This window comes from Gymnoscopelus braueri, assembly GCF_963280865.1.
Source record: "Gymnoscopelus braueri genome assembly, chromosome: 4".
In the NCBI taxonomy this organism is placed as follows: Eukaryota; Metazoa; Chordata; class Actinopteri; order Myctophiformes; family Myctophidae; genus Gymnoscopelus; species Gymnoscopelus braueri.
In genome coordinates, this window is record NC_137605.1 from 24,979,731 (window position 1) to 25,102,358 (window position 122,628).

General features: G+C 42.4%; 6 protein-coding genes across 6 annotated transcripts; all 6 read left to right on the plus strand.

Moving 5' to 3' along the window:
- Positions 1–1,449: 1,449 nt before the first annotated feature.
- csf3r (colony stimulating factor 3 receptor) lies at positions 1,450–15,048 on the plus strand (the record flags this gene model as incomplete). Its single annotated transcript, XM_080425586.1, has 16 exons — positions 1,450–1,582; positions 7,808–7,879; positions 8,447–8,743; positions 9,371–9,503; positions 9,872–10,047; positions 10,618–10,781; positions 11,622–11,763; positions 12,078–12,160; positions 12,298–12,508; positions 12,799–12,987; positions 13,223–13,324; positions 13,686–13,835; positions 13,924–14,064; positions 14,151–14,247; positions 14,349–14,427; positions 14,569–15,048. Exons 2-16 carry the CDS (start codon positions 7,816–7,818, stop codon positions 15,046–15,048), a joined length of 2,508 nt encoding a protein of 835 aa, XP_080281712.1. The 5' UTR covers positions 1,450–1,582; positions 7,808–7,815.
- A 1,119-nt stretch (positions 15,049–16,167) lies between these two features.
- Positions 16,168–23,974, plus strand: mrps15 (mitochondrial ribosomal protein S15). The gene is made up of 8 exons (XM_080427070.1): positions 16,168–16,435; positions 17,239–17,304; positions 21,876–21,951; positions 22,089–22,137; positions 22,546–22,630; positions 22,776–22,834; positions 23,407–23,598; positions 23,724–23,974. The coding sequence occupies exons 1-8, from the start codon at positions 16,300–16,302 to the stop codon at positions 23,832–23,834; spliced, it is 774 nt and encodes a 257-aa protein (XP_080283196.1). The 5' UTR covers positions 16,168–16,299; the 3' UTR covers positions 23,835–23,974.
- Positions 23,975–24,298: 324 nt separating this feature from the next.
- On the plus strand, positions 24,299–26,724 carry LOC308084418 (cornifelin-like). The gene is made up of 4 exons (XM_080427071.1): positions 24,299–24,528; positions 25,276–25,454; positions 25,614–25,750; positions 26,358–26,724. Exons 2-4 carry the CDS (start codon positions 25,343–25,345, stop codon positions 26,460–26,462), a joined length of 354 nt encoding a protein of 117 aa, XP_080283197.1. The 5' UTR covers positions 24,299–24,528; positions 25,276–25,342; the 3' UTR covers positions 26,463–26,724.
- Positions 26,725–28,796: 2,072 nt separating this feature from the next.
- Positions 28,797–38,865, plus strand: oscp1b (organic solute carrier partner 1b). Its single transcript, XM_080426728.1, has 10 exons — positions 28,797–29,008; positions 31,318–31,472; positions 31,846–32,013; positions 32,545–32,625; positions 33,462–33,565; positions 34,509–34,637; positions 35,102–35,171; positions 35,859–35,998; positions 36,187–36,250; positions 37,079–38,865. The coding sequence occupies exons 1-10, from the start codon at positions 28,897–28,899 to the stop codon at positions 37,196–37,198; spliced, it is 1,143 nt and encodes a 380-aa protein (XP_080282854.1). The 5' UTR covers positions 28,797–28,896; the 3' UTR covers positions 37,199–38,865.
- A 4,696-nt stretch (positions 38,866–43,561) lies between these two features.
- Positions 43,562–67,546, plus strand: stk40 (serine/threonine kinase 40). The gene is made up of 11 exons (XM_080425683.1): positions 43,562–43,803; positions 48,849–48,975; positions 49,407–49,492; positions 50,720–50,863; positions 52,487–52,711; positions 53,156–53,208; positions 57,384–57,499; positions 61,358–61,502; positions 61,954–62,073; positions 62,331–62,415; positions 62,632–67,546. The coding sequence occupies exons 2-11, from the start codon at positions 48,858–48,860 to the stop codon at positions 62,842–62,844; spliced, it is 1,305 nt and encodes a 434-aa protein (XP_080281809.1). The 5' UTR covers positions 43,562–43,803; positions 48,849–48,857; the 3' UTR covers positions 62,845–67,546.
- A 33,032-nt stretch (positions 67,547–100,578) lies between these two features.
- eva1ba (eva-1 homolog Ba (C. elegans)) lies at positions 100,579–117,449 on the plus strand. The gene is made up of 4 exons (XM_080426556.1): positions 100,579–100,965; positions 113,478–113,644; positions 115,620–115,715; positions 115,956–117,449. Exons 3-4 carry the CDS (start codon positions 115,649–115,651, stop codon positions 116,393–116,395), a joined length of 507 nt encoding a protein of 168 aa, XP_080282682.1. The 5' UTR covers positions 100,579–100,965; positions 113,478–113,644; positions 115,620–115,648; the 3' UTR covers positions 116,396–117,449.
- The last annotated feature ends 5,179 nt before the right edge of the window (positions 117,450–122,628 follow it).

Consider the following 122,628-nt stretch of genomic DNA (forward strand, 5'->3'; position numbering starts at 1 on the left):
ACTAGACACTGTGGTACTGTGGTTAAGGACATGAGCATACACAATTTAGAGTTCTCTGAATGAAATACACACAACTTACTTTAGATATCAAGAATACCGTAACACTCCCACTGTAGACGTCATGGCAGTTACTCTGGCTTGACATTTCTATGTTGCCACAGCTCTGGTACCTACTGGCTCACCGGCTGTGAGGAGAGCGCAATCGGAATCATCCCATCCAGAGAGTATAGCACCTCTGTCCTACTCCTCGCTTTTAACAAACCCTGTCCCAGCCTGTATAGTCGTTAGTATAGTCGCTCTGTAGTTAGTGGCTCTGTGTAAATAAATATTCAGTTGCGGGCAGTTGAGAGGCAGGCATGTCTGAGGTGGATGCCAGTACATACATCCCCTTTCTTGTTCTTCTTGTGGCCATACAATATAAATGCCTGTCTCTGCGAGGCAGCCAACTGATTCTTTTCTTGAGCTATTTTTCAAAAATGCAGACAGACATACTATACAGTATGGACAGGAGGACCGATTCTCTGTCACACATTTCTGCAGGCAGGGCAATACTTCCCTTTGATACAAAAGGTTATTGGTACATGAATAACAAAGATAGCCTACACCCAGAACCATGACCACATGAACCGTAGCGGCCCTATGCATGTCATAATAGGCGAACATTCTGCAAAAATACTCAAACATTCGGTTAAAATAGCTGATCTACTTATGGATTGGCTATTTTCGCTGTTTGTCATGCAACAAAGTATATTGTTTATGTGGTCAAGTACCCCTGTTGGTAAATTATATCCTTTTTAAGCTTTAGTTATTAGCAGTTCATATTAGATTAAGAGCATATGTACTATATCTACTAGGTGTCTTATTTATTTGACCCAAAGACCAAGGAGATATGATTTTTTGAAGATCTAGACTCCCATCCACTTCCTTGTTAACTTAAAACTTAAAAAGTCTGTATCTCGGCACCTGAGTACCTTTTTTTTTTTCAATGAAAAATCTCTGGCAATAAACTGCAAAAAATCTGAAATAACTCTGGCAGTCAATGTGTTTCACCAATACAACGGACGCGCGGAGACGTGTGATCTGAAGGGTTACAATTTATTACATTGCACAATTTGTCTGTTGTCTTTAGCCAGTCTCCGAACACCCCCCACAGCAACAGAGAGTTCAGTGACTAAGTAACCGTAACTAACCGACTTAAATCGCTGGGTCAATAAATCACATGAAACATAATGTAACAACAGTGTTACCGTTCCATTTTCAGGAAATACGGCAAACATTTTGCATTTACCATAAAGTGTATGTTTGACAGCGCAACACTTTATCATAACATGCACCCTCCCTGACTCAGAAAGCCAACCTTGCTTCCCAGAATGGGCCCCATGTGAGTCATGTGCCCTTTGGTGGTGAAGTTTCACAAATTCAAAACAAGGACGTTGCTTCTTCTGTCACTGCTGCGGCTTGGTCAACACATCCATTAAGTGTCTTCCAACTTGAGTCCCATTCAGCCAGGTTGTTTCATCTGATTCTATCACCGCTGATGAAAGTTTCTCCTAGTCCTGCCGTCTGCTGCGGCTGCTGGGTGGTGAGTGGCACATCTTTAGTCTCCTTTAATCGTGAGATCAAGCCATTCAATGTTTCTTTCGTTCTGATAAGCCCTAACAGAAAACGGTTTGAAGATACTGGCTTGGGCAGGGAGGTTGCATGCTTAGCCATGATTTGCAATAGGCTATATGGATAGGTAATAATGGCAGTGAGTTTATCCATTGAAAATACGTATTTTTTTGTGTAAACTAAAATATTTTCTTTCAAATGTGCGTGACTATATCCTCAATTGTTATCTAGTAAGCAAAGTTTATACGATTTTACAAACTTCTTTTCAACTGTGAATAGGCCTATTGCATTTTGTCATCTTTGTGGGCATGAGAAAATAAGTTGAAAGAATGGGAAAAATATCTATTTTCTGTCACACACATCTACAAAAAAAGAGGATGTGAAAAATTGCAACACTGTGTACTTTTAAGTCTTTGTTTTTTTTTAAGAATACTGACGCAAAAGTTACCTCATTGAAGCTTTGATTAACTGTCCAATCACATACACCATCCAAGTACACTATAATTTCTGTATCCCTTTCTCAAATTAAATTGATAAAACTATGTGTAGTTTGAGATGGCACAAAAACAGCCAAAGAACATCGGAGGTTTGCTGTTGCAATCCTACAAAGATATTGCCAAATCCTGAAAATGGGTGTTGACCACAACAGGAAGTGAAACTATGGTGGTTGCAAAACATTCCTCAACCCCTAACTTCTCTTAGATCAAAATGTTATACAAGCATTATGAATATATGCAATACACTAGTGGTTCTCAAACTTTATCCATTTATACTTTGGCTATCAAAAAATTGCAGATCTACAAACTCACAGCAAGCTTGTACATCTGCTATTTTTGAAACATTTTGTTCCAAACATCAAGATGTTAGGAAATTTTTGAATCATTTAGATTTTTTTTACACAATCATCTTGTCACCTCCTCTTCTTGGGTTCTCTGGCACAAAACATTTTTCAGATGGGGGTCCGCAGCCAAATAAATATCAATTTGGGTTTGGGAGTCCTTGACTTTTTAATGGTTGGTTATAAAAAAGTAGTTGGCAAACTTAGTTTATTTGGTTGATGTTTGGATCCTCCCCAAAACCAAAAATAGTGACTATTTAGACAGCATGCCTTAAAAGGTAATAGATGACATATTCTTAATTACGTAAGTACAATATACATTATATAATTAATATGCAATAAATTCACACGCATTGAGAAAATACACATTCAGTACTTACTATCTTGCGCGCCGCCTTACCCCTTATGCCTAAATCTTTGCAATTTTTTACTATTTTGAAAAACATTTTTAAATAGTTCAAATAGACGATCTACATCGACACATTGTCGGCTTGAAGATCGGCTTATTGAACTATTAATTTTTTTTTCTTCAAAATAGTAAAAAATGGCAAAAACGTTTAGGGATAATGGGTAAGGCAAGATAGGGCCCACGATAGACTCTTAGCCTGATTCATAGGCACTTGATATGCGTACATATAAATAAACTCTTTCCACCTATTTGTACAGATACAATAGATATAGGTGTCATAGTCATAGCAGAAAATGTGAAACAAGATGGGTGCAGATAAGAGTAGAGGGATGAGAATAAAGATAAAATTAAATAAATAGACTTAGTCTAACTCTAGACATCTGCCCAGGGTCTGACAGAGGTAACATTTATATTTTACCAATGCAGTACATATAAGCATAAGGGTACGATCTATCACCAGTGAATATTAACATGAATTTACATCTATCGCTAATCGATTATGCACAGAATATCAACAGTGAACATGAGGCTGATATACAGTATGTACAGTGTCAACCAGCCTTCAGCAGTGAGTATCTGGATAATATATGTAGTCCATCAACAGTGAATATATGAATATATGAGTGAAAATAGTCCATGTTTAAGTGCACCAGAGTCAGTAATCCCTGCAGTACAGAACAGACAGTGCAGGTCTTACATTTTCATATGGGTCAGACTTGGTTTTGGAGCCTGATGGCTACTGGCACAAAGGACACTTTGGGCACAAGTCACTTTGCGGTGTGGAGGAGGGTAATTCTGAAGCTGATCATACTCCTCCTCATGAGCACATCATAGAGGAGATGAGAGTAGTTCACCTGGATAGCATCCAGCTAGAAAGTCTTAGAATTCAATTCATGTGAAACCAGCCATAAAACAAGGGCATTTATTCTGTTGACTGCAGTGCTTGTCCTTGCAGTAGAGATGTGTTAGATCTTGCACTTCTTGTGGTGCTGCTGCCTTTACATACGTCACTGGTTGCATGACTCCTTCTGTCATAACTCAATAAACTCAATAGTACCAAACAGAAGTTTGGTACTTGGCTCTTAGTGGCTTTAAATCTTAAGTTGAGAGGCAGGCATGTCTGAGGTGGATGCCAGTACATACATCCCCTTTCTTGTTCTTCTTGTGGATATACAAAATGATGACATCATGTCTGGCTACATGCAATGGCTTCTCACGATTTGTTGACAAACCAAAGGGACTTTGGGATGTTTTATGAAAACAGTTGTTTTTCCTAATTTGAAAAAAGATGTATCCTTGTATCACAGCCCTGAGCCCTTAAGTGTATGGTAAGCTAGAAGACACTGGAACAAGGCTTTCAAAGATTATTCGAAGATCGAAGATATTCGAAGATATTATTGGCACAAACCTCTCTGCACCTTTGTGCATTAGGACCGAAGCTGAGCCAAGCTTGCAGCAACTTACGCAATACAAGAACAACACAAGGATGTCAGTGTCATCACACTTGATGATGACTGTATATGTCTTGGCAAGATTGCATGTTACAATTTCCAATTTAGGTCTTTAGCAAACGCTTTTATCCAGAGCGACTTACTCATCAAATCGGCTAAGCTCTCCACGCTGTCCTTTTGGAGGATTTTCGTTTCTTCCACATTATCCAAACCTCTTGCAAAGACGATTGTCAATGAGTCTACGTGGATCTGAGCTGGTTATATACAGTAACTGCAAATGAAAGAAGAAAGTGTAGACTTGTTGCCACTGCTTGTCAAGTGCTACCTGTAATTTGGCACTTTTGTGTGCCCTAAGATCACATGTGTTGGTACCAGGTGGCTGGTGAGTAAAAACGTTAGGGATAATGGGAGAGAGATCATTTTTTATTAAATAGGTCAAGCTTTCTTGATCTGATGTTTCGATTGCAGTAGATGGTGCTGTCTTACCAGAAGCAGGGATAAAACATGCCCACTGACGATAAAAATTAATGACCAGAGGGGGGATACCAAAAACAGAGGCATGGATTTACATTCATCCCCCCAACAAGAATAGTCTAAGAGAAATTGAGTGCATATGCATGCATACAGAAACGTACATGGCTGAATGGAATGTCAGTATATGCCATCATATCGATACTATATGTATAGATGCATTGTACATGTGCACATCACTGTTTTCTCAATCATGTAGACACTGCAGCGGTGCTGGTGGTTTACAAGGGAGACAGAAACAATGACGCTTGATGAGTGGGAGGTGTGATAGTACCACAAACAAACACACACACACACACACACACACACACACACACACACACACACACACACACACACACACACACACACACACACACACACACACACACACACACACACACACACACACACACACACACACACACACACTGACCTCGGAAGAGAAGTGTGATGTGTGTGGAAAAACAAGGTAGCCCAACCAAAAGCTAAAACATTAGACATTAGTCTCACATAGCCAGAGATCTCCACCGGCATCTACTGATACGTGTGGGGAAATCAGAATTCAATGTAGGGGCTAGAACCATAAAAGGGACACAGGCAGGCAGATACAGAGATCTCCATATATGGGTAAAAAGGGAGACAGACAGACAGGTACAACGGGTACTCTGTCAATGGGTATAATGGGTACAATGGGTATTGTATAGCCGAGTGGAGCATGTATTCCTAATTTACATTGTTTCCGACTTGCATCGTTCCAGAGCAGTCTAGTTCTAAAAACTAGTGAAAATAGCAGATCTACAAGCTTACAATTTATTGCAATCCCCAAATGTGTCATGGGTTGCTTATGAATGTTGCCATGCACACACCTTGGCAGCACTGCCAGGTTTCCACTGCTCGGGTTTTGAACAGCAGCATAAACCGTCATCCTTCATTTATTTATACATTATGTATGATCACATTCCCACTCTGAGGTTGTGGTTGAAAAAATAACCACCACCTGATGATGAAATCAAGATTACAGTTCAGACAACTGTGAGCAGTGAATGTTACACGACTGCAGGAAGTTTCTCAACCCTGTGGCCTCAGTTGCTTGCCATTCAGCTGTGTAAAGTTTGTATGTCTGCACGCATTTCATCTTGGGATGACAGTAAGGACATTGCATACATTCCGCAAAACCGCAACTAGCCATTTCCACTATTTATGGTAACCAGTCTCCTGCACAGATGCTACAGACGAAAATCCTCAGTGGTAATTTAACCCTGGGGAGTTACAGGTCCATTTGAATCCACATTATCTGCGGTGGTAAGCCCTATAAATCTTTAGGGTTACGCTGCAAATGGGCTATACAATGCCGAAATACAGAAACAGGTTTTTGAGTGCTACTTACCGTAAGTAGTGGAAGTCGCAGATTTGCGGAATGTATGCAGCCACTTGACCTCCAAATGTGTTACTGGCCGAATTGCTCCCAGGCTGCAGACAAAAGTGCTTTGGATATTTGTTATATAAATGTGGCCACTTCCATGAGATTTTTTATATGGCATATAACGTACACTATTCCATAAACTATCCATTTCTTATGTTATATGACAAAAACTGAACATTAAAACCCATGCGTAATCTGTGACTCATGATTGACATATAATCCTACTAGGTTTCTTATAGTCTAAGACATCTGGCCCAGAAGTTCTCATTTGTTTCTGTTTTAAACGAGTGCTTCTGGGAACAGGTTTCTTATAAATCCTTTCAGAGGAAACGACCATTCCTCTGCTTGACATATGTCCAAAGTGCTATAATGAAAATGCCAGGGGCATGTAATCTCTATTTATACTTCGGCTATTTGAAAATAGCCAATCTATAAACTCACAAAGTGCGTTGTGTGTAGATCTGCTATTTTTGAGAAATTGCACTTTGAAAATGTTTGATGAAAATAGGAACTCCAGGGTTAATGTGGTTAAGAGAGTATGGCCTCAAATGTGGTAACTTTTTCCCCCAGCAATATAGTAGATACGTTTTACTCCTGTAATTGAATGGCTCAAGCCCAGCATATAGTGCAACCTCCGGCAAACTATTAATTCCCTCTACAGAGAATTGAGGTCACTTCAGGGAATGTTTACTTTGAAATTTGTTATATTACCTAAATGTGCACCAAAGCTGGTGTGAATATTGCAATCCTAAATTGCATCAGGAACCATGTCATGTGTTGCTTTATGAATGTTGCCATGCACACACCTAGGCAGCACTGCCAGAAAACTGGCACAGCTTGGGTTTTCGACAGCAGCAAAACCTTCATCTTCCATTTATATATACTTGTGGTTCTCAAACATTTTCATGTCAAGGACCAGAAAAATTTAAACATATTTGACCACAGAGCCCCATTTGAAACTATTTTGTGACAAGGACCCCTAAAAGAGAAGACTTTTTTTTTGTTAGATTCTTAATTCTTGAACTGTCAATACTGTATGTTGGGAGATAACTGTGGAGAGAGTTAATCACTTTCAACCTGGTGTCCCTATTTTTTTTGCATGCCATAATGGGGGAGGGGGGAATCTTAACATTTTCAAAACATTTCAACAATCTTCAAACAACGTGTTGTAGATATGGCTATTTTTGAAAATATTTGAACAGGGCTTAAGTGGTGATTATTATCTGAATAGTCATTCTTATACATTCTCTAAAAGTGGAACCCTCCTCAAGGACTCTGGGGGTCCCCGGTCCCTACTTTGAGAAACACCGATTTATACATTATTTATGAGTTTATTATGTAGATCACATCCTCACTCAGTCTGCCTTGAAGGTGGTGATTGAAAAGAAAGAAAAAACATCTTGAACGTGCAGCAGACAGGCATTATCAGTCAATCCACCACACACCATGCGTCTGTCAAGGGGAATGAATGGCAATTCAAATATTGTTTTGGTACGATGTGAAAGTATGTAATTTCATCCCCCTTATTGAGAATGATGTATTTCATTTTGTCTGCCTAACAGGGGTTATCATGACATCAGCATGGGTATCAGCGCTGGCCTTGCTGCTGCTGTCTGTGAATGCTGCAAGAAATGGTGAGCAATGCTTTTGGAATTAAATAGCATATCTAAATGACAACACCTTACCATAATGAGTGATACTTTAACTCAGTGTACAAATGTAACCAAATAGACCCGTAACATTACATTTGTACTCTCTCAGAGTTACAAATGGTTAAAGTTATATTTGTACTCTCCGAGATACAAATGTTATGGTTACATTTGTACTCAGAGTTACAAATGATCTGTCTGTCTGTCTGTCTGTCTGTCTGTCTGTCTGTCTGTCTGTCTCTGTCTGTCTGTCTGTCTGTCTACAGTATCTATAAATTAAGGATTTTACTGTGAAGGAGTTTACAAGGACAAGTCTTAATCCAACAAATGTGTGAAAATGAATTGCAAAGCCTTTTGCACACTGCAATTATGAAAATAATTTAGAGTCAGCACTGATAATCAATCCATGACCTTAGATCCAGGTTCTAATAGAGTTCTCATTCTATGTTTTGTGGAAAAACTCAAAATTCTTAGTGACTGCTCCCACACATATCTTTTGTGACAACACTGAAAGTCTCCTTAGTTGACAAAAGTATTTTTCCTCTCCATTAGAGAGTGACAGATTGCCATGTGCAGAGATCCGGACGTCCAGCACAGTGGTGGCCTTGGGGTCACCGGTGACAGCCACCTGCATCATCAGCGACAGCTGCCCTCTAGGCAGCGGACAGGCTGTTCACATAGAATGGCAACTCGGCCAACATCACCTTCCCAGCAGCACGGCCAATGACAGTGGCAGGATCTCTGGGCTCGTCATTCCTAGCTTCAATGAAACTAGGACATACCTGACGTGCTGCATCCAGCAGGCCTCAGGCTGTCCGATAGTGGCAGGCGTGGAGATCAGTGCTGGATGTGAGAATTATTACATTTGCTAGATCACTTTCAGTTGATTGAGTTAAAAGAATGAATGGATAAAATCTTTCAGACACACAGGCATGTGTGCACGTGTGCATGTGTGCACATGCATGCGCGTGCACACACACACACACACACACACAGGGCCGCAGGAAGGGGTGTGCGAACTGTGCGGCCGCACAGGGCCCCGCGCTTGGGGGAGCCCCGAGATTTTTTATTATTATTCGCACAGGGTCCCGCATTTCTCCCAGACGGCTCTGCACACACACACACACACACACACACACACACACACACACACACAGCACATGGAAGCTCAGTTGCAATTATTATTATATTTATTTATTTATTTATTTATTTATTTATTTATTTATTTATTTATTTATTTATTTATTGAATTGTTTACTGTGAAAGTGAATGATAGATAACATTGTACTTTAGCAGCAATGTCGCAATATTAAGTAATTATTTAAAGAAACTCATATCTTTCAATGCTGCTCTTTCAAATCCAACAAATGAAAATGTATTGGACGGAGCCTACTTTAATCTGTACCACATGATCTGACAGGTGTAATTATCTGTGAATTTAAAATATGTGTAATTGATTGGCTGATTTGTCCTTAGGTCCGCCACCAATTCCACAGAACCTCACCTGTCAGACTAACTTGACCTATCCCATCACCGTGTCCTGTAACTGGTACTCTGGAGATCAGGAAACACACCTACCAACAAAGTACACCCTCCACACTTATATAAGGTACGAGTTGTTTCTGGAATACTTTTAGCACACCCCTGTTCACTGAAGCGCCTTGTTCCTGTGCCTCCCCGACAATGTCTGTATCTCTTAAAAATAAACACTATCCACCCAGAAAAAGAAAGAAAGAAAGAAAAAAGATTAGATTGAATTCTAATTGACGGCAGGAAAATGCTATGACACATGACAGGATATGTGCTTGATATACCCCCTATGTCATATGTAAAATAAGCCATATCTGAGCCATCAATATACTCCAGTCCATACTCTGGATGCGATGCGATGAAGTATAAATAAGGCTATACACTGATTTGGTAATATCAGAGTGCAAAGAAAGATCAAAGCAATAAGCACTTCTTCATCTTTTTCAGTACATTTTCAGATGGTCAAAAGAACCGTACTTATGAGCTACCAGCAGGAGTCCACCGCTACACCATCCCTCGCTCTGGCTTTGACATCTATAATAGGATTGAAATGTATGTGAAGGTAGCGAATGCTTTAGGTGAAGCCTCGTCAGAACCGATCATTTTGGAGCCTCTGGGCGCAGGTAAGGATCAGAGATTGTAAACAGCTAACATCAATGACACACTGGGATCAATTTGTAAAACAAAAACAGAGGGATGTTTTCTTAACCACTTAAGTACATACTTCTTTGTATGACAAAAAGTAAAAATAGCAAATTTACAATCGCAATTCGATGCATTAAAAGCTTGTAGATCTGCTATTTTCTACTATTCTTTCATTTGAAAATACTTTGGGAAAATTTGTCCAAAATAGGGATGCCAGCATGAATTTCTTATTCAATTGTTAAATTGTGATATTATCAAACATATATATCAAACATATTAGACAGTCTACATGTCCCTAAAGGAAATGTTTAGTTCAGATAAAACATATAAAAATGATAAAAATTTATGACATGGGAGGGATATCAAAAGCAGAAGCATGGATTTTTCACCAATCCCCTCCAGCAAATCGAACCCTGACACATTACTACAGTAATAAGGGAACCAAAACACCAAAATAAATCATCAGTGTTTCATCATTGTGTGATACAGAATGTGTGATGCAGAAGTAAACCATTGTATGAGCTCTAAATGCAACTATTACATTGCAGCCAAGTTTGACCCTCCAAAGATTCTGAAGGCTGAGCCTAAGCCAGCCAAGTATGGCTGCCTGTGGCTGAGCTGGAGAATGTCCTCACACAAATGGGTGCCTCTCGGCTACCTGAATCTGGAGGCGCGCCTGAAAACTGCTGAAAGCAACCAGTGGAGTGAGCCAGTGAGTTGCACAGGCTTCCTTGACTTGTACACATTCCATGCACTATAGTTTCACAATGGTTTCTGTTCGGTCGAGTGAATTCCAAAGATAACATAGTAGTGTGTGCACTGTATATATATGTATGTAGCATATAGACAGGATTATATGCTATTTTATTTTGTACTTTTATTCCATTCTAATTTGCAATAATATGCTATTTGCACAGCTTTTTTCTCTCTCTCTTTTTGGCTTTATTGTGACGTTTTGAAACGTCTTATTGTATGTATCTCCGCCAGGCCAACAGGAGGCGGAGATTATGTTTTCGCCCCTGTCTGTCTGTTATATGCCAGAAAGGAGTCATGGGCTCCAGCCGTCAGGTCAGGACCGGAGGAAGCTGCAGGGGGAAATAGTGTTTCTACGACATACAGCTTTTTGCATTTGTGGTCAAAAGTGAATGCGCTTTTGGAGGTGTTTGAAGGCCCATCAACGTGTGATTTGAATTTGGGGTTGTTGGATGTTGCATTCATAATACAACCAAACTTTTTTTTAAACATCATTTTCATTGTACAACCTATGGTTCCAAATGTAGGGTTGTATACTGCCACCATGAGGCTGATTTGAAACATTTGAATGATTTGAGTGACATCTTTGATCTGCTGGTACATTACACACGAAATATGGCACTGATCAGACGAGTAGTTTGTAAGATTCGCTCTGGACTCACAGACAGACAGACGGGGCAAAAATGTAATCTCTGGCCGCAGCAATTGGCCTGGCAGAGATAATACAATTGTAACAAAAGTGTCTTTGATTTGTGTGTGCGTGTTCGTGTGCTTGTGCGTGTTCACATGCATGTGTTAGATCCAGTGCAACAGACGTAGACAATGTGAGGTGTGCCGTCTGCGCCATGGGACAGAGTACCAGGCCCAGCTTAGGGTGAGATACCAGCAGAGCCCCTGGAGTGAATGGAGCAGCAGCCTTACTGGAGTCACCTTAGAAAAGGGTATGGTGGAATAGATCTATTCAGTGGGGCACAATTCGTCATACGTAACATTTCCCAATCTATTGCCCTTTCTTCCATTTCCCTGGTCTTTTCAATATATGCTAAAGCCATGTTCTACATGTCCCATTACTCTCTTCTTTAGCCCTGCTTTAATTGACATATTGACTTCTGCTATGTTCCCTGGCAGGGAATCTATAATAGGGCTGCCCTGTATGAAAAAAGTTACTACACTACTCACCTACTTTCTAGTGAGTGAGGAGGAGTGCAGAATTTTGTTGAGCTGTGAAGTTGACAGCCCCTTTCTTTCTTTCCAGCGCCCACTGGACGAATTGACACGTGGATGAGGTTATCAGAGGGGCTCCGGCAAACGCATCTTAATGCACACTTGTTTTGGAAGGTACACACTCACCACACCGATGTTCAACACCTGTCACAGACTGACAGATCATTAGTCATGGTTGGGGTGGTTGTTTGCAATGCCTTCCCTATACCCTTAAAGGGATCATCTCACCTTTTTTTTTCTTTCTGTTATAGCCATCAAAACAATTCCGCGCCAATGGAAAAAACGTGTCCTACAGCGTCTTGCTTCAATGGCCACCAGGTCAAAAGAACGTTCAGGTGTGCTCTACATCAGGATATCACTGTGATTTCCGTCTTCCTAGACGACCAGGGAAAGTCTTCTTATGTGCTAGAAATGCAGCAGGAAAATCCAACCTCACTAAAGTTCCTCTGCTTCAACAGAAAGGTGATTCTGCATTCAAATGCTAGAAGCATTAAACTTCACAATTGCTTTAAACATCTGGTGAAATCCAGTGAAATTAATAGATTATACAGGACATGTTAAAGTTAACATTAAATCCACTGAGTACTGAGTACAGATACTGTATACAAGAAAGTTAAGTGATCAAGTTTGAACAGGATTGAACATTGCACCAATAACATTAAAATGTTTAAGTAAGATTGGGTTTGTTTAGAAAATGCTATAGGCATCTTGTACAATGTGCACTGTGTGAGTAATGTTTTTCGTACTCTCAGCTCGTGCTGCATTATTGGACGTTACAGTCCTTCCTCATGATGACAGAAGCCTGCTGGTTCAGTGGGAAACCCAGGCCTCCTCTGGCATCACTGATTTTGTGGTGGAATGGAGACCTTTGTTAAAAACGGACCACTCCCTCATCCTCTTTGACCTGGTTGACAGAAACCAGTCAAGCCTCTTAATAACAGGTAAATATTTTAAGTAATTTTTTCCCTTATTTTACACAACCCTATTTCTTCCATATTTCTTGATTATGTCCTTGATCTTGATCTACACACATCCCCATTATCCAACTGTCTATGTGCTGTTTTAGTTTTAAACAGCCAGTCTTGTTAAAGAACTACTTCTTCCTGTCCATATTCTGCCCACACATATATACTCATGGGCACTGATCCACTCCAACCTTGTCACTCCCTTTGCTAGGCAGCTTTGAGCCCTACAAGCCCTATGGGATCTCTGTGTATCCGAGGTATAAAGATGGGATAGGCCTTCCTCTGACTGTTAATACCTACTCGAAACAAAAGGGTAAGTCACTAAAGACATAGAGGTGATCACATAAAGCACGGGAAAGGGTGTGGGGGCTGGGTTGTTTCTTCTTTGAAGAAAAAGGAACAATCCTGCCTCCAGCATGAAAATCTTTCCTGTACCTCGTCCCAATACAGCTTGATTGTTATACACTAACGCCCTCTTCTGGATATAAAATGAATAATCTCTTCTTTTATCGCACCAATAGCAGAGAGGTCTCGCTTTGAGACAGTGCAAATTTCGGCTGTATCCCTAAAATGTATTCTCAAACTGAAAACAATGCTTCAGCAGTGTGCTTATTTAATGCTCATAATCCACAACCACATTTGTGACAATTACTCATGAACATCCCTTTTTACAGCCCCATCCATGGTACCAGAGATAAGGACAAAAGAAGTGGACTGGTGGTCTGCTATTGAGCTTACTTGGGACGAAATTCCATTGGGCCAAAGGAATGGAATCATTAGTAGTTATAGGGTATTCTTTTGGGATGACAAAGAACACAAAAAAGGTGGGGGAAACAACCCTTATTATGGATCATTTCAAATATCCTGCTATATGTTCTATGGACTAAACTGATACGTGACAATGTTTTTCAGTTGTGAAAGCTGACCTGGAAAACAGAATAGTAGTCCTGAAAGAGCTTAACACTTCATCGTTGTACACAGCGTTCATCATGGTTAGCACAGATGGTGGAAGTTTGAATGGGTCGACAATTACTTTCAAAGCGCCACACATGGGTCAGTATGATCACTGGCTTTCTATGGAATATACAGTACATTTATATTGCACACCTTTCATTGTGTATTATTTTTTCCCCCTTCAGATGCAGCCACTCTTTTGATTATTGTAGCTGTGTGCATGGTTGGATTAATGTTGTTGATCACCATCGCCGTCATGATTTGTTTCTTAAATAACAAACGGTGAGAACACAGGTATTTCATTCTAAAATCCTGTGCTGTGCTCGGTGTGCTGTGCTGCATCATTTGTACTCAATAGGAACCATTTAATTTCCCCTCTGCAGGCTAAAGGTGCGTTTTTGGCCTTTGATTCCTGACCCAGCTAACAGCAGCATCAAGCCCTGGGCACCAGAATCTATCCAGGTGCATAATTCTCATGTTGCGCTATTAGGCATTGGATATAGGATTTTATTTTTATCAAAAAACGTTAATCCAAATAACTGCATATATGCTTTGTAATTTAGACCTGACAATGATTACTAATCAATTCCCCTAACTTTGCAGGATGCCCCCCCTCTCCGGGACAATCAGGAGACCGATCCAGTGTACCTCTCCCACCTCAGTCTCCTGGAAATGCCTAAGCAGCTATATAAGGGAGGCGATGAGTGCTGGTTAGACAGTGGTGCAGAGGACACCAGTGACCTGGGAGAGTCTATTTGTGGTTCCCCAATCAGCCCTGGGTACTCTAGATCAAACAGTGATTCCGTCCCATATGCCACTGTGATAGTTTATGGTTCAAGCCAGCCAGCCGACCACCCTCATGTCTACTTGCGTTCTGAGTCCACACAGCCCCTTTTGGAGTCCGAAGAATCCTCAAGCCCAAAGAGCTACCAGAACATGACCACTGACGAAATGCCCATGGAGCAATATTTCTTTGGAGAATGCCACGATGGCAACCAAACAAGGGGAGAGTCAGTTACTGCTTGGGACGACTTTCCTTTGCTCAGTGCATTAGTCGTGACTGACGCTCAAAGTGAACTTTAGGCCTGGACCGCTGGCGTAGCGGTCCAGGCCTAAAGTTCTAAAGGCTCAATGTAGCCTGACAGCACGTCGCGGGTTCGAGTCCCGATTCCCACGGCCTTTGCTGCGTGTCACTCTCTCTCCATTTTCCTGTCAACCTACAATACTATCAATAAAGGCATAAAAAGCCTTTAATAATTAAGGATACTTTATAAACTTCAAACCGAAATGTTTTGACAAGGTGCTACTGCTAATGCTGAAATTGTGACATTGAGTTGTGTAGTCCTCAGTGTTGAATTGATTTTGATAATGTCCATTGTCTGCTATGCATATATGTCCTGTTTTACACTGTGAAAATACATAATACCTCTAATAAAATAAACCTTTTGTGTTTTTGTCAAAATGTTGTGTTCAGTCAGTCCAGCAAAATAGCATAGGGCCACAGCACAGTTCACATCAGGGTAGACCTACCTGCTGTATAGGCCAGTGGTTCTCAAAGTGAGGTCCGGAACCCCCAGGGGTCCTTCAGGGGGTTCCAGGTGGTCCCCAGTAAAATGAGTTAATAGCATCAAAATCAGATTAACCACATCAACCCTGGCTATTGGGTATTTGGAAATAGATCTACACAACACGTTACAAAATTCTAAAAATATATTTTTTAACAATCTTGTATACCTGGTTTTCAGATGGGTGTCGGCGGCCAAATACATATCAATTTGGGGGTCCTTGACATGATTGAGAACCACTGCACTGCCATTGAATCTACTTAGCACATGGGTCTTCAGACTTCAGACTAGTGCTGTATCCAATAAGACATCATTGAGCTATGGCTGAAAATGCACACCATTTCCCTACCAGTATTTGGAAAAGAGAGAGAGAGAGAGAGAGAGAGAGAGAGAGAGAGAGAGAGAGAGAGAGAGAGAGTGTGTGTGTGTGTGTGTGTGTGTGTGTGTGTGTGTGTGTGTGTGTACCATATTGAATGGGCCATTTAATCCTAGGATGAATGGTCAATTCAAAGTGGACACAGTTATATTATACCTCTATGACAGCTAATCGTTTTGGAAACGTTTGTCACATCGACCAACTCTAGCATCGATAGCAGAGCCTAGAACATTGAGCTGTCTGTTTGGCGTATGCCCTCTCCCATATCTACTAGTTAGGTCTAGTCAACATGGCGACCGCCTTGTAGGTGACAACCGACAATCTCAAGTGTTGTTATTGCCTGATATATTTTGATCGCTGCAATTCTTGAAATAAACCATTACTTTAGCAGCCATGTTCATGGCAGGCATGGCTTTACGAAGCGTTCTGAAATCGTCTTGTGTGGTTTTTCGGGAGAGCAGTGTGTTAATGTCCAGACTGACTCCCTCATGCACCTCAGCGCTGATACCGAGGCATGGAAACAGCGCTGGTAAGACGTTTCTTTTACCTACAAATTATGGTCATATATAGTGTCGTTATGTGATCATGTTATCTTTTCAAGGAATCATTCATTGTTAATCATTTAGGCAACAATAAGAAGGTACGGAAAGAGAACTGCAAGGCACCATAATGGACCGCTATACTTAACAGAGAACGCTGGTGGTCTACTCTTACATAAGTGATTCTCAACCTTTTAAATTTCGCTGACCCCCAGTTTGTTCTGCATCAGGCCATGGCATTTGATACGTTTAATTTTTTTTTTTAATTATTATTATTATGTCTGGGACCCCAGCAGTCTACGCTGCAAACCTAGCTGTAGTATACAACCCTCGTAGACGTATTTATGATTCTGACGTCTTCAATCTACGACGTCAGAATCATAAATACGTCTACGAGGGTTGTATACTACAGCTACTGCAAACCCACCCTCAATGTTCCATTTACACTCGAGGGACAGACGTGAAAGGGTCCATTTGGTTCCTAACTATCAATCATTTACCTGACCTGGTCCCCTTACCCCCCCCTTGAGAACCAGTAATTGATAGATTAGAGCTTATTATATGATCTCAGAAAGGGAACTGCAATGCAGCTGTATACATGTCTGTGTTATGCTGGAGCACAGACATAAATTATGTCGAAATCACATTATTATGTCACATAATATGCTGTGATTTCATTATATATGCTGAAATCATTATCTTTGTTTCTCAGACATTTAACACAGTTGAGAAAATAAAGTTTTGTTTTAGAGCAATTACACTAACTGAAGGATTGTTAACCCTTTCTCCTCAGCTTCTGGGAGCTTTCCCATTCAGACAGTGAGACATTATGCCCGACCTGTTAGGAAGAAGAAGCAAGGTACAGTATGCTATGCAGTGGTGGACAGTAACAGAGTAAATGTACTTGAGTACTGTACTTAAGTACAGATTCTGAGGATCTGTACTTTACTTGAGTATTAGATTTGTTTTATACTTATTGGCCCCGATTCATAACGAGGGTCGTAAATATGGGGTAAATAAAGTTCGTAAAGGCCGGTCGTATTTTGGTAGTCACAAACGGACGTGCAATTCCCAAAGGGGTTCGTATATCACAGAGACGTGCGTACAACCAGTGCGTATGACCAGGTGTGATGATTACTCTGGAAGGCTGCGTCCAACAGCATCCAACTTTAACGTCACCGTGCTGAACCGTGCTAAACAGCGTTGCCATGTCCGCTTATTATAAGCGAATTTGGGCTTATTTTTCTGTAAAGTTGCTTGTAAATATTGGTAGCTGTGGGGACCGCGTTTTTTTGGGCTTGTTTCTAAAGTGTAGTTGGTTATTTGGGCTTGCTTCACAATTGTTCAATTGTTTTAACCGGTGGTTCTCAAATATTTTTATGACATGGACCCCCAAGTTAATATGTAGGCTAATTTATCCCTATAAGCCCCATCTGAAATGTTTTGTGCCAGCTGGAGGCAGATTTGTGTTGTTAGAATGTTTAAAAAATCTTCCAAATATTGCACATTTTATTACAAGATTTCTTTTAAATATAGCAGATCTACAAGCTCACAACGGTTTAATTAAAGTGCTTATAATGGCCTAAGTGCCAGTTGCTTCTTTTGGGCTTGTTTTCCTAGACCTGGTTGCTTATTTCTCTCACAACATCTGGCAACGCTGATGAAAGTTTGAAGTTCAACTCCGCCTCGTCTAAAGATAACAGATGCGGCTTCGCATCGCCTTGACAGCTTACTGTTCTGTCTGGAAGCGGATCACGTAATAAATGCTCTCATGTGTAATGAGAATAAATTAAGTTACAAGGTTTAACCCCATTACCAAATAAAAGGCTAATAAAACGTGGAAAGGATATATATAAGCCTTTTCTAATGAACATTGCGGACTTTTACCAAGGTAAAAAGATGATGAAATCCAGCATACAAGTGGAACGCTGCTATCCGATTATGGACCAGAGCTTATTGATTACTTATTGATTAAATTAGTGCATTTTTGATTAATATATCACTGTCCTACGTCGGAATGGGGAATATTAGATCTGTTGTGTGTGGTGTTCATGTGATCAAAATACAGTAGAGTAGCCTACAGTAGACTATTAGCCTACAAATTAATACTGCAGCACGGACAGAGGTGCGTCAGTCCCTCCGCAGTTTCATTAAGGCATCATAGCCTATTTTCATTATTACATGACACTTTGGCTGACATGGCCCGCTGGCAAACACACTGAGGGACGGGGACCTAATAATTCAACTCTAAATGCAACTGATAGCCTAGAAAATAAATAAAAAGCGGTGGAATCTACATCATGTCTATATGATGCATACTGTAGGCTACAAGCAATATATAGTTTGACATTTATTTTTTTATTTTTTATATATATGTGTTGACAAATGTTGGGCATATATATATTTTATTTGAGGTTTGCCACTGTTGTAATTGATTTTGGCATGAAGAATAAAGCATTCTAAAGACATACGCACATTTCAGCCCTGGTAAGACAGCCTCAGGGCTGACCTGAGAACGTGCGCACCTGACGCACAAAACACAGACCAAAAAACTTTTATGAATCCGACTGCAGGTGTAGGATTTGTCCTAAATGCCGGTAGGTACAAAATATGGTCGTAAATCCCTTTATGAATCGGGGCCATTAATCTTACTTGAGTACATTTCCAAGACAAATATTTTACTTTTACTCGAGTACATTTCTAGGAAGGCTGTGAAGTACTGGGTACTTTAAGCCCACTCCACACCAATGATTCGCCATGCAACTCCTTGCAACATGGAACTACTTGCAACCATTATCTCCAGTGGCAGTTGCAAGGAGTTGTATTGGTGCGGTTGACCTTAAAACGTTTTTGTTGCGACTATTTGCATTGGTGCGGTTTGGCCTTTAGGTTGGCTGTTTTTTTTTTCTTCCCTAAAATGTAATTGGCCACACGTCTGCTCTCACACTAGCCGTGTTTCTGGCTTCCCCCTCCGCTCTACTCTTTGTTACATCATGTATGGGTGTATAGGAGTAAAATTATTTAGTTCTGGTTCCTCAGTGTTTTCTATGTTTTTATAGGTGTTTCTGCAAGCTTTGTATAAAGTAGTGATTCTACAATCAAGCACATCAGTGCATGCAGTGCAGGTGTTTACAGAGAGTTACAGTACTTCTCTGAAACAAGAGTTACAATGTCCTATAAATTAATTGTGAAAACATTACAGCAATTCATTGATATAAAAATTAAGAAATGCACTTCTACTTTTACTTTTACTTGGACTTTAAGTATTTATCAAAGCATGTACTTTTGAATACTTAAGTATATTTAAAAGCAATTACTTTTTTGCTCTTACTTGAGTAACATTTTGACTGAGCTACTTTTACTTGTAGTGGAGTAAATTTGATCAGGAGTATCTGTACTCTTACTCAAGTACGGGGGTCGAGTACTTCGTCCACCTCTGATGCTATGTGTAATTCATACTCCATAGTATGACAATGTTGCTCCTTTTCCAAATCCCGGGGGGAATATTGGCCAGAAATAGCTGATCTGAGCTTGTAGATCTGCTGTTTTTGGCAAAACGATCTGGTGGTGTTGAGGGAAAAAAGTACAGAGCCAACTCATGTCCATTTTATACTAAGTATACTATACTAAGTATAATAAGTATAATGCTACCCCCCACATAGCCTGGTAAACCCTCCCTCCGGAAATCTCATTTCCATTTGATTTCAGGAGTGAGTCTGGCCTGATCCGCCTTTCTGCAATATTGGCTGTGCTGGAGTTGGGCGGGAGTAATACCGTTGACTGACAACCCCTTCAGCCAATGATAATTTTTCCCCTTCAGCCAATCAGCAGTTCACCAGTCTTAATGTGACGCGACGGGACTTTTGAGACAGCCATACCCAAAATGGGTTGCCTTTTTCGGATACAATGGTGTCACTGCCCGCCCCTACCGGTTCTCTAAATTTTTATTTTTAAATAGGCTTTGTCATGATTAATTGACCACATATATGAAGTTAAACAACTAAATTCTATCCAAACGATATCTTATAAGTAAATTCCGTGCCTCAAAATAGAAGTTAGAGAGCTTTTTGAAGTAAAAAAATAGCGGAGAATTGGCCGCACAAGAAAAAGATGGCTGCCGTTCGTGTTTTGGGCTCACTCGAACTCGCCACCTGATTGGCCAACGTAAGCTGTCAATCACAGAACAATGAGCGACGACGCTGATAGGCTCGGCCGTTTGGCATACACAGCCAATATTGCAGAAAGGCGGATCAGGCCAGACTCACTCCAGGAATCAAATAGAAATGAGATTTCCGGAGGGAGGGTTTACCAGGCTACCCCCCACAGGCAAGAGTTAGTTTATTGAAATTCATCCCATAACACAAAAATAGACTTGAAAAAGAAAGCCGACAGACACAGATCTGACAACCCCTCAACATAGATTCCTTAGCCTCTTTGGCAGAGATTTCATTTACTTAATCCCCTGAGTGTCCAGGTAAAAACCCACACGGCAGCCCATCTTCTCAATCCTACACAAGAAACACAAAATCTCTAGGAGCAGGTCAGGTTGGGCCTTTGATGTCCCAAATCTCAAAGCCAACAAGGAAGCTATACAGAATCCAAGCAGATGATCATGACATGACCTACAACCTGAAGTGGACCAGTGGTTCCCAAACAGTGGGTCGGGACCGATTTGCGGGTCCATTTGTATGGGTCGCAAGTAGATATCCCCTTTTATTTATTTTTCATTTCCTACATTTTGTTTTTAATTATAAAAAAATAAATAAAAAAATCTAAGAAATTCCATAAATTAGAAAACAACGCATTGTGAGATTGTAGATCTGCTATTTTCACTAGTTTGGGTCTCGAGCTAAAAAGTTTGGGAACCACTGCTCTAGGGTGCTACTTTGTGTGTTAGAAAGCATCATAGTATTAGTACACTATACCACACAACATTGGCCAGCTGTTTGACCGAAATATGACTTGGAGTGAAATAATAATAATAAACATTAGCAAAAGGCAAGTGAAAGCAATGCCAACAAATGTATTTTTAGGGACAGATTTATGATCGCAAATGCCACTAACTTCAGTCTGGAGCCTTGAATGTGACAGAATACTACAACAGCATTCATGCCTTTCAGCATTGAGCACATAAATGCGTACACACACACACACACACACACACACACACACACACACACACACACACACACACACACACAGTAATCCAGCCTGAATTCCATCATGACGTTGTTTTCTGACCATTGTGGCCCATGACCTAAAATCTCTTGTCTTGCCCCCCAAAATATACATCTACAGTACCATTTTATCACTATTCCTAATATCACCCAGCCGTACTAGGTTTTACTAAGCTTGCAAAGTGTCCCGTTGCATGGATAAGCAAACCACATGTTAGCACTGTTTGAAATACTTTTTTTTTTCTTCCCACAGTCCCTGAGAGCCAGCTCAGTGATCTACCCCCAACCATGCTGAAGAAGGAATATGCAGCTGTTCCCCTCGCTCAAACGTACATAAACTAAAATCTATAAATCTACTGTGTGTGTGTGTGTGTGTGTGTGTGTGTGTGTGTGTGTGTGTGAGTGTGAATGATTCAGCTTACACCACTGACTCCTGTTCTAAAGCTGATGTGCTTTGTGTTCATAGGACTGATGACGTTGTCCAAAGGCTGCTTAATTTGGAATTGGCAAGCCATGTATGTATTTTTCTTCAAGTATTTAATAGTTTCATGACAATTATCAGAGTTATTCAAAATTATTATTCAAAGCCTATACTGAAATGCTGATACCAATTCTTTATAAAATCATGAAGTATATCGTCCCTCTCAGGTGGAAACCTTGTATGTCCAAAACCGTTGCTTTTTATTATTAATAGTTTTTTGAAAATATTGAAAATAGCCCATCTACAAGGTCACCCGTGTTGTGAGCTTGTAGATGGACTATTTTCACTACTTGTGTGCGACACTCTTGTATGATGAAGTAGGGCATTCATTTACAAAAACAACATACTGTAAGAGGTTGAAATATGGAGATAATATAAGGTTTCTGCCCGACAGTAACGATGTGAAGGCTCAATGTAGTTACTGCTTTCCATGTGTCTTCAGAGTGAGAAACTCCAACTGAAAAGGGAGCAGCTGATTGCAAAAGTCCAGATGGATGAAAGTGACCGCACCTCGCTGCAAGTGAAGGGTGGGTTCCCTTAAAACCTATTTTTTTTATTGCAACATGAACTGCTTTTGGTCTTGGGGTCAAATAAAACACACCCCTGTTTGTTGGATTCAATTCCTCTTTGGATGGAAACCCTCTGTTCACTTTATTGTTTGTTTTGTTTCAGTGGCCATTTTGACTACAAGGATCAGAAACTATCAAGAGCACTTACAAAAGCATGAAAAGGTGTGTAAAGGATCCGTAGGAGCTGTGTTAAGCAAGCAAGTGAAATCAGCATATTTCTCTTATGTTTTAGGTTGCAATGAGTCACCTGTTCTTCATCCTGTGTATCTTCTTATTAGTGACGCAAATAAGATTTCAAGACGAAGTGTTCTATCATGTTGCAGTACAGTGGAGTAGCACAACAGAGATTTGGCATATGAATATCTTTCTACATTTCCTTTCCTCACTGTGGTGTGAGGCTAGTGTGTGCAACAGGATATCCTGTGTACAACCCCCTCTAGAAATGAGTACATACCATGGTCATGCCGGGAAATTTCCACACCCAGTTTTACATTCATATTTCACATGTGTTGAAATTGTCATGACTTGACCTGGCTCATGGGTTTTCATAACTTTCATAAAGGCCTTCAATTGATCTGGAACATGAATGAACAGCATCAGCATTGTTTTTTAGTTTTTTTTTGCAATAACCCCTCACCTGCATGTCAATTTTAAAACCTATTTCACCTCACCATTTGTTACTTTCATTTGACTGCTACCTCCATTGATTCAGATCAAATTAAATGTAATTCCAGGACATGGCGAATAAGAGACGTATGCTTATGGCCATCGATCGCAGGAAGAAGCATTTGAAGAACCTTAGGTTGATAAACTACGATGCCTTTGAGAATGTGTGCCAACAGCTGGGCATCACCTACACCTTCCCTCCAGAGTATTACAGACGCATCACCCGCCGCTGGCTGGCCAAAAAGGCTCTTTGCATCAAGGTAGTCAACACATATGGCAATTAATGCTTTTATGCATTCTCTGGTTGTGGATTTTGATATGTCCTTTCACCTGGTGCATATTGACTAAAACAATATTTCATATTGGTTTTGTGTGTCTTTCTCAGGTCTTTCAAGAGGTGCAGAAACAAAAAGCAGAACAAAAGTTGAAGATAAAGCAATCCGTCGCCAGCATACACAGGGAGGCGTCCGAAAAACCCCAACAAAATTCACTATAGAGGAGAATGTGGATTGGAATGTTTGTATAGATGATTGTTTCTATGGAATATTAGTTTTCATCAAGGAAAATCACCATGTGTTCATGTTGTCATCTGTCAGAATGTGTTGGAAATAAAAACAGCAGTGCTGTTTAAAGGAGCTTTGTTGGTGGTCATCGTTTTGTTTACATATCTATTATTAAAATGATAGTAGTGAGACTAGTGACCACGTTGATTATTATGACGTTGGGTTAAGATAAAATGATGAATTTACATTAAGACAGTGATGAGATGCCACAACGGCTCCATTTTATGTAGAGCCAGAAGATGCTTGTCAAACTTAATGCACATTTGGCTAGTTCAGGGTGCTTTTGGGGTGGACATGCACAAGTTCACTTCCCTAACACTAAACTGAGCTGACATTCTGTACACGTGTGGGACATTCATTGAGCTGATATTCTATGTGTGGGATGTTCTTTCACTTCTTGACGTATGCAAGATTTGTCCTAGAGAACTAGTCATATAAGGCAACTACTAAGTAAACCAAATTACGTTCATTTTGTCCTCATCTGAGCTTCTGTGGTGAAGATCGTTGTCATCCTCGGAAACAACTCTTCAAACCACAAGCTCTTCACAAATTAAACGTGTCATAACTTCCTGTGTGATATACGTGTGTGATCTGGAGGAGTGCAGACTAAAGCCTGTTTGTTCTCTGGTGAGTGATATCCTCTTTTCTCATGTTTGACGGTAAATGTAACGTTTTCAGTGTTAATTTATTTGAAAACAGCCTAATTTTGTTAATTTAATGTGTTCCTTTAACTCAAGAGAGAGTGTTCAAATGTAGACACTTAATAGAGAGAGAATTTTACAGTGTAGCTCTGAGTGTTTGTGGACATGATTAAGTCTGCAAACTAGAGATGAGAAACAGAAATAGGCAAGTATTGTAAGGCAACTATATTATAATTGAATGGGTAACTAGACTATTGGAGAGGATCTGCTGGCTGGTAGTAGTACTATTTACAGTTGATATGTTTTATAGTCACAATAAAATGCATTTGTGTGCAAAACTCAGGCCTTTATTCACAAGCCAAGATTTAATTTGATGTGAAGAAATTCTCAGCTGCTCATATACAGGTTTTTTGTTCATAAATGTTGACTGAACTGTGCAACATGTACAACACATGAATTCTGTTTTAGGGTGAATTTTCCCTATATAAGTTGTGCCTTGTGAGAGTATTATTATTTTAATTGTTTTTAACAAATTTCAACAAATTAACTGCACTTGCATCCTGTGAGTGTCTCCGCACAAAAAGATTGGTTTATGTAATTTAGGGCTTTGGATTTCCTTCACACGCATTGTTGCAAGAGATCAGAGTACAGGCTCTGTATGTCTACAGAGCCTGCAGAATGTTGAATTTGTGACACATCAACAGTTGACTGAGGAAACTTTGTTCTGTTCCAGTGTGAACAACAACTGCACATGATCTCTACGTGGCCGATACTGAGCAAGTGAGTCCATCAGTCAAAAAATGTCCAATCCAGCAATCACCCACCAACCAGGTGCTGGCTCATTTGGGACAAATGTTCAAACAGGAGAATGGTCTACTGGCCTGTGCTCCTGTTGCAGTGACTTCCTTGTGTGTGAGTACAGTAATCATTGCCACCGCCAAAGTTCATTGCCAGCATTATTTGATGTAAACAACCCAAAAGTACTGTACACACAGCTGTCAGTGAGTTTTTCATACTGTGTAAATGCTGTTTTCTCTGTATTTGACAACAAAGTATACTTGTTTCATGCAGGTGCCCTGGGATGCATATGTCCACCAGCACTGAGCTGCTACACAGCAAATAAATATGGTGAGCACTGCTGCCTGGGTCTTGTGCCAGGAGGCATGACAGCAATGAGGACTCACATGAGGTTGACATACGGTATTCAGGTATGTGGTACTCTCATCAGACAATTTGAAAGCTGCACTCTGTAACTTTTGTGTCCTACTAGGGATTTGAACCTGTGTCCCCTGAAATGTGTATCATTGAGCCAATAGAGCACACCTGCTTGCTCATGGAAGATATTACATTTTTACCTTCAGGCGGTACCACTTGTCAACCTGTAAGTGGACTGGTCATACCAGACCACAGGATCTGCATTTCTCAATAGAAGAGTCAGGGAGACTAAATACAATCACAGCAGTTGTATGAGTTATTGTATTGGCATACTGTACCAGATTGGTCAAACTAAAAATGTATTCACCAAAAAAAGTTACATAGTGTAGTATTAATGCCTCACACTAATAAGAATAGTGGGAATTAATAATATTATGCCCACACTATCTGATTATTAATCACTTTTAAATCTCTGCTGTAATGGTATGATTGCAATCTGTCCATAAAGTTGTGAAAGACAGGAAGAGGTTTCATTATCAACATGTTTATGAAATGCTGCATTTTCCTTCTTTGCTGAGATGTTTGAATTGCGACATGTTTTGACCAAGGAGCTTGTGTTTGTAAGTGTAGTAACGTTGTGCTAACATTTAACTTTGGCAGGGGACAGTGTGCAACGATGCCTTGATGACCTGTTGCTGTGGGTTCTTTGAAGTGTGTAGAATGGCAAGAGAAATCCGCATCAGGAATGGAGAAGTTTCATCTTAACACAAATCAAACTATCTTATTCCGCCTACTATTATCTATTTTATGATAAAGAAGGATTTGCCATTACTGAAGTCAACGTGTTATTCTTTGAGCATGTCTGTCACAAATATACTAAAAACAATTGATGTTTTAAAGTGATAACATAACTTAAGTCAGTGCAATTAAGTGTCATATTTAATGTTGCATGTGCATAACTTATACACATTTTAATTGTCCTCACTTGCAGTAATTTAAATAAATGACATTGTGTATTAATTAATAACATTGTATAACCTTCATTGTATTAATGAACCAATTCTGCAACATTATGCAGTTTATTTTTAAAGAAAAAATGTATCATGGTGATATTGAAACATTAAACATACTGTTAGAATAGTCACTCGTATTGTAACAAAATTATAGTGAAATTAAACGTATTTTGCTTGAGATGCACTGGAGGACCCCGCTGGGGGTCCACAGACCCCAGATTGAACCTCCACCCCGCCCCCTACAGTTACGCAGTGGCGCACGGGAACCTGATTGGTCCTTTTCTTCGTGGCCTGGCAACCAGAAGAAGCTTTACTGACCCTCCCAAGCATCCGACACCATTGTACCGTCAATACGCTCGTCAAGTTTTAAGCATTTAACATCCGTTTGACGGACTTCAAAATAAGATCAATGTTAACCACTTAAAGTAAACCCATCACCGGTATTGTGGGAAAGCTTTCGCTGAAAATAGCAGATCGACAAGCTCACAATCACATTGCAAGGGCGCTGGGTCGCATTGTGTGCTTGTCGATCGGGTATTTTCAGCGAAAGTTTTCCCCACAGTAACAGAAAACATAAAAGACACTAGTATTGAGAGCCCTGAGGGACTGTTACCCATATGGGGTTTAAGTGGTTAAGTTAACGCATCAGTAGTGAAAGGGATTTGTAGTTGTTTTGGACCGTGCAAAATGCCTCAAAATGATCTACTACATAATTTCACAAGGCAGCTGCATGTTGTCTGACATTCGGAAACAAGCTCCCTGGGGCTTTTTGTGTAATCCTTTTAGCATAGCTTTGACTGTACTACATGTACTGTTAGTTAACAAGCATGTTAATAAAGTATTCAATCAATCAATCTATATTTTGTATGTCTTTTTTTATATATAATATCTCAGCAGCCTGGGTAACCCTATGCAAACGATTGCTTTACGAAGTCCATTTACAATGTTTGGGCAGTAATAGAAGAATGTGTATGTTTTCATGATATTCATTGCAACTGTGATCACCTACAAATTAACACCACAACATTAACAAGGCTACTACTATCTGACATTCTTATACTATCTATACATTTTAACATAGGAGTGGACCAATTTGTGGAGGACCCTTGTCATATTAACAGAATGATGTGAGGTCATAGTTGGCTTGTGCAAATGTGTTTTTAATTTTATGGAAGGTGTTATGCTTCAAACAGGTGCTAAATTGGCTCTGAAGTGCCTTGGTGCTGGAAGACACAGGGACACCGATGGGATCTTTCATCGTTGAGTTTAAATGTATTGGAATTTGCACATTTGTACAAATGTATATGTACAAATATGGTCATGTATGCATAAAAAAAACACCAATCAATCAATCAATCAAAGATCACATCTTTAGAATGCTAACTCGCTTGTTGAAATTTGAGCAGAATTTCTCATTATGAGCTATAAGCTAGACAAAACACATACTCAATATCAGGTAAGAGTTGGCGATGTACAACTTCTTGTTGCTATTTTGTTTAAGGCTTTATATTGGAGCAATTAGGAAACCCAAATAGGGAAATTAATCAATAATCATACAATACAAACAAACTACAGCTTTCTGCACATGTTCTGTCTCCCAGTTCTTTTCATTGATTGCCTGCATGTCTGCCTATTTTAAGGTGCATTTGAATTGTATAGTTTCCCATTCTGTAAGAACACATTCTGTCAGACAACAGCTCACAACATGTGAGCTTGTCGATCGGCTATTTTCAGCAAAAGCTTTCCCCACAATAACAGAAAACTGAAAAGGTACTAGTATAGAGCCCTGAGGGACTTCGCTTAACCATAATGAGCTTTAAGTGGTTAAAGGGCCAATTTATCATTTTATTTTATTTTATTTTATTTTATTTTATTTTATTTTATTTTATTTTATTTTATTTTATTTTATTTTATTTTGCTGAAAATGTCTACAGTTTATTTGTCATTCAACAGGAAATCTGCAACATATCAACGTCGCGTTTATTTTGAAGTCCCTCAACCGGAAGTCCCATGTGTATGGAGGTGCCGTTTGACGAGCGTGTTGTCAATGTTTACACCTCTATGATTTTACACCCTGACTAAACACTACTGCAGCCATCCATCCATCCGAGCTAGTTTGTTTTGCAAGCCAGCAAAATCTGCGCCTATTCTTTATCGGAGAGACTAGTAAGCCGCCATAAACAGCCATGTCTTCTAGGACCCTACCGCTGCTCTTCATCAACCTCGGTGGAGAAATGCTCTACATTCTGGACCAGAGACTCCGAGCCCAGAATATCCCTGCTGACAAAGCCAAGAAAGGTAGCTATAGCTGAGCAACTACACAGCTAACGCAGCCAAGGCTAACGTCACTCTGCTATAACAGGGGTCTTCAACGCTTTTCAGACCAATAAGGACCCCTTAGTCGAGAGAGAGATGAAGCAGGGACTCCCACTACATATTGGATTCATGATAAACGTGTGTTTTCAGACATTTAACGACGTAAACCCTCAATACTTTGTGAACTTGACCTTTGGCTCTTGGTCTGCTCTTTTTTTTCCCGTACACCAAACCTCTTCGCCGAAAATAGCAGATCTACAAGCTCGCTGTGAGCTTGTAGATGCGAGGGTTCAAGTGGTTGATGGAAAATTGGAAAAAATAAAGTCCCTATTACAAAGACTGTCTTTTGTTGTTGGGTTGTTGAAGAAATCCGTTATTTTCCCAATGCAGGTCAATCAGAGAAGAGTCCAGATCAAAGGCAATACTTTGACGCCATACAATGCACAATCAATGTACAATTATGGACCCTGAAACATTACTGTCATATCATTCATGACAGGACCGTCGTGTGATCCATGGCTATGCATAGATATATATCTAACATTCTGCTCGCACTCGCTGAGCATTAGGTATAGTGATATCTCTTTAAATCAGAAGAAGAGCAACAAGTTATCCTGCTGTCAGTCACTAACATTGTTCTTCCATTTCAATGGAGCTTTTACACCAGGATGGCAACACACAATCAGTTTTAAGATCTTGGCCATACCATAGGTACAACATATTTGAATGCCACATTTTAATGATCTTCTCACCTCATTTATAGACAACGTTTACATTTCAAAATAAGATGTTAAGAAGATGTTGCTGTATTTATTGATTGTTTTAATTACATGTTCAATTCCAGTTAATATTCAGCTCATCTTAATTGCTATCCATTGCCAAGCAGTTCAAATGTTGGCCTTGATCTTAGGTGCGTGACACAGGGCGCCTGTCAGCCTGTGTGGTTGTCAGAACATTGTCGGTTATTTTAATTGTTTCCTTCTTCAATTCATTAAGACTCCACTGTAGCTGCCTGGATAGAGGAGGACAGAAGGAGAGGTATTCCTGCATAGTTTATCATTCTGCAATGGTGCATCAGTAGTTTTCTGCTCTGCTTTGGCCTAGAGACCTAGAGGAAACCAACAAGCCAACAAAACAAGATGCCACGATGGTTTGGTAATATATGGTAATAAGAGATGATATGAGAGAACTACAGATGCTGCAGAGATTATAACTCAAGTAATGGACTATGGTTGAGTAACTTGAGTTTGTCCATGATGCCCCCAAGTAGTAAAATACTCAACAAGACATTTAACTGTAAGTAATTAGCCTCAGTGTGGCCCATAGCTAAGGAGCCTATCTTCTCCTGTGTCTGTAGCATTATAGGCAGCTTGCTGTACAAGTACACCCCCTGGACATGAATGACGCAGGAACGTCAGTCACTTACCACAATCCAACCCTTGATGCCGAGTGCCAAGCAGGGAGGCATTGGGTACCTTTTTTATAGTCTTTGGCATGACTTGGCCGGTGATTTAACGCAGACCTCTCAATCTCAGGGTGTACACTGACTCTTAACCACAAAGGCCACGTGGTGTGAGCTGGAACTTTTAACTGACTCTAACAATAAGCCTGAGCTTGGTCAGGATAACTGAATACATCGCTGCAAGCAAGCTACCATGTAGGCTACACTGCTGATGGTCCTCAGACCTGCTGCTTTGTTAGGGCCTTTGGGAATAGGCATAAGTAGAAATGGTTCTGCGTAGGGCTGGGCGATATGACTTCAAATCAATATCACGATTATTAACTTTTGCCCCGATTGCGATTAATTAACAATTATTAAAAAACAAACAAACATGTAGTTAAAATAGCAGATCGACAAGCTCACAGCGTGTCGCAGAGCTGTGCCCTGTAAGCTTGTAGACTGTCTATTTTTCGTGATTATGTATTTGGCAGTCTGCTGAGGCTCGCCACACTCGCATGCTGTGCCAGCATTGTACAACAAAGTATAACACAGGGTTAAGTGGTTAATCAAACTAATGGATTTAGTCGATTATAAAGATCTATTCGAATTTTTTCGTGTTGATTTGTTGATAATAATAATTTAAAAAATATTCAATATACCTACTACATGAGATAAATGTCTGTTTCGATATATTTTCAGTTAATTGTCCAGCCCTAGTTTTGCGTGCCTTAAACTGCATATCTGCCTGCTTATGAGCCAATGTCCCGGCTTCAAATGCTTATCTGTGTAAGTAACTAACCTCACATTACATTTGTGTCCTGTTGCGGTTTTACCGTTTGCATTTGACTAGTTATGAATGACATCATCACCACCATGTTCAACAAGAAGTTTCTGGAGGAGCTGTTCAAACCACAGGAGCTTTACTCCAAGAAGGCCCTGCGGACTGTTTTCGACAGACTGGCCCATGCCTCCATCATGAGACTCAACCAAGCTAGCATGGACAAGGCATGTGTAGTGTTCTGTTCATAACACTGATTTTACATGTGAATATACGTAGCCCTAGGGCCATGTGCTGTCATGTCTGTGAGTGTTTAGTTGTCAGTGCCACTTATTCCTTGGGTCTTTTACTAAATATTTTGTGTGTGTACAGTATGTATGTGTAATTGTTTTTTTATTCATGTATCATATGCTCATGCAGCCTGTAAGCCTACCTCAGTTGTAATTTTGGTGTAGAAAAAAAGATGGTCATTTTCAAATGTAATTGACTGAGCCGTGTAGCTCCCTGTGTGGATTTGTATTTATTTATTCCATCACTGATGGGTGAGATTAGTCAATAAAGCTGTGTGTGAATTATGTTGCCTTGTTTTCCTGCTCACAGCTCTATGACTTGATGACCATGGCCTTTAAGTACCAGGTGCTTCTCTGTCCAAGGCCCAAAGACATTCTCCTAGTGACTTTCAGCCACATGGATGCCATCAAGGACTTTGTGAAGGACACCCCCACCATTCTCAGCCAGGTTGACGAGACATTCCAACAGCTCATTGAGGTACAGCATGCCTACCTTCATATCCTCTAGTATTTTTCTTCAGTGTATTTTGTGTGGACTAGAGGCGGCTCCTGTACTGTATGTGCCATGCATTGTGTCAAAACTGTTGTGATTGTGTTCATTAAGATTTTGGTGAAATGTGACATAAGTTACAATATTTACAATTTAGTTATGATTACGTGACGGCTCTTGTCCAGTATGACTTTATTAGGGTCCCTATATTAATCACTCTGTCCATCCATCTTCAAATTGTATTCCCCTATTGTGACTTGTGACTGACCACTAGGGTGGAGCTCTTTGGACCGCGACTTCAGATCCCATAGCCTGTGGCAGAAATACTATTAAACAGCTTAAAGCTGGGGAAAGAAAAAAAATCAGCTTTGTCAGTCTCCGCATATGCCAATGTTCAATGCCCATTGTGCAATATCAGTTTAACTGGCCATCCAACTGAGGAGGCTTCTGGTATTAAGAGATTGTTGCTGTTCACTCTGACACTAACATATTTTATGTATTTCCTTTTCTTTTCATAAGATGTATACACCATCATCTAATGGTGAATTCCAGCTGATCAGACAAACACTTCTCATCTTCTTCCAAGACATGCACATAAGGGTAAGTCTTGACTTGTCTATAAATGAGGGGAAGGGAGTTTGAATAGCCCCACTTAAGCTTGATTTATACTCCATGTGACACGTTGGTAGCTTGAAAATCAGTTCTTGTTTGCAAGGAACATCTTTGTATATACACTAGTATAAATTAGGCAAGTGGTTCTCAAACTATTTAATTCCAAGGAGCCCCATAACTCAGATCTACAGACCTGTAAAGATCCATTTAGAACCCACAAGGAACAAGGTCCCTGGACCCCACTTTGAGCACCACTGAATTAGGCTTTTGAGTGACTGCTGTCTCGCATCTGGTATTTCACTGAGCTTTTTATATTTTCTGTAGTATTAGATCTACAATCTGTAAGTATTATTTCCGCTGTCTCCCTCTCCCAATGGAGAGAGGTAGTTGCAACAATGTCCGAACTAAGCCAAGCTCTATGGCTGTCTGCTTCAAATAACATTACTGCCATTGTCAACCAGCAGGTGTCAACCCTACCTACACCTCAGGTCAAATTCCTCATTGTAAGGGAGGCCGCCTCTCCAACCACTGCAGATGTACTAGTTATTGTATTATCATTCTCTACCATGCAGATTGATTAAAGTAACTTTTCATTCACTAAGATGAACCAATTTCAACCTGGTGTCCCTATCTTGGGACATTATAGCTGAAAATGTTTAAAGTTTTTCAAATCTGAAAATATTTAAAATATCCAACCTACAAGCTTGTTGATCGGTTATTCTCTCCACGCAACACCGTCATATGACAAAGTATAGAATATAGGGCTTAAGTGGTTAAAGTCCTGGATTGCAGCTTTAATTCACATCTCCATTTGTGATGCACAGGTGTCCATCTTCCTGAAAGACAAAGTTCAAAATTCCAACGGCCGTTTCGTCCTCCCCACCACTGGTCCTGTTCCCTATGGATCACAGCCCCCTGGATTGACCAGGTAACACTTTGGAACAGACCCATAACCTGCTCAAAGTGAAAAGAATAATTTGCCCTTTAGTACATCAGATGAGTTTTAGTTTCTACTCAGGTATACATTCTGATGTGCCTTTTCTGTCCCCAGACACTGTCATGTAAAGATAGATAGGCGTAGCCAGCATGATCTAGTATGAGAGTGATGACACTAGCATATACTCCCATTGTAAGAATGGAATGCGGAAATGCTCTGTCTATCTCAATGAGGAAGTTCCAATGTTTGGAACTACAGCCCATAGCAGCCCGCTTTGCAGTGAGGAAACAGTGACGGAACTCTCACTCTCTCTCTCTCTATGGGTCTGGGCGTAGCTACAGCTAATTGCATTACAGAGGTTTTGTTATGCAAGACGTCTGTTTCTAATTTGAAGCAGCCTCTGCGCTGTCAAGCCCTGAGTGTTACTTTAACCCAAGGAGTGTGCAAATGTACCATAACAAGTTACATTCGTACACTCTTGGAGTTAAATTAACACTATGGATTTTACTGTGTGCTTTCAGCCAGGGCTCCAGCTGGCAAAGGATTGTGTGTGTGCTTCAAAATGTGTTTATCATGACCTGGGAAGTAGAACTCACAGATGAGTGAGTGTGAATAGAATATGGGCTTGGGCTTCTATCAAAGATCATGACAGTTTCTCCCAGTCTATTCCTCTACTATTTAAATCATTGACTTGTTTGACATCTTTTGGGAAGTAGCTTCTTGTTATACAGTAGGTCACAGAACACCATCAGCTTATTCTTCCTAGAAGGTTGCAAGGTGTGAATAATTTCTATAATATAACAATTATAAAAATAGAAATTTCATTACGGTACCTGTATTGTAGGCAAAAAAAACAAAAATTGTTGAAAAAGGATTCATTAAAGAAAGAAATACTGAAAATATGGCATGTTGTGTTTGTATATTTAATAACTAGAATGTTCAGCTGCACTGGCGAGGAGGTGAGCAGGCTACAGTTCCCAAGTGGAGGAAACTACAGCAGTCCTCTCCGAGAGGGCTCCTTTGACATGTTTGGAGACAGAGTCATCAAACTAGGCACAAACATGTAAGATGCCAACGTCACAATCTGAGTCGGTTTGTTAAAAGAATTGTTCTTGGTTGCATTGCTGAAAAGATACAGTATAATAACGAATACTATCAACTCAACAACTTGCATATCGTTGCTGTCAGGCAGAAACCTTCTGGAATTTCCATATTACAACTTTTTTATGTAGCGTGTGTCTGTAGATCTGCTATTTTTGAAACATTTTGAAAATGGTTAAATATTTAACCAACACAAAGTATAAGAGTTTGTGACTAAATAACTACAATGGATCCATTGCAACACAGGTTATTTTCTTCCATTTTCTGAAAAGTAACGGTTTTGGACATACAAGGTTTCAACTAGACTGCAACGATATATTGTCGCCTGACACAATGGCAAGTTATTTAATAATTAACGTGCATAATTCTTTGTTCCAATTCAATCAGTTGACTGTTTGTTTATATTGTAATCATGTTGACGTTTAGGTACAGTGTAAGTCGCCCAGTGGAGACCCACATGTCAGGGACGTCTAAAAACTCTGCACAGCACACTAAGGTAAACTAGCAAATTCACTGGCTGGATTCAAATCTTGTATAAGGCAATACGTGGAATGAAATACATCATCTTTGTGCACACAAGTTGTGTGAGTAAATGAAATATTTCTCATGTGCAAAGTACATCAGAAGTATAATATTTGTCTTGATGACATTTCGGAGAGAGATGATGACCACTGAACTGAAGAATGTCACAGTACGATATCGTGGCCGTCGGGCAGACAGCCTATTTTAGTCATATGACAGTGCCGCGCAAAAACTGCGGAAATTTCTGATCTACAATCAACATTTCACCAGGCTATTTATATTTTGTATACATTGGATCCATTGGAACCCAGGTTATTTTTTCCATTTCCTGAAAAGTACCGGCTTTGGACATACAAGGTTTCCACCCGACAGTGACGCTCTACAAGGGATAATACACAGAGAGTTGGTAATTATTGTAAAACAAACCCCAACTGGGGCGGTGTGTTTTTAGGAACAGCGGTCTGCTATCAGGAAATAACAGACCTTGCCTTAGATGCACGTATTCAACAAAGCCAGGGAGTAATGATACATGTAACATGGTACCCACATGACGTCACTCTTCACATACCATGAAAAGGGACAGAACAGGAGCATGGAAAACGCCTTGAGGGGGAAAGATAACAAACTCATAATGTGCATTGGCGTTCTTCTGTGTCACCAGGTCAACACTGCTCCCAACCCCCTGGCCAAAGAAGAACTAAATATGCTGGCAAGGTTAATGGGAGGGTTGGAGGTACAGAAACCTGGCAACACAGGCACTGGTTTCCGGGTCAACCTCTTTGCAACTGATGAGGAAGAAGAGTGAGTTTCTCATATTTAAAAATGTCTGTTCATGTGTCTGTGAATTGTCTGTCATTATGTGGTGTGAATGGAATGATGTGTCAGATATGTCCTATATCGGGTATGAGCTGCTCCCCCACTCTCTGTGTGAGGAAACAAATGCTTTGACCTGTTTAATTATTTAACGCTGACATTTTTCTCACCCCAAGGGAGGCATTGATATCAAGACCAGATGAGTTTTCATATGAAGTCATAAACATTCAAGCAACGACGGTAAACATTATTATTTGTCTGTACAACCTTTGTTCTTTTAGTTTTGTTTTTCATGTTGATTTGTTTCAGTGTATAGGAAATTGTTCCATGCAAGAGGGCGATACATGCAATACTCATGTTATCTGATGTACCCGTCAGCTCCACGTGCATCGCATTTTGCTTCTCGCCGCCGCTTTTGTTCGCTTCCTTTACTATGACCACAGCTCTCGTACTTTCTGTTCCATTGCACATGCTGCTACTTACAGTATATTGGCAACGCGGCACAAGCAAAGCGGCTCAGCCAATCAGTTAAACCGGCGGGTCGGGTTGGCCAATCAGGGGAAGACGTTTTTTGGAAACCGTTGGTCCGACCGAATTGCTACTCTGCACTGCACACCCCTGATCATATGGGACACACACGCAGAGTTATGCCCGGACAGACATGCATACACACACACACGCACGCGCGCGCGCGCACACACACACACACACACACACACACACACACACACACACACACACACACACACACACACACACACACACACACACACACACACACACACACACACACACACACACACACACACACACACACACACACACACACACACACACACACACAAGTTTTGTGAATCAATAGTTAGAGATAGATAGATTCTTATTTTTTTGCTGAATAAAACACCTGATGAGGCTGCGGCAGTTAGGTCTTTGGCTAAACTAAAGATTATACATGATCAGAGATACACGCCTTTGCCAGCCAGCCTAACAGGATGTACTGTAATAAGACATAAGCCTTACTAGCAGACTGCTTCCTCGCTGTGATTGATGGATTACCTTTACTTTCAGGACCAGCAGGCCAATGCTGAGCTAGCCAAGATCATGGGAGAGTTCACAGAAGCTACAGAGCCCCCGCCCAGTGCCACCAACAAAGGAGACGATCTCCTGGCCATGATGGACGGTCTGTGACCTGGTCGCCATGGCAACAGTGCCCACAGTCAGGGGCACAAAGTGTACTGCTAGCAACAGTGCATTCTACTGTGGACCGACCTGTCTACTGTCTGTTGTACCCGCAAAAACATGGTGACTGACACACACACGTGCACTCAGACAGAAAACCTTGTTTTTTAAGGGTGTCTCTCAAAGTGGAGTTCCAAATGAACCCTTACAGGTCTGTAACTGTGAGTGTACAAGTTGACCTGCAAGGTTGGTTACAGGTTAGCAGGTCTTCTCAATTTCAAACTTCTAATGCTTGCAGTTTGCAAATAAGGAAGTGCAGTGGATCAAGCTTCAATGCATTGGGATATGTTTGCTGCAAATGGGAACTTAAATGCCTCCAGATGTAGGCCTGTATCAGTGTGTTGTACACGTGTATGTATGGTGTTAGCTAAACATCAGATTTGATCTACTTAAGCCTTTCTTTCAGTCTGCTGTCCCTGAAAAACAGTTATTTAACTTTGCACAAAGAACTCTTGTCCATCATATTTTCAGACCTTTTTTACTGTACTGTATACGTTTTCATGTTCACAGTACTGAGAGAGAGTTGTGATAATTCTTCCATCATCCAGTGAACAAATGACTCAAAGAGACTGTAGGGGAATTGGTAGAAACTAGGGCTGCATCTACAGTATGGGTTATCTACTTAGTGATTATTATACCGATTTTAAGTTTTTCATTCATTTGAATAATCGATTAAGCAATTAAGCATTATTTTATAATTTGCCGTACAATGGTGTTGTGCAAAAATAGTGACAATAGCAGCTCTACAAGCTCGGCTATTTTTTACTTTTTAAAAGACTTTTCGCCTATAATGACATGCCCAAAATAGGGATTGATTATTAATCGATTATTTTAGTAACTTATCGATTATTTCTTATAATAGATTAAATTGATTAGTTCAATTAACTGTTGCACCCTTTGAAGAAACCCAAGTGCCCTTTCCACTGGGATTCAAAATACGGATTCCCTGAATCCCCTGGATGGAACTAAAAAGGATAAATCTTTCTTTCATATTTTGGCATGAAATATGTTGACAGTCCTGCAGTAACCTTTTTATTATGCAAAAGAAATAATCATAATTTTAAAAATTGCAGCCAGTGGTACTCTAATCTCACAGGGATTTTGATGGACAACTCAAATATATGCTCAGTGATGGTAGCCAGATTATTATTATTGATATTATATTCTGGATTGTCTGATATGTAAATATGTTATAGAAGAGTTTATTTATTTTAAATGGTGTTTGTTAATGTGTACATACATTTATCTTGAAGCGAGTTGGCACAAGGATTTTTGGCAATTACAAAAATGTTGAATATAGAACGCACATTTTTATAACACATAGATTGAATAAAATAAATTGAAAAAATTGAATGGCCTTTGTTGTAAGGTTGTTAATATTATATGCACCATTGCACCCTATCTATTTAAGTGGTGAAGCAATAGGGTGATAATTATTTGCTGTATACCTGACAATTTTATTGCAGTTAAGTAGCAAGAACACAAGAGGGAGCTGCTGGCTATATGTTACGTATGAGATAAAAGTAAAACATTGAATTGCCTTTTCACATGATGAAATATGAATGAACAATTCACAATAGTCCTTTAAATTGTTGCTATTTGACTGGCTGTTGCTAGCCTGGAAACCAGACGAATCTGCCAGAGCAAGAAAATGTAATAAAAAATTATATAGTGCAGTGATATTAGTCTGGCCACGCCAGCCAGGCTAAGCTGTTTTACTGTCCTTTGCGTCATTTATGTTTTATGTATACACTTTTTTATGGTCAATTTACTCTATGTATATTATACAGTCAGTGCTTTATCACTATTTAGTATTGTTAATAATAAAACACTATTGTCATTTAGAATATGAAGAAGCAATTAAAATGTCCCAGTGGCCAATAGACCATGGTAGGTGTACACTACCAATTGATTTGACTTTTTTCTGTCATTGGAGCACTGCATATGAATATGAATGTGCCTGAATGTCATCCACCCAAAATTATGCTCCCCCCGAAACCTGCATATAGATCTACAATCAGAATTGCTATGGCAACGGCTCTGTCAGTGCCCAAGGTAGTTGTGTGCAGTGTGCCTCCAGACAAAAGTGAAACTATGATAGTCTCAGCACGTCTCATAACCCCCTCCCCCAGTCAACCACACACACTTTCACACTCATAATGTTGCATACCACGCAGGCAAAACATGCTGAGACACTGTTCTGAATGGATCAGGGGGTGGGGGATTCAGGTGAGGACTTCCTAATAATCTAGTCAAAGAAGAGACGAAAACCACACTACCTGCCCTCATATACAGCCTGTCTTCAAAACAAACAGTCACGCAAGGTACAGCTGAGATCAGCAAGACTGCTCTTCTGGATTCAACTTGCCAGCTCACTTCGCCAAATAGCCTCCTATAACCCCATTTAAAAAATGCCTCTTATGTTTTATGTGCCTCACTTTCAATGTATTTACAAAGACAACTTTATTCTCAATGACTGTACAAGTAGAAGTAGGCCAACACAGAGCCATTTTTATGCAGTTTTGGGCATAGATAATATTAACTGCAAACACATAGGCCTAATGCAGTCCCATAGAATACCATTCAAGCAACGGTCATTGATTAATAAATTAAATATTGTGAACAGCTATAATAACTAACAGCTATAATTAAGGGGATCATTTTCTGTACATGAAGAAGACCATGAGCTCATTCAAACATACAAAAACACAACAAGGCTCCAGTGTCAACTCAGCATTTCAGCAGCTTTGAGCCGGTCTATCCTAAACATGACCAAAGAGCATTTGGAACAAGCTTCTCTCCCCACCCTTGCATTTAGAGCTATGATTCACAGTTTCCTCTTCCAAACTGTGGGCAGGACACCGTAAAAGCCACAGGCTGACAAGTGTTTCATGTGGCCATGCAGGGGCATATGCTGCGCTGCTGAGCAGTGGTGTAAAGTAACTTAAGTACATTTACTCAAGCACTGTACTTGAGTACAATTTTGAGGTATTTTTTACTTTACTGGAGTATATCCAATTATTGTACTTTTACTCCACAATTATTTGAAAAATGTTGTTGTTACTTTGTATATTTTGATTATTATTACAACACATACATTAACAACTTCAGCCCTATACATTTCGGCCATTTGAAAATAGCCGATCTACAAGCTCGTAGATCTGCTATTTTCAAAAGGTTTTTAGACATTTTATATTTGAAAACTTGTGAAATGGGACATTCTGCACAATGAGTACTTTCTACTTATGGTACTTTAGGGTACATTTTGATACCAATACTTTTGTACTTTTACTCAACTACATTTTTAATTGAGATTTGAGTATTTCTACATTGCAGTATTGATAATTTTACTTAGGTAAAACATGTTATACTTTTTCCACCACTGCTGCTCTGCTGAGTCAAGGCAGGAAGGAGAGTGCAACAACCTTTAGGTTGCCCTCTTTATTTGACACACTGTCTTCCCTGCCCACTGGTTTGAAACTGGGAGTGTGGGTGGAATAGTCAAATAACGCTTTCTAAATTCGGCAGTGGTGGAAAAAGTATTCACATTTTTTACTTAAAGTAAAAGTATCAATACTGCAATGTAGAAATACAGAAATACAGAATTCAAAATGTACTTTTTACAAGTTTTGAAATGTTTTCAAAAAATCTTTTCAAAATCGCAGATCTACAACCTCACTATCGCGAGCATCGTGAGCTTGTAGATTGGCTGTTTTCAAATGGCTGAAATAGGCTGAAGTGTAATGTTTTTTGACAATGGCAGATCTACAAGCTCATTTGCGACCTGTTGTGAGCTTAATTATAGATTGGCTATTTTCAAATAGCCAAAGTACCATATTATATAAGGTTGAAGTGATTAATGTAAGTTTACATTAATATTAAAAATCTACAAAGTAACTATAGTAACTAAAGTTTTCAAATATTTGTAGTGGAGTAAAAAAAAGTACAATATTTGCCTCTGAGATGCAGTGCAGTAGAAGTAAAATACTGAATACTGAAAAAAAAAACTGAAAAATTGGAAATACTCTAGTAAAGTAAAACAAAACAAAAAACTCAAAATTGTACTTAAATACAGTACTTGATTAAATGTACTTACTTTACACCACTGTTAGTAGGTTGCCCTCTTTATTTGACTCAAGTCTTCCTCATACCTGCCCACTGGTTTGAATTGGAACTGGGAGTGGTGGGTGGAAGAATAGTCAAATAAGGCTTTCTAAATTCGGAAGGGTGGTCTGGAGGTTCTTAAGGTCACTGGCATTTAAAATGTCAAGTGGTAAAATAGGCTACTGAGTCATGGGACAAACTCCAACAACAGGAAATTTCGGTTAAGCTTGTTCGGTTAAAAGCATTTGACTTAAGTTAACCTCTTATTTGGACAATAAAAGTGTATTGTTAAACACCAAAGGCAACAACACATGCTATGTTGATAACAGCTAAGGGTAGTCTTGCGTATAGCCAGACAACTATTCCACAATCTCCGAATGCTATCGGAAACATTTGAAAATTGTGGCAGGCAACAGGCCACGCGTGACTATACAGGGTAATAACTAGTTGTGGAAGAAGTACACATTTTTTTACTTAAGTAAACGTATCAATACCACAATGTAGAATTACTCTGTACAAGTAAAAGTCCGGTATTAACCTAAACCAATGGGTAAAAGCACAAAAGCATCAAAATATACTTAAAGGTAGGGTAGTGATTTGCCATTATTCAAATAATTGCAAAATGGGTCTGTATTCTGATAGTAGGCCTACTCATTGCTATGGAGTGTTTGTTCGGTAAAAGTAGTCTCCCATATTTCTCCAGTTTGATAAACAGAAAATGCATTTTCAGTGCTCTCTCCTGATTGGCTTAAATGTTGTCACCTACCTGAAAATGTATATTCTCTTTACTTCAGAGCTGGAGAGACCCTGTGACCGAACAAACGCTCTGTAGCAATGATTAGAATATACTACTTTAACCTTTTTAACAAAAACAACAAAATATATCACTTATACCTATAATGTACTTAGGCTACTATACAATATTTTTAAAATAGCAGATCTACATGCTCATTTGAGATGCATTGTGAGCTTGCAGATCGGCTATTTTCAAATAGCCAAAGTACCTTATTATACAGGGTTGAAGTGATTAATCTAAGTTATGTAATAATATTAAAAATCTTCAAAGTAACTTAAGTTTTCAAATAATTGTAGTGGAGTAAAAGTGCAGTATTTGCCTCTGAGATGTAGTGGAGTAGTACTGGAAAGTATTGGAAATCGGAAACACTCAAGTAAAGTACAAATACCTCAAAATTGTACTTATGTACAGTACTTGAGTACATGTACTTAGTTACTTTCCACCACTGGTATGAAAGTAAAATGTAGAATGTAAGCTCGTCCGCAGGGGTCTAATTTATTTGCAATCAAGGATATACAGTTTCAATCTGAGTCATATTCTATTCTGAATGGAGAGCAATTTGATACTGCACGTTTAGTACAGTCGCTCATTGCAGCGATACAGCAGCAGAGCTCCAAATGGCTCAAATGCATTTTCATCGATTTATAGTTGTAATAGCATGATGATGTAATCTTTCTCACTTTGCAACCTTCCTCTATTATGAAAAAACATTTCATCATCGGCGCTCAATCATTTACCAGGAGAGAAGAAAAAAAAAACTCACGTCACCAGCCGTGGCAAGCCTGGTGCTCAGATATGGCTTAGAGCCCGCCTACTGTGTCCGGTGATTTACACACACATACACCAGTGGTGTGTTCTAGATTTTTTTGGAGGGTATACTATGATGATTATTCCCTGCCTCCCACATGCATGGCATGCGCACATGCGCGCGTCTATAATTAATTAAATGTAAACAATTTGCAGAAACACACGCACGCACGCACACACACACACACACACACGCATGTATGGACACGCACACGCGCTCAGACAGTTTCCGTATCCGCTCTAGACCGGATCTGCCACCTCCTAAGAGAATGTATTTCAGATTTTTGTAATATTTTTTCAGGTGGTTCTCAAATATTTTCATAAATGTTTTGTGCCAGGGAGCATTTGTGTTGTTAGAATGTTTAATTGTTTTTCTCCAAATATTCAAGAGTTTTTGAAATGGCAAGCTCACGACGCGTTGTGAGCTTGTAGATGCCTTATAGGTTTGAAGTGCTCATGTGGCCTATAAGTTGCTTCTTTTGGGCTCGCTTTCCCAGATCTGGTTGCTTATTTCTCTCACACGATCTGGCAACACTGGGCTGAAAGCAGCTGTCGGTCATTGCTATAATCACGTGCGTCATTTCCGTTGTCAGGTGGTGCTTGTCGCTGTGGAAAGATGCGAGCAGGAGGGAGACGGAGCAGCGGAGGCTTTCCCACAGACAGTCGCTTGGTTCGGTAGCAGCAGGAAAGCAAGCAGCGGCTAAAAAGACCACCATACCCCCTCCTCCTCCTCCTTGGCCCCTTTCATTTGGAGGAACAAAACGGCGTCGTTTATGTGAAAGAAATGTCCCGCTTGTAACGACACGACGTGAGACTTTAAACCCCGGCGGTGTTCGTTGGGCTCGAGGTAAGAAGAATCGAAAATAGCCGATCTACAAACTCACAAGGGGTCGTGGACGTAGGGCGTTGTGAGCTTGTATATCGGCTTTTTTTTTCGGGCCGTGCGCGACGTCGTCGTACGACGAAGCATAGAAACCAGGCTAGAGAGAGAAAGGAGGTTATGCTGTGCGATATAACTCCATAGTAGGAGGGTGTCGCTGTCCAAAGCATAACAGATCTACAGAACTATCTACTCCGACGCGACGTTGGCTTGTAGATCTGTTATTTTTTTGGGGCAAGCGGACGGAGAATTTTAAATGAAGCTTTAGCCAGCTGGAGCTCATTTGTTTAAATGGCCTCCCGGCTGTCGGCTGAAGTGAGAGAAACTTCGCTAGCTGTGTAACTTATTTGCCTTTATTATCGCATCTTGCCTACATGATACGCAATGGGGTGAATAATGTACTGTGGTGGCCGCTGCGATATTTATGCTGCGTTTGGTGGTAGTTTGCATTTCAAACGCCACCAAATCGTTGTTGTGTTGCTTGTTGCAGGCAGTGTTGCCAGGTTGTGTGAGAAATAAGCAACCGGGTCTAGGAAAAGAAGCCAAAAAGAAGTGTCTTGGGCCACATGAGCACTGTTAAACCTATATGCATCGGCTTTTTGAAAATAGCCGATCTACAAGCTCGTGATGTGAGCTGTTAAGTCTGCTATTTTCAAAAACTCTTGCAATAAAAATTGGAATATTCTTTTGAAACGTTCTAACACAAATGCTCCCCTGTGGCACACTTCATGAAAATATTTGAGAACCACCGGTTTTAAATATTGATTAAAAGAAAGCCTAAAATAAGCAAGTACACGCTACACTGTAGAAACCAGCCCAAAAAACGCAACTGCATTTTTTTTTACAAGCAACTTTACAGAAATGGACGACCAAGTCGCTTATAATAAGCCGACGTGGCAACACTGCTTGCGGTACGTGCCCCCTTTGTGTGGCTGGCCGCTCTGTTGGCCATGTCTTATTAAAACCAATCAATCCAGTAAGCTTTGTTGTACTTTTCATTGTTTTTCCATTTATCATAAGCTTGGTGTTATAGATCACTCGTGGAGCCACCTTAAGAAATATGTTAACTTTGGTTGCTGCATGATTTTTGTGTAAAATGCTGCATTAATTCAAGAGTAACTTCACAATGAATGACATTATTATTGGGGTGGCGTGAGGCGGGCAGATAGTTATTGTTGTGGGGACAACATAGTAGCCCCTGCTTCCCTGATAAGCACTGTTGCCATGTCGGCCTATTATAAGTGACTTTGGGCTTCTTTTTCAGTATAGTTGCTTGTAACAATTGTTGGTTGCGGTTTTTGGGCTGGTTTCTAGAGTGTAATTGCCTCAAAAAATGTTTTAAAACCAGTGGTTCTCAAATATTTTCATAAATGTTTTGTGCCACAGTGAGCATTTGTGTTACACTGTTTCACAAATCTTCCACATTTTATTGCAAGAGTTTTGGGGGGAAAAGCAGATTTAACAAGTGTGAGCTTGTAGATCGGCTATTTAGATGCATATAGGTTTAAACTTTAAAGTGCTCATGTGGCCTAGTTGCTTCTTTTGGGCTTGTTTTCCTACACCTGGTTGCTTATATCTCTCACAAAATATGGCAACACTGCTGATAAGCCTTACTTACTGTCTGCTTGAATGTGCACGAGTTGCATCATTGCCCTGCACAGTCTGTGGGTTTTATTTGGATTAACAGTACAGTACATGCTGTAGCCAGATGTCTGGACCCTGTGGTCATAAGATGTCTCCAAGCAATACCTATTTCTGTCTTGATTCTAAAGATTTACATCCAGTTGTTTGCATCATGACCTTGTGGTCTTGGCCGTAGAAATGGTCAAGGACGTTCTGACTGTAGCGATGTAGCCAGCGACTGCAGTTATAATTGCTGACTAGAAATGGCTTGATTGATAGGCATCTCAACATTTCAATCAGACAATAGGATTGAAGCCCATATGACCTTCTTCGAGTTGTAAGGGAAAGAATTTGCAGGAGAGGCAGCAAGCCCTTTGTCCTTACACCTTGCATTTGATCAATTTATTGCCTCTCCCTGGGCTTACGTTGATAAAGTGATTTAGTTTTTCCCCTAATTTTTTTCATATTAGATCACCATAGCTTCTTTAAGTTTTCTTTGTCCTGTCAGGCATTAAAATAAAGATGTAGGAGTTCCTTGCCGAGCGCGCTGAGTGGCATGCAGCCAGGGTATATCTGCTACAATAGATAGTCTTGTGGGTGGATCTGCAGCCACTGATGTGGTCGTTTTGTCCTCCTAATGCTATTTACAGAGCCCACATTTTCGTGGGCACTGACAGCATGTCTCTCCGCCTTTTGTGTGATATTGTGATTCAGAAACAAGTGTTTCTGTTCTCCTTTCTCTGGTACAATTGGAGGCAGATTTGTCTTGCTTGCTACTGTAGATCATCGGCTGTGGAGAGAGGCAGACTAGCGTCAGATAAGGCTGTCATCACACTGATGTCATTTAGGTCAATGTGCATTAGTTGGTTACTTTGACCTCTGCTTTTTAGAGCTGTCGGAGGTTTCTTTGAAGCAGGGCATCCACCGTTGAGTGGGTAAATGGTTAAATTGCTGTGACGTGTGGGGCACCTTCTACCCTTGAGTAACTTTACTGTTAAGGGTTCAATGTGCATGGATTGGTTTAGCAAGATTTGTAAACACTGACTAAGTGGATGATTTCCAAGCTATGGGGATATGGGTCAGGTTTACTGGAAAACGGTGGAATTAAGGTAGCTGTGATGAGTTGAACCCATGCATAACTACAGATGGCCCTTGGGCTGGGGGTGACATAGACTGCAAATCAATATCACGATTATTTCAAACTTTTGATGAACATGATTGGTCATAACATGATTGGCTATAAAAATCGGTTTCGATATATTTTTGGTTAATTGCCCAGCAATAGGGGCGCTCAAGTGGCGCAGTGGAAGTCCCTGCCCACCACCGCGGAGGTTGGTCGAAATTCGAATCCACCGTGGTGCCTCCGGCTTTTTCGGGCATCTATGCGAACAAAATTGTTCGGTGGAGGGAAGGCGGGCAGGGAGGGTGATATTGGTCATTGTACGTACTCCTACGGGCTGGGGGGCGTCACATGTCCCCCCGGTGGGGGCTCCTCACTGGCAGGTGAATCAGTAGGATACAACACCGCAGTGACAACACTGTAATGTGTGTGGGGAGGTCTCAATTGGCATAACGACAAAATTTGGGAGAAAAAGGGGTGAAAAACTAAATTGGCTACTCAAAAATATTAAGAAAGGGAAAAAATGCCCAGCAATAGATGACTGTGTCTGAAACTGGCTGGTAATGTGAAATACTTGCCTACTGCAGCAGTTAAACTTTCAATTTCAATTCATTCTTTGTCCACTTAATCTGTCAGCTTCATGGGTGCCATCCAGTTGTGGCCAGACAGACACATTGGATCATAATGATTTGTCTTATCATTGTCCCTTTGACTGCTTTAGAATAGACTGTTCTCTTACTATCTGTATTGTGACTCTGGGTCACTGTGGTTTGTGCAGATAAATGTTGTCACATGAAAACCTCAGCTCATCGCCCTCGGTGGGTGATGACTACTAGTGATGGCGACAGACAGGCGAGAGATGCGATGACACTGTCTGCTGTCTGGGATCACAGAAAACCTCATGGAAGTGAGAATTCATATCGGCCCACGCTGGCTTCCAAGTGCCAACTCTCCTGCATGCCTCCGCGTTGCCAAAACGCTAACCGGCAAGTGGTGCACATTCTGCACAACCACTATTTTGAAAACGCAGAGGTGTAGCATATAATGTATACGTGGTAATTTAACTGTTATTTATTTGTTCAGTTTTTCCTACTGATAAGGCACACAGAGCTGTGGGACCTATTTCACATCATCATTGGTGTCATCACGATGACATTTAAATAATTTTCAGAGAGGAATTCTAGTCCATGGGAGGGAAGCCCCGGGGCGACAGCTGGGTGAATCACTCCCTTCAGTTCTAGGCACCACTTCCTTATTACGGGAACCAGGGGGTGGTGGGTGGGATCATCATCATGAGAGCTCATTATAAGCAAACAAAGCATGGCCTACCTCAAGCTCCTGAAATCCTGGGCTGCAGGTCTACCATGGCAGTTTACTGTAGTTTGTGTCATGATGTGTCACAATTTGCCACTGGTTCCTCTGGTATGTGTTTCTACTTCCAATATCCTACTAGTATAAGGCTTAGCAATTAAAGGTTTCAGCCCTGCAGGGACATGCATGTCATTTCTGAGAGGGAGGCATGCATGCCTCACCAGCCAGGTCTAGATAAGCTGCCTGTACAGATTTTGAGATAAAACCATGCAGATTAAGAGTGGAAGGATTTTGCTGAATGCTTTGCCATTGCAACAGTAAAATGCCAAAGCCGGACCTCTGTTGCAATGTTACGAACCGCTGCAAAATCTGTCAATTGCCCAGCACTGCCACGCTCATGAAAGAATTCCGGGCAATTCATTGTGAAGCAAAATGTATTTACATAGTTGCATTTTCACATTTCAATTGCAGAACATGGGCCCATTCTCAATGCTCCATGTGGAGGCTGAACCTTTAGGGTGTTGCCCTTGACACTAGCAGCCATCATGCTGAATGGAGTCATAATGGCCTGCCATTCACACTGAGGTGTTGGTAAACGTGTGGGAGGGGTGTTTAAAACGGGCTGGGAGGAGCTGCCCTGAATTTTACCCCCTTTTTCTCTCATGTCCTTTTTGGTACTGTACCACATAACACAACCTTGCGCTCAGTGAGACAGGAGGACAACTCCTGATGTCATCGGTATGGTCATTCTTTTTAAAGGACTGCTATTTTTAAGCGCATGAAAGTTTTGTTTTATTATAGTTATTTTGTCAGATGCTCCGTTGAACTACTTTAGTCCTGGATGTGTAGCTCAGACGAATCTGCAGAGAGTTTGCAACGTTGCATCCTTGCAGTCACATGTCGGTCTTCAGTGCTTTAATTTGCCTATCTTTATCTGATGTATTTGTTCCCCCTGCAGAGCTCCAGTATGTCTAAGCGGCGCTTGTCAGAGAGGGGAGCCGGGGAGACTTCGGGCCGGGCCAGCAAGCTCCTGTGTCCAGGGATATCTGGCAGCAATGCCAAGAGAGCTGGGCCCTTCGTCCTCGGTAAGGGAGCTGCTGAGATTTATTTAAGCCCCAAAAGAGGGCCTGTGTGTGTGTGTATATACTGTGCAGGAAAGATGGGGGGGGGGGGGGTGTCTGCACATCTGAGACAAGAATGTGAAGAATTTTTCTGATCCCCTTGACATTGGCTAAAAAGCTCAGAATTCAGTCTGTTGCTTCCTACCTCTTCTCAAGAAGACCTGTCTCTTCCATATTCTCAAAACCTGTCAGATCTTCAGCATAACACACTTCCACAGCATTCGCACTGCTTAGTGCCAAAGAAAACAAGAGGCTGAGAGGTGTGAATGGGTGCATGCACATGCAGCCTAAAATTACTTGCAGAGACCACACACTTAAGACTGTAGCATACCTTTTGGTCAAGCAGCTGTCTCCCCTGCTAACCAACCCCCCACATCCCACCTTTTCACTTGCAGGGCCTCGCCTTGGCAACTCACCAGTGCCCAGCATAGTGCAGTGTCTGGCCCGGAAAGACGGTACAGATGACTTCTATCAGCTCAAGGTAAGAGTGTGTGTCTCTTTAGTACACTTTTTCTTTGTATTGATGTCAATGACTTACTGTACGCTCATGGTTCAAAAGCAGTTTGAACATTCCCATCCAAACAATGGCCCCGTATCTCCATAGTCATCTGAACTTTTGACCTTCTTAAGTACAAGGCTACTCTTCTTAAGTAGCCTTGTTGTCACTGTTCATTTTATGGTTCCCACTGTTTCAGCCTGTGTCAAACGACAGGCCACAGTCGGGCTATTTCTTTATTGGGGCAATCCACTAATGTCTTTACACAAGAGTCACATTAGGAGGAGGAAAAGAATGAAAAAGGTAGCACCCCACCTGGAATGTCAACTTTTGACCTCATGCCATGTCCATGAGGTGAGTCATTCTGAGACCCCACCCCCCAGTATTGCAGCGCCTCAGTGTCTACGGCATGGCTTGTTTACTACACATTGGGACATGTGCCAATGTGTCAAAGCTTTAGTCCCCTGCCTTTTGCCCCCAGCTGCACAGGCATGCTTTTGCCTTCAGAGTTTAAAAGTGCCCCCTTATTTGGCTGGTGTCAATTGTATTTGATTTTGTTTTGTTTTTCCAACTGCCCCCCTTCCAAAAGGTTTTGTCTCAATCAATCAACCTTGCATCTTCCAACATTCCAAATCCATTTTGTCATGAAATGCATCCCCAGGCCCCAGTTCGGTTACGGTGAATTATATGACTCTGGTAGGCAGTGTTTTTATGAAACCACAAATAAACAACATTATATGTCTGTTTAAAAAAACGTAGGTCAGTAGGACTTGAAGTTGCCACCATCACACTGTAAGTTTGCCATAACTGGCTTGGTACTTGTGAGCTTGCAGGCCAGTCTAATCATCATTAAAGCAATGAAGTCTCTGTCATGCAATTAATTTCTGAAACGGGTCGTTATGTTTTGCATGGTTTTGGTAGTTTAGTGATTATGGAGGGCAAAGGCGGGGCATCATCGAATTGTGAGCCGTCTGTGCCCTTTTTTATTTGCTTGAGCCCTTGCCCCAAAACATCTGCGCGTGGCTCTGCAGCTGCATAGTTCAACCCCCTGCTACATGCTAAGCTATGGTCATGTGCTTTCCAAGTTAAATTATTCAGCCCTTTAAGAATGGTCCTAATCTCAAGTGGCGCAGGCTTTTGCCCGTTTCTGATCCCCATCTGAGTCTGTGCCAGGTGACCTCTGACCTTTTGTGTGTCTTTGCCTTGTTTTAGATCTTGACACTGGAGGAGCGGGCGGACTCTGCCGGGGAGACCCAGGAGGAGAGGCAGGGAAAAATGCTGCTACACACAGAGTACTCCCTGCTGTCCCTGCTGCACAACCAGGATGGAGTGGTGCACCACCACGGCCTCTTCCAGGTACTAGTCTGTCAAACCATAAGGCAGGGTGGACTACTATCCCAAATCCACGCTGCAACCAATATGGTTCTCACTCATCAAAGTTGCAATGGAGAAGAGCTTAAGCTAAATACTAAGGAAATGGAATGCTGTAGCTTTTAAGCAAACAGCATGACATCAAATTGACATTTTGTCAGAAAGCTCACGATTCTCAAAAAAGGCTATACAAATGATACACACAGACACATACAAATTGACTCGATACTTTAAAGAGAAACATGAGCTTTGTTATATAGCGACAGAGAGAGAACATTGAGACTTTATACACTAGTCTGTATTAGTCGGCACCTCTGTGGGCGTGCGTTTTACAAAACACAATGGCATCACCACAGTTTCTGTTGGTTCTGTAAATTGTTTCAAAACAAGTAGGGACGTGCTCTTTTTACTGCCTCAGTAAGTCAGCATACTGTAGGTGAGCTCATCATCATTGGGACTAATTAGCTACTTTCGCTTTAATCAGCCTTGGTTCAGTGGATAGGAAGGAGAGCACAGCTAAAAGCCATAGACCTATTCATCTGCAGTCATTCTCTATTCACAGCACCATCCATTCACAGTGACTCACTCTCTCACCTCCTTCCTCTCTTCCCGTACGTCTCCTGCGTTAACTTTGTTATTGTGCCATCTGCTTGGTCTCTCTCTTCTGTATTACAGAAGCTCCTGTCCCACTATAGTAGTGTTCTCAGAATAGCAGCATTGAGCTGTGGCAATCTCTGATTCATTCAAGGCCCGCAATATTGATTGAATTATTATAGAGCATCCCCACTGCACTAGAAGCAGTTGGTAATGAAAGCGCTCAGAGGCTGTAGCTCTCCCTTTGACAACCTGATACAGAAATCAATGGAGGAGCCTTGGTTCTGCTAAGACCTTAGGCATAAGCCTGTGCAGAAGAATGACCTTTTGTTATTCATCCTCAGTTACCGCATCCCCCAGTAAGGAGGGGCGGACGTGTTCCATTCACATTTAGAGCGTGCTACTGTTGGCTGTAGGCATTGCTATTGATTGCATCCCGGGTCAGCGTCCTTCCCATGTTGAGTGGATCACTTTGATTGTGTCGCACGCTACAGGAATCCACATGATTCATGCACAAGCTGATTGTGATGTATATTGATCTAAGGTAGTTGGTGGGGGGGTGGTATTGGTGCATTATCAGACCACCAGCTCCATGGCTTTTCAACAAACTTAATATAAAAAGTCTGCTTCCACCCAAGGATTCTAACTAGAACTCGGAGCAAGGCTGAAAACATTACACCAATTCTCAGTCATAGAATTGATTTTTAAATATTGGTGATCAGAGTCATAATTCTGGTGATGATCTTTAAATCAGTCAATGTTTTAGGCCCAAAATAGAACCCAGAGGAACTCTCTGTTCCCATAGTTATACCAAAATAAGGTGAGGCAGTGTTTAGTTATTATGCCACACATATGTAGTTTGGGGGGGAGAAATAAAAATTATTTGTTATCCTTTAAATGCTTTTTTTGTCTTTAAAACACCTCTTTTTATGCTTTAAAGCACTTGCATAAAATGTGCTGTCGAAATAAAACCTTGCATTGTCTTCACATTTGTCGTATTATTTGCTTTCCCAGGACAAAGCGTACGAGATTGTGGAGGACATGGAGGCCAACAAGGTGCGCAGGATGAAGAAGCGAATCTGCCTGGTGCTGGACTGCCTGTGTGCCCACGACTTCAGCGACAAGACAGCGGACCTCATCAACCTGCAGCACTATGTCATCAAGGAGAAGCGACTGAGCGAACGCGAGGCCATCGTCATCTTCTACGACGTGGTGCGAGTTGTGGAGGCCCTGCACAAGGTGAGGTCCAGCTGACCTATAATGTATGCATTTGTACATGAATACAGTATGTACGGTACTGCAACGCTTATGTCGATTTATTTATCCGTATGCAACTCAGAAATGTGTTTCTTTTCAGCTGAAAATGTCTTATTTTATTTTTTTGCGAAAGCATACATCAGGTATACTGATACTAAAATTGCACAGATTTTTTTTTATTTAGTAATTTCATTGGTGAAGGCAACTGAATGATAAAAGGAAGCATGCTATAACTTTTTGTGCCTTTCTCAGCACGGAAGGCAAACTGCATTGTTGTTGTTTCGGGTCATACATCCCTTCGATGACTCATTTCCCATGTTCGTGTGCCACTCCCAGAAATGAGATGAAAGATTGTTTTGATTGCAGTGATTCACTTAGAGCAGTTTGACCAATCTTTCCTCTACTTTTCTCTCTCTCTCTCTGCAGAAAAATATTGTGCACAGAGACCTTAAGCTTGGAAACATGGTGCTGAACAAACGGTAAGATGAACCGCGATCATTCTGCCAGCCAGGCCATCTCATTGGGGCCTGTCTTCATTAGACCTAGTTGTGAAGTTAGCCTGCCAGTAAGTCGCTCACTTTAGACTCAGTCATGCATGAGAGGCCTCACAGCCAGGCCCAGCGACCTGTATCCAGTGTGCATTTGACCTTATACCCAAGCAGGGGTGAAGTTCTCAGTCCCGGAGCCTGGGACCAGCCATGCTAACTTAAAGTCACTTTTACTGAAACTACTCTGACGCTCCTGTCTGGTTCTCCCCCATGCCTGTGTGTTGAGTAAGACTTGGTGATTCATTTCCCGCAGTCACATTCCCTGGGAGCGAGGAGGAGGAGGAGAGGGGGCTAGAACCTAGTGTAAAACAGGGGGCGAAGAACGCATCTCTGCTTTGTTCTCTGCGAGAAACTTGCTGGTGGTGATGGGGGTCAGTGTGTGTGTGTGTGTGTGTGTGCGAGCGCGTACGCACACACACGTACAGGGGAATGGCACTGCACACATATAAACCCTGGTGTGTGTGTGCGTGAGTGCACCTCAGGTCACAGAGTGCCGCAAATCGGATAGGCTCTGCGGAATGCAAGCTCCTCCATCCATAAAGCCCTCTCCAAACCCCATGTGTGCCGAGTGTGTGAGTGAATTGGGGGGGGGGGGGGGGTTTGGCTTTCAGCCACTCTCCTTTTTTCCTCCCCCTCGAAAACTGCTAATTCTGCTGTAAATTCATCCAAAGCTTGTTGAATTTCAATCATATTCTTTGCTGTAGTGACTGACTAGTGAGAGACATCATGTTAGCAGGCCATGTTGAAGAGTGCGAACAGCTATTGCCGTTTTCCTCCTTTTGTGACGCGTGTTTGCGCAGCAGAGAGTGCACGCTCAGAGAGTGCACGCTCAGAGAGTGCACGCTCAGAGACACTGGAGAAATACCCCATAAAGCCAGCCTTTTTCATACGGGGGGCCACATGACTAACAAACACACGCTCTCGAGCCTACGCATGCTTATCTATATATACATACAGATACACACACCTTCACAGCTAAGCATGCATACATCCGACCGACAGCATGATGGTGCATAATCACGGGTCTGTTCTATTTGCGACAGAGGCCACTCATTCTCTTGTGGAACATCACCGGTTTTATATGCATGAGTGCATGCATTGAAATGTAATGCTCCCAGGTATGCCGTCACTCTTAATACTTTCACACACACACAAACTCATACATTCACCGGCTCTCTCTACACACTCGCTCACACAAGCCCATGCACTCACCGTGAGAGAGAGACACACACACACACACACACAGTGTCAGTGCTGTAGCTCCGGTGCCCTCACCAGCAGTGGTGGTGATGAAACAGGAGAGTGTTTTGGCCAGAGAGAGGGAGGGGTGGCGGAGAGCATGGAGCAGACGAGCGGAACACTCCGTCCCAGCTGGAGACAAAGGAGAGGCCTGCCAAAGGCCCCATAGCTCAGGGCTGACTCACACACCGCCATGCACGTCACACACACACACACACACACACACACACACAGAGTCCTCTCTCTGTTTACCCTCTCCTTTCTCTCTGCTTCTTTTCATTTGCAACCATCCCACTCTCTTTGCTTTTACTCTCCTGCTTTCTTTGTCTTCCTGGCATGTCCTTTGGTTCCTCATACTTTATTCCATTCGATCTTTCTTTTTTGCCATGAACTTGCATTCGCTAGTGCATTTCCTGTCCCCCAACACCTAGACATGCAAAATGGGAGTACAGTATGGGAATAACAAGAGTAAGCCCCCCCCACCCCCTCTCCTTTAGCCTCGTCTGTCTCCCGCTGTCCTAACGTCACTCTGGGAAATGCAGCATCAATTTTCTCATTAGTTGTTAGGCTACCACACATACAAATCGTGTGATTAAGTGTTAATTTCAGTCTTGAGAGTGCAAAAATGGACCCATAAGGATTTTGTTGTGCAGGATGCTGTAGATCACTCATCACGGCTGTTGACTGTGTGTGTGTGTGTGTGTGTGTGTGTGTGTGTGTGTGTGTGCGTGCGTATGCATGTAAAGCTGTATCGATTTGCCTTGACATCTTAATGCTGACGGGCAGTTGGATGTGCATACATGATGCACCAACACACAGTATGCAAACAACAGCCATACTGCACACCCAGGTGCTAATGGGACTTTGTCTACTGTATAGATTGCTTTCAGTTAATTGACATCAGCGGGGGTCTGGTGACCCATCGTTTTGCCATTGTGTTGAAGATGAGCTCACACATTTGACATTTGTATGCGGCTGCCCTTGCTTGCTGCTCAACCCCCCACCCCCCACTTTGTCCTGTTGACTCGCTGGTTTGTTTGTCATGATTTTGTTTGCCGCTGCAGTAAAATGAGTTGGTGACAAACCTTGCTCCATTTTGACCAAAGTGCCAGCTACACCATTGTTCAATTATTACAGTGAAAAGTCTCATTATTTTGTTGTAGTCCTAAAATTGATTGTAAAATGGAGACAAAGAAGGCAAAATGGCCCCGGCCCATCACGTAATGTAATTCCCCGCCTCCCTCTCTCAGGATCAAATTTAACTTCTGCCCAAGAGAGACCCTCAGACGTTTAGCTCTTAAAGAGAGGTATTTTCGGGATGTGCAATTTGCAAGTCCCTGTGCTGAGGATGCCCTGTATTCAACCTTGTTCCATCTCATCAGCAGGGACAGGGTTTATTTACAGCAGGAGGTTGTGGGGAGAGTTGGGGAAGAAGGAGGGGTTGGAGTTGTGTGGGGGTGCCTGTTCGGGTTTCTGGTTTCCCGGGGGTCACATGACCAGGAAGCGGAGATGGTGTGGTCTCCCATGTCCCTGGGGACCCTCGCCTCAGCAAGGCGAACATGCAATCTCATTCACCCAATCTCCGGTGCAAGAATAGAAGCCTGGGTTGTGATGCGGGCAGACAAAAGATGGAGCCGCTCCTCGACAAAGGAGGCTTTTAATGTCGAAGGCCCTTAAGAGCACCATATTTCTTGTTTCTCCAGCCTGTCCATGTGCAGATCATGAGGCCACCATGGCGCTTCAGAGGACAGTTGATGTTTTCTGAATACCCACCCAGAACATATAATTGGATTAAAATTATTATTTAAACAGATCTTTGAGTGGAACAATGGGAGATCAGAGCATCTACATGTGTGGGTGTTAAAAGGAATTGGCTCCAGACATTAGAATGAGGATGAGGATGCGTGGATAAAGCAGGGTGTGAAAGTGAGAGGGAATAGGGGAAGCTGTTGACCTCAGGTTCTTTAGAAAGCGGATGTGAGTGAGGAGCGTGATCCTGAGTGGACCTAGGCTGTAGACTGCAGCTGTGTGTGTGTGTGTGTGTGTGTGTGTGCGTGCATATTTATGCATGCATGCTGCTCACTGTTGGGGGTGTGTGCGCGTGTGCATTTTTAAGTGAGACCAATTGAGTGGGTGCACTTAAAGGTGTGCATGTATGTGCATATTCTAGCAGCCATCCCCACCACATATACAGGTTTACATACCCTATTCGTCAGCCCAGTGCCACGCAGTCTTAGTCACCCAGACAATTATCCCAAGCCACAAGCTGACTCACATGTTTGTCAAAGCATGGCTTTTTATTTTCTCTTTCTCTCTCTAAAGAACAAGGAGAGGCAGAATAGTCCCCCTGGTTTAAAACCCTATATGATTTCACTCTGCCACACACAAACTGTTTATCTTTGATGAGTCAGGCAAAGAAATGGGATCAGCCCACAGTGTTTCCACAGAAACCAAATTAGCCGGACTTCCACGGTAACCTCAAAGCGCCAGTGTGTCTGGGGCACACACCGTCGGGAGATATCACAGGCATGATGATGGGAGTGGGATGGCTCTCTTTGGATGTGGTTACGATGAGCAGCATAAGTCTCTTTCAGATACTATTGCATCTGCTGCCTCTGCAAGTCGTAAGGCCCTGAGATATATTAGACACTAGAATCAAGTAGGCCTGCCACCCTCATCCAATTGTGTCAGTTCACTACTTGGCAGTGTGGCCTGCCTGTCACATTCTAAGCTTTGCTGCGATGGGATGGAAGCATTCAAGCTATTATTAGGGTGCTGGCTGTGCATTCCTGTGTGTAGTGTATAAGTAAGTGCAGGGACCGTGCGATCAGCGAACTCACCCATTTGTTTTCTGTTTTTTAATTTAGGACTCACCGGATAACCATCACCAACTTCTGCCTGGGAAAGCACCTGGTGAGTGAGGATGACCTGCTAAAGGACCAGAGAGGAAGTCCGGCCTACATTAGCCCTGATGTACTTAGTGGTGAGAGAACAACACAATGTGCCTCACACACTTCACTTTCACTTTGAAAACAAAGACCACAAATATGGGATTATATTAGAATTGTTGACACAGGGAACACAAACGTGATAGCATTCGAGGGGCTCTTGCGAGGTAATGGATAAGTACAGCAAGCTAGTCGGTACCTGTCATGTAACAGTATTGATCAGTAAAAGCCCCACTCTGATATTTATAGACCTGCCTGCCTTGAGGCAAACAAATTGGCTGAGGCGACTTGTTTCCATACCAAACAGATGGGCTATTCAGCCAACATCACATGTTAATCTTTGCGGGTGATAAGAATGCTAGATATGTTAAGCATTTTTCAGCGTTGGCAGTCACTCATTGCGTCTTCAATGTTAATCCTGTCCTGAAATACTCCTGTTTCCACATAATGCATGGCCTTGAAAGTCAGTTGGCCCCTGTTCAGAAGGCTGTACCTGCTTAATGCGAGTCCAGCTGAGAAACTGCGAGTCATTCAAGTGCATTGCATAACGTTCGGCTGTCGGTCTCATGTTTGATTGTCCGGCTATTAGGCAACAAGAATCAGGATGTGTTGCAATCTTGGAAGATTGGTATAATTATAGAAATAGCTGCATTCTTTTTTTCCATTTCCTGGTTTAATAATCATGATGCTGAGCTTAGTATTTCCTTGTGTGTTTAAAAATTATGATGCTGAGCATTGTCATACTTTACACTTATGGATTTGCATTCTGTGTGTAAGACATACAGTAGTTCCTTTTGAGTTTTTGAGTGAGGAAATCAATCTTATCGTTTGGTATTCCAGCATCGATTGTTGCTAGATGAGTTGAAACTGCTCTCTATGCCGTTAGAGAGGATGTTTAAACCCCCACGGTCCATTCACTACAGCCTAAATTACTAGAATCCTCACTCTGGACACAATAGGCAGGTGTAATAAAAAATAAGTGATGCCAACACACACAAAAAAAACCTTGCTTGCCTTCAACCAACCACCTCATAAAGGGAAAACAAAGTGTGTACATAGAAACCCCAGAGTGTGTTGCTATATCAGCGTAACGTGACGGACGCACAATGAAAACGGAGCTTTGGTGAGTCACGCGTCGGATGAGTCACTGGAGGGAAACTACTCCCATTTACCTCCCCTCCCATTCCCAGCCTGTTCCTGTATATGTGTGAGCGTGTTTGCATGTGTCACAAGCCTTACCATAATTGCCTGCTGCCGCTGTTGCTGCCGCCGGACTGGCTGTGACAACACTGCATGTGGTGCTGCTCCGCCCCCTCCGGGCCCAGCTCCGGCTTGCTCATCGGTGCTCCACGGCTGCCTCTAATGGCCCTGCCTTGACCCGTTCAATCCGGGAACGCATCTCTGTCATTTAAGATTTCTTTGGCTATTCAAAAATAGCAGATATAGAAGCTCATCGCGCGGGGGCTTGTAGATCTGCTATTTCTGCTAAATCGTGATTTGTATAATTTTTTTCCCAAATATTTGAATACATATTTTCAAAGCAAACATTTGTAACTCAAATCTTTGCTTCTGGGGATTCTACAAATGTCTTCTAAATCCTAACAGTTTTTTGAAAAAAAACTGATGTTACTATAATCAGTGGTTATCAAACTGTTTCATGTCCAGGGCCCCCAAAACGGTATGTATTTGGCCGCGGACCCCCATCTCAAAATATGTTGTTCCAGGGACCCCCCCAGAAGCAAAGATTTTAGTTAAAAATGTTCGCTTTAAAAAAAAATCTATAAAAATGTGCTTTTTTTTTCATGTTTTTAAAAAAAATAGCAGATCTACAAGCTCGTAGATTGTAGATCTGCCATTTTTGAATAGCCAAAGAAATAAAAAAATTACACCGATTCTTTCCCGGTCTTAAAGGGTTAAATGATCGTAGCCACACACTATTCCGTATGGCAGTGAGGTCCCTGATATGTTTGGGGAATGTGATGGACTTCAAGTAGAAATGACAGTATGTTCTGAGTTCTGTCTGTGTCGCAGACGGCAGTCTATTATAGGAGCCAATGATGGAATGGACACTGTCATTAAAATAACATTACTACGCGTGCACATGTTAAATACATAAACAACATTTTTTTTCATTGATTTATTTCGAACCCCACACCCCAAGTATCCATTTGATGCAGGGGTTGACACTAAGGTCTCAGAGGCACTTGCCCGTCGGGCAAGTGCAGGTCATGTTCTACTTGCCCACAGGTCTTGCCCACTTGCCCGAAAAGTAAATCGTCCTTTATAAAATGATGGTAAAATTATAATTACCGTTCAATTTAACAAATGTTTTACTTTCTACTTGTGAATTATGGGGCTGCACGATAAAAAATGTCATACCTCAATATTTATGCCAAGTATCTAAATAGCTATGAATATGACTATGGGTTAACACTTGTTATTTTATATTTTTAAGTGTAGCAACAGTGAAAACAGCACATTATAGGCCAACAGTGCTCTTATTTTACATTCCACAGACCATTTTGAAGTCCATACAAATAAACATAAATAATGTTTTGATGGATAAATGCAAATGATGAAATCATATATTGTCGTTGTCGGGCAGAAACCTTGTATTTCCATATTTCAATGGTTTTGTAATATGGAAAAATATGTTTGTTCATAAATGCCCTACTTCATCATTCAAGAGTGTCGCACTATAAGAGTAAAATAGCAGATCTACAAGCTCCCAACGTGTCGAGATACAATGCATTGTGAACTTGTAGATCAGCTATTTTCACTATTTTAATTTTTGTTCTTTTTTTTTAAGGATATACAAGGTTTCCACCTGACAGCAACGTTATATAGCCTATATATGGTTCTGTATCAGTATATCAGTCAGTTTTAGCAGATTTCATTCCAATTGGCTGCCTATGAATTTCACAGGCCTGGGTAGACAACCTGGCCTGGCGGGGATCTGTGCATCAAGCACAGCAGCTGCACACAATTAACTTAATGAGGGAGCTTGCGACTAGTTTTGCACACCAAAAACTGCTCAAACAATGTCAAACTGTCATGATTCTAGCTGTTGAAACCTTCCTCTTTGGATTATCGTTTAAAAAAGGAACAGAACATGGCTGTTTTTAAAGCATTATATTTATTTCTTGTCCGTCAGAGCGGTGAGGGCACAGCTTCTTTCTTATTTGAATGATAGTATAAACTTTGAAGTTCGTTCCAGTAATTAATTTCTATTGCTGGCTGGATCTCTCATAAGTTTGGGATTTGACTGTATTTCGTCACATTTATTATCTATATGCGGCAGTTGATAAAACGTCGGGTTGTTAAGCCTACCGTTTGATATGCACAGATGCGCTGGCATTGACAATCCATGAGATGGCTGCTAAGCAGTTCACTTGTGTTATACCTCTACTGGTTAGTTCTAGTAGAATGGCAGTTCCAACGTTCTAAAAGACAAGTGTAGGGGAAATGAATGATGATAAAAAAAAAACATCGGGCCACATCGGTGAAATAATGGCCGATGTTGCGGTTTGGCTCTACTCATAAGAGCCACTGCACGTAAAGTGTGTGTGTGTGTTACACAAAGTGTGTGTGCGTGGGAGGGAAGGACAGAGAGGGAAGACAAGAGGGCGGGGGGCAGAGTGCTCTGGCCACGTTCATGTGTTTAGACAGATATCTCATGTTGTGTTTATAGTGAACAAAAGATGGTTGCGTCCCCACTGCCACTCAAGCGCGCACTTGCCCTGTAGGGCAGGCTGAAAGCTAACTCCACCTGCCCGCAAGTTTTATTTACCTGCCCCGGGCAGTCGGGCAGGCGTTAGTGTCAATCCCTGTGATGTATTGTATGTTGATCTGAAACACACTGAACTCCTGTCCTCCTGTCCTCCTTTTTCCAGGCCGGCCGTACCGTGGCAAACCCAGTGACATGTGGGCTCTTGGCGTGGTGCTGTTCACCATGCTCTATGGCCAGTTTCCCTTCTACGACAGCATACCTCAAGAGCTATTCCGCAAGATCAAGGCTGCCGAGTACTCCATCCCAGAGTGAGTGTTCAATCATCCTGGTGCTTTGTATCCATAAGCCTTTAGTCGGCAAAGTGCCTTATTACACAGCACTAGCATGCATGTATTTGTTTTTATAGCATGGATAGGCCAGTGGTTCTTAAACTTTTTCATGTCAAGGACACCCAAACTGATATGTATTTGGCAGAGGGCTCCCATCTGAAAAGGTTTTCCAGGAACCCCCAGAAGAGAAGATTTATGTAAAAAAAAAAGAGAATCAAAATTATTCATTAACATTTTCGATATTTTTCAAAAACTTTCAAAAATAGCAGATGTACAAGCTCGCAGCGCGGCACCTTAATACTACCTACGCCACTCCCACTCCTCCTCTTTGCTGACTCTTGATTTTAGTCGCATCCTTCAGATAATGCTGACAGCTGTGGATGTGTAACCTTTTCCTGCCTGCGCCCCATTTCCTCTCTTCTCCTGTCAGGGATGGCCGTGTGTCAGACAGCACCGTGTGCCTGATCCGTAAGCTGCTCGTATTGGACCCCCAGCAGAGGTTGACGGCAGGAGAGGTGCTGGAGTCCCTGAGTGGCATCATTGCCTCATGGTGAGTGTTCCCCCTGCTGGACACTACAACAACTACATGGAATTTATCACCCTTCTGTTCTAATTTGAATTGTGCCATTAAGCACAAGTTATTTAGACATTGAATGAGCAGCTTCAGCTTAGGAATATACACTCATACGTTTTGACTTGATATGTTTGCATACAAAGTTGCAGTATAGAGACTCCATGTAATTCCTCAAAGTTGTGACCCGTTCCAATCAACAAGCCTCTCTCTGTTTGTCTTTATCTGTCTCACAGGCAGTCTGTGTCATCGCTAAGTGGTCCTCTCCAGGTAGTGCCGGACATTGACGACCAGGTCAACCACCCTGAGCTTTTGCAGGAGGTAAGAGCCTAAAACCATTATGTTTCCTCCCCACTGCCCTGACTGGGGACCAGTATGTTGGTTTTAGTAATGGGCATTGGGTTTTTATATTTCTGATGCATTATTAATTCACATTAGACCAATTGCTGTGGGCAGCTCGGGCATGTTTAGACCAATTGCTGTGGGCATGTTTAGCAAAATTCTAAGACCCCCCCCCCCCCTACTCTCCACCACAAGGCTAAGATGACAGAGGAGTCCTCGCAGTACGAGTTTGAGAACTACATGCGCCAGCAGCTGCTGCTGGCAGAGGAAAAGAACACTATCCACGAGGCCAAGAGTGGCAAACGGCAGTTCGGCAGCATCCCCCCCGTGCGCCGCCTGGGTCACGATGCTCAACCCGTCAGCCCCCTGGACGCTGCCATCCTGGCCCAGCGCTTTCTACGGAAGTAGCGTCCCTCACACCCCTCTCGAGTCCCAGGCTCTGGCCTCTAGGCCCTGCCCCCCTCCCCGGGGCTTAGGCGCACAGAGTCCAGTGCGTGCAGGGGGGAAAGCTATGCCCCAATACAGAACGCACCTACAGGGGTCCTGGCTCAACCCTGGGTAAAGGGGGCCCCTTTAGGTGGGCTTTGGGCTAAGCTAGGGGAACCAGACACGGAGGAGAGGCCACCAAAACAGAACCTGCATCTTCACCCCCTACGTCTGGGATCCCCCTCCTGTAGAGTGAAGTCGGGAAGGCCTGGTGGAGGATCTGAACCAAAGCCGCCCCCTGACCCCTCACCCCCCCCCCTCCACACCACCCCTGATCCTACCACAGTCGCTACAACAGCACCCTACCTGGAGTGCTGAAGAAACTACTAAGCCCTGTGTTCCATCTCCCATATACTGAGATCGCCCCTTCTGTAACACTTTGTACCCATCTTACTCTGGAAACCCTGAGCAATACAGGACCAGAATCATGTAGCAACCCCATCTCTCCCCAACGGTATTGCCTCAACTCGGATCAGCCTAATCACGGACATCACTCCGCCATACCTCCATGTTCCCCACTCTGTCTCTCTCTCTCTCTCTCTCTCTCTCTGTCTCGCTCTCTCTTTCTCACTCTCTCTTTTTCTGTCTTTCTCCCTCTCCATTTTCCTGTAACCAAAACAACCCGGACTGGTCCTGTTTGTAACAACAACTTCAAATCAATCAATCTACCTCTCTCTAGCCTGGGTTATACTTAGTTGCATGCGGGTGTTGCACACCAGAAATAAGCGATGTGCAAGCCGCGACACGTTGTGAGCCTGTAGACAGTTTCTTTTTGGAGCATGACACTGGGGTGCAACAAAGTATAACTCTGGCTTAAGTCTCTCTTCTCTGTTTGTAAACCATGTTCACTGTTCTTGAGAAAAGAAAAAAAACAAAACAAGGGATTGTAAAAGGGGAGTCTAAATGCTACCATCGACGACATAGCATTACCGTGTTCTGGCGGAGCAGTTAAAAAAACAACCTTGAAATATTTTCTAGTGGGTTACGCTCACAATCTGAATAAGCTTTTTTTGTTTCTTATTAACCACATAAGTAGCATTACCCTTTTCTATTCACATCGAAGACGCAAAATATCAAAACTGTGCACATGATGCACCCTTTGATTATATGCAGAATGCATCGTCTCTTTGCTTTTCGCTCATCCCTGTGGAAATCTATTTTTAGCATCTAGGCAGCTAGTGTCGGGTACCTGGAAGTCACAACGCCAAGAACTGAATGAGAAAACACTGTTTTATCCTCCCCTACCAAGGCATGTTTGGTGGTAACACTTCCTCAGTGCCATTACAGTGAAGATCAGGCACTGATTTTTTTGATTTTTTTTTGTATTGCCAAAAACCATGTCTTAAAAATGATTGTTAGCCAAGGAACTGATACCTCCAGCCTCATTCAGAATCAAATGGCTTCCAGGTATTTCTAATTCCCTGTTCTATCCTTCATCAAGACTGCGCATGAGGGGACAAGTGTTTTTCGCGTGTGAATGTGAACCTAACACTTTGATTCGCCTTCAGTATCTGCGTGTGTTGCATGTGTGATTTGTGGCCCAGATTATGTCTCATACAAATAAAGGGGTCTGTCTGACTCTGAACTGCTGCAGAGTTGTGTTAAGCCTAATTTATACCCCCGCAGTACGACTGTGTCGCTTGCCTACAAGAGCAGATTTTTTTTAAATCTTGCATAGCGACTTCCGACTATTCCCCTCCAAAGGAGTATTCTTCTGTGGAAGTGTATTCTATTATTCTCTCTTCCTGGGATATGATCTTGCTAGTAGTCATGTTGTTGTAGTTTTCTCATGACGCATAAACTCCATTCTTGTCTAGAGGAGCTGCCAGGTCACGCTTCAGGTGCTTTATCTCCTCAGTGTATTCCTTGATAAAAGCCTGATATTTAGTTAGATGTGCACCTGTGCTAAGCATGGACAATAACCGATTTACAAGCTCACAACACGTCGCTTGGTGAGGCATTGTGAGCTTGTAGATAAAGTAAGAATAAATCTGGCTTTATAGCAATATAACAAGTTGGTCCTATTATGTGGCTGTTGGGAGAGATCCCTTCCTGGCGGAGTAGTGAAAGCTGAAAATTGTTTCTTTTCGGCAAGTGACACTGCGGTGCGATATGATTCATACGAGTATGAATTAGGTTTTAAGCTCTGACGTTCACAGACGCCCCCCTTAAGCTCTCCCATTCTTTCTTTTTTTTAACTGGCCTGCCTCAGTGGCAGACACTGTGAAAACCAGAACAGGCTTTGCTAAGACAAGGGGCTTGGTTGAATGGCTCAGCTATCATCCCCCATCACAAATGCTTAAGTGTATATTGGGTAAATATCAAGTTTGAACACATTGCCGTTCTCAAGCCCCCTCTTTTAGCTTGACTTGTAAATGCTTGTATTATCTTGCCATAAAGGCTACCTGAGAAGACTAGCAGGTGGGCGGTAATCGATACTGTAACGTCTCATGAGAAATTACAGGTTTAAAGTGTAGTTGTCAGGTCCTTTTGGACGTGGGATATACTCACATCTTCACCAAAGGAATTCTCCCAAACACTGCTACTAACCTGTGACTATGTTGGGCATCTCTATATTGCAGCTTGCCCTTGTTTGTCTGCATTAGGCTATTTAGACTTCTTCCTATTTATATCCAAATTTGATTGCATGAGTAGAGGCGCTGTCTTCTTACTACTTCCTCTTTTGCTTCTTGGTAATTTCATGTAAGTTGATTTGTTATTTATTCACTTGTGTAGACTGTTTAGTTTTTCTCTTCCCAGACATTGGGACAGGTATTCCAGACACGGACCAAGCCTACCCAAGGGCAAAGAAATGCTAATCTCCTAATGGAGATGTACCATGAATGGCTTGATGTATTTTGTTGTGCGGTGTCGTGCACCGAAAATACAAGCTCACAACGCATCGGTGTGTGTGTGTGAGCTTAGATGGGCTATTTTCGGTGAGCGAGACCGGCACGCAACCAAGTATAAATCGCCCTTGAGGATGACCTCTTTGTCCTGGACTACTCTTGATTCGTGCCTGTGAACCCAGTCCAAAACATCTCCTCTTCTCTCACAGCTTTAAGCAAAGAAAGTGTTTGCGACGTTATTCAAACCTTTCAACCTTAGCCATTATTTTTTTCTTCCCTTGTCCCAGCTACCTTCATGGAAGAACAGCGTCTGTATGGTTTTCTTGTGTTTTTTTTTTCTTAATCGTCATTTTGCCACAGATTCTGTGGTCAATTTAAGCTACACTAATGAGACTGACTCTGCATAGTTCTATTTTTTACAGAAAAAAATAATACTCGCACATTATCTTCATTTTGATGGGAGTGATTTTTAGTGGTTTGTACTGCTGTCACCCCCCACCCACTTGACCCATACAAGGCTGCACGCTCTGGCCAGTATGTAAATATGGATCATCGCAACTGCGCCAGTCCCACTGTACGTAGTGCCCTCTATTGAAACAACACCAATTATTTTTTCAACACATCGATTGGCATGCGTTAGAGCAGTGGTTCTCAAACTCCTTCATTTCAAGGACCCCCCCTAACTCTTGATTGTGTGCAAATGATGCAAAATGGTCCATTTGGTTCCATTTGTACACACTCAGAGTTACAGACCTGCAATGGTCCATTTGGACCCCCTCAAGGACCCCTGAGGGCCCCTGAACCCCATTTTGACCACCACTGCGTTAGAGCATAGCCGAAGGCCACCAAGCCACCACATTCAGGATATCGTAGAAAATGTCAGCTTTCTCCCACCTCAATGTGAATTCCCTTGGGTATAAAGCAGTATTGTAGTAACCTAGATTGTTCATCAGAAATGGGTGTTTTTTTTTTGTTTTAGTTTTTATGAACACACTCATCTTTGTTGAACGCTGACATAAAGTGATCATCTGTAGCGAATGTCTATCAATGCCATATTCCATGAGGCCCCATAATATTACCCAACTATTGAATGGTGATCTAGAGGTTCAATAGACAGTTGATGTTGATGTATTATCTGTCCCTCATTCGAAAAAAAAGAAAGTTTTCACATTCTAGCTGGTGGATTATTTTTTACCACAGTCAATATTTCTTTTCATTTTATTTTGACGGAGTTGTATTGATAGACTGCAATGTTCTGTGGACTGAAAAGCATGGACATAGTGTGTGGTGAAACTCTTTGTATAAGACGTGATTCATTGCATGATATTTGAAATGAACTTGTGAGCTGTACGACAACAACCGTGTAAAGATTATGTTTTTTTTTTTTTTGGGGGGGTTCTACCCTAAAATCTTGAAACTAAATATTATCGTTCTTAAGAAGACTGATCCAATATTTAGTTTCTAATACATCCAAATTGTCTTTTGGGATTGTTCACCCAAATTTCCAATGGGGAGTCTTCACTATGTAAACAATGTATTGGACTTGCTGACTATTTCAACTGGAAACTAGATAATATAGGATATGATGTGGTGGTAGATCATTGAAACCCAATGGGATAATGTGTTGTAAGCTGCTTGGTTGAACAATGGGCATCTAAATACAAAAAAAAGAAACTGGGTAATTGTACAGATGATAAACACGTTTGTATAAAAGACATATTTTTGTACTTCATCAGAAATCTACATGCATGTCAGCAATAAACTTTGATATGGAAACAATACTTCATGTGTCTTTATGAGACTTGAAAATGACTTGCATTTTAATCCCAACATTGGCCAGTAGGTGGAGCACTCTCTTAAAAAATGAAGCAAAAAGTTCTACAAGAAGTACACTGAAGACACATTGCTCTCTAGACTTGAGTTAATGACTGTTGACACGTTTCCATAAATGGGTGGGTGCAAAAGTCACCAGAAAAAGTTTGAGAACTTAAAGACTGTTGGTGCCTTTGGCACTGTGTGCGTGTGCATCCATATGTGCTTAATGTGACACGAACAATTTCAGACGCGTGTGGCGTAAGACTAGAGAAGGCTATATGAATAAAAACAGGATGTGGATTGAATTGGCCCTGTATTTATAATATAGCCTTGAGTGGTGAGTGGGGTGTTTTTTGGATCAGCCTCCTGCTGACTCCAACAGCACAGCAGGACCGTGTGGGTAGCTCCCCTGCCTCACCTCAGCCCTCGGAACACAAACACACCCTCTTGAGTGGGGCATTAATTCCATTAGACAGCGTTGCATCTGCCAATACACACAAGCCCATGAAAGGCTCATCAGATGCAGAGCCTGCAGACAGACTGGACTACATTTGGGATCTAGCAGGATTGGCTTCCATGATTACCACCAAGTCTAGGGTAAACCGATGGTAATATACTTTTCCATATAAGCCTCTGCGATGTGGGTTCACATACACTATACTAATTAGACAAATGTAAGTCATATGTAAACCATTTATATCGGCGTATTGCTTTAGTAGTGATAGTCTATATGGTGACCACCATATAGACTATCACTACTAAAGCTGACCTCTGGGATCAATGTATCATAATACCAAAAGTAAATCATATATAGATCCTGGAAGATCTTTCAGCAGCACCGCTGAATCACTTATCTCCTCCTTACATGTATTGTATACGTTCTGTCTTAAGCCACAGCCTCAGACTATTTGTGATTTAGGAATTGTAGCACATTCTGTTGCTGCACTCACTGCAGGCCACCTCAGCCAAATGCCCAAAGGCATCAGTCAAATGCAATGTTGCTACGTCGACATGCCAAATAACTGTGCCCACTGCTCAGAGACCACCCAGAGAATGTCATAGTTAAGTGCTACTGAGCCACCTCTACTAGTCTAGAGCCCCTAGGGCCTATGACCTCGGCCTCAGGGGAAAGTCTGGTGGCCTCCGGGGTTAGAGCTCCACAGAATGTAATGTCCTCATAAACGTTGACCAGCTGGTCCTTGAGAGCTCATCCAGGACTCATGTGTCTCAGTCACAGAGGGGAAGATGCATACGAGACTATGTCATTGTTCTGTGATGTCCTCGTGTAATTGCCTTAGAGTATTACGCAGTTGTTTTCGGTCAAGAAAAATAGGCCATATCAACCCATCTGGATATCGCTAACATGGGATAAACTGGGACGCATGCTTCCAGATGTGTGTATGTGTGTGCATTATCATAGCGTGTGTCTGTATATTGTATTTGTAACAGCATGTTTAGCTGTGAAATATGTATGAGAATTAAATGGCCTTGTGAAGTGAGTGCCTGGCAGCAGCATCTGTTGTGCAGTTATTACTGTGTGTGTGTGTGTGTGTGTGTGTGTGTGTGTGTGTGTGTGTGTGCGTGTGTGCGTGCGTGCGTGCGTGCGCGCGCGCGCGTGTGCATGCACGCATGTGTGCTTGCGTGCAGGTGTGCGTGTTTATCTTCTACAAAATATATAAATGATTGGCTCCAGCTGTGTCCGGACTTTTTGGGCTTTGTGTTAAGATACACACAGTAACTTTAGCCCCAAAATAGGCTATGAAAAATATGTGTTTTTTAACTTGTGTGTCACACATCAGCTGATCGTCTGAGTCTTAACAGCAGTGTTGAGATCTGTGCCAATCTGCTGTTCCTGTGTAACTGAAATGCATCAAGAAAAGAAATGCAACAGTCAAAAAGCCAAGTGAGGCAACAACAAAAAAGACAATAACATTTATTCATGAAAGGAGAAGATGATCTATATTATACCCCATCCCACGACTTTCTTTAGTGTGTGTGTGTGTGTGTGTGTGTGTGTGTGTGTGTGTGTTTGTGTGTGTGTGTGTGTGTGTGTGTGTGTGTGTGTGTGTGTGTGTGTGTGTGTGTGTGTGCACGCGCGTTTTGAGTTTTGTAAATGAAAGAAATAAACTCAACATCTGAAAGAAGATTAAACTCCAATAAAGTTGTTGTTGACCACAGCGTGATTTAGTTGTTGCAGCTTATACAAAGATGTCTGAAGTGTCCTGACTCCTCCTGATGTCTTTGTTTCAGTTTGTTTAGTAATCCGGTTTAGAGCTATAAAAATAACTGGCACCACGACCCACTTAAGTTGATTTGAGCTGACTTAGACACAAGTCCATGTTCGTGACCCAATTAATTGCTCACTGAACATGAAAACACCACTGGAGGTCTGTCTAAAATTAGTCCAATAAAAACAGATGAGCTTGGCTCTCGGAACCACAAGTCTTGAAGTCCTCTCCACAAGAAAGCGGCAAAGCAATTTCAGTGACAGCCAGTGATTCTGGAGACAGTTGTAAAGCTGGTGCCAGTACAAACCAGGGGCTTTGTTGTGGCACCTTTGAGGGGGGGGGGGCATCTCAGTTCACTGCTCCAGATAGTAGCACAAATTAATAGAGTTGAGGTGAGGTTTTCCTATTATTAATTGGCTGTGTTTCAGTGTTACAATGGCATGCTGGACACACACAACCATGTCAGCATTGCACAGCCAAAAGCAGTTGTAAATTTGATTTCTTCCCATTTAATTTCTCCTACTTAAAAAACCCCATCCAAAACACAAACAGGATGTCACCATAAAGTGGTATTCTGTAACCAAGAAAATTTGTTATTTCTTATTTGCATCTAGTAATTTGAATTGAGTTATTTGCATCTAGAAAATATAATTATATTTTCAAAATTCTCTCTTTTATCATCGGATTCCATCATGACAGGGTCTGGTGGTGGTGGTGGGTTCTTAGAAGGTACACAGTAAGTGTTAGTGTAACTGTTGAGAGTGTACAAATATAACCAAATGGACCCATCCATAAGGTTACATTTCTATACTCAGGATTTTGCAGTGTATTATTACTAAACCTTCACAGAGATCATGCAGTATGTATAACCCCCCCGTCACCATCATCTGAAACCCATCAGTGACCCGGCTCTCCCCATTGCAGAAGATTACTTTCAGCTGCTGCCTCTCTCTCTCTCTCTCTCTCTCTCTCTCTCTCTCTCTCTCTCTCTCTCTCTCTCTCTCTCTCTCTCTCTCTCTCTCTCTCTCTCTCTCTCTCTCTCTCTCTCTCTCTCTCTCTCTGTATCTATCTCTCTGTCTCTCTCCCACTCACTCTTCCTGTCTTTCTCATTGCCTATTTCAATCTGTTGGTCTGTATCATTCTTTCTGTCTAGTCTTTCACCCTCTCTCTCTCTCTCTCTCTGACCTCATCATCTTCTGGGAGAAGAGCGATGCACAGCTGGATATTGTCTTTTCAATAAAGCGTATTGGGACCTTTACATTCTGTGCTAGCGGTTCCCAATGCTTGAACTTCCCCACTTGAAAATCTTTAAAGCGTTGACTCACCCATCTGACCACTTAAGGCTGCCGTGTTTAGTGGTCAGATGGGTGGGCCGTGTGCATTTTCAGAGCATGTTTATTTTAATGGTCAATCAATCGATTGTGTTCCAGCTTGGATCAATGGAATCAACGTAGTGTGCTTTAAGTTCTTAATGTCATAATGTTAGAATGTTATATTATCATCTAAAATCTTAGTGTTTTGCCAAATATTTGAGGGGCCACTTGCAATTTCCTCATGGCCCACCAGTGGGCCCCGGCCCACAGGGTGGGAATCGCTGTTTTATGCTAAAGTATGTGTTTGACATGTTACATGGTAGATGGACATTCAGTCCCTGCACACTTATCTTTGGACAAGGCTTACATTCTGTGTGGAGAAAGAACATACTTATTGCATAATTCTCCAGAGTACAAAGGCGGAGTCCAACTGATGATAAAAGTGTTCCGGAATGAGAATTGAGAATTTACATAAAGAAGCACTCAGTAGTGAGTGCAGTCCTCTGCCAAGGCAGTGCAAATGTGCTAGGAAATTTACATAATTTGTAGAAGTAATAAAGTATTGCTTGCTCATGTGATTTACATAAATCAACCTTTGTGTAAAAAAAAAAAAACGTTTAGAAAACATGGCTAATGTAATGTGTTTATGAACTTTTGTGTTCGTAATGACTGCAATATTTCCCCAAGTTGTCATACAAACACAGCTTTATTTGCATTAACAAATAAAACAATTGAAAACACTCATCAGGTGGAAATGGGCGTGGCTTATTTGGGGAGTTGCGTAATGATCCAAGTAATCTGAGTTCCCAGAAGTTTTCGCCAGCTCGGCGAGGAACTTCTGGGCCAGAGCCCTGGTATTTGTGGGCGGGATGTAACTTACTCTCAGAATCTGAGCGGACACGCCTCTTACCGGTCTGAGAGCTGTGCAACTCGTCTAAAAAGTCCGACGAGAGGCAAACAGCAGTACACAACAATGGCGGCCGCAATTTCTCAAGGGGAAATTGCTTCCCGTCGATCCTATTTAGATGCAACACCCAGTGCATGTGGATCCCGTCCCATTTTCTTCATTGGCTGTTGATTTGAATCACAACGCAGTGGCCGCGCCCCTGCTGTCCAAGCTCCGACGCAATGCCTCCCAGACTATGATCCAAGTAATCCAATAAAAAAAGAATTTTGATTGTATGACCTATGATCAAAAATGAAAAATGAAATGAAAAGGAAAAATCTGAATCTGCCTGTTAGAGCACCACCATGAGGCCGATTTGAAAAATGTAATTTCTTCCTTGGCCTAATGGGAATGTGTAAAGTTTCACAGCAATCGGACACTGCGTTCATGATTTGAGGCATTTTGTGCAAAAAGCGCCGCTCGGATAGATCCGTCTTGATCACATGACTATAGAGATAATGTGTACCGATTTGCGTGATGTTTGGACAAAATCTGTAGGAGTAATACAAATCGGTCCAATGGTGCCAGAGATTAGCTGCTCACAGACGGACACACGGATGGACAGCGGTGAAAACAGTCTCGGCCACGCCTTCGGACTTTTATGGCAGACTTTTAAATGACTCTTAGCACTCACCTCCATAGTAAGCAAATGCTTTGAGAAGCATGTCAAAGCGCCAAGCGGGTCATACCTATGTTCCCCGGGTTCTATGTTGCCCAGGTTCCCTGCTTACCAAAGAGTTTAGGGTTAGGTCAACTGCTGGGTACCACCCACCCTAGACCCACACCAATATGCCAGATCCACAGACAATGTTATAGCCACAACACTACCCAATGCCTTACACACTGAAAAGGAACTCCTAGGTGAGAATGCTGTTTATAGATTACAGCTCAGTAGGCTCCTCCAGACATGACAGTTGACACCAAGCTTAGAAACCTAGGACTCAACCCCAGCCTGTGCGGATAGATCTGTCAGAATGACACCAGGTGGTAAGGATGGACTCCAACACCTCTGCTTCCCTCAACACAGGCTGCATTCTGAGCCCCCTTCTCTACTATACCCACCACTGCAGGCAGACACCCCCATCTACAGTGATGGCACCGCAGTGGAGAGGGTCAGCGACTTCAAATTCCTTGGCGTTCACATCACTGAGAAACTCACCTGGGACATACACTGACCTCGTTGTAGGCAAGGCACATCAATGCCTCTATTATCTCAGGCGACTTAAGGAGTTTGGTATGGGCCCCAAGGAACTATGGGCCTTCTACAGAGATACCACAAGAGCATCCTGCCTTTCTGCATCACTGCCTGGTATGGGAACTGTTGTACACCGCAAAGCAATGCAAAGGGTTGTATGGCCAGCGCATTAGCAGATGTGAGTTTCCCTCCATCCAGTTTCAGCAAAGTTTGCAGGCTTATCAAACATTCTAGCCACAACAACTACGGACTGTTCCGATGCCACCAAGGAGAGCTTCATAACTTCAGAGCCACTGGCTGTATATTTCTTTTTTTTCACCGTTTTGTTTATTACAAGATTCAGAGAAATATACAAGAATATGCAGAGTCAATATCAAAAGTAAAAATATATAAATAAATAAATTGTACAATCTTACTCCAGCAAGGAGGATATACCCTGAATCAGGTTTTCAAAACAAACAAACAAAGACAACACACGGACAAATGTGCAGATAGAAAGAAAATAATAAATAAACAAACATTATACCACATAATACACATCACAACAAAACAAAACATGGCTTGATCACCCCACAAAGCAAAACATATAATGATGAACATAACAATACACCCACGCATATCTCCCCAATAAAAGACATACCAGAATAACCCAACTGCGTCAGAGATCATGTCTCAATATGCTGGCTGTATATTTCTAAATAGCTTCTGCCCCTTGGTAATCAGGCATATGAACAAACAGCTCCTCCAGCCAATCCACATGCTAATTGTTGTTAATCTTATTCCCCTGTTTCCTGTTAGCTCCAGCCAATCATGTGTTAATTGTCCATCATGTTCACCTGTGTTTCTCTTTAGCACTTTATGTACAAGGCCATTTCTGACAGCCTGTTGCGCTGTGAATCTTCCCCGGTCAATCCTGCATGTTTGTCCTGTTATTGTAATCTATTGCGAAACTAGTTTTGCCCCTCAAATTACAATTACTGCCTGCTCATTCCTGTGCTTAGGTCCAGCTTCTGAATCCTGACAAGAATGAGTTATGTATGTTTGCCTCAGAAGCCAGTGCTTTCCTACCCACCTTTTTGCATTTGTACATACTGTATACTACTGTATGTAATAAACAAAAATGTTATACATTAATGTGAGAATATTATTTTCAATACTTGTATAGGCTGTTGTTCTTATAGGCACTACCATCTGTCTTCTGTCTTCTCTCATCACCTCCTCACAGCATGTGTCAGTGGATGTGGAGGAAATGTAAAATGGCGCGGGAGTGGATCTGTCATTTTCAAACTGCCCACTAACTCTGAACATCTGGTCCTGAGGGGGGATGAGGGTGACCCTGTCAATGGGAGCCCTTGTTTGCCCTGTCAACGCCAGGGGAGCAGCCTACCACAAGATGAACAAGGAGGCAAAGGTGTGTGTATGTGTGTGGATATACATACATGGACTGTCAGTGTATGTATTGGAATGATGTATAGGCTATTGGGCACAGGCTGTATAGCCCTAGTTCATGTAAATGTTACTGTATTTCTGCGTGCGTGCATGGCATGCTTGTGTGGATTCATAACAGTGCACTTAGCATAGTGTGGTGAATAATGGGCATGGCACATGGTTTATGCATGACATATTGTTTGTTATACATACTGGACATTTAAGATGCTTCAGTATACCTATGGGGTAAATGACTTTAAGTGACTAATCTCATTTATATTGGTTTATGGTCACCCTGTTTCTGTCTATACTCCCCTTTGCAGAAATTGTGTATAGAATTTGACTGGGAGCATGAAGCTTGACAATGCACACACTCTCTAAAAAGAAATTTCCTGAAAGGCCTGAAACACCTCTTTATATCTAGAATTACCTACAACTAATCACATATCCATGCTAAACTCAAGGGAAAGCCTAGGGATTGTGTGATGAATTTCAACTGCCTTTTTCGTAGAAAATGGATTTTCGCTGAGTTCTCATTCACAGCCCCCCTTGAGCAGACAAACTCAAGCTGGAATCAAGTGAATATAATGGATAGCATCTGACATAAACTTAAAACCACTAGAATGAATGAGCGGCTTGATATCCAAATACCAAATGTTGAAATATGATGGTATCAGGCCTTGCCTCCAGTCTGTTTGACATGGAACACATTTTGGTGCCATTTAGTCTTAAATCCTTACTCAGTGTTCTGTGAACTGTCTTTCTGGATGACAGATCCAAGTGCAAAAAAAAAAAAAAAATTATTGGAATGACTATCAATCATAGGAATTCTCACGTGAGCACATAATACACACACAAACACAAATACAAATGCCCAGAAAAATATGCACACTTTGCCAGTCTCACAGAGGTTAAGCAGCGGCCGATGTTGGGGAAAGGGAGTGTCGGCTTGGGAATGGAGCTCCCGTCCACTGGCGATTACGACTCTAACAGCTGTCCCCTCTCACATAGTCAGCGTACGTACTGCTCTCAGCGAAGGGAGAGAACTCCAGGAGCATTGAGAGAACACTGCCTAACTACAAAACACAGCTGTCTTTCCACACCTCTCCATTCCTAATGATGTTTGGGTTTGCACCACATTCTTCTGTTGTCACAGAAAGAGAGAAATCACCATTCACACACTATTAGTGGTAATTCAGTTACTGTACTTTGGCTGCTGCGGCTGCTACGAGTGCAGAGGGATGCAATATAATGTCTCCATTGGGGCTGTGTGAACATTATGATAAATCGGGGCAGCGATGGGTGACCGCAATCAACATGGTCATGTTTTGTTACTGCCAGAATGCTTTAGACATGTTACTAACATACATGGTCTGCAAAGTAAGACCCTTCTCTGCCTGAGCTGCGGACGGCCTTTGCTCCTCTGTGAAGCTTTGCACAAAAGGCCTTTTTCTGCCTCTGGAGTTGTAATTTGACATTCACCCATTGCTTATAAAGCACAACAAGAAGTATAACCATATTAAGGAAAGCAGATATGAGGCTGCTGAAAAGATTTAACACGTTTCAGTACCAGAGGCCACTAGGTTACTGCATGAAACAGAGCAGGTTTTGGCAGCAGTTTTGTGGCTGTCTCTAACAATCATTTACAGAGGGTAGAAGATTTATCTTGAAATATGAGAACATATGGGGATAATCTCACCCCAAGCACTGCATTGTAAATAGACCACAAGCCTTTTGTAGCCAGGATATGTTGATAAGCAGGCTAGTTAAGACACCAATCCTGGCAAAATGTTGACTTTTCATGAATCTCAGACTCTCCTCCTCCTACCCTGTCTGCGTCCTCCATCTTGAGATGGGGAAACATCCTTCACACTTCCTCTGTTTCAATCTGCCTCTTCAAACGCAGGCTTTGGTGTGGGTGGTGGTGGCACATCGCTTTGTCTGTCTGTCTGTCTGTCTGTCTGTCTGTCTGTCTGTCTGTCTGTCTGTGTCTCTCTCTCTCTCTCTCTCTCTCTCTCTCCAGTAAATAGTCTCTATAATCAAAGAGACAGACTTCAGAGCCTGGCCTAATCTCCATAAACCCATCACTAAAGGCACTCATCAAAGCACAGGATGAGACAAATGAGTAGAGCGAGAGAGAGAGAGTCCACAACACGTCTTGGTGTAGTTGGTTTTTATGATGTGTGTGGTCGAGAAGAGAGATCTAATTTCTCAAATTCACAGACCCACAAGCCTTGTAAGCAAGGCAAAAGTTCTGCGCTAGGTAATTCGGACAAATTCCCTAATTCACAGGCCATCAATGCATTGTCTTATAATGCTTATAATTTCACTAGTTATAGCTTCTCTCTGTCAGTCACCAAATGTAGTCTTATTCTCAACTGTCAGAAGATGTCAGGGGGAGAAGAACTTCTCATGAAAGTCAGAATATCTTTTTTTTGTGACTCCAGTTTGGCCCACTTGTTCGACTTGGGAACAAAAGGAGGAGGAAACGCATAAAAAGAGCAAGAGGAGGTTTGCAATAACCCACATAGCACTGTGCCTGGAGGTCATATTTTTAACTGGCTCGTTCTCTCTGTCTGAACCATAACTCTCCCCACAGAGAATCAAACGCAGATATAGGTAGTCATTATAGGCTTTTCTAGGGTAACGCTTTAACGACCGGCCATGTCTATTCTAGCCCAGTCTGGATGAAGCTGGTGGAGGGAGGGTGGTTCTGAGAAAAAGAATCTGGGTGACAAACAATCACACAGGGTGTAATTCTTGCGGTGAGCTCCCTTCACCTCACTGAGGCATGGGTGGAGTGCCACTTAACTAAAACCTCTACTGCCAGGATATCCTGCATGGTGCCAGGCACCCATGATGCTGAGACGAGTCAGGTTTGAGCGCATCCCAGTGTTCTGGCCCAGATGTGAATTCCACTGGGGTTTGGTTTGGGGTCTGTCCCATATACTGGCTGTTGGTTTGGGTTTTATTTACAGGTTTTTGCAGGGGAGCTTGGGAGTCATAGGACATAGGTTTTCAAAGTGGGGGCAGGGGGCGTAAAATAAAGAAAATACAATTTGTTAAAAATGTGTAGTATATAAATGTTTTTAAATATGGGTCCCTATTTTGGGCATATGTCATTATTTCAACATTTTTCAAAAGATTTCAAAAGTAGCGAAAATAGCTCAAAGCTACAAGCTCACGATGAGAAACATGTTGTGAGCTTGTAGATCGGCAATATTTACTATTTTCTAGGTTCTTTTAAAAGCCATTTTGCAATAGGGGGGCTACAGACAGACGCTAGTGTCTATTTGTGGGTCCTTGGCATGGAAAGGTTTGGGAACCCCTGTTCCAGGCCATAGGAAACTGAACTGGAGCCTGCTGAGGTCTGGCTGGATTATGCCCATGTTTGGAGCCTCTGCTGGGAGGGTCACCTGCTGCTGCTGCTGCTGCTGCCTTAGTGCTTACACAGCACAATGTTTAGGTTTCAGGTCATGTGGTTGCTGTCAGTCATCCACAAGGTTTGGCTGGAATCGCTGGATTGTGAAGGGATCTTTTCTGGTCTGCATAATAGCATGTCCTTGTCTCTCCACGCTGGTTAGCAGTTTGTTTTTGTATGCATTTGGTACAGTAGCTCTGTAAACTCCAGTATCTCAAAAGACAATGAAGTGTAATGCGTTGTGTCAAGCCTTGCAATCGGCTGGATCTCTGCTTGATCGCTCTGATGATGTCACTTCTACCCTGAGTTTCACATTTTATTATTCATGAGAGCTTCTTTTCACTTCAAAATCCCATCCAAACCTGGACATGGTGTTGGAAAACCACCTGACAGCTACAGTAGATAGCTGTATATCAAACTGAACATGCAGGCTGTACGCCACAGGCCTTATTTGGATTTGGGAAAATGAAGACCTCACTTTATGACACACCGTTTAATTCATTTTTATTTATTTATTTATTTCAGAACAGCTATGCTTATTGCAGTTGCTTTTTTCTGCCAAAGGCTGCTCTGTTTTTAACAGGCTGTGGTGACTTAAACTCCTGAAAGGCTATCATTTTCCTGGAGATAATGTATGTATTTGAAAAATGCAGTGGCCTAGCCATACCGTTCTATTTTCTCTGGAAGTGACGCAGACTGTTTCGTGTTAAGAACACTGAAATAACAAGGATAAAGGAACGGTTTCAGACGCCCCGAATATTACATAGATAGGATCTCTTCCTGTGTTAATTTAATTCAGCTACCGAGAAGCCATTTCAGCTTTGGGAACATTTGAAACCCTCCTCTGCTTTCATTTTTTTCCCTGTGTTTGATTTGGATGCAATCTCAGTTAATTAAAGCCTTAATCACTAATTTGATCAGCAGAAGAATGGTGCCGCTCGAGCCGTAAACGCATACAATTTGTCAACATGTTAAGCGATGAAATACAACTGTGTGTGTGTGTGTGTGTGTGGGGGGGGGGGGGTCTGCACTGGAATGCTATACCTCAACTGAAATAAGATTTGAAGCGCTTAATCTCTCTCAGAACGGCAATAAAGAAAGTTGGACTCCTGTTGTTCGCCTCAACAGTATAACATCTCCTTTCCTCCATCTGTGGATGGGATTTGGAAACTCGGCATCCAGGCTCCTATATTACTTTTTTTTTTTACTGTACAGTATGCATTGAAAAAGGAGCCCCGCAGTGCAAAAAATGGGTTTAAAAGGCAGTAGAAAGTGGTTCTGTTATTTATAAGCCCCCTACCAATCGCTCTCCCCTAGGTCTCGTCGTCCCACTGTTCTCCTCACTTCAGCAGCAGGTTAACCACTTAAACCTGTATATACTTCAGTTAACCGGGGTTCCCTAGGGGTCTACAGTGGGCCCCTCCTTTTAACTTTTAAAGCTTGTCATGGTCTAGCACCTATAGCTATCTATGTCATTGTTTTTCAGGCCCTGACCCCCCAGAATAATCATATTTGAACTGGGGACCCCCCACCCTGACAAGCACTTGGAGTTGAGGCATTACATTTAGTTTGACTCGGTTCCACAGAATCATTTGGGGACTCCCCTGGGGGTCCCGACCCATAGGTTGAGAACCACGAATCTATGGCCCCTTTTCCACCGGGTTTGAACCGGTTCAGGTTTTTTTCCCGCCTAATTTTGAACCAGTTCAGAGTGTTTCCACTGAAAATGAATTGGTTCGGAACACTAAAAGTTGGTTCGAAAAGTATTTTTTGCCCTGAACTGGGAACCAAAGTGGGCGTGTCACTATTCTACAGGTTGGAAGATGCAGATGCGATATAAACAATGGCAAAAGCAAGCGAAAAATAATCATTGAAAAAAAGAAAAGGGAAACTGTATCTGCCATTGTTGATTGAATCTATGAAATGGACAGTTCGACCGATCATATTCACCACATTGCTGGCCAGGCCCGGAATCGAACCTGGGGCAATTGGGGACTCTTGCTCCACAGACGGGCTCTCTAAACGTTCAGCAATGCCGCCTAAAACTGGTACTTAAAACTGGTGGAAACGCAAGCCGGTTCGCAGCCGGTTCCGTGAAAGCACCAAGGTTCCAAGACTCTAGAACGGAACCAGTTCTAGAACCAAAGTTATTTTGGTGGAAAAGGGGCCTTGAGTGAGTGACATGCTAAAACCCTATGTGCCCGTGCGTACCCTTAGACCCACCTGGTAGGGGTTTACTAATCATTCATAAGGCTAGGTTGGTGACCAAAGGAGATCAAGGCCCCCAGACTCTGGAACAGCCTACCAGAGGACCTCAGGTTGACCAGATCATTAATGAGTTTTAAATCCCTCTTAAAAAACAATTTCTAGGCCCGGAAAGCTGGAATAGCGGTCCGGGCACCTACAGTAGGCTGTTAATGACAGCGTGTCGCGAGTTCGATTCCCGATCCCGACGACCTTTGCTGCGTGTCACTCCCCATCTTTCTCCCCATTTCCTGGCAGTCTACTGTATACTATCAATAAAGGCAGAAAAAGTAAAAGAAAATCTACAGAAAGGCCTTTTTTAAATCTCTAGTCCATATTCAATCTGTGACACCTGTTAACAAATACAGTGTTATTATTGTCTCCGCCAGGCGGAAAGGCATGGCGAGAGAGTATGTTTTACCCCCTGTCCGTCCGTCCGTGTGTGTGTGTCCGTCCGTCCGTCCGTCCGTCCGTCCGTCCGTGTGTCATTCTGTCATTTTGTGTACAGCTAATCTCCGGCACCATTGGCTTGATCGCAGCCAAACTGTGCACACACACTCCGTGGATGCCAGAGCAGAACCTCTGCCCCACATTTTTCACATAGGCCTGTTATAGCGCCACCTGGAGGCCGCTTTGTGCAAAACATATTTTTTGAATGTACTCCTACAGATTTTGCCCAAAAATCATGCAAATCGGTACACAGTATCTCTATAGTCATTAAACAAAACCAGTCTTTCAGATTTTTCATATTCCATCTTGATTGGTTAAAAATGGCTTCCAAAGTCTGTAGGAGTGCTCCGTTTTGAACAAAATGCCTCAAATCATGAACACAGCATGCAATTTCCATGATATTTTGCAAGCACATTCCCATTAGGCCGAGGAAGAAATGCCACTTGAACATTTTCAAATCAGCCTCATGGTGGCGCTATAACAGGCCCATTTGTGTTTTTACCTATAACTGCACCGATCTGTGTAAAACTCTGTATGCGCACTCCCTAGAGGTCAAGGAAAAACCTTTGCCCTGCATTTTTCACTTCTGCCTTTTATAGCGCCACCAGGAGGCCGACTTATGTAAAACATATTTCTTTATATTACTCTTTCCGATTTTATCCAAATTTCACGCAAATCGGTACACATGATCTCTATAGTCATGTGATCAAGCCGGATCTGTTTCATTTTTCATATTCCATCCTGATTGGCTAAGATTCACATCTAAAGTTTGCAGTAGTGGCTTGTTTTGAACAAAATGCCGCAAAGCATCTGATTGCGGTCAAACTTTGCACGCACATTCACACTATGTTGAGGAACAAATGCCACCCTTTTAACATTGGCCTGTTATAGCGCCACCAGCAGGTCTAATTTAGCAACAAAAAAAAATTGAACAAAATGCCTCAAATCATGAATGCAGTGTCCTATTGCCATGCAAGGCCTAAAAAGAAATGGCACCCTTTTCACATTGGCCTATTATAGCTCCACCAGGAGGCCACAATAACCTACCTGACCTGGCGGAGACCTGTGCTCCGAGGAGCACTTTTTCTAGTTATTTTTATTTTTTTCCCTCTACACCAAATCTCTTCACTGAAAATATCCAATCTTCAAGCTCACAACGCTTTGCATTGTGAGCTTGTAGATCTGCTATTTTTGCCAATTTTCACTTCGCTTATTTTGACATGGCCAGAATAGGGCTACAGAGGCTTTAAGCACAACACCTGGGTCAGTGAGGAACAGCTGGCCACTACAGTATCCACAGGGGATCCAGGCAGACGGAAAGGTGATTCAGACGGCACCAAGAGGAGAGATTAATACCAAGGGAGAGTCTCAGTCAAAGAGTTTCAGTCAAAGAGTGGGGAGAGCAGAAATAACAGAGAGGGCAAGTGTGTGGCGGATCCATCCATGTCTGTCAGACACATACCGTCTCAAAGGTCAGGTGAATAGCCTTTTGGCTTTGCGTGAGCTGTAAAATCCTGAGTGTTAATTTTACTCCGGAGTGTGGAAATAGACCCTCACGGCAGCTTTTGGGATGTGTGTGCGTGCGTGCGTGCGTGCGTGCGTGCGTGCGTGCGTGCGTGCGTGCGTGCGTGCGTGCGTGCGTGCGTGCGTGCTGTGCTACCGCTACAGTAGCTTGTTTGAGTGGTTTTGTTGCCGCACATTTCTGACTGTGTGTGCATGTGTCTGAATGTGTGTTTGTGTTAATGTGTAAATAAATAGTGAATGCTGACATTCTATTTGACTGTGTAGTTGTGTCATCCACTGATGATGTTCAGCTTGTTTTCAGTGGAAGACCTTCCAGGTCCATTGGTGTTTTTCCCCCCTCTGTTTGACAAGGTTTCAACTGTGTTTATGCTCCGATATTTGTTGCTGTCGGGTGGAAACCTTGTATGTCCAAAACTGCTCGTTTTTTATTATCATTTTTAAAATGAACACGTCGCAGCTGCTATTTTCACTACTTTTGTTCGACACTCTTGTATGATGAGGTAGGGCATTAATTTATGAAAAAAACATAAAACGTTTAAATATGGTCATACAAAGTTTCTACCGGACAGCGATAGTATAAAAACTGGCACAGGTTTAGCTGTTCTTATTGTATCACCCCCCCCCCCCCCCCCACATACACACAGACATGCACAGTCAGAAACACATCTGCACTAAGACACACACACACACACACACACACACACACACACACACACACACACACACACACACACACACACACACACACACACACACACACGCACACAGGCAATAATTTGTGTGCCTGTAATAGTTTATTTTCTCCACTCCCTGTGTCCTGGGGTGAACTCAGCACCCCTGCTTTACCAGATTGCAGGTCTGGCGTTAGCGCGTTTACTAAGCCTCTTGGCTAAACATTACCCCCCCACGCAGGCCCAGCCAAACATGAGCCGCTGGTTCTATTCCTGGAAGCCGAACATGACGTGACAATGACTCACTCTGACCCCAGTATGATGAAAAAGTAATTTGTGTTGATCCACGGATCTCTTTAGATGATATAGGTGTTTAGGAGAGACATTGCGCGGCTGCATGATCAGGGAGATCAAACAGAAGTTGAGGGAGAATGTTTGACAAGATCTATCAATGTCCACCAGCCAGTGGAACATGAAACTCAGGCCGAACATTTCTATTTAGATGTCCATTTAAGGTCTTATGTCCAGGTTTTGCTCTTTGGAATGAATGATGCTCCTCTACACGTTAAGCCTATGACCTACTGTATCATCCCAGGTCTTAAAAACAAAAATCCAGAACTCCCCAGTAAAATCCTGAGTGTTCATTCAACCAGGGTCCATCTGTACACTCTCAGACTTGAATGAACACGCACGATTTTACAGTGTGAAACCTGATCGGAGGCAAGCGTTTGTCTTCTTGGAATCCCCCGAGAGAGGAAGGCTCGACCTATATCCAGGGCTGATCCTAGACTTTGTCTGGAAACACATTTCAGTATCTCCGTCCAATTTCCCATTTAATGCGCTTGCTCCATCGCCTGTATGTTGCAGCTTTCCAGCATAACCCCCCACACATATTAGACCCAGAAGACATGCAGTCTACAGGTGATGGGGGGGACATATGGAGTGTGCTACGTGCTATTAAGGAGGTGAACCATCTGGGGGGGGGGTAGGAGGGGCATATATGCGTCCCACAGCCTTGCTCGGTGCTTCTTTGTAGTTGTTGTACACAGCTGCAGCGCTGGAATTTGCGATGTAAGGGGAGATGTTTATTGCGTTTCACCCAGTGGAGCAAAAAGGGAGATTTGCCATGGATGGATGGCACCTCAGTGAATGCCCAATGGGTTCAGTGAATGAAGTTCACAGACTTTGCACCACGGCGGTCTGGCATTCTTCAGCGATTTGTAGAATTGGCAAAAGTTTATCACGTTTACTGAAGGCGCTCGCCGACCCACAAAAGCTCTATACCCGGTATCTGGAATCGCCACTGAAAGTTCCAAATATCTTTGAAACCTGTCAAGATAATGTGTGAACCTTCACAGGCTTATTGCTAATTGCACATAGACATAGATTTACACAACATATGAGTTAGGATTGCATTCAGGTTTAAGTTACAGTATCATCCATGATTTACACACCCACACACACAAGTTATGTCATGAGTGATGTTATCTGAAAACTATAAAAACTATGGAGACCTATAAACCAACAAGTAAATCACCATAGCTTCAAGGTCTGGGCAAAACTCTCCAACATAATATCCCAATGGATAGGTCATTGATGGGTATCTTATAGTGATGGGGGCTCCTATATGCACTGGAGCCTTAAACAGGAAGCTTATTTATGAAGTCTTGTGGGTTTTCTTCCCAAACCATGCAGCCATAATGTAAACACCCTGACACTGCACAAGCTGATTACAAGTGAGGCAGATGGTTTCCACTCCAAGGGAGTCATGTTTTCACATTCCCCTGTCACGGGAGAGCTAAGAAAATGCAAGCCAGCACACACACACACACACACACACACGCACGTACAGTACAGTATGTGTACACATGCATGTGAGAATGCATACACATAGCGATAATACAGGCACAGACATAGACAGCACCGGCAGCCTCCAAATGATCAGCTTTCAGTTCTCACATTCTACACTGGCTGTGCTCGCAGGCCCTGATATATTCTGTGTGCTAAGGGGGAGCTGCTATCGAAAAATAATGGCTCTGTACACGCAATCCTCAGAGAGAGTTGGGGGGGGGGGTGATTTATCCTCTCCACCGATTTGGCAGTGTGTACTGCTTGTGCTATGAAAGAGATTTGTCTGAAACCACAGGGCTTTGTACTGATTAAATTGTATTGCTGTTTTCACTTAAATTGTGTAGGTTCAGGTCTAAGCCCTGGAGATGAATCCCTAGACTGGATCTATTATATCTTCCCATATCGTTGTATGTGCTGCCATTCTTTGAGCACTTCAAATGAGCCATGATCTGAGGATGTGCGTGTTTGATGGACAGTAATGATGGAGATCTGTTCCTGGCTGTACCTATAAAGCTTACAGTGATACGGCTTTGATACAGGGTTGAGTGTACATGCACACACTAGTGACTAGTATAGAGGATCAGATCTGGGCTTTACGTGTCAGTTCTTGCTGTAGGACCTCATACTGTAGGGTGGAGAGAGTAATTCTGTTATTAATGGAGATTCGAGAGGTGCCCATGCATGCAGTAAAGATCAAGAACACATGTGGATGGTGTGGGAAAGGCTGCGCTATGACATAAACTGCATATGTGTTGGTTTGCAACCAAATTAACGTCCCATTGTTCTTTTTTCACCGGGAGGCAAAGTCCCATTAGGATTGTGATTCATGTAAGCCAGGGGAAAGTTCTGTGAAATAGTAGTATATGAATAGTTATTTGTTTTCTGAAACATGCTCGGAGCTCAAGAACAAGACCTCGTGACGGACTAAAGATCTGTTTGAGTCAGTTCAGTTTCTTCCTCCAGCGTTTTGTTCTGTGGATTGTGAGATGGAATCACATGCGTTTCAAACGAAGCATTCACTCAGCCTTGTTATCTCTGGTAATCGGCATGTGTTGATCGCAACCACAGGGGTTATGTTCGGTAAAAAGGGTAAACGACCGAAAGGCCGCGGCAGTGACCACAGTCCAGAATGATGCCTCCAGCCCTAAACTGTTTGTTTTAATGAACTGTGAGTCAACATTTACCAGCAGAGGAAGCGGGTGGGGGGAGGGGAGGGGGGGGGGGGGGGGTAGATGGAGGGATAGAGGATGGGAAGTGACCCGGCGTTGAAGGATTTCATGGAGTTTAAGCTTCTGCAGAGGAGCGAACAGGAAGCGGATGCCTGAGTGATTCAGAGGCAAAATGTAAGTGGTTGGGTGCTAAGAGATGGGGGAGATATACTGTAAGTGCTCCGTGCGTGTGTGCATACGTGCGTGCGTGCGTGTGTGCGTGTGTGTGTGCGTGTGCGTGCCGTGCATGTATTTGCATGCAAATACACAGTATGTCCACACATGTATTGTGCATATGGCCATATAGAAGGTGTGTGGATCTCTCTCTGCACACCTCTTCATCCATCCTAAAACCAAAGAAGTTATTCCCATGAAGTTCATCACTGATTATGTGATATGTCATCTTGACAAAAGAGCCTGTCAAAATGTAATCAAGCAAAGACTTAAAGGGATATTTCACTTTCAAAAAAACTTTTGGTAATTTTATCGTCTACTCAGGCCTTTGTGAGCCCCCCAGACAGTTTTTAAGATACTTTATTCAATATCTAGATATTTGGTATTCATTTGATCAGACACGCCCCCTTCCTATACAAACCCATTGTAACTTCAAACTCCATTTTAACCATGTTAGATTCATCGAAAACACCCGTCCTTGGTTCTGGTGACTCACCCTGCCCTCCTAATGCGTGAGGGGGCCGTGTTTTTCCGATTACTGTTTTCATTTATTTTATAAATTTTTTTTATTGCATTTTATTTTTTTCATTTTCCCCAAAAAATATAAAACATAAATGAAAAAAGTAATAGAAAAAACACGGCCCCCTCACGTATTAGGGGGGCGGTATGAGTCACCAGAACCAAGGACGGGTGTTTTTGATGAATCTATCATGGTTAAAATGGAGTTTGAAGTTATAATGGGTTTGTATAAGAAGGGGGCGTGTCTGATCAAATGAATATCAAATATCTAAATACTGAATCAAGCAACTTAAAAACTGGGCTCACAAAAGCCTGAGTAGACGATAAAATGACCAAAAGTTTTTTTGAAAGTGAAATATCCCTTTAAGTCACATTAAAAAGGACCACACATTTCTTCTTGAATCTGTGCCCCATTAATGATTTTGTTAGAGCAGATTTCTGTGCACCTTGTCACATTTGTAACAAAACTCTTAAATCTGCCATCCCTCCTCATCTCCTGTCTGGCTTGTTGGATCCTGTCCCTAGAATGTGAATGTGTGCAGTGAACCTGGTGCTAGCAAACCTGCAGCCTGCAGTGTCCTGCCGTGGTGCTGGCTGCCAACCTGGCCATGCTCTCCAGGCCCTATCAGCAGCTGTGTGTGTCAGCCTGTTATTATCCTGATTATACTCCTCCGGCACACTCCTCCTGGCTCCACCTTAATGAGAGGGAGAGAGAGAGCTTTAGCTAACACACGCGCACGCACACGCACGCACACGCGCGCGCACACACACACACACACACACACACACACACACACACACACACACACACACACACACACACACACACACACACACACACACACACACACACACGTGTACACAGTCACATGCATGGCACGCACAGTCGCACACACAGACACAGATACATAGAAACTCACTTGCACGTTCATGTGAAGATACATTTTCACATATGCACACAAACACATACACGCTCACGCTCATATACAAATTTACTACTAACTAACTAACACATGCAGTTTTGTATTGGTAGATGCTCCGCTAGTACATTCATATTTGTGCATTTGTACATATTTACGTGCACGCTCACTTCCAGCATGGAAAATGTAGTTATTGACACACATTTTTGTTCTGCAGTGCACAGACCTCATGCACTGTGCATGCTGGTGTGTGGTATCTCAATATTAAAACCCGACACTCTGAAGCAACACAGACATTCCTGGACTTGGAGCTGTGGGAAAAGGACAAATGGAAACAGACTATTTGTTGTCATATAGTTGATGTCAGTTTCTATGTCATTAAGTGGAGGACTTTGAGAGTGCAGCACTCTCAGGGCTGTGCAATTGTTTGTGGTAGTAGCAAAAAAAAGGGCCTACCCCACATCTCTGCTTGACATTTCACTCTGCCTTGTTCTCAGGACAGACATAAATAATGCTCACAACTGAGGCTATCAAGGGTTAGTCATTTTAGTTCACATCTGTGGGATAGTTCAAGTTCCCATTCAGCAAGCCTATCTTCGTCGTGCAGCGTGCTTGTGCGTGCGTGTGCGTGTGTGTGTGTGCATGCACGCACGCGTGCGTGCACGCAGCATACAGGGATAGGGGGAAAGCATGTATAATGTGTTTTCACAAAGAGGAGGGCTGTGAGGCCCAGCACCCACTGGGAAACCTCATGGTTCCAGGAAGTACATCACTGAGGCGCACAAGGGGACGGGCCCTGTGGATTTACGAGGCACCTGATTGGCAGGTTGAGTCCCAAGGGGGTTATTATTATTGGCCGGTGTAGTGAGACTAGCAGGGTGAAGTGGGGTAGGATTAGGAATATTGTCTGTTGACTTGGTGGCCAGATGTTTAGGAGTCTCTCTGCCCACTATTTTTTCTTCTTTGGATGAGTTCTTCTCAATGAACTGAATGACCTCCTTGTATACATAAGCAATCCCCCAAACTCTGAATCTCCTTTTGCCCCCGCGACACAGATGCAGGCAAAGTCAATAAGAATATGTTTGTTATAGCTCTGCATCATCACAAGACCTCCTCAGCCAGAGTGAATGCAACTGCACACGCCTGTAGGCCATAGTCACAAGGGGTTATTACCAATATTTAAACAAGTGACTCTTTAATTGGCCAAGCCTCACAAGGCGTCTTTTCTTCCTTTTTTCTTCTTAAAGGCTTTTAGCATTGTCCTTATAAACCAACTATTATAGCTTTTCATAGAACTCTTTGAGCAGGGCTCTGTGTGTCTCCAATGAGCTCTATCAGCTAGGAAATCCTTTGCTGATAAATTAGGATGCTCACCTAATGCTAGCCCTTGGATAAAACACAAAGCAGGCTGCAAAGATAACAGTAAAAAGCTAAATTACAGTGCGCATACAATCTTTTTTGTGTTATTGTGATATCTGTTAAATCTGTCATTATTCTGCAGCTTTTTGCTGTGCCCCACGAGTAGCTTGGAATGTAAAACGGAGACTGTGAATAATTTCCTGCTGGCAGGCATGGATTGTTTATGCCTAAACCAAATTGTAGCCTCAGAGTGCCACAAGGCACCCGCAACGCTCTTGGGGGTTTCCAGACTGGAATAGTTGGCCCTTTCTCTTGATGGTGCAGTGGGCATCAGTGGAGGACGTGATGTGAACATACAGGGTTTAGCATTGATGATGCAATGCTTGTTTTAAATTTATTATTTTGTTGGGTGTAAAACCCACAACACAGTCTGGGGTCTTGGGTGGCCTTGCATGAGTCTGAAGGGTAGTCTTGTCATTAAAAAGAGGCCCAATGTATGTGATATGTCATCACCCTGGTTAAAATGGCCATATACTGTATAATGTATACGTGCACATGGATGATAACACAGTATATAAACTAGGCAGTTTATCTTGTAGTACAGCCCAGACATGGAAATGACAAAAACAAAACAAAAAGTGGAGTTAGGAGGTTTCAAAGCTCACAATGAGGTTGGAGGTCAAAAGGGGGTGGAGCCTGGAGTCAGCAAAACCAGCTAACTCCAGCTGGCTTAGCAGATAGTCTGAGGATCCAATGGAGTTAGCTGGTTTTGTCAGAAGCGCTTTTTGATACTTTTCATCTGTTCAATATTTTTTTTGTCAACACACAGACGTAAAGGGTGTTCAATAGCACTGATTTATGAAATAAAATGCAAAAGCGGTTAGCTGGTTTCTGCCAAACAGCAACAATGACAATCTTGGGCAAGATTTTAGATCCGACCGCCATTGATTTCCATTATAAGATTTTAAGTTAACCCTTTAACAGTCTGCTCAACCAATTGGTAGAGCACATTTTAAGTCACTATTTCTCATTGACAACATTGCTGAACTTAACTCAACCTGATTGAGCCCTTTCTACCATTTGGTTGAGGTATGTTATGGCAAAAAAAGGTCCACCAGATGTCACTGTTTCCCAGTCACATGGATTCTCAGGTAGCCACTTTTTAGTGAAAATCAATTAATCCACTCCTGAAAGGTGGGATTTTTTTGGTTGAAATTTCAGAGGTAAGATTTTTTTTTTGTCATATTATCATCTCAGAGGTGTTACTGAACCTGATTATGTAGCTTGATACAATAAAAAAAAATCTAATAATGGTCTAATAATTTTCTGAAAACATGCTCTACCAAACGGGTTGTTTGACACTTTATGTTAAGTAGTGAAGCTAAACTAAAGTAATTAAAATGTACTATTTGCTATGGATAAATAGGGCTTTTGCTAATTCAGTGTTGTTAATATAATACATATAATGTTATTTCATTATATTTATGTATTAGTATGATTTTATTCCTATCTAAAAAAACATGCTCAACCAAATGGTTGAATTGTCATTTAATGGTAAAGGTTAGTGGTGCTGAAATAAAAAATGGACTATTTTGATGATCTGTGTGATGAAGAAGATGACCAAACAGATGATGCTGATCAACTCTCACAAGCAGAAGAGACTGGGAACATAATGGGAGACATATTTCTCAGTGAATGCATATAAATCAATGTATATGCATGAAACTTTTACCATTACCATAAAGTGACATCTCAACCGTTTGGTAGAGGCCTATATTTGGAAAACTGTTGGGTCTGTTAAAGAAATTATAATTGATAGTTGTTACTATTGCCCCAAATAAATAAAAAATGCAAAGAAATAATTTTTCCAATGCTTTTTTCTTGGGGTGACCTTTAAAGGGTTAAATTAAAAACATCATAATAATAAAATCACCTCACAATGTGGAGGTACCTCCTTGGCCTACTGTTAGTGTGCAAAACAAATCTGCCGCTGATCTGTCCAGCCAGTGGTTTCTAAGATTAGCTTCAGGGACACACACACACACACACAGACCCACAGACAGACCCATTTCTAGACGGCTCGCCTTCTACAGAAATAGTAAAAAAAATAGTAATCTGCATGGCAGACTAATGACCAGATTCCAGTGTCATCTCGGTGTCATGTGAATTTATCTGTGTCACAGGTCAAAACATGCATCTCAGGTCATCTTCATTTGTCTTCCTTTCTCTGTTTTTCGTTGCATGGTCAGTTGACACGGAGGCTCCCGGGGGAGATTTGTCACTGTGTTGTCCCTAAATTTGTCTCAAGGCGGGGGAAACAGCCAATCTGTCAAGTGTTTGGAAAGTGCCCGTTCTGCAGTGGTCAAGATAACTAGGAGGCGACGCTGGGGTTGGAGTCGCCAGGTCAAGGGGGTGCTGGTGGGAGGAGGGAGGTCAAACCGGGGTCTAAGGATCGGAATGTTCTTGATGTGCTGGCCAAACAAGGCTATAGAAATGCACTGCTATTACGAGAGACAACCATTTCTGTCTCTTTGTCTTACTCTTCGTTTTTATTTCGGCATAATGTCTGTCTGTCTGTCTGTGAGTCCGTCCATCTATCTGTCAATCTATCAATCAATCAATCATTGGATTTAGTTTGTCTGTGTGTGTGTGTGTGTGTGTGTGTGTGTGTGTGTGTGTGTGTGTGTGTGTGTGTGTGTGTGTGTGTGTGTGTGTGTGTGTGTGTGTGTGTGTGTGTGTGTGTGTGTGTGTGTGTGTGTGTGTGTGTGTGTGTGTGTGTGTGTGTGTGCGTGCGTGCGTGCGTGCGTGCGTGCGTGCGTGCGTGCGTGCGTGCGCGCGCGGTCTGCTAAATGGCTCCAGTCTGCTCTGGGCCTGAGGCCTTATCAAACCAAAATCACCACCCTTGGTGGGATTTAGTGTCAGCCTCAACATTTATACTGCCTGAGTGTTAGTGGCCATGGGGATATGCCTCATAACATTCAATGTTGTCCAGTCAAAGCTCAGCTATAATCTTGGATACATTTTGGCTGTAGCTGTGATGCCTTGGCACTGCAACGTTTCATTTCCGTGACGTCCAACATTGCTACCGAAAAATGAAAACTGTTATTCAGCATGAGGAGATGCCACAAATGACAAGTTATGCAGTGAACGATTGTGACCGTTTCAAGGCAGACTTCATGTCTATATAAGTTCTGATGTCATCACTCGACCCACAGACGCCCACGTGAGTCACACACGACGCATTGAGTGTGACAGCATTAGGGAAGTCTTTCATGTGTGTGTGACCGTTCGATCAGTGCGTAGTCTGAATAGGTCTTTTTCATAGTGATTTATGAAAAATGTGATTCCTGCGCCTTTGAAGGGATGATCGATGTGGATAATGGATTCATTTTAAACTGCTCTGATATTTCCACACTTCAACTTGAAATAGAAAATTTTAAACAAGGCTTGTGCGTGAATACACTCCAGGAGATTGCTTTAACTTATTCTGAGATATATCATTGCCCATGTATTTTTGCATGTTTTACTGTTCCTTGTAAAAGACATAATTAAGCCCTATGTGTAAACAGCAGAGCACATTGGGTGTTGCTAGGAGTGGTGTAACTGATGTTGTTTAAGCTGGACAACAGTATAAGTTAATTATTCACTGCCTAAGTCAACAGTTGACCATTAAGCTTAATTTATACTCCATGACGGTGTATAAATTAGGCATTCGGTTTTATCACTCTCCAGGATTTCACTCTGTCCTCTTTATTACTTTCAGTAGTATATTGTCTATATTTGCGTGCAGTGAGGAAATGATGCAATGAAGAAAACTGAGTACATTTCAGTGAGGATGATTTTACACAATGAAGCGTGTATTTAGTTTTGACACAAGTTGCACATTTTTTACAGTTCAGGGTTTTTTCCAGGTGAGCTGTAGGCTAATGTTGTACTGGGTTTCCAGATTGGTGTTGTACTAAAGTTACACACTTCAGTTGTCACGGGATTTGATTGGATTTTTGAGAACCATGTTGTAGAAAATGCAGGAAAGTGACCTGCAAATACCACTTTAAAGTTCAAGTGTACTGTAAAAGCTGATAATGGTGTATGGAAGAGTCCACAGGGAACCAACGCCTTGAGGCTGGCTCAGGAAACTGGGCAGTCAGACACACATTAGGCAATAGGCATATTGTAATATATTTTCATACAGTGCACAGTTGTATGCAAGCACAAGACTCACAAAGAACTATTCTTGAGTATGCAAATAGAGGTGCGTTTGTAAGATGGCCTTTTCAAATGTGGTCTTTTTTTGTGAGATAGAGTGTTCATTGTGTGCTATAATACTGTTCAAATGTCTGTAGGAAGACCTTGTTTAAGCGGAATGGCTGCCTCTCTCTCTCTTAACTCAATTTGATGATAATAGGATTACATAAATATCCCATAATATCTACAAATATCATATACCCTTTAGAGGCATCTACATTACATTTTAGACATCTGGCGGACTTAAAATGGCTGTAGCAGTAAAATACAAGAAACTGTTGTATTAGAATGAGGTCATTTTTATATACATGCGCCTGCTTGAGGTGATGGAGAGTTTCAAAAATGTGTTTGCTGTTGTAATCGTAGCCTAGCTATGTCTCCCTTAACATTCTTTCTTAAGAATGCTGATTGTAGATACTGATAGCCATTACTATTCTTGGAGGACTGCCTCCTCAAAATTATGAATGAATTATGCCTGGTTGTCATTTGAACTCTCACATCCTCACCTCAGCATCATCACCAAGCTGACAAACTGAGCAGGAAGAATGCAAGCGCGGTGCACTAATGTGCTCAGATGCTCTTCAAGACCCAAGGACTTTTTGGCACAGAGTGTCAAGGAGTGGAAAGCTGCAAGGAGGGAGGGAGAGTAAGAAAAAAGTTGGATAAGAGAGTGAGTGCAATGTCAGCGTGCCAGGGTGTTGAGATGTTTATGTAATCCCACTCTGCTGTCAACCCCTCTCTCTGTCTCCGATCTCTCCGTTCCCCAACACCAACTCCTGAGCCGAAGTGCCAGTTTAAACTCTGTCGACCTCCTCTGTGGAGAGTAAAGGAGAGGGAGGGAGGGAAGGGAACACTAAGGCTTTATCCCAGCCTCCACGCACGGCCCCGGGGGCTGTGAGACCACTGCCCACCGTGTGGAGGGACCGCCTTGGTCTCGCACTCTCCTCTGAACCGTTTCCTGTCTCAGGCTTCCCGCCTAATACCAAACAGACCTCTCCTTCTGCCTCTCCTCTATTCAACCCCACTGCATGGGTGTGCCGGAACTAAGTGCCCGGCTACACTCATTTCTTGATACAGGAGTAGTACTGGGCCAAGGAACTGAAATACTTCAACTCATGAATTCACATTACCTGAAGAATTCAAATGATTTTGAGATTGTCTTTTGGGAAAAGGTAAAGGCAATGGATTCCTGGAGAAGATTCAGGTGATTGAAAAGTCAATCTGCAATAAACAAGCATATTACCAGTGTGCAGACTGTATTATTTTATTTAAGGGGTATTCCCTTGCATATGATGAGCATAATGCGAAATGTGTTCTGTCGTGCAATGAAGACACATGAACCAAAAATAAGTCCATAGTGTATTTTTTAGTGTGCAGTCCCTTACTAGTAGTGAAACTCAGTTTTTTTGTGCTCTGTCATTGGATATTCTCTTGCCTTTACCTTTGAGGAAGTAGTTTAAATGATCAAAGGTCAAAGTGATTCAGTGTCTATGTACTGATTGATTGACTATGTAAGCTGGAACACAACAGGTAGTGCTCATGATAATTAATGAGCATGTACATCAGACAGCAAAATATATATAAATGAATAAATAAACAAATAAACAATAGAAACTCTATGAATTTACAACATTTAACGTAAGGCCAGAAGCTACACAAGTAGACAAACTCTACTCTTTTCATGTGGTCTTCTTCAGAGCATCTCTATAGAAGCTCACGGCTGAAATGCATTTTATGGTAAATTTCCGGATCTCTTCTGTGTTTGTTTCTGCAACGATGATTATGTCAGTCCATCTGTCCCTCCATTTACCACTTGACTCCCAAACAAGATATCTCAAAACATACTGGCTGGATTGGCATGAAATGTGCTGTTTGGACCTACCCCATGCTCCACAGAAGATGAACCCAAATGATTTTGGTGGCCCCATGGCCTTTCTTCTAGCAGTTTGGCCATTTGGCCCACATTTCCCATTACATACAACACATTATAAAGCCTGAATGGAGCGTATTGCCATTAAACTTTCTGAGCACAATTATGACCCCCGGAGGATGAACCCCAACCATTTGAGTGACCCCATGACTTTGTCCCAAGTGCCACCCTTAGGCCAAAATGTCGGCTTTGCACATTAGATATTTCATAATCTAATAGGCAGATTTCAGGATGAACCACTATTTGCTGGTTTAGATGGCATGTATTGCTATGTATGGATGCCAATAACTATGCATATTCATATTGAACAAGCCAGCCAAGGTCCCTGTGGATTGATAAATTCCTTTTCTGTGTTTGACGTGGAAGCCCAGCGTTTCTATGACAGGAAATGTCTGTGCTTAAAATTTATTTCTGTGCTTGTAATAAATATTGTTATATTTCCAGTGATGTCGCCATGGACCTCCACTCGGGGCAGTTGTGTGCTTGCCTGTGTGTGTGCATCCATGTGTGCGTCTCATTATCCTGTATGTATTCAGATAGAACGGAAAAATATGGGCAGGAAGGAGATTAGCCTCCTGATCACAAAAAAGCCTCATACACAGAAGCTTCAGCCATGGAATCCCAGCTGTGTCATAAAGAGGCTACTGCTGGCAGATGCCTCCAGTGTGTTTTTTATTGGGAGTGGAGGTGGGGGGTAGAGACATGTGTTTTCGTGTAACAGTCAGAGAGAGAAAGGGTGCAGGCTTCACCTGAAAGCATAGTTTCTAGCCTGGACCCATCCACAGCCTTGTCAAGGCAAAGTTTTAATAAGCATCTCTCAAGCGCCAATGTGTTTGATACTTGGACTTGGGACTTGATAACATGCAAGTAATGTGATTTTTACAACCCTTCCTCTCCTGCTCCTCCCTAGTTCAGTCCATTCTTTCGATGTTGCTCACTGTTATTACAGTTTTTCTTTTTCTTTTTTCGCTGGAACTGAGTAATCAGAGTTGTTAACAACACGTGTTTGGAGTTTGAAATCTCAGTGTGTTTCTGATTTAAGAAAAAGCTATAGTCCCCCCTCAGGAATCCTTCCAGTGATATTCATTTCAGTGTTCTATTTTGTAAGTAATACCTACTTAATTACTACTTGTTCTATTTTGTACACATGACTAATTCATCTGTGCAAGGTGCTTTTTTTGTTAGATGGATTTCGGTGTCTTGCTTTTCTCCAGGGTTTACAAATGGGAGTTGATGCTTGACTGACTGCATTAGCCAAGTCAATTATTAGATTAGTCCCAATCTTTGGAGGGGGCGGGGGGGAACTGTACATTTTAATATGATGAGCACATTTTGTGTTTGCACGTCCACGATGTGGGAAATGTTGCATATTTCTGTCGCTGCTGGGCATCAATGTAGAACTATATTTGTTTCTGTACAGTGGGAATGGTGGTGTGATTTCTTGCATGGTGTGAAGCGTCGTAACTGGCCTGACACACACTGTTTTCCACCACTCGGTCTTACATCCACCCGCCCACGCAGTGCAGATCAACAACAAAGGATCTCTTTGGTAATGCTTTTGAAAATGAGTGGGCGTTGCCCTCTCAAACAAAACGCACTGCACATATTAATATAGGTTAGAGAACATGACTTTCATGCCTTTTATTCTTTGGAGACGCTTTCGGGGTGTGTTACCTTAACTCACCCTGGCAGTGTGCTCATGATGAATGAGTGCTGTCTCGTCAACAAACAAACTCACACACGCACGCACACACGCACACGCACACGCATACATACACACACACACGCGCACACACACACACACACACACACACACGCACACACAACCTTCACAGCTTGTTACATCCTTTTCCACTGGCGCTCCTACTGAGAAAGGCCCCCTGTCACTTCCTATGAATCGTAAAATGTCTACCTTACCTTCCACTTCCAGTGGCCCATTGCAGCTTGAGGCATTATCAGTAGTTTTCTTAAGGCAGTTTGGTGCTGTTGTCCAACATGTCTTAGTGGAGCATAGTGTGATGTGGGTGTGGGATCCCATAGCCTTCTCTCTAAATTTCCCGCCCTTCTCTGTCCATCTCTCACTGTCTGTCTCTTTCTTTCTCTCATGCATCATTTTTGGAGGCCTGCCCATTGGTCCGCCAGCCCATTATTCGAAACCCCAATAGTCCGAAAAACAATCGGTTATAGACCGGTGAAGATTAGGGTTAGTAATAATGCTCGCCATCGGAATAACCATTTTTGTTTTTCTCGTCAAACTACTCTCTCACCTCAATCTCTTTCTCTTTCACTGTCTCTTTCTCTTTGTCTCGCTTACTGTCTCCCTCATTGTCTCCGCCAGGCCGAAGGTGCGGCCGAGACATGAGATGTTTTTCCCCCTGTCCGTCCGTCTGTCCGTCCGTGTGTATGTACGTCCGTCTGTGAACAGACCTACGTGAAACTGTGCACACACACTCCCTGGATGCCAGAGCAGAACCTCTTACCCACATTTTTCAGATCTGCCCGTTATAGCGCCACCAGGAGGCCGATTTTTGCAAAACAATTTATTTTATATTACTCCTACAGATTTTGTCCAAACATCACACAAATCGTTACAAAGTATCTCTATAGTCATGTGATCAACACGGATCTGTCCTAATTTTCATCTTCCATCCTGATCCTAAGATTGGCTTCCAAAGTTTGCAGGAGTGGTCCGTTTTGAACAAAATGCCTCTAATCATGAACGCAGCGTGCGATTGCCGTTAAACTTTGCACGCACATTCCCACTACGTCAAGAAAGAAATGGCACTCTACATTTTTTAAATCAGCCTCATGGTGGCACTATAACAGGCCGATTCGCGTTTTTACCTATAACTGGACTGATCGGCGTGAAACTTTCCACGCAGACGCCCTAGAAGCCTAGGAAAAACCTCTGCCCTGCAATTTCCCATCGGTTATAGCGCCACCATTTTTTTATATTACCCCTACAGATTTTGTCCGGATCTGTCAGAGTTTTTATAGTCAAATAAGATTGGCTGAGATTGAAGAATTGATTTTGCAGGAGTGGCACGTTTTGAAGAAAATGCCTCAAATCATGAATGCAGCGTCCGTTTGCCGTGAAAGTTCACACACGCCTGTTTTAGCGCCACCAGGGGGCAGATTTTTGGAGCCCTGTGCTCCGAGGAGCACTTTTTCTAGTTTACTCTCTCTCTTTCACTTCCTCGCTGTATCTCTTTCTCCAACCCACCTTCCTTCCCAGGGTTGCATATAAATCAGCCTCAATGACAGGTGGACATCTGCCATGAATAGATCCAAGGCAGGAATGCGATGAGGGATGCAACTCTCCTGACAAACCCAGAAAAAAGCTCATATCCCTGGAACTGGATCTGGGCTTCTCTGGACCCTCTGTTCCAGCACCATTGATTGAACTGACAGTGATAGAGAAAGGATCACTGGAAAGATTCCGCCTTCCTCTGTCTCTATTTTGCATCCAACATTGTTTTTTCTATAATGGTCTGGGGAAAAGTTAAAAGTTGTAAAAAAAAAAGATGTTTGAACTGGAGCGATGAAAAGACCCACTGGAAGGAATAATCAAGTGAAATCCAATTGAACCGTGTCCGCCTCCAAAATATTTTGTAGCCCTTCATGGGTGCTCAGGTTTTCCCTCTAGTGGGCTGGTTAATGAGTGAAATATGTGGGCTGGAGACCAAGGTGTCCGTTCCAGCCTCAGCAGGGTGTAGCACAATAACAGCTCTGGCGCTGATGCTGACCCTTTGGAAGGATAAAATGAACCCAGTGACGCACTAAGCCAATGGAGCTTTTCAGTACTGATTCCATGGCGCTTAGTTGTTCTTCTCCGTTATTATTGTGAAAACTTTGCCTCATACAGTGATGGGGAATGTCACAATGCCTGCCCAGGCGTATGGCTTCAATCAAATCTGGTCAAGGCTCAGCTTGGTGGCCCAGAAGATTTACAGCTGAGCCTGTTCAGATGGTCGAGGGCGCTTGCAGAGGAATCCCTGGCAATAAAACTGTTGGTTGCAAAACACGACAAGCGCAAGCTTGGGAGAGTGTGCTGACTGAGAACTTGAACATGAACAGCACACAACATGGAAGAACATTGGCACTTTGTCTGTGCCTGAATCGTGTGTAATTTCACATAAGGCTAAAATAAGATTGTGTGTGCCATAATCGTTGGCTGTGTGTTTCTGAGCAGAGCTCACAACTGTTAGCAATTAGCAAGTTCCTTACAGGGAGTTGACATATTATTGTGATTACATGTTTACCATGTTTTGTGTGGGAATGCTCTCCTCTGGAAAAAAGAAAAGTAGATTTTCCCATCATAGTTGTAATGCATAGTTTTGGACAGAAATGAAATACTTGTTAAATAACTACTTGCAAATTATTTGAAAGTATTGCTCTAAAAACACATAACCCTGTAAATCTATAATATGACATGATTATGTCTCTATAAATAAGTCACAGGCTAACCATAGTGTATGCCATCCTTTCTGAGTACACATAGTGATTGAGTGTCCAACGTGTTTGTGTAGACTCATAAGTATAGTCTGCTGTCTATTATAATTCTTGCACTGTTCCTCGGCACAGTATGCCAGGGCATGCTACTATGCTCTGTGTTGTGTTGGTAGCGTGCCTCTGCATCTACGTCATTGAAAGAAATCCCCTTACAGTATACAGCAATGGTTCTCAAAGTGAGGTCCAGGGACCCCCAGGGTTCTATTCCTTGAGGGGAAACCCTTACAGGTCTGTAACACTGAGAGTTCACAAAGGGAACCAAATGGGTCCTTGAAATTAAAAAGTTTGAGAACTACTGCTATACAGTATTATGTAATTATATTGTGTTAGGAAAATTCTCTGATCACACACGCACACACACACACACACACACACAGACACACAGACACACACAGACACACATACACACACACACACACAGACACACATACACACACACACACACACACACACACACACACACACACACACACACACACACACACACACACACACACACACACACACACACAAAGACCCTCAGCAATGTTTTCTCCCATTTGGTGAGAACATCTACTAAATATCCATCACTGTTGCTCATTTTTGTTTGTGTTGTTTGTCTTCACGTTGGACTCCATGTGGAAAATCTTGGTGAACTAATTTGCCTCCCCCCCTATAGCTACAGTTGGCTTTTTTCTCCCTGTTTCCTTAACGACAGAGGAGAAGACTCCCCCCTCCTACCACCCACCACCAACACTCCCTTCCTCCCTCCCCTCGTCCCCAAGCCTGCCCATTTTAGGCTGTTCCTCTGTTTTCTGTCTGGGAAGGGGGATAGTATGACAGCTTTTCCTGCTTCTAGTGTAGTGGAGCTGGGAGAGAGAGATAGAGAGAACTCTGTTACTCACTCCAACTCTGAGAGGAAGTTGCCACCTCTTCCCCAGACTCTGTGTGCAAACGCACACATACACACACACTCACTCTCTCTCTCTCTCTCTCTCTCTCTCTCTCTCTCTCTCTCTCTCTCTCTCTCTCTCTCTCTCTCTCTCTCTCTCTCTCTCTCACTCTCACTCACAAACGCTGCTCAGGACCTGACCACAGCGGCAGCAGGGAATCAACAGAAACGGTCAGGATTGCTTGTAATGTTATTTCTTCAAAGTTTTGGAGGGAACGAAGAGGAGTGTTTTTGACTGAAACGTGCAGCACAGCCTGGATGTCACTGAAGGGGGAATGAGGAGTCTTTGGAGGGACTTCTTCACTGACTGGTGAGTGTGATGGTTTGCATCAGTGTTCTGACACTAACAAAAACATGATTAAAGTGCTGCTTTATATTTCTGTCAATGTACATTGTGTTTGGGGGGGGGGGGGGTACGGTTAGTTGGTTACTTTACCATAGATATTTCACTGCCTGCCAACCAGGTCTGTCTGAAGTTTTCATGTTTTACAGTAGATGCGCTTATGAAAAACTTTGAAGGATTGCAGCTGACTTTAGGTTGCGTGCATTTGGAATGACTTGCCGGTTCCTTGGGGCTATCCATGGAGTGCTATAAATTTAAAAATTCTGGCATTCATCCACACAACTGCAGCAGATGGTAATCTTGTCCGTTGAAGATTCCCATTGACGTGAAATATGAGGAGCTCTTTGTGTATTTATTTGTTTTTAAATGAGAACTAACCTTGTGTTCCCACTGGCTTAAAAATAGCGCGTTTACATCTAAAGGACATGATGGTGACATGGGAAAGAGACTGAACCATGGTGATACTGAGGATAGGCTGGTCATGGCTTCTCTCTTCACTCCTTGAAGAGTGTACAGTTTTACAAAGTGTTTAATTTTCTAACACCTTTGGAAAGTGTTGCTATTTTTAATGGGCCATGGTCCCACCCCAAACTTTCGGTTCTTAATCATCCAAACAATAACGGGACATCTGTGCAGAGTGTGTGTCTGTGTCTAGCATGTACAGTACATGATGAACCAGTGCCAGAGAGGAGATGATACAGCACATGTGGTGGTGGGGGGGTGGGGGGGGTGGGGTCAGACTGGGTCCAGTTTTCCTGTGCAGCTGTATGTTGGCTAACCTTGCAATGATTAATAGTTTGCAAACATCCTGTCGCATTCTGTATTTTTTTAAAGGAATAGTCAACAGTTGTCATAAGAGAATCAGGACAGGGGATGCCACGCTTCGATAATCATTGTTTAATCCCTGAATTTCTTCCCAGTATACAGCAGTTCTATTATAGAAGCAAGAAAAACACATTATCCTAAAATAACACAGTTATACAGTAGGCGTGCATACAAAGCTTCAGCATGCAACAAAAGTTCCCTTTCTCTTTGTCTTTCCCTCTGTGTCTGTGTATGTCTCTCACACACACACATACACACACACACACACACACACACACACACACACACACACACACACACACACACACACACACACACACACACACACACACTGCACACATATTGCACAGGCACGCATGCGCGTGCGCAATAACTAATTCACACCTTCACACTGGAACCCAATTAACCATATGCTTCAGCTCCCATGGTTCGCTCTCCACTGGGCTGCTGTGGTAAACACCTCTTATCAGAGAGGGAGAGAGAGAGAGAGAAATATGGCCCCAGGGGTCTCCTTTAATTAACATTATTGGAGTGGGAAGGCTCTTTAGCTGCCTCACCAGTCAGTCAGATAAAACCCCAGATAGCAGGATAAGTGTGAAGGCTCTAGTAACTTATCCCTTCAGGGCTGTTTGGGGACAGTTGACTTGTGTATGACCTCTCCTGGCTATTCATACCCGAGCAAACTTTCTTTTCTCCCCCAAGCCCCACCGCCACGTTTATCAGTGGGCCTGCCTTATCTGTCCTGGGGATGTTGGTTTACAAACTCTCTGTACCCATTGGGTCATAGGCCAATCCCTGATTTGAAACGCTTGCAAACTCCTATGGAGCCGACTACCACTATGCAAGATTTTCAATAAAAGATGTAAACTCTTCATAGTCAGACCAACACATAGTATACACTAACACCTTCACAAGCTCATCCAAGAAATGGCCGTCAGGACTTATAGGCTACATAATATAATATAATATACATTAGCAGTTACATTTTATATTTGAAAGTATTATTGCTGTAGACACGAAAACAAAAAAACAAACAAAAACCTGTTCTTAAACGTGTTTTTTGTAGCCGGAGATTTATAATGCAGCAACAAGAAAGGTTGATGGGAGTGGTTAGGGATGATAGGGTGAGCTCTTTTTAAGGTGTAGATGTGGTTTCCAGTGGGGAGAGAGAGCAACCTGTAATCTTGTTACCCTTATGAACAATGCGCTGGAGCCTCCTCTGGGAACGACTGTCAAATGTTACCATACCAAAGGAGATACAGAACTCAACTCATTCACACCCTTAATCTATGCATGTTGTGTGAACGTACACTTCACTCTCTCTCAGTTGCTTTAAAAACACTATTTATAAGACACTTTTACATGTTTTTTGTGCGAGACACCTGAATATATAGTTCTCCAGATGGGCTGCAGTGCCGAGAAAACCAGTGTTGCCCTTGGAGCAGTGTTCAATGTTTACATTAAAACACCTCAACACAGATGAACTCGATTGGTGCAGACAGCGATTTTGTGACCTTTGTGACCTGAGTAGGGCGGGGTCTGTATCGACTTGGCTGCCCTACCATTGAAGACTAGACATACTGTACAGTATGTGATCAGCAGAGTTGTGAATAGGTCTACATTAGTGTTTGGATAGACAAGAGGTTATGAGCTGCCTTTGAGTGCTGTAATCTCCCATAGCATAACGCAAGCAACAGGGTTTTATAGTCATTTGAGAAATAGGGAGGGTTGAGTGATATGTCTCTGAAACTGTGTTTAGCAAGACTCCCACAAACCACTGCAGTCTTACCGGGCTTAAGGCTTACTGCTGTCTAGTAGGGGCTTCTGACTGGCCCAGGAACTCGCCTCTACAGGCTTTGGATGATGTTTGACATACTAAGTCTGAAGGGTTTCAATGAGCTTCTCTTCTTTCCCTGGACACACACACGCACGCACGCACGCACACGCACGCACACGCACACGCACACACACACACACACACACACACACACACACACACACACACACATAAACACAGACACATGAATACACAAATATACACATATTCAGACCTTCACAAGCTTCCAAGAACATAACATAAAGCTACAGAATGGACTTGACTTTTAATTGGACTTGAATTTGTTTAAACTCCTCGTGGCTATTTACACATGGCAGAGGCTGTTGGGAAATAAAATCCAACAAAAGAATGCAACAAAGCTGGGTCAAATAGTATTTGCTAAATACTTATCAGGGTTTGTTTTAGCTTACTAAGGCACCACACCACATGGGTGGGGTGTCACACGTGGAACCAATACAATACAGTGTTGTGCCAGTGAGTTTAGAATGTCACAGGAGAGTATAAGAGTCAAAGTATAGTATATAGTGTGGTTGACTTACCTGAACGTATATCTAAAATGTCCAGATATGATCAAACGTTTATATCCAAATTCAACTTGACTCGTACAGCATTAAAGGGATAGTTTGTGTGTCCTACTGGAACCGCTGCCTACCGGTCCGCTGGTCATCAAATAATTGGCTTAGGAAAAGGAAAAACAAAACAATATCCATGAATTGAAGTCTCCATGGGGTGACTAATCGACTTTAATCGAGTTTTGGGGTGAACTATCCCTTTAAAGTTATGTACAGACTGGTAACAGTAGTACCATAGAGACAAAGACCCACAACAACCACTAGCACTGGAGAGCTCCACACTGCAACACAAAAAAGTATTCATTTAAATCTGAGAGTATAAAAATAGACCCACAGGATTTTTGTGGTGTACTGTAGTTTTGTTATGCACTCACTGCTGTTGGTTGTGGGATAGGACAGTAATACTTATATTTCGTTGCATGACGGTGTGACTTGGCAAAAATTGTCTATCTACAAGCTCTCAACGTGTTGTGATGTGAGGCGTTGTGAGCTTGTAGATCGGCTATTCTCAGCGAGCGACATGATCGTACGACGAAATATAAATTGTGGCTTTAAGTGGAAACACTTTGACAAACCTTTGACAGTGGATACGTTCACTGAGTGCACTCCATTCACATCAACCAACAGTGGTTTCTGAAACCCTTCATCTGACGGAGGTAACACAGTGTCTGTGCATAGGACAGCGGTGATGCTGCCCACCCAGCCATGCAAACGCCAAACATATGCTTTATGTCACAGAGTAATCAGCAGTGTTTGAGTAATGAATACAGTATGTGGTGTGTGCCAGGCCCAGGTTGATCTGTCGGAGATGACATCATGGCTCTATTCTTGCACTTTGGGGTTCAGGATCATCTGTGCTGTAACTGTGCTTCGCAGAATATCTCTCGCACACAGCACAGCACAACACACCAACACACACACACACACACACACACACACACACACACACACACACACACACACACACACACACACACACACACACACACGCACACACACACACACACACACACACACACACACACACACACACACACACACACACACACACACACACACACACACACACACACACACATATGAGCACCAATAAATATCCAGTCTTGCATACTGATCAGGTCACTCTGCAGGTTACTAATCCGGTCAGGGTCTGGGCAGAGACGTGGAACAGTGCATGCATTTGTGTGTGCAAATTATTGGATCTAATATTGGACTCTAGTCCAGATCACACTGGTCAATTTGGAACTAAAACCAGGCTTGCCGCTGTGTAGAAATCCTGGTGATCTGAGGTTAGTCTTGCATATAGCCAGGCATATCGGAGATCTCTGCCGGCCAATACGTCTGGTGACATCTAAATTCAATATAGGGGCTAAAACTGTGTGGAAAGAATGCAGAGATTTGAAATATAACTATTACAGAACCAATCCAAATACTTTTGGGTGGTCCTTCATATTGGAACGGTATCAGGATTGGTTTTCAAAGCAATGGGAATAGGTTTGTTTGTTAGCAGCCAAAACAAATCCCCAAAAAGATTGTGGTATAAAATAGTTTGAGAACCCCTGGTATAGACGCTCGACAAAGCCGGATGTACCACGATGAATTCAAACCCACAACCTTCGCGGTGGAGGACAGATCCTTAACCACTGTGCCACTTTTTCGCTGCCGTTGAATTTAGATGTCACCAGATGTCCTGGTAGGCGGAGACCTCCAATACATCTGGCTACACAAAAGTTGCAAAACTAATAAAGGTCAACACACATGAACTTTTGTTCCCATTCCTGTCCCTGCTGCCCGGGGTGTTGCTCCTAATGGACAATCGGATGAACGGTGTGTGATAAAGTCAATATATGAGGAAACAGCATGTGCTATCTTTTGTTGATTTACATACTAAAGCTCTGTCTCCCATCAGTACACATCTGGGCACTATTATCCCCCCCCCCCCCCTCCCCCAAAGCTCAGTCCGCTATCTCCATTACCCTCCCATTACCTACCATAACCCACAAAACAGTGCTCCTCATGGGACAAGTCTCTCTAGTTCGCAGTTTTTATGACACAAGGATACCCATTTTATTTGGTCATGGATTGCAGTTACATGCCCTTAAAAAGCATGGAGGCTCTGTTGAATCAGGCTGGCGTCAGGGCGGCATACCTGATCATTGTGACATCATAACTTCTATTTTTGTGAAAAGTGTAAGGTTTAAATTGAAATAGTCAGTGGCGAACAAACGCACATGTGATTCGATTTATGAATGTTTTGTGCTCACTCTGGGTATTGTTGAGTGCCGTGATGCAGTAAACCTGTTGTTCATTGTCTCTCTGTCAAATAGTCTATGCCTAAAGCTAAACAGATCATGTAAAAGTTCATGGAAAAGAAGGCTTTTTTTCTTTCAACTGAAAAATATGCAAGACTGTGAGTTTGGATAAGATTATATCGCTTAATGGAATGAAAATGTCAAAGTTTGACCAATGTGTGAAACAAACTATAAACATAGCAGGGGTATGAAAACATTCCTTTTCATTTGAGCTGTTTTTGGAAGACGCATGGTACATGGTAGTTGTTTTTTGAAGTATGAACACTGGGTTTCGTAGAGTTGTTGATGGAGTACTTCAAGCTGGAAGCTAACTCTGGCACAACAAATAATTCAATACCATGTTTTAATCTGCTGAGAGTAACAAATAAGGTGGAAGGGAACTTCATCGTGCAGCATGAGGCAGACCACAGAGTACTATCCTGACCCAAAACCTCTTCTTACTGTCTAACCTTTGTGACCTCATTGTACTGGCATGCGGGCCAAGCTAAAACAACCCTTGACAGGTTTTAGTATTGTATAATACCGTTGCTGTCAGGCAGAAACCTTGTATCTTCATGTTTTAACTTTTTGCCCAACTTGCCTTGGTCATACAAGGGTGTCGTGCAATAGTAGCGAAAATACACACGTCGCATCGAGCTTGTAGATCGGCTATTTTCGCTACTTTGACAAGTTTTAAAGTGAAAGTGAAAGTGGTTAAGTCTGGGTTTTATAAACAAGAGTTTATGGCTAAATAATAACATCCTGTACGTTGGATCATAATAACATACTGTACATTGGAACCATTGGAACACAGGTTCTATTTTTGTCTCCGCCAGGCCGAAAGGCATGGCGAGAGTATGTTTTGCACCCTGTCCGTCCGTCCGTCCGTGTGTGTGTGTGTGTGTGTCCGTCCTTCCGTGTGCGTGTCCGTCTGTGAACAGCTAATCTCCCGCACCGTTGGCTTGATCACAGTGAAACTGTGCACACACACTCCCTGGATGCCAGTTCAGAACCTCTGCCCCAACATTTTCACATGTTATAGCGCCACCAGGAGGCCGCTTTTTGCAAAACACATTTTTTGACAGTACTCCTACAGATTTTGTCCAAACATCACACAAATCGGTACACATTATCTCTAGAGTCATTAAACGAAACAAGTCTTTCAGATTTTTCATGTTCCATCCTGATTGGCTAAAAATGGCTTCCAAAGTTTAAAGGAATGCTCCGTTTTGAACAAAATGCCTCAAATCATGAACACAGCATGCAATTTCCATGACATTTTGCACGCACATTCCCACTATGCAGAGGGAGAAATGCCATTCGAAAATTTTCAAATTAGCCTCATGGTGGCGCTATAACAGGCCGATTCATGTTTTTACCTATAACTGCACCGATCTGTGTAAAACTCTGTATGCGCACTCCCTAGAGGTCAAGGAAAAACCTTTGCACTGCATTTTTTACATTTGCCTTTTATAGCGCCACCAGGAGGCCGACTTATGTAAAACTAATTTATTTATATTACTCCTTCCGATTTTATCCAAAATTCACGCACATCGGTACACATGATCTCTATAGTCATGTGATCAAGGTGAATCTGTTTGATTTTTCATATTCCATCCTGATTGGCTAAGATTCACATATTAAGTTTGCAGTAGTGGCTTGTTTTGAACAAAATGCCGCAAATCATGAACGCAGCGCCCGATTGTGGTCAAACTTTGCACGCATTTTCACATTAAGTTGTGGGACAAATGCCTTCTCTTTTAAGATTGGCTTGTTATAGCGCCACCAGCAGGTCTAATTTATCAAAACTTTTTTTTGAACAAAATGCCTCAAATCATGAATGCAGTGTCAGATTGCCGTGCAAGGCCTAAGAAGAAATGGCACCCTTTTCACATTGGCCTATTATAGCGCCACCAGGAGGCCACAATAACCTACCTGACCTGGCGGAGACATGTGCTCCAAGGAGCACTTTTTCTAGTTCCATAATATTTCCTGAATAGTAACGGTTGGACATACAAGGTTTCCACCCAACAGTGACGATATACTACTTGACCCAGGTTTGATCTGGGGTCATCTTTACCTGATGCACCGTGTCACTAAACCTGATGTCAACCACATGTCTGACTGGGCCTTTCCAAATGAAACAACTCCCCTCAGTCAGAGACCCTGGCAGGCCTTGACAAAGGGAAAGCAACACTAACACTTGAGCACAGCTTGATCCCCAGGATCTCATGTGGAAGAGAAGCAAGGAAGAAATGCACTCTCTTTTCTCTAAATTAAAGCCCTTTGCAACATTCAGAGAAGGCTGAATTGTGCCTGTTGTGCCGTATAGGAGAAAATACCTTAACCAGATGCAACCCCCCTGAATGCTTTCACAGGCACCACAAACAGAGAACTCTGTTTTGAAACGTGTCAGTGTTTATCGGGTGGAAAGTTACCGCGTGCACCTCTGTGGGTTTTGGGGAGAGCTTGAAGTTCCATCAACCTTTTTTTCCCTTTGGCTTGAACCTTACACTGTTCTGCCTGGTGGTCAGGTGATCGCAGTTGGCCGGTAAAAAGCCCCAGAGACCATATTTTGGCTTGGTTATAGCTGAATAGTCAAAATGTTCTTGCAGAAACCTTTTAAATCAAAACTTGTACTGAAAGGGATATCCAAAAGATACTTATGTGATACAGATTGAAATACTTTGGCATTAGAATCACCATTGGGAGTAGCCATTACCCTTCTACTCAGCTACTGAGAGAATGTCATAGAAACAATTTCTGTGAAAAAGGAGATTACAGTAACGATGTTGAACTCAGCATATTTATTCAACTGGAACATGTTGAGTTTTAGAAGAAACTCCAATAGGCAATAGTGAATAAATTACCCAGATTGGCTTTTTTGATGTCATGTGTCATTAAGTTCAGACAGATTTTCTCTCAGTTAGCAGCAACAAAATCAAAGGAGGAAATGGTAACATTTTAATGAACATAGTTAAGGGTAGAGTTGATACATTCTATAAATTGTCCTTATTTTTCAGTAAGTGACGGGCTCTGTGATCTCCCTCACCAGAGCTGTGTGTAAAAACAATGAAATGTGATTAAATCCAAATCTGGCCCTTTTTTGTTCTCTGAAGCCGGGTGCCAGGCACACCGCAGAACGACAGTCCAGTGTGCCAGGAATTCTTGTGGCTGCATAGAAATTCTAGGTATCAAAAATATTCCTTGCCCTCTGTGGTTCAATGTATGTCATTACAATAAGTAAATAAGGCTGACTCGCTCCCTTGTGTAATCTGTCTTTTTCATCTTCTTTCCGTAACTTAACTATGTCTTAAGTCTTTAAATAAAGTCTTCTCACGGGTTGCAACTTATTCCTCCAGTCTGGATGAGGAGTCGTGCGGTTGTGATCGTTTAGGCAACATTTATTACTGCCACCCAGCAAGCATCGCGGGAAAAGGGCTTCTGTTCAGTGACGACCCGTGGTTGCTCTTGCTTCAGAGGTTGGCCCCTGTCAGTATGTGGTTGATACATCAGCTACAAGTAGGCTCCACAGACAGCAGACAATTCAGTCATCTTTGCTTATGAGATGATAATGGTGTGCCTATTCCAGACAATTGAGATAATAATGCATCTTTACTTGTATGAGGGCGTCGGCATGGAGCTGGCGACTGAAAGACTGTCCTTTGCGGAAAGGGACAAACCTTTGTGGGAAGGAAGGGCCATTGTGGTCTTCTTCAAGTGGATGACAACAGAAATATCAACTCAACGTGATAGTTTGGGGTTTCTTCTTCCATTTGGCTCCACTCCTCCAAACCAAAGCAAACAATACTCAGTCAGAAATAGTGCCTGGGCTCTTCTCAGGCCACATGACACCATACTGTGTTTATCCTGGCATCAATCAGATTACAATTCCTACTCTGCCCTTTCATATCGTTGCTATCGAGCAGAAACCTTGTACCTTATATCTAATCTTGTAGTGTTTTTTTTCCCATAAATTAATGTCCTATTTTATACTCGTATTTTATACTTGTATGACTGTGTCGTGCCAAAGTAGCAAAAATAGCCGATCTACAAGCTCACAACACGTCACAAAATCTTAGTGGTAATCTCACTGGCTCCCCTATGATGGTACTGCCTTCCTTACGTAGATGACAGGCACTGTCATGTGACATGTGACACAAATGGCTGTGTAAAGTCATGATGATCATCTATTCTAGACAGACAGGCAGACAGACAGACAGACAGACAGACAGACAGATATCTTTATTGATCCCGACGAGGGATCAATAAAGGGAACTTCTTACTGTCAGATATGAAGAGAAGCGCTGGCTGTACGACTCCATGTGTATCATAGGAGACGTGGTTGTCTGCACCAGTGGTTATCAAAGTGGGGTCCGCGGCCTAATGCATAGTAAACTGGGGGTCCTAGAAATTAAAACGTTTGAGAACCACTGGTTCTCCAAATGCAACAAGTAGGTGTAGGCATTGACAGGGACTACATACAGTATAGGGGGAATTGCCAAAATGGGGGACGGACGGATGGACGGACGGACGGACGGACGGACGGACGGACGGACGGACGGACGGACGGACGGACGGACGGACGGACGGACGGACGGACGGCAGAAAGTTTCTTTTGTTTTGTTTTTATGTTTATCAAGGTGCTGGACATTATCTGCATGGTTTTGAAAGACGTGTCCATTTTTGGAGCCGAGCAACCGTGACTTAGGTTTGCTGGTATTGCGTACAATGCCGTACATCACTCCCACTGCTGAGAATACAGTACACTAGCTGCCACTGCCTGCATTCAAAACATTTCTTTCTTTGATTTATCATCAAATTTGAGAAAAATATGGTTGGGCAATAGGATACATCAAAATCCTTTTAAGTAAATGTCTTATAGTCTTTGCAGTAATGGGGGGCCTAGTTCAACAAAGCAAGCAAAGTGGGTCACTTTGAGAAAAGAGCTGAAGGTTGAGTCATGGGATTGTGCGTGGCTGGGGACGAGGAGGTCTGTTAATAATTTCCTCCGTGAGGTACAACAAAAACACAACAAAACAACAGGGCAGGCTAATTAGTGTTTACATAGGCCTTAAACAGGTCTCCAGTTGTCATTAACCACCAGTAACGGATGCCTGAGTCCTGACGAGCTCAGGTTTGCTGCATTCCAGTGTGAGAAAAGACCAGTTAGTCGTCCAATCATTAGCTTTGACCTTGGCATGGAGAACAGAACAACTGTAGTCATCCGAGCCTTTCACTTTATTACCCTCGAGACAAAAACTAAGTATCTCATTGAAAGCTGCCATGCTCCTTCACGCTGTTTGGATATGACAAGATTTGGCACCGTGGCACGGAGGAGATGACCTTGTCCATAATTGAAAAGGAAGGAAGGAAGCTCAACAGGAAGACAGTGTATAGACGCATCCCCTGTCGCAGCGACCAGAAACAAAAGATATGTCATCTCAGTCCCATGGGGACCCTGGGGCTGTGAGGGGGTGGGCTGGAAAGCTGTCTCCATGGCGACAGCTCCGTCACCCCCCAGTGCTCCCTGTCAGTTAGTCCGGCACTGTATCAGTGTAGTGTACATAGGGTCTGCCAAAAGTCAGCAAGATCAAAATCTGCACTGGAAAGCACAGGGGCTCTGCTAAACCAACTCAAGCTGGCACAGGGGCTTTTTCCTAAACAGGGGGAGTATTAGCAAACTACGCAGCACAGCATTTTTCAACGGCCCTCGATCCCCACCTGGCATGTAATGTGCTAACTTTCAGCAAGAAGAGAAGCTCTGGTTTAGCGCACGGTTCCCAAAATATTCCATGCCAAGGAACCCCAAATAGCCATATCCTCTGGCCTCCACCGTATTGTGAAATGGCTTTAAAAAAGCAAATATTTGTTTGGAAAATCTTTGAATTTGAATGTACATAGATAGATAGATAGATAGATAGATAGATAGATAGATAGATAGATAGATAGATAGATACTGTATAATATATCATGTTATGATTGCTTGATTGATTGATTGATTCATAAACATAAAAACATGTCTCTCTCCTTTCAAATTCCGCCCCCTGGTGGCTCCCCTGAGGGCAGCCCCCCCTCTCATTTATAACCTGTGGTTTAACAGAGTGAAAGAAAGTGATTTATTGGGGACTGGTAGGTTAAGATAGTATGTCTGGGAAGATGTTGGTTTTTTAAGGTGTGAATGAACTTCAGTGTTCGTTTTGGGGACCCCTGTTCTAGTAGGCCTAGTGACACTGTGTGCACGATCTGGGAACCCATTTGGTAAAAAAAAAAGGGGGGGGAATATATATTTTTCCTTTGTTTATGCCTCTGGGGGCACCACCTCCTTTTTTGTGTAGAAACAAGAACTCGGTTTGGCCCCTCCCCTTTCTTAGTCCACTTCCTCCCGGGTGCTTCTGTGTTTATTCCTACTAACAACACTACATGTTAGCTCAAGATCTTGAGAGATAACTGTGTGCATAATGGTGAATATTTTCTATTTTAACTTTTTATTGGTCTCTGTGTGTTATGTCTAATGTCTACCTTACAAAAACCTACCAAGTTAGATATACGCTACTTATTTTGCATATACGAGGAAATGTCACCGTTTGTTTCTCTTCACTTCTACTGCTTTTGTTGCAGCGTTAACAATGGCCAGATACAGGGAATGATGGGATTATATAATACCTATTCTTCTCACTTTTCGATAGTGCTATGCACATTGTTCAGACACGTCTGTATTTATATAGTCTCTATATGCAAGACAGAACTGTTAAACTGCTGAAAGCTGAAATCCTTCCTCCAGGCTCCTGCCTGACCGTGTATCCAGCGGCAACTGCAAAAGGCCTGTCATTGTTTGCATAACAAACGCCTCACTGAGTTTGGATCTAATGTAGCCTGACGTCTTTGTGTGTGTCTGTGTCTCTGTGTCTGTGTGTCTGTGTGCGTGTGTGTGTGTGTTTGCTCTTGTCTCAGGGTGGCCAAATGAACTGTTTGGTCTGAGGACCAAAGCTCACAGGAATTGATCCAAAGAGACAGTGAGTGAGAGATAAAGAGACAGGCCACCTTCATCGTCCACCTACAACTTTTCATAGCACTATGAACTGGAACTGAGGAGATTGATTCCACTGCTTAATTTCCTGGTAAGTTTAACTACTTAAAGTAAACCCTACTGTATGTATATACTTAATTGTCCGGGGTCTCCCAATGGTCTATACTGGGTAGTGGGTACCCTCCTTTTTCCCTCCACACCAAATCTCTTTGCAAAAAGTAGCCGATCTACAAGCTCACAAAGTGTTGCGTTGTGACGCATTGTGAGAATGTTGACCTATTATGACATTGCCAGAGTAAGGAAGGACATTAGGGTTAATGTGGTTAAAATGTATATCTACAGTATATGTCTTAGTATACATTGGTTTATTTTACAGGAGTAGAATGTTGGCTTTGCCTTTAAAGCTTATTCAGTGAGCCTCTTTACTGCATATGGCTTGCATGTGTGTGGATCTAGATGTGAAATTTGGCAAATGCTGCATCAACAAATGCACATGATAAATGCTTATTAATTGTGAAGGCATTTGCGTCAGGATAGAAATCAGAGACCATGAGGTTATCAGAGGGTGCAATTTTGAGGTAAATGATAACATAAACATGTGGTTTGTGCAATTTGAGGGTATCCATATGATCTACGGTATGTGCAGGCATCACGGCATGTGGTTCGACTTATCATGAGAGCAATGCACAGGTTAGAAACAGGGCTGCTTCAGAGTTGATCATCTATTCCCAGTTGAACAAAATGTTTTGTTTTTAGTTTCTTTGTATTCCCCCACCGAGGAGTGTAACACAAAGCACATGTTTAATCTTGAGCTTAAAATTGGCGCTGACACAGCATACACATTAGACGAGTTCAAGGTTCCTCCTTTATGCGTTGGACCCCGGCTGTGTTGCTATCAACACTCACATGTGCCCTCGAGCCATGTGGCCATGCCATGATGTCATCACGCCAGGCAGGGAGGAGTGCGGGAGTGCAGGGAAAACAATCGCAAAACAGGGGAGAAAAGCCAGAGTCAGCAGGAAAAGGCATGTGTGACGAGGGTGGTGGTGGTGGTGGGTAGCGGAGGAAGGAAGTGCAACACAGTAAAGACCAACCAGGACCACTGTGACCCTTGGCTTGGAGTGTTCCACGCAGGCAAATCCAATGAACCCTTCACTCAGATTGGAAACAGCTTGGCTTCCCGGGGGAACGAAAGCTACCGCATGTGGAGGTAGCAGGGATGTAACATAGGGACTCGCTTAAACAGAATTGACTGAAAACAAAAGACAGACTGGAAAGGTTGGAGAAAGATCCAGCTGTCTGCGTGTCCCATCTGGGGTGTGGCTGTGCAGGGTCTTTTTTATTTATTCTCTCGCAGGGAAATGTGAGACTTCCTCAGGAGTCTTGAGGAGTCATGACCAGGTCGGCAACACAATAGTAACGCGGAAGTACAGGAAGCAAGTAGGGAAGGATTCAAACCTGCGTCACCAGGGTTGAACCCACGTAGGTCGACGACTGACTAGATGTGAGGGACACATAGTCTAAACAACGCAGACAGGTAAACAACACGTTGGTGTCCCTTGCCTCTGGACTTAAGCCATTTGGTCTGGGATCCTCATCATGCAGGAAGCACTCCTCATTGACTAGTACCGGGAGAGTTTGACCTTTCTGACCTCTCTGGCGAGTCCTGTCCTGGTTCAGGGGAGAGAGAGTGCGGGCGCCATGTGCCAAATGTGTAATGATGATCCCAGTTGGAACTGGTGTCTAAGGAGGACACAGAGAAGCTTTTGTTAGTTTGACATTAGAAGGCCACATCCCACCCAGCCAAAGGCATATGAAGAAGTGCTGTGGTCAGTGGGTTTGGCGCGCAAGAGCAGCACAGAGTGGGGCAGCCATAGAACGCTTGAACCGCATGGTGAAGAGCCAGGGAGCTCACAACACCTGCTAGCACACTGGTTGAAGGTCTTTGTCTTTTGTTACCGTAATGTCGGTTGTTGACTTGCTTGATGTTTGCTCCGCTGTAGCCTGTTAGACCCTTACGCAGTGTTTGAGTCCAGATCTGAGCTGGTGTGTTGTTATTTTTCTAGGCGTGAGAGAGGAGAAGTCAGCAGTCGACATGGATGTTAAAAGGCAAGAGATGGACCTTCTGAGCAACAGCATTGCTGCATATGCACACATCAAAGGTCAGTCATGTGCAGCATGTCTGTGTATCATGTGTATTGATCTGTACTGGTGAACCGAATGAATCTGAATGACATAATTAATGGCTAAATACTTAATATTATTACTTATTATGACAAACTACTGAACTATTAATAAAATCATTACTGAATATAAATAATCATTGTTACAGTAACTGATAGTTAATTTTGTCTTTTAACACATTTACCTACAGTTAATTTTCACTCTCTTCTTCCTTGTAGCCAATCCAGAGAGCTTTGGCCTTTACTTTGTGATTGGTGTGTGTTTCGGACTGGTGCTGACCCTATGCCTGCTGGTCATTCGCATTTCCTGCAAACCACGCGCCAACGTTGCCCCACCCACTCCAGAGAAGAAACACCTGAAGGACATCAGCGAGGACGATGACGACGAGAGCGAGGACGATGACGATGAAATGGGGAACGACGTTGAGGCGCCCGCTCCCCTCACAACCACCAACACCACCAGCACGGAGATACCTGTCGGCAACCACCACAGCCAATCAGACACGTTGAGCGTGAACGTGTTCACATCGGCCGAGGAGCTGGAGCGAGCCCAACGATTGGAGGAGAGGGAACGAATCATACGCGAGATCTGGAGAAACGGACAGCCTGATATTCTGGGTAGTGGAACAGGGACAATTGGACGAGTGCATTACTACTAATACATACTAATGGAAGAATACAGTATCTGGGCACCGCTGTATGGACAAGCACTGTGACCCTGTGAGACCCCCGCAATGACCTTTAAGTGGGTCCAGTGTGCCTTGAAGTTTGACTGGCAGACTTGAACATAATGTCAAATAAAATGCAGTAGCATTGCAAACAGGTCAACATTAATGTGATACACCTGATAATTGCTTGTCTATGAAAGTCTAGGACCGAGCTGAACTGTGTGATATTGCACTTCCAATGCAGCAATTTGTTGCTTTTCCTGACTGAAGGGAACGACACCACACCAAGGACTGTACGTTTGCTCCTGTGGTAAAGATGCAGTATGAATGTGTGGCTTTGATTATGTTCAAAGCGAAGATAAAGGATATGGTAGAATGTATATGCGCTTAATGAAAGAAGCGCAAAGACAGAGAATTTATATGTACTGTAATATGCAATAGCAGAAGTTCAGTAACGGGGACCAAGTATTTTTCCGTGGCAAGTCATTCCCTTTGTATTAGAGATGATTCTCCTCATTCTCCTCTTGTGATTTTACGGGATATATCGCTAAATACATCTGTAATTTCACCAGCATAAAAACCCTCAGGGGCCCATGAAGAAAATTACATTGCTTATGCACGAAGATATTGACCGATTTATAGGGTCATCTTTCACGTAACTTCATGACATTTAAAATTGGATTCTCTATGTTGAGGATACATTGGTTCTATTTTCAGAGAAAATTCCACTGAGGGAAATGACTGAATTAAAGTATTAAACTAAAAGTAATTTATGGATGTTTCCCTCCCTGATACTGGCCTCTCAAGCAAATACACACAACAGAGCTTCTTCTATCTATCCTAAGGCCGTGAATTTGGAATCGTCTGGAATCTCTGGATACAAGAATGTTTAATAAGATGCTTGTGTACAATAGGACGTAATGGCAAGGGATGACATAATGTAAAGGTCACCCATTGTTACTTGTCATTCATGGTCAATCACTCCCAGGTGTGCCTTGAAAGGTTAAAGAGATATTGTTTTATAATAAAATGTCTGGAAATTCTATCTGGGTTCTTTTTGTGACAGTAAATGTTTTTACAAAGCCCAACTGGATGCCGCCTGCGGGGCCATAAAAGGAAGATATGATGCAAATGTCTAGATAACACAGTGGCTGGTGTAACTCATAAAGAAACTCATTTCCTTCCCTGCTGTAGGGGGAATAAAAGGTTCAGATTCAACATTTGGCTGCCAACCGAGACATGTAGAACCTTGATGAATTGCTCAATTTGGGCACTGTTTGTGTTGGATGTGATCACACGTCAGTCAACAGTGCAGTGTTATGGTGTTCCTCTGCTCTGCAGAGTTGTAAAAGAATAAAGTCTTGGCACTTCAATAAAGCCATACAAAGGAAGCAAATATACACTCACCAAAGGCTTGTGTCTATTTATGCTTTCCTTTGTCCTTCCCGGAAGCCAGAAAATCTAATCTGACACCCTTTAGTGTTATGACTTTGCATAGAGGAAGGACTTGCTTGGAGAGGAGGAAGGTCACTCACAAATCTGTATCCCTGTGAGATGTCTGAGTCCTCAAAGCCCGCAGTGTGCTGCTGGTGAAGCAGACAGCGTTGAGGTTTGCCTTGGGCCCTGGTCTGTTTTAAGACAGAGGCTTCTATGAAGTCTTCTGTTGAGGTCTACGCTAAAAACCCCTCATGTGGTTATATAGGCTTTGAGAAATCAGCAGTGTTGATAGTTCAGACTCTTTGAAAAAGCCATGTAACTATGTGTATAACCCTCTGACAAATAGTGTCTAGAAAAAAAATCAAAGGACCCTGTGCATTTCATTATGTCCTCTATTCAATATTTTGAACATCCTTGTCATTTGCAGATGACATATTTTTGACTCAATAATTATGCAACTATCAAATAATACACAAGCGAGGCCACAAGAACGTTAACATCAGGAAATTCCAATTAAGGGAAGCCGTACTTGCGTACCACAACGCGGCGTGGGAAAGGTCTCCACTACCATGAACATCATAGATGGGGGTAAGACTGTAATTTGTGGTTCTCTGGCTGATTTGGGAAAACACCACTTCATAAATAATTATAGCTACAGCCACTCTATTCAACCACTGCACTGGTCTCCCCCTTTAAAATGTACACCCAACAACATGGAATTCTGTTACTAATGTAAGGTCCAAATCTGCAATTAAACCCAAACTGGAATTACAAAATGGCACCATCCAAAAAAATCTTCAGGGTTCCAGTCTGGGGATAGAAAACAAGGAACCCCATTTGCTGACTGAGAGTGTAATGACCTGGGGCCTATTACACGAAAGGAGAATTAAATAAGCCTGGATTTAAGTCAAATCCAGGTTTGACAAAGTCTGGTCTGTACAGCCTGGTTTATTCAGTTCCATGAACGCCAAGCCAGCCTGGAAAGGAGCGACTTTGTCGAGCTAGACCTTGTCAAGCCAGGCTGTGTCGAGCCAGGATGGTAAAGCCAGGCTTCACGTATTCCTATAAAAGACCATGAAAGTCGATAGCAGAATCCTTGAACTTGACCAATCATGGAGCCCAAAACCAGAGCGGCGTTCTTCTCTGTGGCTGAACAGCAGCACTGCAGCAGCTCATGGAACAGTGGCGTTCCCAGGAATTACATTTAGGGCAGGCTAGATGGTACTCAGGGAAAAATCGCGGGGGAAACAAACAAGTTAACAACAACACTACACACACTGACTACAAAACTGAAAAACGTTAATAAAAACAATATGCATATATATATGCATATATAAAAACTCATTGCGCGGTACCGTGTGCCGCGCTATGGGCTTGTAGATCTGCTATTTTTGAAAAATCTTGAAAATGTGTGCATATCTTTGAAATATATATACATTTTTAAAGCGAACATTTTTATCTCAAATCTTTGATTCTGGGGGTCCCTGGCACAAAACATTTTCAGATGGGGGTCCGCGGCCAAATGTATATCAATTAGGGGTCCTTGGCATGAAAAAGGTTGAAAACCACTGTTCTAAATGGCAGTGGTTCACAAACTTTTTAGCTCAAGAGTCTTGAGGCTTGGGTCCCGGCTCCTGGGGAGACATCAAATTTCTCTTTTGGGTCTTGAGTCCCAAGACTCAAGACCCAAAAGAGTCTTGAGTCAAGAAGACCCAGGCTCCCGGGGAGACATCAAATTTCTCAAGTGAAATTTGATGTCTCCCCGGGAGCCTGGGTCTTGACTCAAGACCCAAAAGAGAAATTTGATGTCTCCCCGGAATCATACGAGGAAGTAAAATGTATAATAAGCAAGAAAGGAAACACGGCCGCAATACATGGATCCAGGGAGAAAGCGTGGCAAAGTATTGCGACAAATTAAATGCACAAGTCGTCCAAAAATATATACAATTTATATACAAGTCCATAAATATATAATTCCTGGGGGGGGGACCCCCAGCGTGGTCAAGAAGAGCCCCCCCGGGGAGATTACATGGAATCCATCTATTTATATATCTGCAGTGCCGTCCACGGGGGTCCCGGTGGCGGTAGCCTCGATCTCCAGGCTTTTATTGTTTAGTTTTGCTAAAAAATACGGTGGCGGTAACGGGGGCAGCGGTATAACGGGGGTACCGGCGCCGGCGGTAATATATATGTCAGACATTTTTTATAATATAAAACAAAATCTGTAATATATTATCAAACATCTAACAACAATATGAACTATAGTGTTAACAGAGTGACAATGACATATCACATGAGTCATTGTGAAACAATTATGATTCATGCTCACACTCTATTTCAGTAATATAATTAAATTGATTATATCTTATTGTATTTATTTCATTTTATTTGAATGCAGGGTCAATAAAATGAGTCCATATGCAAAATGTGTTGAATTAACTGTGGAAAAACTTGAAGAACAAGGCACTGGATTAAGTAAACTTGGCTGTTAGCCTGGTCCCTACCAGGCTAACTTCACAGCTAAATTTCCATGGTAACTAAGGTAGGATTGCGTAAATTTTCTTTCGTGAAATCGAGTCATGGTCATGGATAAACTTATCCAGGGTAAACTAATCTGGCAAGATAATTCAGCTTTCATGAAACCGATTCATCGCTAATCCTGGCAAAATTAAGCCAGGATAGGTGTTAAATCCAGGTTTAACACCTAATTCTTCTTTCGTGAAATAGGCCCCCGGATTCAACCAAAGGTGAACCTTTGGTTTAATCTCCCCTCGGCCAAGGGAGATATGCCTAGCCACATGAACCCTAGTATCCCAATTCTGGGTAGCATCCTTATTCTGGGGTGAACATTCAGCGAAAATAGAAGATCTACAAGCTCACAACAGCTATTTTCGGCAAAGATATTTGGCAATTGGCATAGAGGGGGGAAAATGAGCGGACCTAGGGGGACTCAACTAAGCATAGGGTTTTAAGTGCTTAATTGTCTCCGCCAGGCCGAAGGCATGGCGAGAGAGTATGTTTTACCCTCCGTCCGTCCGTGTGTGTGTCCGTGTGTGTGTGTGTGTGTCCGTGTGTCCTGTCTGTCCGTGTGTTAGCAGCTAATCTCCGGCACCGTTGGCCCGGTCGCTGCGAAACTGTGCACACACACTCCCTGGATGCCAATTCAGAACCTCTGCCTAAAATTTTTCACATGGGCCTGTTATAGTGCCACCTGGAGGCCGATTGTGCAAAACCCATTTCTTTACATTACTCCTACAGATTTTATCCAAACGTCATGAAAATCGGTACACAGTATCTCTATAGTCATGTGATCAACACGGATGTGTCTGATTTCCCATATTCCATCCTCATTGGCTAAGGTTTGCTTCCAAAATTTGCAGGATTGGTCCGTTTTGAACAAAATGCCTCAAATCATGAACGCAGCTTGCGATTTCACAAACACATTCCCACTAGGCCAAGGAAGAAATGCCACCCTTTTCCACATTGGCCTGTTATAGCGCAACCAGCAGGTCTAATTTTGCAAAACACATTTTTGGAACAAAATGCCTCAAATCATGAATGCAGTGTCCGATTGCCGTGAACGACCTAACAATAAATGGCACCCTTTTCACATTGGCCTATTCTAGCACCACCAGGAGGCCACAATAACGTACCTGACCTGGCGGAGACCTGTGCTCCGAGGAATGTAGTATACCAGTGTATACCAGTGTCGTGTCCGCCCTGACGTTGGGAGGTCAGGGTTCAATACCCCCGGTATCAAGTCATACCAAAGACTATAAACATGGTACCCAATGCTTCCCTGCTTGGCACACAGCAGCAAAGGTAGGATTGGGGGTAAGTCCCTGTGACATGCTAGCATCATGTCCAGGGGGTGTACTTGTACATCAAGCTGCCTAACGCTACAGACACAGGAGATAGGCTCCTTACTTATGGACTACATGGCTCAGATGAAGTAGAAATCAGGCTTTAAGCTTCCACGTTTCAGGCAAGGGCCACTCTGCTACAATAGCACACCAACCATTGAAGGTCTTGGAGGCTCCTTATCAGTGTGGCATGACATTAAATTAGAGATACGTTTTCATTTGGTCATAGGTCAACCATGCAATCTAACTTTGCATCTCCACCTATGTTCTACTAAGGCAGAAGCCAACACTACCCCCCCCCAGTTCTGTTCTCATTATTTCTAATTTTAGCTATTTCGTACAGCAATCTGACCTCTCACTTCCTACATCCTTCATTTTTTGGCTCCCTGCCCACCCATAAGAGCCAACCCACTTCTTTTAAATTCCTCCTCTGTTACAGTGCTCCGTTGTCTGCCGTCCTCCCAACAAAGAAGGCTCATTCGCCCAATAAGTCAAAAACGACAGGTTGAACTTATATAGTAAATGCATTGTAAGCAACTGTGACCATCAATGTGATTAACAACCAGTTCAAATGTAAAAATCCTTCAGGATAAAGCATGACTTTTTAATGTAACTTTCAAAAAGTGCTGAATACGCTACAATGTCAACTGACTGTATTTTCTTACTTTCATTTATTTCACCTCACTGCTCTCCAAGAGGAAATATGCCCTCCATAAGGCATAGTCCACGCAGTTTTTAAAAATAGCATGTTCCCATGGCAGTTTCAGAAGCCCCCTAACTCTAATGAGCTCCAGATGTTGTCCAGATGTGCTCTACAGCGTGCAGCGCTGGTAGGGCAAGACAGAATGTCACCAACCTTTGCACCAGCAAAGAAATCTATAGGCAACATGCTTAGGAGAATGTATGGGTCCAACATTTCTAAAA

Excerpts from the sequence above, each read along its gene's own strand:
- mrps15 (XM_080427070.1), top strand. The coding sequence starts at position 16,300 with ATGTTCATGGCAGGCATGGCTTTACGAAGCGTTCTGAAATCGTCTTGT. Across the intron at positions 22,631-22,775 it reads CACCTCGCTGCAAGTGAAGG|TGGCCATTTTGACTACAAGG; the intron begins GTGGGTTCCCTT and ends GTTTTGTTTCAG. Across the intron at positions 22,835-23,406 it reads ACTTACAAAAGCATGAAAAG|GACATGGCGAATAAGAGACG; the intron begins GTGTGTAAAGGA and ends ATGTAATTCCAG.
- LOC308084418 (XM_080427071.1), top strand. The coding sequence starts at position 25,343 with ATGTCCAATCCAGCAATCACCCACCAACCAGGTGCTGGCTCATTTGGG. Across the intron at positions 25,455-25,613 it reads TTGCAGTGACTTCCTTGTGT|GTGCCCTGGGATGCATATGT; the intron begins GTGAGTACAGTA and ends TGTTTCATGCAG. Across the intron at positions 25,751-26,357 it reads GGTTGACATACGGTATTCAG|GGGACAGTGTGCAACGATGC; the intron begins GTATGTGGTACT and ends TAACTTTGGCAG.
- oscp1b (XM_080426728.1), top strand. The coding sequence starts at position 28,897 with ATGTCTTCTAGGACCCTACCGCTGCTCTTCATCAACCTCGGTGGAGAA. Across the intron at positions 33,566-34,508 it reads CAGCCCCCTGGATTGACCAG|AATGTTCAGCTGCACTGGCG; the intron begins GTAACACTTTGG and ends TTTAATAACTAG. Across the intron at positions 35,999-36,186 it reads GCAACTGATGAGGAAGAAGA|GGAGGCATTGATATCAAGAC; the intron begins GTGAGTTTCTCA and ends TCTCACCCCAAG.
- stk40 (XM_080425683.1), top strand. The coding sequence starts at position 48,858 with ATGTCTAAGCGGCGCTTGTCAGAGAGGGGAGCCGGGGAGACTTCGGGC. Across the intron at positions 53,209-57,383 it reads AACATGGTGCTGAACAAACG|GACTCACCGGATAACCATCA; the intron begins GTAAGATGAACC and ends TTTTTAATTTAG. Across the intron at positions 62,074-62,330 it reads AGTGGCATCATTGCCTCATG|GCAGTCTGTGTCATCGCTAA; the intron begins GTGAGTGTTCCC and ends TCTGTCTCACAG.
- eva1ba (XM_080426556.1), top strand. The coding sequence starts at position 115,649 with ATGGATGTTAAAAGGCAAGAGATGGACCTTCTGAGCAACAGCATTGCT. Across the intron at positions 115,716-115,955 it reads TGCATATGCACACATCAAAG|CCAATCCAGAGAGCTTTGGC; the intron begins GTCAGTCATGTG and ends TCTTCCTTGTAG.